The 143,224-nt window shown below is 43.8% G+C and overlaps 8 protein-coding genes across 9 annotated transcripts; 2 read left to right on the forward strand and 6 right to left on the reverse strand.

Annotated features, from left to right (window-relative positions):
* Positions 1-30,724: 30,724 nt before the first annotated feature.
* Positions 30,725-52,415, forward strand: LOC139562120 (cysteine-rich protein 3-like). 2 transcript variants are annotated; one of them, XM_071379479.1, is made up of 7 exons: positions 30,725-30,862; positions 34,875-34,969; positions 45,188-45,245; positions 46,984-47,109; positions 48,396-48,470; positions 48,992-49,086; positions 50,276-52,415. In XM_071379479.1, exons 1-7 carry the CDS (start codon positions 30,820-30,822, stop codon positions 50,411-50,413), a joined length of 630 nt encoding a protein of 209 aa, XP_071235580.1. In that variant the 5' UTR covers positions 30,725-30,819; the 3' UTR covers positions 50,414-52,415. The 2 variants fall into 2 exon arrangements, with proteins under 2 accessions (XP_071235580.1, XP_071235581.1); XM_071379480.1 differs by having other exon boundaries at positions 48,995-49,086.
* Positions 52,416-52,529: 114 nt separating this feature from the next.
* LOC139562119 (solute carrier family 22 member 7-like) lies at positions 52,530-59,543 on the reverse strand. The gene is made up of 10 exons (XM_071379478.1): positions 58,753-59,543; positions 58,363-58,466; positions 57,473-57,627; positions 57,151-57,319; positions 56,925-57,048; positions 56,500-56,609; positions 56,055-56,269; positions 53,911-54,019; positions 53,409-53,621; positions 52,530-52,626 (listed from the first exon to the last, which is right to left on the reverse strand). Exons 1-10 carry the CDS (start codon positions 59,128-59,130, stop codon positions 52,539-52,541), a joined length of 1,665 nt encoding a protein of 554 aa, XP_071235579.1. The 5' UTR covers positions 59,131-59,543; the 3' UTR covers positions 52,530-52,538.
* A 12,551-nt stretch (positions 59,544-72,094) lies between these two features.
* On the forward strand, positions 72,095-81,581 carry LOC139562566 (voltage-dependent anion-selective channel protein 2-like). Its single transcript, XM_071380339.1, has 10 exons — positions 72,095-72,182; positions 72,913-72,991; positions 74,400-74,471; positions 74,762-74,811; positions 75,071-75,223; positions 75,430-75,482; positions 77,439-77,666; positions 77,999-78,149; positions 80,341-80,398; positions 81,236-81,581. Exons 3-10 carry the CDS (start codon positions 74,405-74,407, stop codon positions 81,325-81,327), a joined length of 852 nt encoding a protein of 283 aa, XP_071236440.1. The 5' UTR covers positions 72,095-72,182; positions 72,913-72,991; positions 74,400-74,404; the 3' UTR covers positions 81,328-81,581.
* A 9,616-nt stretch (positions 81,582-91,197) lies between these two features.
* Positions 91,198-98,461, reverse strand: LOC139562565 (neurofilament heavy polypeptide-like). Its single transcript, XM_071380338.1, has 3 exons — positions 97,281-98,461; positions 96,891-97,015; positions 91,198-96,407 (listed from the first exon to the last, which is right to left on the reverse strand). The coding sequence occupies exons 1-3, from the start codon at positions 98,307-98,309 to the stop codon at positions 91,931-91,933; spliced, it is 5,631 nt and encodes a 1,876-aa protein (XP_071236439.1). The 5' UTR covers positions 98,310-98,461; the 3' UTR covers positions 91,198-91,930.
* A 4,700-nt stretch (positions 98,462-103,161) lies between these two features.
* LOC139562567 (catechol O-methyltransferase domain-containing protein 1-like) lies at positions 103,162-107,540 on the reverse strand. The gene is made up of 6 exons (XM_071380340.1): positions 107,401-107,540; positions 105,636-105,757; positions 104,380-104,485; positions 104,098-104,216; positions 103,519-103,573; positions 103,162-103,432 (listed from the first exon to the last, which is right to left on the reverse strand). The coding sequence occupies exons 1-6, from the start codon at positions 107,453-107,455 to the stop codon at positions 103,236-103,238; spliced, it is 654 nt and encodes a 217-aa protein (XP_071236441.1). The 5' UTR covers positions 107,456-107,540; the 3' UTR covers positions 103,162-103,235.
* Positions 107,541-110,744: 3,204 nt separating this feature from the next.
* Positions 110,745-116,605, reverse strand: LOC139562518 (neurofilament heavy polypeptide-like). Its single transcript, XM_071380269.1, has 4 exons — positions 115,405-116,605; positions 115,015-115,139; positions 111,882-114,531; positions 110,745-111,779 (listed from the first exon to the last, which is right to left on the reverse strand). Exons 1-4 carry the CDS (start codon positions 116,431-116,433, stop codon positions 110,745-110,747), a joined length of 4,839 nt encoding a protein of 1,612 aa, XP_071236370.1. The 5' UTR covers positions 116,434-116,605.
* A 2,710-nt stretch (positions 116,606-119,315) lies between these two features.
* On the reverse strand, positions 119,316-128,489 carry LOC139562299 (catechol O-methyltransferase domain-containing protein 1-like). The gene is made up of 7 exons (XM_071379878.1): positions 127,999-128,489; positions 125,652-125,773; positions 124,396-124,501; positions 124,114-124,232; positions 122,405-122,459; positions 122,185-122,318; positions 119,316-119,603 (listed from the first exon to the last, which is right to left on the reverse strand). The coding sequence occupies exons 1-7, from the start codon at positions 128,051-128,053 to the stop codon at positions 119,451-119,453; spliced, it is 744 nt and encodes a 247-aa protein (XP_071235979.1). The 5' UTR covers positions 128,054-128,489; the 3' UTR covers positions 119,316-119,450.
* Positions 128,490-130,632: 2,143 nt separating this feature from the next.
* LOC139562298 (mucin-2-like) lies at positions 130,633-141,248 on the reverse strand. Its single transcript, XM_071379877.1, has 3 exons — positions 137,001-141,248; positions 136,611-136,735; positions 130,633-136,127 (listed from the first exon to the last, which is right to left on the reverse strand). The coding sequence occupies exons 1-3, from the start codon at positions 138,027-138,029 to the stop codon at positions 131,357-131,359; spliced, it is 5,925 nt and encodes a 1,974-aa protein (XP_071235978.1). The 5' UTR covers positions 138,030-141,248; the 3' UTR covers positions 130,633-131,356.
* Positions 141,249-143,224: the final 1,976 nt, after the last annotated feature.

Raw genomic sequence — 143,224 nt, forward strand, 5'->3', positions numbered from 1 at the left:
ACACACTGTACATTGGACAATATGTTCAAATTCCAATAGCTCCAAATTTCAATGTCTTAAAAACCTCAAACCATCTATAAGACACAGAGACAGTAGAGTAGAGTAGGATATGATGGAGAGAGACACCAGAAGAACAGAACAGGCCATAACAGAAGAGGATAGACAAATGAGACATTAACAAACAAGAACCTGAGAAAGCAACAGACAAGACACAGACAAGACACAGAATGACGGAAGAGGGCAGATGGAGAGAGAACAGAGGTGGATTGAGCACACAGTAGACTTTATCACTTCAAGCTGCTCTATAGATTCTAATGACTTGTATTTGCACAAATTATAACAGGTGAAATACAGACAGTGAAAAAGTAAAACATAGATTACAAAGAATTTTCTGGTGAGGTGAAAAAGCCTGTGAAATTACTATTAAAACAATTGTTTACTTTTAAACTTTTTACAACCAGGACAGGCTGAGAGAGGAGGGAAGACAAGAGACAGCAACATAGAATACTATGAGACAACAACAGAGGAGGGCAGTCAAGAGAGACAGCAACAGAGGGCAGACAAGAAAGACAACAGAAGAGGGCAGACAAGCGCTAGCCACAGAAGAGGGCAGACCGGAGAGGTAGCCACAGAAGAGGGAAGACCAGGGAGACAGCAACAGAAGAGGGCAGACAAGAGAGACAGCCACAGAAGAGGGCAGACCAGACAGACAGCCACAGACAAGAGAGGCAGCCACAGAAGAGGGCAGACCAGAGAGACAGCCACAGAAGAGAGCAGACAAGAGAGACAGCAACATAGAATACTAAGAGACAGCCACAGAAGAGGGCAGACCAGACAGACAGCCACAGAAGAGGGCAGACAAGAGAGGCAGCCACAGAAGAGGGCAGACCAGAGAGACAGCCACAGAAGAGAGCAGACAAGAGAGACAGCAACATATAATACTAAGAGACAGCCACAGAAGAGGGCAGACCAGAGAGACAGCCACAGAAGAGGACAGACAAGAGAGGCAGCCACAGAAGAGGGCAGACCAGAGAGACAGCCACAGAAGAGAGCAGACAAGAGAGACAGCAACATATAATACTAAGAGACAGCAACAGAAGAGGGCAGACCAGAGAGACAGCCACAGAAGAGAGCAGACAAGAGAGATAGCCACAGAAGAGGGCAGACAAGAGAGACAGCAACATAGAATACTAAGAGACAGCAACAGAAGAGGGCAGACCAGAGAGACAGCCACAGAAGAGGACAGACAAGAGAGATAGCCACAGAAGAGGGCAGACAAGAGAGACAGCAACATAGAATACTAAGAGACAGCAACAGAAGAGGGCAGACCAGAGAGACATCCACAGAAGAGGGCAGACAAGAGAGACAGCAACATATAATACTAAGAGACAGCCACAGAAGAGGGCAGACCAGACAGACAGCCACAGAAGAGGACAGACAAGAGAGACAGCCACAGAAGAGGGCAGGCAAGAGAGACAGCAACAGAAGAGGGCAGACAAGAGAGGCAGCCACAGAAGAGGGCAGACAAGAGAGGCAGCCACAGAAGAGGGCAGACAAGAGAGGCAGCCACAGAAGAGGGCAGACAAGAGAGGCAGCCACAGAAGAGGGCAGACCAGAGAGACAGCCACAGAAGAGAGCAGACAAGAGAGACAGCAACATATAATACTAAGAGACAGCAACAGAAGAGGGCAGACCAGAGAGACAGCCACAGAAGAGAGCAGACAAGAGAGACAGCAACATAGAATACTAAGAGACAGCAACAGAAGAGGGCAGACCAGAGAGACAGCCACAGAAGAGGACAGACAAGAGAGATAGCCACAGAAGAGGGCAGACAAGAGAGACAGCAACATAGAATACTAAGAGACAGCAACAGAAGAGGGCAGACCAGAGAGACATCCACAGAAGAGGGCAGACAAGAGAGACAGCAACATATAATACTAAGAGACAGCCACAGAAGAGGGCAGACCAGACAGACAGCCACAGAAGAGGACAGACAAGAGAGACAGCCACAGAAGAGGGCAGACAAGAGAGACAGCAACAGAAGAGGGCAGACAAGAGAGGCAGCCACAGAAGAGGGCAGACAAGAGAGGCAGCCACAGAAGAGGGCAGAGAAGAGAGGCAGCCACAGAAGAAGGCAGACAAGAGAGGCAGCCACAGAAGAGGGCAGACAAGAGAGGCAGCCACAGAAGAGGGCAGACAAGAGAGGCAGCCACAGAAGAGGGCAGACCAGAGAGGCAGCCACAGAAGAGGGCAGACCAGAGAAACAACAACAGAGAGGGGAGACAAGAGAGACAGCAACAGAAGTAGGGCAGACAAGAGAGACAGCAACAGAAGTAGGGCAGACAAGAGAGACAGCAACAGAAGAGGGCAGACAAGAGGGACAGCAACAGACAACACAGAGAAAGTAGAAGCAGAGAAGGGGTGAGCACAAAGTAGGCTGTATCACTTAAAGCTGCTCTGTTGATTCTAATTACTGCACTGTGTGTGTGTGTGTGTGTGTGTGTGTGTGTGTGTGTGTGTGTGTGTGTGTGTGTGTGTGTGTGTGTGTGTGTGTGTGTGTGTGTGTGTGTGTGTGTGTGTGTGTGAGAGTGAGAGAGAGGGGGGGTGTTTGGGTACTGTGGGATTTAATCAGTTTTGGCTCATTGGACAGGTTTAGTGTGCGTGCGTGCGTGCGTGCGTGTGTGTAGTGAGAGAGGGGGAGGGGTGTTTGGGTACTGTGGGATTCTTTAATCAATTTTGGCTCATTGGACAGGTCAGAGTCTATTTTTGAAGTTGTTGAGTGGTTTTTGGCAATACACTGTAGATGTACAGTATACTGAGTGCCCAAAACATTACGAACACCTTCCTAATATTGAGTTGCACCCCCGGCGACGGCGGAGTGCCCGGACGCTTTCGTCCGTCTTGCGCTGTTCCAAGAATTTCACCTATAGCCGCACAATACGAATGCCCCCGGCCGTCCCTCTTAATCATGGCCCCAGTTCAGAAGAAAAACTCACAAAATAGCCTTCAGAACAGTCTCAATTCGTCTGGGCATGAACACTTCAAGGTGTCGAAAGCGTTACACAGGGATGCTGGTCCATGTTGACTCCAATGCTTCCCACAGTTGTGTCACGTTGGCTGGATGTCCTTTGGGTGGTGGACCGTTCTTGACACACACATGAAACTTTTGAGTGTGAAAGACCCAGCAGCGTTGCAGTTCTTGACACACTTAAACCAGTGCGCCTGGCACCTACTAGCATACCCCATTCAAAGGCACTTAAATATTTTGTCTAGCCCAGTGGTTCCCAAACGTATTATAGTACAGTACCCCTTCAAAAATTCAACCTCCTACTGAATACCACCTCTGGCACCAGGGTCAGCGCACTCTCAAATGTTGTTTTTTGCCATCATTGTAAGCCTGCCACACACACACTATATGATACATTTATTAAGCATAAGAATAAGTGAGGGATTTTGTCATAACCCGGCTCGTGGGAAGTGACAAAGAGCTCCTATAGGACCAGGGCACAAATAATAATATTATAATAATAATCAATCATTTTTACTCTTTATTTAGCCATTTTACATATAAAACTTTATTTGTTCATCGAAAATTGTGAATAACTCACCACAGGTTAATGAGAAGGTTGTTGTCAAGGCTGCGGGTAATTGGTGAAAGGAGTCAGGCACAGGAGAGCTGAGATGCGTGGACAAGGTATTTTATTCAAGACCACGAAATAAACGGGCGTAACAACAAAACCTGGCAACAATAATACCAGCCGTCAGATACAGCCTAACAATAAAACAAACACGCACACAAACATGGGGGAAACCGGAGGGTTAAATAATGAACATGTATTGGGGGGAATTGAAACCAGGTGTGTAGAAAACAAAGACAAAACAAATGGAAAATGAAAAGTGGATCGGTGATGGCTAGAAGGCCGGTGACGTCGACCTCCGAACGCCGCCCGAATAAGGAGAGGGACCGACTTCGGCGGAAGTCGTGACAGTTGTGCTTGAAAGAATGCACATAACTCTGCAATGTTGGGTCGTATTGGAGAGAGTCTCAGTCTTAAATCATTTTCCACACACAGTCTGTGCCTGTATTTCGTTTTCATGCAAGTGAGGGCCGAGAATCCACTCTCACATAGATACGTGGTTGCCAAGGGCATCAGTGTCTTAACAGCGCGATTTGCCAAGGCAGGATACTCTGAGCGCAGTCCAATCCAGAAATCTGGCAGTGGCTTCTGTTTAAATACATTTTTCACAGAACCGCTTGTTGCAATTTCAATGAGGCTCTCTTGTTCAGATATCGGTAAGTGGACTGGAGGCAGGGCATGAAAAGGATAACGAATCCAGTTGTTTGTGTCATCCGTTTCGGGAATGTACCTGCGTAATAGCACAGCCAATTTACTCCGGTGCTTCGCTATATATCACATTTGACATTGTCCGTAAGCTTGAGTTCATTAGACCACAAAAAAATCATACAATGATGGAAAAACCTGTGTTTTGTCCTTGTTAATGGAGACTGAGAAGAGCTCCAACTTCTTAATCATAGCCTCAATTTTGTCCCGTACATTGAATATAGTTGCAGGGAGTCCCTGTAATCCTAGATTCAGATCATTCAGGCGAGAAAAAACATCACCCAGATAGGCTAGTCATGTGAGAAACTCATCATCACGCAAGCGGTCAGACAATTGAAAATTATGGTCAGTAAAGAAAACTTAAAGCTCGTCTCTCAATTCAAAAAAATGTGTCAATACTTTGCCCCTTGATAACCAGCGCACTTCTGTATGTTGTAAAAGCATTATATGGTCGCTGCCCATATCATTGCATAGTGCATAAAATACACGAGAGTTCAGGGGTCTTGCTTTAACAAAGTTAACAATTTTCACTGTTGTGTCCAAAACGTCTTTCAAGCTGTCAGGCATTCCCTTGGCAGCAAGAGCCTCTCGGTGGATGCTGCAGTGTACCCAAGTGGCGTCGGGAGCAACAGCTTGCACGCGCGTTACCACTCCACTATGTCTCCCTGTCATTGCTTTTGCGCCATCAGTACCGATACCAACACATCTTGACTACCAAAGTCCATTTGATGTCACAAAGCTGTCCAGTACTTAAAAAATAACCTCTCCTGTTGTCCTGGTTTCCAGTGGTTTTCAGAAGAGGATGTCTTCCTTAATTGACCCCCCAAACACGTAACGGACATATACCAGGAGCTGTGCCAGGCCCGCCACGTCTGTTGACTCATTCAGCTGTAAAGCATAAAATTCACTGGCTTGTATGCGAAGCAGTACTTGTTTCAAAACATCTCCTGCCATGTCACTGATGCGTAGTGAAAGAGTGTTGTTTGATGGAGGATTGTCAGTATATTTTGGGGGGGGACTTTTCCCCCAGCATTGTCCCAGCAATATCCATAGCAGCAGGAAGAATTAAGTCCCCCACAATAGTATGGGCCTTGCCTGTCCTAGCCACTCGGTATCTCACCATAAAATACTCTTCTAGCCCCTTCTTATTAATGGTATCTGTTGCTTTTATACATGTCTTACTAGTCGAAAGTCGTCTTAATACTCGCTCAAAAAACTCCTGTGGCTTATTTTTCAAATTGGCATGTTGTACTGCTAAATGTCTGCGCAAGAGTGAAGGTTTCATCGAGTTGTGAGATAGTACTTTTGCACATACAGTTGAAGGTTGAAGTTTACATACACTTAGGTTGGAGTCATTAAAACTAGTTTTTCAACCACTCCACAAATTTCTTGTTAACAAACAATAGTTTTGGCAAGTCGGTTAAGACATCTACTTTGTGCATGACACAAGTAATTTTTCCAACAATTGTTTACAGACAGATTATTTCACTTATAATTCACTGTATCACAATTCCAGTGGGTCAGAAGTTTACATACACGAAGTTGACTTGCCTTTAAACAGCTTGGAAAATTCCAGAAAATTATGTAATGGCTTTAGAAGCTTCTGATTGGCTAATTGACATAATTTGAGTCTATTGGAGGTGTACCTGTGGATGTATTTCAAGGCCTACCTTCAAACTCAGTGCCTCTTTGCTTGACATCATGGGAAAATCAAAATAAATCAGCCAAGACCTCGAAAAAAAATTGGAGACCTCCACAATTCTGGTTCATCCTTGTGAGCAATTTCCAAACACTTGAAGGTACCACATTCATCTGTACAAACAATAGTATGCAAGTATAAACATGGGACATTTGACGGCTGCGTGGTCATGGGACCATCATACCGCTCAGGAAGGAGAAGCATTCTGTCTCCTAGAGATGAACGTACTGTGGTGCGAAAAGTGCAAATCAATCCCAGAACAACAGCAAAGGACCTTGTGAAAATGCTGGAGGAAACAGGTGCAAAAGTATCTATATCCACAGTAAAATAAGTCCTATATCGACATAACATGAAAGGCCGCTCAGCAAGGAAGAAGCCACTGCTCCAAAAACGCCATAAAAAAGCCAGACTACAGTCTGCAACTGCACATGTGGCCAAAGATCGTACTTTTTGGAGAAATGTCCTCTGGTCTGATGAAACAAAAATAGAACTGTTTGGCCATAATGACCATAGTCATGTTTGGAGGAAAAACGGGGAGGCGTGCAACCGAAGAACACCATCCCAACCGTGAAGCACGGGGGTGGAAGCATCATGTTGTGGGGGTGCTTTGCTGCAGGAGGGACTGGTGCACTTCACAAAATAGATGGCATCATGAGGGAGGAAAAGTATGTGGATATATTAAAGCAACATCTCAAGAGATCAGTCAGGAAGTTAAAGCTTGGTCGCAAATGGGTCTTCCAAATGGACAATGACCCCAAGCATGCTTCCAAAGTTGTGGCAAAATGGCTTAAGGACAACAAATTCAAGGCATTGGAGTGGCCATCACAAAGCCCTGACCTCAATCCTATGGAAATGTGTGGGCAGAACTGATAAAGCATGTGCGAACAAGGAGGCATACAAACCTGACTCAGTTACACCAGCTCTGTCAGGAGGAATGGGCCAAAATTCACCCAACTTATTGTGGGAAGCTTGTGGAAGGCTACCCAAAACATTTGACCCAAGTTAAACAATTTAAAGGCAATGCTACCAAATACAAATTGGGTGTATGTAAACTTCTGACCCACTGGGAATGTGATGCTAGAAAAAGAAGCTGAAATAAATCATTCTCTCTACTATTATTCTGACATTTCACATTCTTAAAATAAAGTGGTGATCCTAACTAACCTAAGATAGGGAATTTTTACTAGGATTAAATATCAGGAATTGTTCAAATGTATTTTCGTGTATGTAAACTTCCGACTTCAACTGTATAACACACTGTGGCTGAGGAAGGCACTACTCCCAATATAAGTGAACCCCAAATCAATGTAGTTCTCATCATATTTGCACCTCTTCGATGGTCCAACGTCCCTGTCTGTTGTTCAGTGCTTTCCCGGCTAAGGGGGCAGTAGCTCTTCGGCAGCATCAGATTCACAACTGTCAGTGTCCATGCCAGCTGGGCTAACAACAAATGTAGAATTACTGATGCTAGCATTGGATGTGCTTGTGGAAGCAGAACAACTTGTGTCGTCGACAGGTGCAGGTATAGTACTGCTGGTAGTTTTTATTTAATTTATTTATTTAACTTGGCAAGTCAGTTAAGAACAAATTCTTATTTACAATGACGGCCTACCCCAGCCAAACCCGGACGACGCTGGGCCAATTGTGCGCCGCCCTATGGGACTCCCAATCACAGCCGGATGTGATGCAGCCTGGATTCGAACCAGGGACTGCATTTTTTTTAAACCTTTATTTAATCATGAACAAGTTCTCATTTACAACTGCGACCTGGCCAAGTTAAAGCAAAGCAATGCGACAAAAACAACTACACAGAGTTACACATAAACAAACTTACAGACGATAAAAAAAATCTATGTACAGTGTGTGCAAATGTAGAAGAGTAGGCAATAAATAGGCCCTAGAGACAAAAATAATTATATTTAGCATTAATACTGGAGTGATAGATATGCAGATGATGATGTGCAAGTAGAGATACTGGGGTGCAAAAAAGCAAGAGGGTGAGTAATAATATAGTGATGAGGTAGTCGGGTGTGCTATTTACAGATTGGCTGTGTACAGGTACGGTGATCGGTAAGCTGCTCTGACAGCTGATGCTTAATGTTAGAGAGGGAGATATAAGACTCCAGCTTCAGAGATTTTTGCAATTCGTTCCAGTCATTGGCAGCAGAGAACTGGAAGGAAAGGTGGCCAAAGGACGTGTTGGCTTTGGGGATGACCAGTGCAATATACCTGCTGGAGCGCGTGCTACGGGTGGGTGTTGCTATGGTGACCAGTGAGCTGAGATAAGTCGAGGCTTTACCTAGCAAATACTTATAGATGACCTGGAGCCAGTGGGTTTGGCGACGGATATGTAGTGAGGGCCAGCCAATGAGAGCATACAGGTCGCTGTGGTGGGTAGTATATGGGGCTTTGGTGATAAAACGGATGGCACTGTGATAGACTACATCCAGTTTGCTGAGTAGTGTGTTGGGGGCTATTTTGTAAATGAAATCGCCGAAGTCAAGGATCGGTAGGATAGTCAGTTTTACGAGGGTATGTTTGGCGGCATGAGTGAAGGAGGCTTTGTTGTGAAATAGGAAGCCGATTCTAGATTTAATTTTGGATTGGAGATGCTTGATGTGAGTCTGGAAGGAGAGTTTACAGTCTAACCAGACACCTAGGTATTTGTAGTTGTCCACATATTCTAGGTCAGAACCGTCCATAGTAGTGATGCTAGTCGGACGGGAGGGTGCGGGCAGCAATCGGTTGAAGAGCATGCACTTAGTTTTATTGATGCCTCTTGTACTGAGATGCAGTGCCTTAGACCGCTGCGCCACTCGTAGCAGTACTACCAGTAGAGCTGGCATGTGTCTCTATGGATGCGGGCCTTACTTTTTAAAACAATTTTTCAGGAAAATGGAATGAGCAGCAGCTACGTTTGGCTACATACGGACTGTTAGTGGAATTCCCGTAAGAGAGTAACGGTAATGTGAACGGTTAATGTTAATGTGTTAATTATTTGACTAGTATCACGACTCCTACCGAAGGTAGCTCCCCTTCCTGTTCGGGTGGCGCTCGGCGGTCGTCGTCACCGGCCTACTAGCTGCCACTGATCCCCTTTCCCCTTTTCTGTTTATTGGTTTCACCTGTGTTTGTTTAAGGCTGATTGGTTGGGCTTTATTTACGGGATTGTTTCGATGTACATGTGTACACGTCTGTGTGTCACGGTTTTCCCATGTGTTTTTTTTTTTTGCTGGACTGTTTTAGTCCTACGTGTTTGGGACATTTTGTTTCGGTTGGCGTATGTTCACCGTTGTGGTGCATTAAAAGTTAGCACTACCCTGAACTCTCTGCTTCCTGCGCCTGACTTCTCACCCACTACACCCCGGGCATTACAGAATCCCGCACCACCAATATGGAGTCAGCAGGAGCAGCTGCCAACCCCCTCCCATCGATGGAGGAACGTGTCCTCCATCATACCACCGTCCTCCATCGGATAGGATCGGCGATGGACCAGATGATGGAGAGAATGGACCGATGGGAGAGGAGTGGTCTCCTCTCTGCACCTTCGGTTCCTCCATCGCTGGATCCACCTTCTCCTCCCTCCCCCTCCGGCTCCGGCAGCCTCCGTCTTGCGCTCCCGAGGGATTATGATGGAGCGGCGGCTGGGTGTCAGGGATTCTTGCTCCAACTTGAACTGTATCTGGCGACCGTGAGGCCAACTCCCTCGGAAGCGGAGAGGGTGAGTGTCCTCGTCTCCTGCCTGACGGGTCGTGCTCTGGAGTGGGCAAACGCGGTCTGGAATGGCCCAGACTCGGCGAAGGAGCACTACCCCGAATTCACCCGCAGTGAGCGACTGTTCCACCTTAGGCAGGAGAAGAGGAGCGCACAGGATTACGCGTTGGAGTTCCGGGCCTTGGCCGCTGGGGCTGGGTGGAACGACAGGGCTCTGATAGACCACTACCGGTGTAGTCTCCGGGAGGACGTCCGCAGGGAGCTAGCGTGTCGGGACACCGCTCTCTCCCTTGATGAACTCATAGACATGTCTATCCGGCTTGACAATCTGCTGGCTGCCTGCGGGCGTTCAGAAAGGGTCCTGTTCGTTCCACCACCTAGCACTCCCGCTCCCATTCCTATGGAGTTAGGGGGGGCCGTGCCGAGGGGTACCGGAGGAGGAGGCTCCCCCTGCACCAGCTGTGGTCGGAGAGGACACGCGGCCGATCAGTGCTGGGGGGGCCCGTCTGGGAGTCGAGAGGGCAGGCGAAACACTTCTCAGTCACCCCAGGTGAGTCAGCACCAAACTCACCCAGAACCCCCTGTTGGTCACATGTTTGTCTTGACTTTGTTTCTTGATTTTTTCCCCTCTTCCCAGCATAAGGCGCTAGTCGATTCAGGGAACTTCCGCTGGGAACTTTATGGATTGCGGACTCGCCATCAAACTGGGTGTTCCGCGAGTGCCGATAGATTCCCCCTTCCCCGTGCACTCCCTAGATAGCCGGCCATTAGGGTCAGGGTTGGTCAGGGAGGCCACGGTTCCACTGGACATGGTGATGCAGGGGAATCATAAGGAGCGGATTAGTCTCTTCATTTTCGATTCGCCTGCGTTTCCAGTGGTGCTGGGGATTCCCTGGCTGGCTAGTCACAATCCTAAGATGTCGTGGAGACAGGGGGTTCTCCAGGGGTAGTCAGAGGAGTGTTCAGGAAGGTGTAAGGGAGTTTCCATCGGTGCCACGTCGGTGGAGAGTCCAGACCAGGGTTCCACTGTGCGCATCCCCCCTGAATATGCCGATTTGGCAATCGCTTTCAGTAAGAAGAGAGCGACTAAATTACCACCTCATCGACAGGGGGATTGTGCGATAAATCTCCAGGTAAACGCTGCGCTTCCCAAGAGTCACGTGTACCCATTGTCACAGGACAATGGGTACGGAGGCTATGGAGACATATGTCACGGAATCTCTGGGGCAGGGGTACATTCGGCCCTCCATCTCACCCGTCTCCTCGAGTTTCTTTTTTGTGAAGAAAAAGGATGGAGGTCTGCGTCCGTGCATTGATTATAGAAGTCTAAATGCCATCACAGTGGGGTTTAGTTACCCACTACCTCTCATCGCTACAGCGGTGGAATCATTTCACGGAGCACAGTTTTTCACAAAACTGGACCTCAGGAGCGCGTATAGTCTGGTGCGTATTCGGGATGGGGACGAGTGGAAAACCGCGTTTAGTACCACATCGGGCCACTATGAGTACCTCGTCATGCCGTATGGGTTAAAGAATGCTCCAGCCGTCTTTCAATCCTTTGTAGACAAAATTCTCAGGGACCTGCACGAGCAGGGCGTGGTTGTCTATATCAATGATATTCTGATCTATTCCGCCACCCGCGCCGCGCATGTGTCTCTGGTGCGCAAGGTGCTTGGTAGACTGCTGGAGCATGACCTATACGTCAAGGCTGAGAAGTGTGTGTTCTCCAAACGAGCCGTCTCCTTCCTGGGTTATCGCATTTCCACCTCGGGGGTGGTGATGGAGTGTGACCTCATTAAGGCCGTGCGTAATTGGCCGACTCCTACCACGGTGAAGGAGGTGCAGCGGTTCTTGGGGTTTGCCAATTACTACCGGAGGTTTATCCGGGGTTTTGGCCAGGTAGCGGCCCCCATTACCTCACTGCTGAAGGGCGGGCCGGTGCGTTTGCGGTGCGTTTGCGGTTTCGACCCGGAACCTACCCCTCCGCTTGCCCTGCCGGAAGCTGGGGCCGCAGTGTGTGGGGCCCTTCAAAGTCCTGAGGAGGATAAACGAGGTGTGTTATAGGTTACAACTCCCTTCCTATTATCGCATTAACCCCTCGTTTCATGTGTCTCTCCTCAGGCCGGTGGTAGCTGGTCCCCTGCACAAACGGTGAGGTTCCGGAGGTCCCTCCGCCCCCTCTGGACATCGAGGGGTCCCCGGCGTACACGATACGGGCCATTCTGGACTCGAGACGCCGGGTGAGGGGCCTGCAGTACCTCCTGAACTCTCTGCTTCCTGCGCCTGACTTCTCACCCACTACACCCCGGGCGTTACATCTAGGCTACCTGTATTTGACATTGTGTTGTTATTTCGCTGAACACTAGATAGTTTAATTTAATTTTTGGCAGTGAAACTAGGCTACTCAGGCGAGAGAGAAAAAACTCACCCAAATGAAAATATAAATGAACTGTTTGAAAATGTAAAGATTATTATATATTTTTTTACTTTAAAAAAATATATAAATATATATATTTTTTAATGTGAATCACATTTTTATTTGGCGTACCCCCGACAGCATTGCATACCCCAGTTTGGGAATAGCTGGTCTAGCCCATTCACCCTGAATGGCACACATACACAATCCATGTCTCATTTGTCTCAAAGCTTAAAATCCTTCTTTAACCTGTCTCCTCCCCTTCATCTACACTGACTGAAGTGGATTTAACAGGTGACATCAATAAGGGATCATAGCTTTCAACTGGATTCACCTGGTCAGTCTATACTATGGAAAGAGCAGGTGTTCTGCTGTCACCTCAGGCCAAACAACACCATTTACCTGTGACTGTATTTATGATACAGCACTGCCTCGTGTGCCTTATTGCTTAAATAAAGTAATCTTCTTCTAATTGACCATTTTGATGCCAGAGGGCCTGGATATTGTTTTGGGGGCCTTTGTCTGCCCATCTGTAAAATCAAACTAGGAAACAACTGCTGCGGTCTGTGTGACTCACCTGCAGCAGTGGGGCGATGTGGAGGGTGGAGAGAGGGAGAAAGAGAGAGACAGAGAGAGAAAAATTGTGAAGAGGAGGTGTGACTCTCCTGTATCTCCTGCAGTGGGGGGATGTGTAGGATGGAGAGAGGGAGAGAAATAGTGAAGAGGAGGTGTGACTCTCCTCTATCTCCTGCAGTGGGGGGATGTGGATGGTGGAGAGCAGCAGCAGTAGGGCACTGCTCCAGGACAGTGTGGGTTTACGCAGTTGGGCAACAGCCAATGACAGGCCCAGATGGGCCAGGACCACGTCCACTCCTTTAATCCGCAACGCAGGGTGTCATTCTGAACTGGTGGTTAGGGGGGAAAAAAAACAACATAAAAGCTACAATATTTTGGTTCTAAATTGTCTGAGGGGAAAAAATGGGGTAAAAATGAGGTTCCACCTTAGCTGGTATTTTCCTTGTATATTATACCTTAGGAACGAAGAAACTGGCTAGTCTAGAGACCACAGCATTGCCCAACAGAGTCCACAGTAAAAACTTCCTAGCCCAGTGACTCCAGAAACTCCACTCAAAGTATGTGGGGTCCTGTCAAAGACAAATAATTTTACCATAGACAAATAATTTTACCATGAGCCCAGTCTGAAAACTTCATGCCACTTCAATAAAAAAAAAATACTCACATTAGGAATGGAGAGAAAAAAATTACGCACCTTGGGAAAAAAATATAAATAAATTGACGCAGCACGGCAAGTCGTGCAATTTGTAGACCCCAGCGGCCGTAGATGATACTTCCCTTTTTATACACACATATTAGAAAGCCTTTCTCCAGCTGGAACTGTCTCTCCAATCCTGGTTCATGTTCTTGGAAAAGAGAGCCTATTTCTCTCTCTCACAATGAGACCGTCCAGAGCAATCATTCTGTTTTTATTGCAAAGTTTTGCCAGGAGGTTTGAACAACTCTACTATGAAGTATGAGAAGCTCTGTGGGGAAATATACATTATTAAGGGGATAACACACTATAAAATCAGTCCATCTCATCCACTTTGCTTTCCATGAAGGCTTTTTCATGAGAGCTGTGTTGAATCAAATCAAACTTTATTTGTTGTTTTTGGCCCATGTGACAGGGCCTTAACGTGAAATGCTTACTTTACAAGCCCTTAACCAACAATGTAGTTCAAGAAAGAGTTAAGAAAATATTTACCAAATAAACTAAAGTAAAAAATTATTAAAAAGTAACACAATAAAATAACAATAACGAGGCTGTATACAGGGAGTACCGGTACCGAGTCAATGTGCGGGGATACAGGTTAGTCAAGGTAATTTGTACATGTAGGTAGGGGTAAAGTGACTATGCATAGATAATAAACAGCGAGTAGCAGCAGTGTAAAAACAAGGGGACGTTTTTTTTTTTTTTTTTATCTGAGCAGATAAAATATTTCTGCAGACTTCAGAATTCATTGTTCTACTTCTGTCTGCAGTCACATCATCGATGAAGACAAGTGAGCCTGTTCCACTGGCAGCCATACATGCCCAAGCCATAACACCCCCTCCACCATGTTTCACTGGCAGCCATACAGGCCCAAGCCATAACACCCCCTCCACCATGTTTCACGGATGAGGTGGTATGCTTTGGATCATGGGCATGTCTTTTTTCTCTCCACACTTTCCTCCTTCCATCACTCTGGTACATGTTAATCTTTGTCTCATCAGTCCACAATACTTTTTTTCCAGAACTCTTGGGGCTCTTTTAGGTGCTTTTTAGCAAACTGTAATTTCGCCTTTCTGTTCTTCAGGCTCATCAGTGATTTGCATCTTGCAGTGTACACTCTGTAGTCCTGCTGGTGTAGTCTTCTACTTATGGTAGACTTTGACACATCTACACCTGCATCCAGGAGAGTGTTTTTGATCTGTTGGACTGTTGTCAGGGGGGTTTTCTTCACCATAGAGAGTATTCTCCGGTCATCCACTACAGTGGTCTTCCTCAGTCTACCGGGTCTTTTGACATAATTGAGTTCACAGGTTGTTTTTTTCTTGTTAATGATGAACCAAACTGTTGACTTGGGCTGCCCAGGGTTTTTGCAATGTTCCTGATTGATTTACATTTCTAAGCCTTATGACGGCCAGCTTCATTTGCATCGACACCGCTGTCTTCTTCATGTTGTCATGCCCCAACAACAACCTCCAAAGGCAATAGCAAAGTGTAGAATCAATACTATTCATCAAAAGCTCTCCTGCATTCACTAACGACACAGATTAATAAACCTGCCTAACGACACACATCTGTGAAGCCAATTCAACAAATACTTGTAGTACCTTAAAATGGGGGAACTATGTTCAAAAGGTGCTGTCATTTCTAAACGGTTCATCCAATATGTATGAAAATACCCTTAAATTAAAGTTGACAGTCTGCACTTCACCCTCATTGTCATTGTATCCTTTCAAACTCAAAGTGCTAGAGTGCAGAACTAAAATAACAAAAAAAAATGGTCACTGTCCAATGAATTATGGTGCTCACTGTAGGTCCTGGATGGCAGGAAGCTTAGACCCAGTGATGTACTGGACCGTACGCACTACCCTCTTTAGCGCCTTACGGTCAGATGCTGAGCAGTTGCCATACCAGGTGGTGATGCAACCGGTCAGGATGCTCTCCATGGTGCAGCTGTAGAACTTTTTGCGGATCTGGGGACCCATGCCAAATCTTTTCAGTCTCCTGAGGGGGGAGGGGTGTTATTGTGCCCTCTTCACAACTGTCTTGGTGTGTTTGGACCATGATAGTTTGTTGGTGATGTGGACACCAAGGAACTTGAAATTCTCGACGCGCTCCAATACAGCTCCGTCAATGTTAATGGTGGACTGAGTAGCCTTTTCCTGTAGTCCACGATCATCTCCTTTGTCTTGCTCACGTTGAGGGAGAGGTTGTTGTCCTGGCACCACACTGCCAGGTCTCTGACCTCCTCCCTATAGGCTTTCTCATTGTTGTCGAAACCAGACCTAACACTGTTGTGTCGTCAGCAAACTTAATGATGGTGTTGGAGTTGTGCTTGGCCACGCAGTCGTGGGTGAACAGGGAGTACAGGAGGGGACTAAGCACGCCCCCCTGAGGGGCCCCCATGTTGAGGATCAACGTGGCAGACGCGTTGTTGCTTACCCTTACCACCTGGGGGCAGCCCGTCAGGAAGTCCAGGATCCAGTTGCAGAGGGAGGTATTTAGTCCCAGGGTCCTTAGCTTAATGATGAGCTTTGTGGGCACTATGGTGTTGAACGCTGAGCTGTAGTCAATTAACAGAATTCTCACATAGGTGTTCCTTTTGTCCAGGCAGGAAAGGGCAGTGTGGAGTGCGATTGAGATTGCGTCATCTGTGGATCTGTTGGGGTGGTATGCGAATTGGAGTGGGTCTAGGGCAGTGGTCGCCAACCGGTCGATCACGATCAATCTGCAAGGCATTCCTAGTCGATCACCAAATATTTCTGTAGAAAAGCCAAAGGCTTGCGCTCCTTTTTAAAAATCGTGTTGAGCTGTTGCCGGTAGGTGCACTTGATTCAAAAGTCCTGCGCAAGCCTTTGGCTTTTCTACTTCCGCTCGGGCTACAGCTGCAATGACTGAGTAGCCAAGTATCGATAGCCCTGCTTTTTATTATTATTAAAAGCTTGTCGTGTCGATTTTAATATTAAGGAATATTTATTTATGTGGTGTGACTCGAGTTTCGCCATCAGGTGGAAGATGGTGTCCCCTCTCTCTGGCCAGTCTCACCGGAGGAAAGGAAGGAGAGAGCAGGGACCGTGAGAGGCGGTTGGGAAAAATAATTTTGAACGGTCATCCAACTCAAAATTCCAAGTCGGAAACTCGGGCATCTTTCTAGAGCTCCAACTTTTCCACCTGAAGATCACTGACGTGGTGATTTGACCTCGTTGACCATCAGATGCAGGTACCATCAGTGCAGTAAAATAAAAAAAGCACATTTTTCAATTCATGCTCCACAGTGCCTTACAAGTGCTAAACCAACTGATCTATTTCGTTATCAAAGCTTAATTTTTTTAATATAATATGGTCTGATTAACAATATCAATCATATAGCCAATATGCTGTGATAATGTATTAGGCCTACTGCCCAAACCTCATTCCTACAAAACTGTTTGTGTGGGTTAATGTAAAAAATAAAAATCTGAGCAGTAGATCTCAACTTGCTTTTTGACTGGGAAAGTGATCTTGACCCAGAAAAGGTTGGTGACCACTGGTCTAGGGTATCCAGGATGATGATGCTGTTGATGTGAGCCATGACCAGCCTTTTGAAGCATTTCATTGCCACCAAACGTGAGTGCTACGGGGCGGTAATCATTTAGGCAGGTTACCTTCGCTTCCGTAGGCACAGGGTCAATGGTGTTCTGCTTGAAACATGTAGGTATTACAGACTCGGTCAGGGTGTAATCATTGTGATGACAACACACCAGCGTCTCCCCTACCATTGTACATTATACATAGGAGGGGAGGAGTGGGCCCCCACCAACTCTTTCCCCCTACCTAAAATAATTAGGCTTAAATTTTAATTGACAATTTTGGTCAAAGAGGCGCTGGATGTGGATTTGGGGCCTTTGCGACCCACCTGGAAAATAACATAGCAATGAGAAACACTGCAACACACAGGGAATCCCTGGGCAGAGCCCAATACTAGCATTCATTCCCTCCTCCTCTTCTCCTTCGCTTCCCTGCTCTGCAATGCAGCATCAGCTTGTTTAGCATTCTTACCTCTATCTCTCTCTTTTTCCACTCTATCGTTCCATGGGGTGAATTGCCTTGTTACCTAAACAAAAGGCATTGCTTCCTGCATAGAAACGCAAAACAGTGAGATGGGCCTGCATCTCTCCCCGGCCCTGCCCATGTAACCCCTTGAATACCAATATTGTTGGCCTAGTTCAGAATGTAAAAATTTAGATAAGAATGGATACAATTAATTATTTTCACCCATCATATTCTGTTCTTCTTTTTGCCTGGGCATTGTGGTATTGTGGAATCGTTACGATATATTTTGTTTTGAGTCCTATGGTTTAATTGTAAACATAACAGGGAGGGACAGTAGTGTGTAGTTGTAGCCCTATGGTATATATCAATCCCAACCGTTCAGATCTCAGAGGGAGTCAACGGTAACAACAGAAATGAAGTGATTTGTAATCATCCCCAGCTCACTTTTCTGCAAGGTGCATGAACCACAGTGCCACAGCCCCACTTAGTGGCTAAACAACACAGTACCACAGCCCCACTTAGTGGCTAAACAACACAGTACCACAGCCCAACTTGGTGGCTAAACAACACAGTACCACAGCCCCACTTAGTGGCTAAACAACACAGTACCACAGCCCCACTTGGTGGCTAAACAACACAGTACCACAGCCCCACTTAGTGGCTAAACAACACAGTACCACAGCCCCACTTAGTGGCTAAACCCACACAGTACCACAGCCCCACTTAGTGGCTAAAAAACACAGAGCCACAGCCCCACTTAGTGGCTAAACAACATAGAGCCACAGCCCCACTTAGTGGCTTAACAACAACACAGAGCCACAGCCCCACTTCGTGGCTTAACAACCACACAGAGCCACAGCCCCACTTAGTGGCAAAACCACACAGAGCCACAGCCCCACTTAGTGGCAAAACCACACAGAGCCACAGCCCCACTTAGTGGCTACAAAACACAGAGCCACAGCCCCACTTAGTGGCTACAAAACACAGTACCACAGCCCCACGTAGTGGCTAAACAACACAGTACCACAGCCCCACTTAGTGGCTTAACAACAACACAGAGCCACAGCCCCACTTAGTGGCTAAACAACACAATACCACAGCCCCACTTGGTGGCTACACAACAACACAATACCACAGCCCCACTAAGTGGCTAAACAACACAATACCACAGCCCCACTTAGTGGCTTAACAACAACACAATACCACAGCCCCACTTAGTGGCTAAACAACACAATACCACAGCCCCACTTAGTGGCTTAACAACAACACAATACCACAGCCCCACTTAGTGGCTAAACAACACAATACCACAGCCCTACTTAGTGGCTTAACAACAACACAGTACCACAGCACCACTTAGTGGCTAAACAACACAATACCACAGCCCCATTTAGTGGCTTAACAACAACACAGAGCCACGGCCACACTTAGTGGCAAAACCACACAGAGCCATAGCCCCATTTTGTGGCTTAACAACAACACAGAGCCACAGCCCCACTTAGTGGCTAAACAACACAGTACCACAGCCCCACTTAGTGGCTAAACAACACAGTACCACAGCCCCACTTAGTGGCTAAACAACAACACAGAGCCACAGCCCCACTTAGTGGCTAAACAACACAGTACCACAGCCCCACTTAGTGGCTAAACAACACAATACCACAGCCCCACTTAGTGGCTAAACAACACAATACAACAGCCCAACCTAGTGGCTAAACAACACAGTACCACAGCCCCACTTAGTGGCTTAACAACAACACAGTACCACAGCCCCACTTAGTGGCTAAACAACACAGTACCACAGCTCCACTTAGTGACTAAACACCACAATACCACAGCCCCACTTAGTGGCTAAACAACACAGTACCACAGCCCCACTTAGTGGCTAAACAACACAGTACCACAGCCCCACTTAGTGGCTAAACAACACAGTACCACAGCCCCACTTAGTGGCTAAACAACGCAGTAGCACAGCCCCACTTAGTGGCTAAACAACACAGTACCACAGCCCCACTTGGTGGCTAAACAACACAGTACCACAGCCCCACTTGGTGGCTAAACAACACAGTACCACAGCCCAACTTAGTGGCTAAACAACACAGTACCACAGCCCCACTTAGTGGCTAAACAACACAGTACCACAGCCCCACTTAGTGGCTAAACAACACAGTACCACAGCCCCACTTAGTGGCTAAACAACGCAGTACAACAGCCCCACTTAGTGGCTAAACAACACAGAGCCACAGCCCCACTTAGCGGCAAAACAACACAGAGCCACAGCCCCACTTAGTGTCAAAACCACACAGTACCACAGCCCCACTTAGTGGCTAAACAACACAATACCCCAGCCCCACTTAGTGGCTAAACAACACAGTACCACAGCCCCACTTAGTTGCTAAACAATGCAGTACCACAGCCCCACTTAGTGGCTAAACAACACAGTACCACACCCCAACTTAGTGGCTAAACAACACAGTACCACAGCCCCACTTAGTGGCTAAACAACACAGTACCACAGCCCCACTTAGTGGCTAAACAACACAGTACCACAGCCCCACTTAGTGGCTGAACAACACAGTACCACAGCCCCACTTAGTGGCCAAACAACGCAGTACCACAGCCCCACTTAGTGGCTAAACAACACAGAGCCACAGCCCCACTTAGTGGCAAAACACCACAGAGCCACAGCCCCACTTAGTGGCAAAACCACACAGAGCCACAGCCACACTTAGTGTCAAAACCACACAGTACCACAGCCCCACTTAGTGGCTAAACAACACAATACCCCAGCCCCACTTAGTGGCTAAACAACACAGTACCACAGCCCCACTTAGTTGCTAAACAATGCAGTACCACAGCCCCACTTAGTGGCTAAACAACACAGTACCACACCCCAACTTAGTGGCTAAACAACACAGTACCACAGCCCCACTTAGTGGCTAAACAACACAGTACCACAGCCCCACTAAGTGGCTAAAAAACACAGTACCACAGCCCCACTTAGTGGCTAAACAACGCAGTACCACAGCCCCACTTAGTGGCTTAACAACAACACAGTACCACAGCCCCACTTAGTGGCTTAACAACAACACAGTACCACAGCCCCACTTAGTGGCTAAACAACACAGTACCACAGCCCCACTTAGTGGCTGAACAACACAGTACCACAGCCCCACTTAGTGGCCAAACAACGCAGTACCACAGCCCCACTTAGTGGCTAAACAACACAGAGCCACAGCCCCACTTAGTGGCAAAACACCACAGAGGCACAGCCCCACTTAGTGGCAAAACCACACAGAGCCACAGCCACACTTAGTGTCAAAACCACACAGTACCACAGCCCCACTTAGTGGCTAAACAACACAATACCCCAGCCCCACTTAGTGGCTAAACAACACAGTACCACAGCCCCACTTAGTTGCTAAACAATGCAGTACCACAGCCCCACTTAGTGGCTAAACAACACAGTACCACACCCCAACTTAGTGGCTAAACAACACAGTACCACATCCCCACTTAGTGGCTAAACAACACAGTACCACAGCCCCACTAAGTGGCTAAAAAACACAGTACCACAGCCCCACTTAGTGGCTAAACAACGCAGTACCACAGCCCCACTTAGTGGCTTAACAACAACACAGTACCACAGCCCCACTTAGTGGCTAAACAACACAGTACAACAGCCCCACTTAGTGGCTGAACAACACAGTACCACAGCCCCACTTAGTGGCCAAACAACGCAGTACCACAGCCCCACTTAGTGGCTAAACAACACAGAGCCACAGCCCCACTTAGTGGCAAAACACCACAGAGCCACAGCCCCACTTAGTGGCAAAACCACACAGAGCCACAGCCACACTTAGTGGCAAAACCACACAGTACCACAGCCCCACTTAGTGGCTAAACAACACAGTACCACAGCCCCACTTAGTGGCTAAACAACACAGTACCACAGCCCCACTTAGTGGCTAAACAACGCAGTAGCACAGCCCCACTTAGTGGCTAAACAACACAGTACCACAGCCCCACTTGGTGGCTAAACAACACAGTACCACAGCCCCACTTGGTGGCTAAACAACACAGTACCACAGCCCAACTTAGTGGCTAAACAACACAGTACCACAGCCCCACTTAGTGGCTAAACAACACAGTACCACAGCCCCACTTAGTGGCTAAACAACACAGTACCACAGCCCCACTTAGTGGCTAAACAACGCAGTACAACAGCTTCACTTAGTGGCTAAACAACACAGAGCCACAGCCCCACTTAGCGGCAAAACAACACAGAGCCACAGCCCCACTTAGTGTCAAAACCACACAGTACCACAGCCCCACTTAGTGGCTAAACAACACAATACCCCAGCCCCACTTAGTGGCTAAACAACACAGTACCACAGCCCCACTTAGTTGCTAAACAATGCAGTACCACAGCCCCACTTAGTGGCTAAACAACACAGTACCACACCCCAACTTAGTGGCTAAACAACACAGTACCACAGCCCCACTTAGTGGCTAAACAACACAGTACCACAGCCCCACTAAGTGGCTAAAAAACACAGTACCACAGCCCCACTTAGTGGCTAAACAACGCAGTACCACAGCCCCACTTAGTGGCTTAACAACAACACAGTACCACAGCCCCACTTAGTGGCTAAACAACACAGTACCACAGCCCCACTTAGTGGCTGAACAACACAGTACCACAGCCCCACTTAGTGGCCAAACAACGCAGTACCACAGCCCCACTTAGTGGCTAAACAACACAGAGCCACAGCCCCACTTAGTGGCAAAACACCACAGAGCCACAGCCCCACTTAGTGGCAAAACCACACAGAGCCACAGCCACACTTAGTGGCAAAACCACACAGTACCACAGCCCCACTTAGTGGCTAAACAACACAATACCACAGCCCCACTTAGTGGCTTAACAACAACACAGAGCCACATCCCCACTTAGTGGCTTAACAACAACACAATACCACAGCCCCCCTTAGTGGCTAAACAACACAATACCACAGCCCCACTTGGTGGCTACACAACAACACAATACCACAGCCCCACTAAGTGGCTAAACAACACAATACCACAGCCCCACTTAGTGGCTAAACAACACAATACCACAGCCCTACTTGGTGGCTACACAACAACACAATACCACAGCCCCACTAAGTGGCTAAACAACACAATACCACAGCCCCACTTAGTGGCTTAACAACAACACAATACCACAGCCCCACTTAGTGGCTAAACAACACAATACCACAGCCCCACTTAGTGGCTAAACAACACAGTACCACAGCCCCACTTAGTGGCTAAACAACACAGTACCACAGCCCCACTTAGTGGCTAAACAACGCAGTACCACAGCCCCACTTAGTGGCTAAACAACACAGAGCCACAGCCCCACTTAGTGGCAAAACAACACAGAGCCACAGCCCCACTTAGTGGCAAAACCACACAGAGCCACAGCCACACTTAGTGGCAAAACCACACAGTACCACAGCCCCACTTAGTGGCTAAACAACACAATACCACAGCCCCACTTAGTGGCTTAACAACAACACAGAGCCACATCCCCACTTAGTGGCTTAACAACAACACAATACCACAGCCCCCCTTAGTGGCTAAACAACACAATACCACAGCCCCACTTGGTGGCTACACAACAACACAATACCACAGCCCCACTAAGTGGCTAAACAACACAATACCACAGCCCCACTTAGTGGCTAAACAACACAATACCACAGCCCTACTTGGTGGCTACACAACAACACAATACCACAGCCCCACTAAGTGGCTAAACAACACAATACCACAGCCCCACTTAGTGGCTTAACAACAACACAATACCACAGCCCCACTTAGTGGCTAAACAACACAATACCACAGCCCCACTTAGTGGCTTAACAACAACACAATACCACAGCCCCACTTAGTGGCTAAACAACACAATACCACAGCCCCATTTAGTGGCTTAACAACAACACAGAGCCACAGCCACACTTAGTGGCAAAACCACACAGAGCCACAGCCCCATTTAGTGGCTTAACAACAACACAGAGCCACAGCCCCACTTAGTGGCAAAACAACACAGTACCACAGCCCCACTTAGTGGCTAAACAACACAATACCACAGCCCCACTTAGTGACTTAACAACAACACAGAGCCAGAGCCCCACTTAGTGGCTAAACAACAACACAGAGCCACAACCCCACTTAATGGCTTAACAACACAATACCACAGCCCCACTTAGTGGCTTAACAACACAATACCACAGCCCCACTTAGTGGCTAAACAACACAATACCACAGCCCCACTTAGTGGCTAAACAACACAATACCACAGCCCCACTTAATGGCTTAACAACACAATACCACAGCCCCACTTAGTGGCTAAACAACACAATACCACAGCCCCACTTAGTGGCTAAACAACACAATACCACAGCCCCACTTAGTGGCTAAACAACACAGTACCACAGCCCCACTTAGTGGCTAAACAGCACAGTACCACAGCCCCACTTAGTGGCTAAACAACACAGTACCACAGCCCCACTTAGTGGCAAAACAGCACAGTACCACAGCCCCACTTAGTGGCAAAACAACACAGTACCACAGCCCCACTTAGTGACTAAACAGCACAGAGCCACAGCCCCACTTAGTGGCTAAACAACAACACAGAGCCACAGCCCCACTTAGTGGCTAAACAACAACACAGAGCCACAGCCCCACTTAGTGGCTAAACAACAACACAGAGCCACAGCCCCACTTAGTGGCTTAACAACACAATACCACAGCCCCACTTAGTGGCTTAACAACACAATACCACAGCCCCACTTAGTGGCTTAACAACAACACAGAGCCACAGCCCCACTTAGTAGCTTTAACAACAACACAGAGCCACAGCCCCACTTAGTGGCTTAACAACAACACAATACCACAGCCCCCCTTAGTGGCTAAACAACACAATACCACAGCCCCACTTAGTGGCTAAACAACACAATACCACAGCCCCACTTAGTGGCTAAACAACACAATACCACAGCCCCACTTAGTGGCTAAACAACACAATACCACAGCCCCACTTAGTGGCTAAACAACACAGTACCACAGCCCCACTTAGTGGCTAAACAGCACAGTACCACAGACCCACTTAGTGGCTAAACAACACAGTACCACAGCCCCACTTAGTGGCAAAACAGCACAGTACCACAGCCCCACTTAGTGGCAAAACAACACAGTACCACAGCCCCACTTAGTGGCTAAACAACAACACAGAGCCACAGCCCCACTTAGTGGCTAAACAACAACACAGAGCCACAGCCCCACTTAGTGGCTAAACAACAACACAGAGCCACAGCCCCACTTAGTGGCTAAACAACAACACAGAGCCACTGCCCCATTTAGTGGCTTAACAACAACACAGAGCCACAGCCCCACTTAGTGGCAAAACAACACAGTACCACAGCCCCACTTAGTGGCTAAACAACACAATACCACAGCCCCACTTAGTGACTTAACAACAACACAGAGCCACAGCCCCACTTAGTGGCTAAACAACAACACAGAGCCACAGCCCCACTTAATGGCTTAACAACACAATACCACAGCCCCACTTAGTGGCTAAACAACACAATACCACAGCCCCACTTAGTGGCTAAACAACACAATACCACAGCCCCACTTAGTGGCTAAACAACACAATACCACAGCCCCACTTAGTGGCTTAACAACACAATACCACAGCCCCACTTAGTGGCTAAACAACACAATACCACAGCCCCACTTAGTGGCTAAACAACACAATACCACAGCCCCACTTAGTGGCTAAACAACACAGTACCACAGCCCCACTTAGTGGCTAAACAGCACAGTACCACAGCCCTACTTAGTGGCTAAACAACACAGTACCACAGCCCCACTTAGTGGCAAAACAGCACAGTACCACAGCCCCACTTAGTGGCAAAACAACACAGTACCACAGCCCCACTTAGTGACTAAACAGCACAGAGCCACAGCCACACTTAGTGGCTAAACAACAACACAGAGCCACAGCCCCACTTAGTGGCTAAACAACAACACAGAGCCACAGCCCCACTTAGTGGCTAAACAACAACACAGAGCCACAGCCCCACTTAGTGGCTAAACAACAACACAGAGCCACAGCCCCACTTAGTGGCTTAACAACACAATACCACAGCCCCACTTAGTGGCTTAACAACACAATACCACAGCCCCACTTAGTGGCTTAACAACAACACAGAGCCACAGCCCCACTTAGTAGCTTTAACAACAACACAGAGCCACAGCCCCACTTAGTGGCTTAACAACAACACAATACCACAGCCCCCCTTAGTAGCTAAACAACACAATACCACAGCCCCACTTAGTGGCTAAACAACACAATACCACAGCCCCACTTAGTGGCTAAACAACACAATACCACAGCCCCACTTAGTGGCTAAACAACACAATACCACAGCCCCACTTAGTGGCTAAACAACACAGTACCACAGCCCCACTTAGTGGCTAAACAGCACAGTACCACAGCCCCACTTAGTGGCTAAACAACACAGTACCACAGCCCCACTTAGTGGCAAAACAGCACAGTACCACAGCCCCACTTAGTGGCAAAACAACACAGTACCACAGCCCCACTTAGTGGCTAAACAACAACACAGAGCCACAGCCCCACTTAGTGGCTAAACAACAACACAGAGCCACAGTCCCACTTAGTGGCTAAACAACAACACAGAGCCACAGCCCCACTTAGTGGCTAAACAACAACACAGAGCCACAGCCCCACTTAGTGGCTTAACAACACAATACCACAGCCCCACTTAGTGGCTTAACAACACAATACCACAGCCCCACTTAGTGGCTTAACAACAACACAGAGCCACAGCCCCACTTAGTAGCTTTAACAACAACACAGAGCCACAGCCCCACTTAGTGGCTTAACAACAACACAATACCACAGCCCCCCTTAGTGGCTAAACAACACAATACCACAGCCCCACTTAGTGGCTAAACAACACAATACCACAGCCTCACTTAGTGGCTAAACAACACAATACCACAGCCCCACTTAGTGGCTAAACAACACAATACCACAGCCCCACTTAGTGGCTAAACAACACAGTACCACAGCCCCACTTAGTGGCTAAACAGCACAGTACCACAGCCCCACTTAGTGGCTAAACAACACAGTACCACAGCCCCACTTAGTGGCTAAACAACACAGTACCACAGCCCCACTTAGTGGCTAAACAACACAGAGCCACAGCCCCACTTAATGGCTAAACAACACAGAGCCACAGCCCCACTTAGTGGCAAACAGACGTTTGCAAATTTAGTGTGAACATTTTTCAACAATGACCCAACTGATAGACTTTTTTACCAAAGAGACTGTCTTAAGACAGGTCGGTTAATGTACTATTAGAGAATATGTGCAGTTGATAGAAGGAGTAGATGTGACAGCCAAGAGAGAGAACCCAGTATGCACAGATCTCAGCAACACAGCAAAGGTTGAGCTCTGTTTGGCCATCAGTACCAAGACTGGAGCGACCCTGGTGAAGAGTAAGTGAGAGACATTAGATGTTTCAGCCATTTTATAGGCCCACACATCTGTTCCTCACAAACAACAAATAGAGGACCATTCTGATTCCATGAGAGCAACATTACATTCCCTACTTTTCTCTCCAACATGTTTTGAAGTTACAGGATACGTGTAGCCTATTTCTTAAATTAAGTTGATGCATCATTTTTTACAGTCTCCTATGACAACATAAACAATGGTGTAGACTATTTATATGACCTGGTTATAAGGTTATGGCTATTTAAGTCATTTATATGTATGTCAGTTGTATTTAGGTTTTGTCATATTTTTCAGGTGGTAGGCCTATATACAGTTGAAGTCGGAAGTTTACACACACTTAGGTTGGTGTCATTAAAACTAATTTTTCAACCACTCCACAAATTTCTTGTTAACGAACTACAGTTTTGGCAAGTCGGTTAGGACATCTAGTTTGTGCATGACACAAGTAATTTTTCTAACAATTGTTAACAGACAGATTATTTCACTCATAATTCACTGTATCACAATTCCAGTGGGTCAGAAGTTTACATACGCTAAGTTGACTGTGCCTTTAAACAGCTTGGAAAATTCCAGAAAATGGTGTCATGGCTTTAGAAGCTTCTGATAGGCTAATTGACATCATTTGAGTCAATTGGAGGTGTAGCTGTGGATGTATTTCAAGGCCTACCTTCAAACTCAGTGCCTCTTTGCTTGACATCATGGGAAAATCAAATGAAATCCGTAGACCTTGTAGACCTCCACAAGTCTGGTTCATACTTGGGAGCAATTTCCAAACGCCTGAAGGTACCACGTTCATCTATACAAATAATAGTACGCAAGTATAAACACCATGGGACCACGCAGCCGTCATGCCGCTCAGGAAGGAGACGCGTTCTGTCTCCATGAGATGAACGTACTTTGGTGCGAAAAGTGCAAATCAATCCCAGAACAACAGCAAAGGACCTTGTGAAGATTCTGGAGGAAACATGTACAAAAGTATCTATATCCACAGTAAAACTAGTCCTGAATCAACATAACCTGAAAGGCCGCTCAGCAAGGAAGAAGCCACTGCTCCAAAACCGCCATAAAAAAGCCAGACTACGGTTTGCAACTGCACATGGGGTCAAAGATTGTACTTTTGAAGAAATGTCCTCTGGTTTGATGAAACAAAAATAGAACTGTTTGGCCATAATGAACATCGGTATGTTTGGAGGAAAAAGGGGAACTCTTGCAAGCCGAAGAACACCATCCCAGCCGTGAAGCACGGGCGTGGCAGCATCATGTTGTGGGGTGCTTTGCTGCAGGAGGGACTGGTGCACTTCACAAAATAGATGGCATCATGAAGGAGGAAAATTATGTGGATATATTGAAGCAACATCTCAAGACATCAGTCAGGAAGTTAAAGCTTGGTCGCAAATGGGTCTTCCAAATGGACAATGACCCCAAGCATACTTCCAAAGTTGTGGCAAAATGGCTTAAGGACAACAAAGTCAAGGCATTGGAGTGGCCATCACAAAGCCCTGACCTCAATCCTATAGAAAATTTGTGGGCAGAACTGAAAAAGCGTGTGCGAGCAAGGAGGCCTACAAACCTGACTCAGTTACACCAGCTCTGTCAGGAGGAATAGGACAAAATTCACCCAACTTATTGTGGGAAGCTTGTGGAAGGCTACCCAAAACTTTTGACCCAAGTTAAACAATTTAAAGGCAATGCTACCAAATACAAATTGGGTGTATGTAAACTTCTGACCCACTGGGAATGTGATGCAAGAAATAAAAGCTGAAATAAATAATTCTCTCTACTATTATTCTGACATTTCACATTCTTAAAATAAAGTGGTGCTCTTAACTGACCTAAGACAGGGAATTTTTTAGATTAAATGTCAGGAATTGTGAAACACTGAGTTTAAATGTATTTGGCTAAAGTGTATGTTAACTTCCGACTTCGACTGTATATTTCATGCATTACTTGAAATTAGTAGACATCTAACAGACTGTGCCTTTAAATAGTCTAGTGAAACATCCAACTAATTTTGTGCCAGAGGTGGGATGGGGAATAGTGAGTGAGGACCACGTTAGGAGGAAACAGACTACATATTGTGGCAAAGCTTGGACCCCGTTAATGACTGATCGTATTTCAGACATTTGGAATAAGATGAGAAAAAGAGCTCTGACCAAGGCCTTGAGGCAGATGCATAAAGCGTATTAAAGAGTAGTGATAGTAGCAAGAGCAGAGTGCGGGTTTCTTATTTTTTCTCATCTTGTTCAACTGTTGCCATGCACCTGCAAAAAGGGAAGGCTCAGATGTGCGAGTGCCCTATGAATTTTGAGAAACAGGGAATAAAAAGCCCACATCTATGTGTTCGCATGTGCAGTGCATGAAGTTGTATTGGAAATGAACCGATTTCAGAAGTTTAGTCTACTCGTTTGACATTGTTTACACTGTATCAATGCCTCTATGTGCGAGTCTGACTAAGGCACGAATAGTCCTACAGCTGGTTACTGAGGCCTATTGGTTAAAACAGAGATACACAACCGTGCTACTCACATGCGTTATACAACAAACAAATACATTGCATCTTCTCCCTTGTCTGCACAGCGAACACCGCTACCACAGATAGATGTGACGCTTCCTTGGGAAATGGTCGAACCACTCAGGATTCAGGAAATATCTGCCCACATGTTCCTTGGCGCTTATTCCCAATACTTTTGATTGGCTATGTTGTAGACTTGGACTTGGAGACTGTGATATTGTTTCATTACAATGACCTGCATGAATGAATTCTGTGTCCAAAAAAATGCAGACACTTTGATATAATTTTTTATATTTTTTATATCAATATGCCTAGATATTTGTTAATGAGAGGATAACGTAAAACCACAGTCTGTCAGATGAATAGTAATTTCAACTAATAAATTATATACCCAATGAAATTCCATAGGCATATTATTCTATACCAACGTTAAGCTACCCTTATAAACACGATTTGATGCTCCTATAATTTATTTACGAAGTCTATGATCGTATCAATCCCACGCAGCCTGTGTGGTGTGGGGATAGCTTTGTCCACTGAGTGGGGACAGAGAGCCACATACACAGTTCGGAGTGTAGGCTACTTGGAGGAAGATTGGCCTGACAGTAGTATCATCTTGATTTGAGTTTGTTTGCGAGAGCTGTTGATGAGGGTAGGTCCTCTTTACACTGGGCAAAGTGGATACAGTAAAATGTTTTTGTTTCACTGACACATGTAGCTTATTCTGGGTTTCTGATTGTTGATGTTAGGGTATGCCTTTACATTTTCCCTGGTGGAAACATGTTTCTCACGTAGACCTACAAAATACTTGGACACAACAGCTCTGGTGAGTGCTGCCGCGGCCCAGGTTCATGTCAGGGTACCACAGGTTTCCTATGTCCTGTTCTTAATAGAGTGGGTGTGTTCATTCAATAGGATGGCACGGTAGGCTACACCTCCCATTGCTCTGGGGTGAAATTTCCCCTATGAAGGCCTAACAGATCTCGGATCAGCTTCCTTCCCGGAATCATAACATTAACAATCAGTGGGGAAAATTCAAAACTGGCCCAAGATCAGCATCTAGGGTCAACTTCCCCCTACTCCACACCTCCCAGTTGGAGGCGGGGCCCCGAAGTCCCTTTACTTGAAATTGAACACAGTTGAAGGTACAGCATCATTCTGCCAGACTCACAGATATAATTTTAAGGTCTTTGGAGTGGGAGTAGATCGTCAGCTGGACAAAGCATTTTTGAAGAATGACATCGAGGTGCCCCAGATGCACAAAAGATGTGTTTTTTGGTAAGGAATAATTTTTGTAAATTTATAGCCCGTGCCAATGAAAAATAATCTGAATATTGAAGATGATCAGAGAATTTGGATTGCATATTTTTAAGAGTGATGGTAATGATTAACGAAAACGAAATGAAAATTTACTGAAATAAAACATTCAAATGGTTATTGTAGGGATAATTTGTGCAGATGTGAACATAATAGAATATAACTGAATCCAAACCCTGTATGTCTTGCAAATGCCTTTGTGAAGCGGAGATATGTTATGTGAACTGTTTGGCATTGGGGCGACCCGGAGAGTGTTGGGGCTGCCGAGGCATGAATGCCAAGTTGTCCCGACTGATGACTTTGGGTTGCAGAACTGTCAGAATAGGCTAAACGTGAAGACTTTGTTATCATAAGATAATGTATTATCAAAAGACAATAGAAAAATAGAATTAAAGTTACCTTTTCAAAACCAGGCTAAAGGTTTTGCAGCTTCTCTGCCGCTGGGACTATTTTCATCATGTGCATACATTCTTAACCAGATGTCTCTGGAATGTTGACTGATTATTCCAAGACATTCAACGAGGATGAGTTAATACTTTACATGTTTATTTACTTTAACGTATAGGCAAGGTTACACGGGTTATATAAGTTAAACCACTGGAAGGAGGCTACAGGCTGCAGCTCTTGGTTATTCCCCCACTTGTCTCTGAGCTGAAATACACTTTTGTCTATTGATTTATTGTCTGCAAGTTGAACCCTTATTTATGCTGAAGTGTGGTAACCCGTTATAGGCAGAGGGAGAGGGGTCGAAAGGTCCAATAACATTTCAGGGAGAGGGTAGAGTACAAAGTCTGTGTTGGTTATAGCCTACCCTGTGAAACAACATAAAGGAAACCCTTTGTATAATGTACCAAACAGAGATATACACTACCATGTCAAACGTTTTAGAACACCTACTCATTCAAGGGTTTTTCTTTATTTTTACTATTTTCTACATTGTAGAACAATAGTGAAGACATCACAACTATGAAATAACACATATGGAATCATGTAGTAACCAAAAAAGTGTTATATTTGAGATTCTTCAAATAGCCACCCTTCGCCTTGATGACAGCTTTGCACACTCTTGGCATTCTCTCAACCAGCTTCATGAGGTAGTCACCTGGAATACATTTCAATTAACAGGTGTGCCGTCATAAAAGTTAATTTGGGGAATTTCTTTCCTTCTTAATGTGTTTGAGCCAATCAGTTGTGTTGATATACAGAAGATAGCCCAATTTGGTAAAAGTCAAGTCCAAGTCCATATTATGGCAAGAACAGCTCAAATAAGCAAATAGAATTGACAGTCCATTATTACTTTAAGACATGAAGGTCAGTCAATACGGAAACTGAAAGTTTCTTCAAGTGTGCAGTTGAAAACCAAAAACCAAAAACCATCAAGCGCTATGATGAAACTGTCTCTCATGTAGAAAATAGTAAAAATATAGAGTAACCCTGAGTAGGTTACTGAATGAGTAGGTGTTCGAATAAATATATGAATTAATGAATTAATAAATAAATGAATGAATGAATGAAGGGAGGGGTTTGTATTTCATAGTATTTTTTGTAATTATAGGGGATTAGTACAAGCAGGTTGGCTGCTAGGTAGAGGCCTTAACAAAGCCTTCCAAACTGGCAGCGACTACAGGGCAAAACACACCGAATGGACATGGTAAAATGTTCAACCATTTAAGGTTTAAAGGTGCTACACATAAGATTTAGTAAAAATGTTTGCATTGTAATTTCTGAACATTTCCATAATATACACTACCGTTCAAAAGTTTGGGGTCTCTTAGAAATGTCCTTTTTTGGTCCATTAAAATAACATAAAATTGATCAGAAATACAATGTAGACATTGTTAATGTTGTAAATGACTATTGTAGCTGAAAACAGCAGATTTTTTTATGTAATATCTACATAGCCGTACAGAGGCCCATTATCAGCAACCATCACTCCTGTGTTCCAATGGCACGTTGTGTTAGCTAATCCAAGTTTATAATTTTAAAAGGTTAATTGATCATTAGAATACCCTTTTGCAATTATGCTAGCACAGCTGAAAACTGTTGTGTTGATTAAAGAAACTGCCAAGAAACTGAAGATCTCGTACAATGCTGTGTACTGCTCCCTTCACAGAACAGAGCAAACTGGCTCGAACCAGAAAAGAAGGAGGAGTGGGAGGCCCCGGTGCACAACTGAGCAAGAGGACAAGTACATTAGAGTGTCTAGTTTGAGAAACAGACGCCTCATAAGTCCTCAACTGGCAGCTTAATTAAATAGTACCCGCAAATCACCAGTCTCAACGTCAACAGTGAAGAGGCGACTCCGGGATGCTGGACTTCTAGGCAGAGTTGCAAAGAAAAAGCCATATCTCAGACTGGCCAATAAAAATTAAAGATTAAGATGGGCAAAAGAACACTGGACAGTGGAAGATTGGACAAAAATGTTATGGACAGACAAATCTAAGTTTGAGGTGTTCGGATCACAAAGAACATTCGTGAGACCCAGAACAAATGAAAGATGCTTGATGCCATCTGTCAAGCATGGTGGAGGCAATGTGGTCTGGGGGTGCTTTGGTGGTAGTCAAGTGGGAGATTTGTACAGGTTAAAGGGATCTTGAAGAAGGAAGGCTATCACTATATTTTGCAACGCCATGCCATACCCTGTGGACGGCTCTTAATTGGAGCCAATTTCCTTTTACAACAGGACAATGACCCAAAGCACAGCTCCAAACTATGGAATAACTATTTAGGGAAGAAGCAGTCAACTGGTATTCTGTCTATAATGGAGTGGCCAGCACAGTCACCGGATCTCAACCCTATTGAGCCGTTGTGGGATTAGCTTGACCGTATGGTACGTAAGTGTCACGACTTCAGCCGAAGTCGGTTCCTCTCCTTGTTCGGGCATCGCTCGGCGGTCGGCGTCGCCGGTCTACTAGCCATTGCCGATCCACTTTTCATTTTCCATTTGTTTTGTCTTTGTTTCTACACACCTGTTTTTCATTCCCCTAATTATTGTTCATGTATTTAACCCTCTGTTTCCCCCATGGTGTTGTGCGGGATTGTTTTATGTCATTTTCGGTAATGTTGGTGACTGGTTATTTCGACGGGTGCTGTTTCTTGCCCGTGCGTAAAAGTTGATGTTCGTGTATTTGTGTTTGGGCAAGTGTATTGTTTTACCTTGCACCATTCATTATTCTGAGTAAAGTTACGTTGCTCCCAATTCTCTGCTCTCCTGCGCCTGACTGCATACACCAGCTACACCCACCATTCTGACAGTAAGAAGTGCCCATCAAGCCAATCCAACTTGTGGGAGGTGCTTCAGGAAGCATCGGGTGAAATCTCTTCAGATTACCTCAACAAATTGACAACTAGAATGCCAAAGGTCTGCAAGGCTGTAATTTATGTAATTATTTCTCCTGCCGGAGCGGCATCTGTTGTAAAAATGGGAAGCTGTTTTGACTTTGTAGCTGTGTTATCTAGTGGTGGACATTGGGTCAAATGGCCATTGTAGAAATTGCTCTGTCATTTCTTGGTTTTAAAAATTCTACACCATTTGCTTAATTTCAGTTTGTGTGAGAAAACGAGCACTTAGTAGTGTAGGGAATCATTGTACCATCTAAATTGCTTTGAAAGGCTCAAGCTCGAGTCAATCACGGGTCTCCGCCATGTTACGGGGAAATGAGATCCGGGGTAGAGGGAGATTGATTTTGAATGCAGCTTAGTGCTGTTGCAATTCACCTAACATGCACAGAGGAAATTCTAGGCATAGCACCTTTACGACTTGCTGCCACTCCAATCTGTCCTCTATACATTTTCAATTGATGGGGCACTATAACCACATCAGAGTAATATTGGTACAGCATTCTCACTCACGAGTGCAACAAATATAGCATATTACAAGGCACGCCTCAAAATATGTTAATTACTGGAAACAACAAGGCCTACTCCATTGTTTATACTGTGTTGTCATTTTCTCTCTCTTTCTGTCCTGCAGCTGAGAAAGTGAGCTCGCTGGGGAAGAACTGGCACCGGTTCTGCCTGAAATGCAAACGCTGTAACAAAACCCTGTCGGCTGGCAACCACGCTGAGGTAAAGGGAAGCCCTGTGACCGTAATCAAATCAAATATCCTATCCACAGAGAGAGAAGGGAGGGAGATTTTGTTATTTATTTATACTTTATTTAACCAGGCAAGTCAGTTAAGAACAAATTCTTATTTACAATGATGGCCTACCCCGGCCAAACCCTCCCCTAACCCGGACGATGCTGGGCCAATTGTGCGCCGCCCTATGGGACTCCCGATCACGGCCGGTTGTGATACAGCCTTAGACCACTGCGCCACTCGGGACGAGAGAGCGAGAGAGAGAGACAGAGAGAGGGGTGTGCTATCTTACCCAATAATAAAGGGAGGGAGGGAGGTAGGGGACGAGACAGAGAGAGATACAGCGAAGGGATGTGCTATCCTACTCAAGAGAATGGGAGAGAGGGAAGGGGTTGCATGGGGACGGAGGGAGTAGGGCAGCCCACTAACCCCCATACAATGTAAAGCTATTTGAGCATAAACTGTTTCACAACTAAGGGGTGTTGTCAGTTAAGTGAGTTGCTTTTTGGCCCATATATAAACTCAAATTAAAAGTTGCTGTGGCGCATCTACATTAGAAGTCAGATAACAGTGGCTGTGAAATTCAGTGGCCTAGAAATTCCAATCATTTCAAGAATGAAACTGTTGAGCGGCTATGTTTTTGTGGGTCCCTTTGATTGTAGCTGGTCTGTGAACCAAAGCGTGGCTTTAGAATAATCTGACACTCATCCTTTGTCCACTCCGATCCTTCACCAGGCATCGTGACCCAGATCCTTTCTACTGTGTCTGCGTCCCAAATGGTACCCTATTCCCTACACTGTCAAAAAAAATCCTGTTGTTTTTACAATAACTTAGTGTATATAGGACACTACATAGGGAATATGGTGCCATTTAGAACGCAAGCAGTGTCATGCCACCTTTCATTGTCCTGCTCAAAAGACTTAGGGAATTTTCTAGCTCACTGAGCTGAATCGTTCAAGTTCAGAATCTAGGGCTTGTATATCTGACTGCACCCCCATCTCACAGACATGGGACACACACACACACACACACATAGACACACACAAACACACACACACACAAACACACTGTGTCCTCCCCTGAGCATGGCAGTTAGCCAGGCTAGTAGTGGAATGGAATGTCAGCTCAGGGGACGTCTCTAATTCCAGTGAATGTTTAATGGAACTCTGTCAAGAGAACTTGTCTCTCGTTTCATCAGGGTGCTTCCTCCTCAAGACAAATATGACACTGAGGATGATGGATGGAAATAACGAAGGGTTGGGGAATGCAAGTATTACGACTTTAGTAAGAGTCAGGGCCAGTATTCATAAAGCGTCTTAGAGTAGGAGTGCTGATCTAGGATCAGGATCCCACTGTCCATGTAATCTTCATTCATTAAGATCTAAAATCAAAACCGAGGCTACATCAGCACTCCTACTCTGAGAATCTTTGTGAATATGTCCCAGATGTTTGAAACAAAGTAATTCCATTAGTACCTAGAAAGTGTAGGGTTATGTTATTGCTAGTGTAGTATTAACAGTGTAATCCTTTTGTATGATCTCTCAGGACCCCACATTTCTGCCTAGTCATGCACAGCATATCCTGTTAAATGTAAGAAAGGAGCTTTACTGTACAGTCATAGTAACAGCAACTGTTCAAGGATGACTCAGTCAGAACAATAATAAGCAAATCCCAGAAATATACATATCAAAAGAAGGATAACAGAGTTTGAAAAGAATCTGAAAATGAAGGCAGCACAGGTGGGCCTGGACAATGAAGACTCAGTTTGGTGCATGGATCCCCAGTGAGGGTTTATTGTACTAGAAATAGTAAAAGACAATAAATAAAACAATCAATAAACAATGGATAAAAACTAGGAAGTGTCGAGCCAGTGGGGGACCACATATGCCCTCTGGCAGGGGGGTTTGAGTCCCGACTCGGCCTCTATCTGTAGCTGTCAAAAATTACAGAAGGGGATCAGAACTATTCTAGCCAGTGTCTGGAAAGGCTATATAACACATTAATCTAAATGTGCACTCTAAATTAAATGTTTCACTTATCACAGACTCCAGGTAACTGGGTTTAAAATAATTATAGTTAGAGGCCCAATAGTCTGGTCAGGTATGATTGGTCTCCTGACTAGTGTTCTCCAAGTCTCACAGAGTAGGATAAATGTCAAAGGGCGAAATTTGTTTTGGAAGCCTGTTTGATCCTGTTTGATACCCTAACCCAGGGGTAAGTCATCGTCCTGGCCCAAACAAGTCTTTGAGTTGATTGATACTAGGGCTACTGAGGCCACATGTGGCTGGTGGCACCTTATTTGGGGAGGACAGGCTCATAGTAATGGCTGGAATGGAATTAATGGAATGGTATCGGACACATCAAACATATGGCTATCATGTGTTTGATACCATTCAATTCACTCCATTATTATGAGCCATCCTCCCCTCAGCAGCCTCCTGTGGCTGAGGCTACTCATTCAGGTCATCTCAGACCAGTAAGTGACAAAATCAAGCCTTGTTTCGGTGTTTTAGTGTACATTAGTTTGGAGACTATGGGGGAGTTGGTTCAGTGGCCAGGGAACAGACAGTTGGTTCAGTGGGCCAGGGAACAGACAGTTGGTTCAGTGGGCCAGGGAACAATTCATTTAAAAAATGTATGTTCTGATGGTCTCGTATGTCTTTCTGAAAAGCAGACTTTTGCTAGAATTTTCCCCCCAGCATTTTCATATAAAAAATACTTGCTGATGGAGTTCACAGGGAGTAGAATTCATGGCATGCTGTGGTTGTATTCTCTAGAGTCTAGTAGTCTTAACCTCCATGCTGTCATTGTCCTTTCATCTGAAGACTAGTTGGATTTTAAAATTGCAATATGTAACCTTTTGGGCGAACTGACCCAACTCACATAGAAATATGAGTTATAGATCTGTCATTCTCATTTGAACAAGTCTAAGAAGCAAGTCTAAGAAGCGGTATATCTGTTCTATGTGCGCTATTTCTATGCTTCCTCTTCTTAAGATTAATTTTTGCGTCTTTTACTTTCGGTTTTATGCACCAGCTTCAAACTGCTGAAAATACAATATTTTTGGTAATGAAGAAAAAGAAATCACAGCGGTTTAGATGGTACAATGATACTTGCTTGTTTTGTCACATAAACTAACATTCGATTTCTGCATAGTGCACCTTTAAGGGTTACTTGTGGATGGAAGGGTTCACATGCTTGACTTTTGAGAGGTAATTGTTCTTACACAGGTCCTTCTGTACAGTATGAAATATACAACCTAACAGTATACATGGAATAATGTACAAGCACTGCTAGTTCACTGTCACCAGCCCATATACTGTCTACCTCAGGGGTGTCGGTCAGCCAAAAGGTCCCCACCGTCAAATCTTTTTCTATGCTCCCTTACTGTCCAGCTTTCGTTTTGTGATTATTAGCGAGCTGGACACAGTCAAGAAACTGTATGAATGTAGGTCCATTGTCATTTATACACAGTTTCCATTTGATTTTAGTCATTTTAAAGTATAACAAATTCTCCCATTCTCTCTCTCAGGGGTCAAATACATTTTTTCATCAGGGAGGGACAGAGAGGGGAGAATGGCATTTGCATTCCTGAAAGGGTTTCTCATTCGGGAACTCTCAGTACTTCTGGCTGTTGGGATGATTGAAAATACAGACATACCAAAAGACATGGGTACCTGATGTTGGCATCTTTAAAGTTAAGTAGATGTTAAAAGACTAAGTATACATTTATAATGACCTTGTCAGAGAGGCATGTCCTTAGTTCCTAGACAGTAGCCTACAATGCTAACACATTCATCACATTGAAAAACGCCTGCTCCATGACATCACACCCTCAGTGACAGTGTGACAATGAACAGGCCAAAGTGTGACATCACAACAGACTGTCAGGTCTGTAACGGATACTTGTGGTATCAGAGGTTGAATCCCATTTGGGACGCACATTCACTCTCCAGAAAAAACATGATTTCAAATGATCAGACATGGGACAACCTGAGTCACAGGCTGTCCTAGACACCATGTTCCAGACCTCAGTGTCCATATATAGAGAGCCTGAAATAGCTATGCAGGAAGTGATGATTTAACTTTGAAGTTATCAGTGCGTATATGTGACACATTCAGTGATTCACTATGAAAATCATGTGCGTATTTAGGAATACTTAGCTTTTCTTTGCTTTCTAAATTTCACGCTACGGTCAGTTTTCGTTGTATTAATGGTGCAAGCAGGACACTAACAAACCTAGCTCGGGAAACAATGGTACAGCAAGGCCTTATCATTACAACAATTATTATGAAAAAATACATGTACAAATATATATATATACTGTATATATTTTTTTGGTCACACAGCAAAATATTTTGTTGCGTATGCGACCAAATAGGTCGCAGTTTAGAGCCCTGTATCCACATCAATGCAATTGAACCGCAAACAATTCCACACTAAATGCCATTTCTTAATATGTACCTACACGGTGTTGTAGTATCTGGGATCTACATCTGTTTATATTAGTTACTATGCTGTTACTAAGCAGTGATGTATTACGACAGTGTACGTTACTACACCTAATAGGAAATGCACATGCGCACGAGTGTGCCCGGGAAAACTGTAGAGCAGGGGAGGTTTTGACTAAACGAAAACTAACTGTACTCCGTCTCCTGCCTGGTCATTTCTCCACAACACAAATATTACAGTGGCGACGAGGTGATTCAACTTCTTTAACGGACATTGCTTGAAGGGAAGAATGTTGCGTGAGTAATGAAACTCAAAATAATTATGTAATTCGTCAGTTATTTTTTATTTTCTTTCGCCAGTAAAAAACGGCTAAGCACTGCTAGCAGATACAGTGTTCAGGAGCTGCCAAGTAGCAAGACTATTGGAGTCCAGAATAGCGACACTGCCCTCTGGTGGTTAAATAAATAAAATAAACTGTCATTGAACCCATTGAAATTAGGCGATCTCGGTGGAGAAATATTGTCAAGAAGGAAAAAAAAAAAAAAGGAAGAAGGAACGTAACACGGTGTGTACATTATTACAAATGAGTGCAGTGAACGAAGTAATTGCAGAAACTTCTGAAGTGAAGAATTAGATGAAAATTAAAGAATACAAGGAATAAGGAAACTGAACAATTAACTGTGAAAATGGCAACCATTAGTCGAGTACCGGAGTTTGAGGCTACAAAAGAGGATTTTGATTCCTATTTGGAGCGTTTTGAGCGTTGGCTGGCTGCAAATGAAATCAAAGATGAAAAGAAAGCAGACGTATTTCTCAGTGTTTTGGGTCCAACTGAGTATGGATTGCTGAAAGGTCTCATTGAACCAATAAAAGCAGTGGAGTTGAACTATGCAGAACTGACTGAAACTCTTTCAAGGCATTTCAAGCCTAAGCCAATTCTCATTGCAGAACGTTTCAGATTTTACCAACGTCACCAGAGTCAAGGGGAAACCGTGGCAGACTACATCATTGCTTTGAAAAGGCTGGCAAGTACATGTGAGTTTGCACAATTTCTTGATGATGCTCTTCGAGACAAGTTTGTATGTGGTCTCACAGGTGAAGCATATCACAGAAGGCTTCTGTCAGAGAAGGACCTGACCTTTCGGAAAGCCTGTGATATCGCACTTGGACTCGAGCTTGCCCACAGGGATACTATTGAGCTATCGGGATATGCAGAACGTCAGAAAGGTGTTCACAAGGTCAGTGATGCACGTGGTGAAAAAGGCTCACAATAGTCACACTTTTCTCAGTCCCGTCCTCAAGGTTACACAAGAACAAAGCAGCCGACATCTCAAAGGTCTAAGCCAAGTTGCTACAGATGTGGGGGAGATAATCATCAGCACAGTGAATGTCGATTCCAAAATGTAAAGTGCCACAATTGTGGAAAGGTTGGACATTTACAGAAAGTGTGTAAAGCCTCAAAACGCACAGCAAGAGCGCACAAAGTACTGTCCACAGTGTACACAGCTCAACAACAAAAAGATGGAATCTATCTCAAAATGGAGTTAGCGGGAAAACCGGTAAAAATGCAGCTGGACACCGGAGCGTCTGTATCTCTGGTTCCAGAGAGACTCTACAAAGAAAAACTGAAAGAGTGCCCTCTTCAGCCAGCGTCCATCCGCCTTTCTTCATACACTGGTGACACTATTCCTGTGTTAGGGCAGATCCAGGTACCAGTCCGGTATGAGGGGAAGGAGTGGACGCTACCGCTTGTCATTGTTAAAGGAGAAAAATCAGCCTTGCTAGGCAGAAACTGGCTACAAAAGATCAAGTTGAACTGGGGAGAAATCTTCAGTCTGAGAAAGGACAAACCAGTGAGTCAAGCTACACTCACTAACATGCTGGAGAAGCACAAAGAACTTTTCAAAGATGGCTACGGCGAAATACAAGACTTCACAGCAAAAGTCAGAGTGCAAGAAGGAACCAAGCCTATCTTTCACAAACCACGTCCAGTTCCCTATGCTCTTAAGGAAGCAGTAGAGAAGGAACTGGACCGCCTACAGAAGAATAACATAATCACGAAAGTAGCGAGGAGCGACTGGGCCGCTCCGATTGTTGTAGTCCCAAAGAAAGACAAGACCGTCAGAATGTGCGGTGACTACAAGGTCACAGTAAATCGCTGCATACTACCAGAGGAATATCCACTACCAAACGCTGAAGATCTGTTTGCCACTCTAGCTGGTGGGAAGGTTTTCAGTAAGCTGGACCTGGCATTCGCTTATCAGCAACTGAAGCTGGATCCGGAGTCAGAACAGTATCTGACCATCAATACACACAAGGGGCTATTCAGATTCAATCGCTTGGCCTATGGAATCTCGACAGCTCCAGCGATATTCCAACACACAATGGATCAGATCTTGGACGGTATAGACAACGTTGTGTGCTTCATGGACGACATACTCGTGTCAGCACCAACCATTGGAGAGCACCTTGTAGTGCTGGACAAAGTGATGTCAAGACTGGAGAAATACGGAGTGAGAATGAAACGCAGCAAGTGTGAGTTCCTCCAGGACTCAGTGGAGTATCTCGGATACAAGATTGATGCACAAGGCCTGCACCCAACCAACAGCAAGGTGGAAGCAATTGTAAACGCACCAGCACCCACAAATATCTCAGAGCTGAGGTCATTTTTGGGGCTCCTGAACTATTACGGAAAGTTTGTGGCAAACTTGTCCACATTGTTGCATCCGCTTCACCAACTGCTGCAGGCCGATACAAAGTGGAATTGGTCCCCACAATGCGAAGAAGCATTCAAGACTTGCAAACAGCGTCTGCTAAAGAGCAAGTGGCTTGCCCACTACAACACAGAGATGAAGCTGAGACTCGCGTGTGATGCATCTCCATACGGAGTAGGAGCCGTCATCTCACATGTTCTATCGTCAGGTGAAGAACACCCTATTGCATTTGCATCACGGACTCTGTCACCAAGTGAGAAAAATTATGCTCAAATTGAGAAGGAAGCCCTGAGCATAATATTCGGAGTGAAGAAGTTTCACAAATACCTGTACGGAAGGAAGTTCCAACTGCTGACAGATCACAAGCCTCTGTTGGCCATCCTTGGACCAAAATCAGCTATACCAACCCTTGCTGCACTTCGAATGCAACGTTGGGCTCTGATATTGTTAGCCTACGACTACGAGATTGAGTACAGACGATCCAGTGATCACGCAAATGCAGATGCACTATCAAGACTACCATGCAATAGTGACTCCGACAGTGAAGATGATAGAGCAGTCTTCCAGATCTCTCTCATTGACGAACTGCCCATATCTGCTTCAGACATAGCAGAGGAAACAAGGAAAGATCCAGTGCTTTCCAAAGTCTTGGACTTAACATTAGGAGGTTGGCCAAACTTCGTAAATGACGATAACCTTCGTCCATTCATCGACAAGAAAGACCAGTTGTCCACTGATCAAGGATGTGTTCTGTGGGGATCAAGGGTGGTGGTACCTCAAAAATTCCAGAGGAGACTGCTATCTGACCTGCATGAGGGACATCCAGGGATCACTCGAATGAAAGCACTCGCTCGCAGTTATCTGTGGTGGCCTGGACTGGATCAGGACATTCAACAGCATATAGGCCACTGCTCACCTTGTGAAGCACGGACCCGCCTGACATTGTTGAAACCAGACTTGTCAAGCACTGTGGCAAAGCACCAGCTACAGCAGAAGAAAGCTCATGACAGACACTCAAAGACTGTCAGAGAATTCAAAGAGGGAGAGAGGGTGATGGTACGTGATTTCAGACACCCCAAGAGCCTGTGGAACTCAGGTGTGATCTTGCAACGCAAAGGACCTTTGACTTACCAAGTCCAAATTGGTCATCGCCAGGTCAACGTTCATGTGGATCATCTGCTACGGTCCAACGCCCCAGCAGAGACACGCCGAGAGAAAAATAACGACCCCCAGGACTATTCTCCTGACTGTGGACGTACGGGAGAGACAGAGCCTGACCTTCCACCCGAACCTGGCCCACCACCGGAAGCCCAGGAGGAGCGGAGATATCCTATTCGACAGCGAAAGGCACCTCAAAAGCTTGACCTGTGAGTTGAGCTGTTTGAGGTAACAGACAGTAAAACAAACAAACACTTTAATATGTCCTAGATAAAAGGAAAGAAAAAGGACATTACCTGGGTTAGTTATTAGGACACAAACTCCATCTTCGGGGCAGAATAATCCCCTGGATTTGTGCTGGGCTCTGAAAAGTCTGCTTCAACCCAGTAGTTGAAAAATGTTAAGAATGCATTGTTCAGATATTGCATTAGTAGTTCCCTAACATATTTACCTTGTTCTCTGGGAGTTAAACACTATGGGGGAGGAGTGTAGTATCTGGGATCTACATCTGTTTATATTAGTTACTATGCTGTTACTAAGCAGTGATGTATTACGACAGTGTACGTTACTACACCTAATAGGAAATGCACATGCGCACGAGTGTGCCCGGGAAAACTGTAGAGCAGGGGAGGTTTTGACTAAACAAAAACTAACTGTACTCCGTCTCCTGCCTGGTCATTTCTCCACAACACAAATATTACAGGTGTTACCATTGTTTCTGACAATGTAATAACCTTATGTTATACTGGGATGATCTGAAGCTATTGACGCAGCAAAAGGGTATTTCATTAGAGAGTGACTTCAGTGTTTTTGGAGAATCTTCTTTGGAGCTTTGGTTTGTCTTACTTTGTTGTTCTTGTGGCGTAAGGGAGTTTGTCAAGTAATTAAATATTATTCTGCTTGAGGACACACATATCTCACACACACATATCTCGCACGCACGCACATAAACACACACACAGATCATTCCTGTGTGTTCAGAGTGAGCTGTGTCCGACAGTGTGTGTGCATTTATTCATATAGGTACTGTTTGAGCTGTGTCACACACAATAACCCAGTGTTGGTCCGAAAAGAGGTGTGTCACATTCATTGCGTGTTTCTAAGGTTGAGTCATAAAAGGCACCCTATTCACTAAATAGTGCACTACTTTTGACCCCATGGGGGTCCCTCTATGGTTGGTTTCATAAGCAGTCATTTAGACTGAAGAGCTTGAAGAGCCTGGTGAGGTCACAGCATCCTAAATCTCTCCTATCCTCCTCTCAGAAGGGTGTTAGTTGTCTAAATATTGCTTTATTCCCAGTTCATGCCCCGAAATGTGAGGGAGCTAGCTAGAGCATATGGAAGCAGTTTGTTCAAATGAAAGTCTGAATTGGGGAGGTGTTTGACAGGAATTTGAGTTGGAAGGATCTCTGCTCTGCTTAGTCCAGTCCATTTTAGGACTGACAGAGAGAGCTCCTCCATGATTAACTTGAAGGGGTCAGGAGGAGAAGGCATTTGTATATATTTGAAAGACAATTGCTGCCCTATGGGCCCAGGTCAAATGCAGTGCACTATAAACAGAATAGGATGCGATTTGTGACAATTCCAGTGACCGGTCAGCGATCACATTCCTGAAATATAACCTCTGTCTGATTGGTTTAAACCCAATGCTTTACAGTGACGCTGACTGGCTGTAAAGTTCCGTTTCAGTGAATTGTGAACCGTTTCAGTAGTTTCAACTTCAGTAAACAGTTTATTTCTGTAATAAGTAGAACTGTTTCAGTAAATAGTAACAGCTGAAGTTGAACTTAAATTGTATATTTGTTTTTATTAATGAACCATATTCAGCTATTTCTTATGATAATAGATTATTTATTAATTTTAGACATTCTCTGTCTTTCAGCATGATGGACTGCCCTACTGTCACAAACCATGCTACGGAACTCTCTTTGGACCCAAAGGTAAGAGATTACTGTTAAAAAGCCTCATCACAAATATATGACGAGGAAGAATGGCTATAGCATACATATAGGATAGGATAAACTTTGTTGTCCCGAGGGGGAAATTGTCTTGGATATACAGTGCTGCTGAATAAAAATAAATAACCCTATACCCGTTACACAGACACACGCACACGCACACGCGCGCGCGTGCGCACGCACTTAAACACCACCACACTTCATACAGTATCACAAATGCACTCCTTTCCCCACTCACACAAACAGCCATAAAAGTAGTTGAATGATTAAGAAAACAATGTTAAAAACATTAGACCATTTTATCACACAGACACGATATGGTTATTCAAGGCATTTCCAATGCATCAAAGTGCATGACCTCCTCAGTGTGCTGTGTGGGGCCCGGACAGATATTTATATATCTATAATGACCTCTTGCCCTGGTGTAATGCAGCCTGGCCAGAGCCTATTCAATTATTACTCCTAACCAGGTGGGCCTCATTTCGTAAAGTTCCTTCAATTTCAATTTGCTTAAATCTTTGACAAAAATTTGGACCACACCAAAATCCTAGGATTTGTATGTGCCATTAAAAAAGTTGATTAATTATTATGGAAGAAATACATACAACTTTGGATTTATGAAGGCGTGAATGAACTCTGATGTAATCTGAGGTACTTCGCTTTTATAAAAGTCAAAAGAACCACAAAAGGAGATTTTTATAAGCTCATAACATTTTTGTCTGACTACAGCGGGGGTGTACTCAGAAATATAGGTATTATTTTGGGTAAATATGAGATCCCAATTGGCACCCTATTCCCTATATAGTGCACTACTTTTGCCCAAAGCCCTATGGGCCCTGGTTAAATGTGGTGCACTATAAATGGAATAGGGTGCCATTTGGACAGGACACAGACAGGATTTCACTACTAAGATTTTAATTGGATTACTCCCCAATGTAATGCTTTAATTGTGTAGTAGTGTATGAACACAAGGGCTTATTGAAGAACTGAAAGAAATATAGATATCTACACACTGTTGAAAGCTACCACAGTTTATTGAGTGTGTTTGATACCTCTGTAGTCAGAAAAACGGACTACAGAGGCAACCAGCAACCTAATATGACCATGCCTGCATATCACATGATTGTTGTTGTGGGGGTGCCATAACACCTGGAAGAGAAAGTCTAATCTCATTTCCTAGATGGGACCTGGGTTCCAGCAGTTAGGGGCCAATCGGGGAGGTTCATTAGACTGGGGAAGTTAAATGTAAAGAGGGTTACACATCTGACAAACTTCCGCTCATATCAAAGAAAATGATTTTGAGTAGCTTCATAGATTATCCATAAAGAATGAGATCATCCCACATTACAGTTGAGTTGACCCAGTCCATACATACATACAGAAACAAGGAATTTGTCTGGAATGTGTGTGTCTCTGGTGGTTTGGGTTGGATGGGGGCGGGGTTTGGTTCTGGATGTTTGGATAAAGGAACCTCAAACCCAACTGAAAAACAGCAGGCATTTCCCCTTGGCCTCTTCCTCCTCTGTTTTCAGTCTATCATCCAAGATGGGAGTTATGCAGTAGGACCTCTACTGGGGCTTAAAACGTTTCCTTTTTTAAATAAATCACACTGACAACCAAATTCCTCTCCTCTCCTCTCCTCTCCTCTCCTCTCCTCTCCTCTCCTCTCCTCTCCTCTCCTCTCCTCTCCTCTCCTCTCCTCTCCTCTCCTCTCCTCCAGGTGTGAACATCGGAGGGGCAGGCTCCTACATCTACGACACTCCTCAACCCACCTTCGACTGCCCCCCCGAGGGATCCCCCACCACACCATGGACCACCATGCAGGTCACCTGGAACCAGCCCAAAGGCAAGGGACAGTAGATCCCAGATCTGTTTGTCATGCTAAACAATGTCCACTGGAGCTGAGCAAGACAGCACAAACCGATATGGGACCAGGCTAAAGCGACGGAGGGGGAGTAGTAGTATTATTAATTAAGGGAGCTTAGAGTAGCATATTGTCTTGATGAAAAACAAATACCCTCCTTAGCTCTCGCAACCTTGCGCACACACACACTGTTGGTTAATAAGGGCTTGTAAGTAAGCATTTCACGGTAAGGTCTACACATGTTGTATTTGGCACATGTAACAAATAAAGTTTGATTTGATTTGAACCAGTCCTTTTTATCAGGGCTGCTCAAATAAACTGGCCTTGCCAAGTGCTCCAAGTACGACCATTAAGGGTTAAATATAGCAACATAAAGGGAGTAGAGAGAGGGTTACTCACCACCAAATGGTTGTAACGACTGTCTTGTTTCACACACAAACATACACACACACACGTGCACACACACACACACACACACTTGTAATGACCCTCTATCTGTTTGTCACTGGGGAGGAATGAGGAATTTTCATTGACCAGCTTTGATTGGCTCACTTCCTGAAATATTTTGCCTTGAGGCTTTTCCGACAGACGAGCAAATTGTGTTCGTGACACTTCACATGTGACAAGGGACGTAATGTTCCAAGTAAAATTGACACATTACTTTGAGTTATATAAAAGGCTGGCTTGTATCTAAGATACATTTCTAAGATATAGACCCTCTAAATCAGGACCAATGGTTTTGAAGTGATTTGCAGCACAAGAGATGTCTATCTCTGACTATGTCTTTAAAGAACCATCTCTGATTACAAGATTCAAGATTGACCAACAGATCTTTTTAAAAGATCTTCTCCACAACTTGTGCTTAGCATTTCCTTTGAAGATTCAAATTATTTTGACGGAAGGGGTGGGAGAGTTGCTGATTGCTCGTTGTTACGATTATAATGATTTATAATCTGTTGAAGCTTTGCCTTTTGATAAAAAAACTTTTTGCTACAGTATGTATCACAATGCGTTAGTATTCAATCTGCAAACTGCGTGGTTAATTTAGAATAGATAAATTGTGTACATTGAAATATTCTGTAAAGTAGGAGATTACATTTATTTTACAGTAGCAGCTGGACTTTGTCTCTGGTATGCTGAGTTTGTGTCTGTTCTTATATTTGCTGTCTGGTTGGAGGAATACAATCTGCACGTTTCTGTGAGGTTAATTTATGAATTTATGTGGGGTGAACTTATGAATAACCTCCAGTCACTGTTGTTTTTCCCAGTTCTTCCCCCTCCAACCAGGACATTTGCTGGAGAGACCTCACTCTGTCCTGGCTGTGAGAAAGTGGTCTATTTCGGTATGTTTTGGTCAGACTGTTATTTTCAACATTTGCTTTCTTATGTTTATTTTCTATGTTATCAACTACAATGGACTTGTACTGATAGTTTAGCAGATGTTTATATTTTCAAAGCAACATACAGTACAGTGAGTGCATATATTTTTGGTGGGAATTGAACCCACGACCTTGTTTAACCTTTATTTAACTAGGCAAGTCAGTTAAGAACAAATTCTTATTTACAATGACGGCCTACACTGGCCAAACCCGGATGACGCTGGGCCAATTGTGCACCGCCCTATGGGACTCTCAATGATGGTCGGTTGTGATACAGCCTGGATTTGAACCAGGGTGTCTGTAGTGACACCTAAAGCACTGAGATGCAGTGCCTTAGACCGCTGCGCCACTCGGGAGACCTTAGCATTGCAATCACCACATTTTTACCAACTGAGCCACACAGAACCATGTGCACTGTTTATTAATGATCCTGACATGCCAGCTGAATGAGGTGGTAGTAGTTACGTGTTTGTCTGTGTGTGCAGCAGAGAAGGTGATGTCCCTGGGTAGGAACTGGCACAGACCGTGCCTGCGCTGTGAGAGGTGTAAGAAGACACTGACCTCTGGTGGACATGCTGAGGTATTATATCCACATTATTACTGTAGTGGTTCCCAAACTGTGGGGTTCACCTGAGGGGTCAGCAAAATGTGTACAATTGCAAGAAATTAGCTTTAAAAGGTAGGTTGACGTTTCTTGTCATGAATCTTGGCCTGGTGGCAGAACTGACTAATTTCTGCTAGATGGTCTATCTGTAAAGTCAAAATTGGCTATATCCCAAAAATTCATGATTTTCTTTTTCTTTTTGGTCTTAATTTAAGGTTGGGGTTAGGCATTAGGGTTAGCAGTGTGGTTAAGTTTAGGAATACTAGATTAAAGGAATACTAGATTTTGACAAGGAGACCCTTTATCTACTTCCCCAGAGTCAGAGGAACTTGTGGATACCATTTTAATGTCTCTATGTCCAGTATGAAGGAAGTAAGAGGTAATTTTGTGTGCCAATGCTAACTAGCGTTAGCGCAATGACTTGAAGTCTATGGGTATCTACTAGCATGCTAGCCTTGAAATGACTGGAAGTCTATGGGTATCTACTAGCATGCTAGCAGATACCCATAGACTTCCAGTCATTTCGCTAATGCTAGTTAGCAATTGCCCTAGCGCTAGTTAGCAACTTCCTTTAAATTGCACGCTGAGACATAAAAATGGTATTCACATGTTCATCTGACTCCCGGAAGGTAGATAAAGGGCCTCCGTGCCAAAATCCCGTGGTATCCCTTTAAAGTAAGGATTAGGATTAAAATCAGATTTTGTGACTTTGTGGCTGTCCCAGCTAGTGACCACTGCAGAGCTGTGAGAAGGGGGGCTTGGTGAAAAGGTTTGGAAACCACTGCTGTAGATGACAGAAGCCATGGGTGCTTTTAAGACTTGCATCAGTATTTTTGTGATCAAATGTGCAAGTAAGGTGATTTTATTAATTTTATTATTAAAGTCTCTTGCATCTTCAGGATGCAAACATCGATTTATAACACAATCTGAAGATGCATTGATGTTGGTAAATTAAATCAGACTGAATCAAACCAATAGAAGTGTATTCATCCCCTCAGGGAGGGGCAATTAAGAAGAGCTAAATGCCCTTCATGTATGTCTTATTCTGACATCTGTAGTCTAGGGTCATGAGACAGCCTCATGATAAAGAATGGATGTTGAATAATAATATCTCAATCAGATTCAAAACTATAATATGACATTGCTGATGTTTCCCTTGCTGCAGCATGAAGGGATACCTTACTGCCACGTCCCTTGTTACGGCATCCTGTATGGACCAAAAGGAGTGAACATCGGCAACGTGGGCTGTTACATCTACGAGAAAGAAGGCATGGCGCAAACTGAAATACCCAGCCAGTCCTAGCCACACACTGAAAGTGAGATGAATGTAAATAGCCAATAGAAAACTCTGGTTAAATGTCCTCGGTTTGGGGTTTCAGTGACTGAATTGATTGAAATTACTGAATTGAGTGACTGAAGTTGTTGCGATGGAACCGACCACGCTATCACAGGTCAACATGAGGTCATGTTTCTTTATTTGTTTTCATGATCACATAAATTATATCACATGGAAGGGACATTTACAAAAACATTCTGCATTTTATTCTAATGTATTAACGTAATAATGTTTAGGAATATTTAAATCACGTTTGCAACCTAAAGTTATAAAGCATTATACCGGAACACTTTAAGTGTTTTTACACACACACATATATATATATATATATTTAATATATGCATATACAGTACCAGTCAGAAGTTTGGACACACCTACTCATTCAAAAAAAATCTTAATTTTTAACATTTTCTACATTGTAGAATAATAGTGAAGACATCAAAACTATGAAATAACACATATGGAATCATGTAGTAACCAAAAAAGTGTTAAACAAATCAAAATGTATTTCATATTTTCGATTCTTCAAAGTAGCCACCCTTTGCCTTGATGACAGCTTTTCACACTCTTGGCATTCTCTCAACCAGTTCCCACATATGCTGAGCAGTTGTTGTCTGCTTTTCCTTCACTCTGCGGTCCAACTCATCCCAAACCATCTCAATTGGGTTGAGCTCGGGTGATTGTGGAGGCCTGGTTACCTGATGCAGCATCTGATTTGGCCTCATAAAACCAAAGGACAGATTTCCACCGGTGTAATGTCCATTGCTCGTGTTTCTTGGCCCAAGCAAGTCTCCTATTATTATTGGTGTCTTTTAGTAGTGGTTTCTTTGCAGCAATATGACCATGAAGGCCTGATTCTTACAGTCTGTTGAGATGTGTCTGTTACTTGAACTCTGTGAAGCATTTATTTGGGCTGAAATGTCTGAGGCTGTTAACGTTAATGAACTTATCCTCTGCAGCAGAGGTAACTCTGGGTCTTCCTTTCCTGTGGCAGTCCTCATGAGAGCCAGTTTCATCATAGCGCTTGATGGTTTTTGTGACTGCACTTGAAGAAACTTTCAAGGTTCTTGAAATGTTCCGTATTAACTGACCTTCATGTCTTAAAGTAATGATAGACTGTTGTTTCTCTTTGCTTATTTGAGCTGTTCTTCACATAATATAGACTTGGTCTTTTGCCAAATAAGCCTATCTTCTGTATACCACCCTTACCTTGTCACAACACAACTTATTGGCTCAAACACATTAAGAAGGAAAGAAATTCCTCAAATTAACTTTTAATAAGGCACACCTGTTAATTGAAATGCATTTCAGGTGACTACCTCATGAAGCTGGTTGAGAGAATGCCTAGAGTGTGCAAAGCTGTAATCAAGGCAAAGGGTGGCTACTTTGAAGAATCTCAAATATAAAATATATTCAGATTTTTTTTCAGACACTTTTGTGGTTAATACATGATTCCATATGTGTTATTTCATAGTTTTGATGTCTTCACTATTATTCTACAATGTAGAAAATAGTATAAATAAAGAAAAACATTTGAATGAGTAGGTGTGTCCAAACTTTTGACTGGTACTGTATAAAATGTGTATTCAACAATAGGCTCATATTAAATATTAAAGATTGATTGCATGCATTTGCCAATGGTTATGGTGAAGAATAATGCATAAAGAGTTATGATACATTATCAAAGATAATATCTTGTTCCTCATTGATATGAAACAGAAAAGGAGTCTTTTCTAAATAAGATAATGTCATATTGGTTAAGTGTAAATTATAATTAAGTGTAAATTATAATTTGTATGTGACGAATAACACTTGAATTATGCTTCACACTTCAGGCTTTCTCTTCCTCTTTTGTTCTCTTGTATTTCGTTTATCTTTTTTTATAAGATCAGTGCAAGGTTTGAAGGTTGTTTTTGATGTGTAACAAACACACTGAGTGTACTAAACATTAAAGAACACCTTCCTAATATTGAGTTACACCCATTTTTCCCTCAGAACAGCCTGAATTCGTCGGGCATGGAATCTACAAGGTGTCAAAAGCATTCCACAGGGTGCACATTTGGGCATATCAAAAATATATACAGAAAGAATCTTAGTATCCATTTTCCACCTCATCGTTGTCCTTTGATTTGAGAGGGATATCTGTCGTTTCCACAACTTGGGATCCAGCCAAACTTTTCCTAGAATGGTACATTAAAGAAATAGATATAAAAATCATTGATAAAACATTTTCTATGACATTCATAATTATCAATAATCATGTTCAGAAAGAAATTAATTCACCATTTTGACTGAGATCTATACTAAGCAACTTTATTGTTACCCTGAAATGATATGGAGATCAAGTTCCTTGTTCTGGGCCTAAGGCTGGGATTCAATCCAAGGTAGGCTATAACGCAGCGCATAACAACAGACTTTTAAAGGTCATTTACACTTGAGCCGACATGCGAAGGGTTTACCATGAATGTGATCTCCCCAAACGTTGGGGAAAATGCCTTTAAAGGCGCCATATGAAGCACTGTGTGCAACCCAACCAAATTCACTTAAAAATGTAAGTTAAAAACCTGTCATTCTCATTGAAAGCAAGTCTGATAAGTGGTAGATCCGTTCTATGTGCGCAATTGTTTATGCTTCCCTTCTTTAAGTTTAGTTTTTGCGTGCTTTTACTTTAGGTTTTGTATACCAGCTTTAAAAAGTAGAAAATACTATATTTTGGGTTATTGAAAATACAGTATATTTCACAGCGGTTTAGATGGTACAATGATTCTCTACATTGCTTGTTATGTCACATAAACTGAAATTATAGGACAATATTTTAGAATTTTAGCAACCACGCAAAAGCGGAACGATTTCTGCATATTGGGCACATTGTCAGCGGTCAAGTGCGCTGCTCTATAATGCGCTCTATTGCATCCAACCTTAAGTGTCTGTATCACAGAGGCTATCAGAGTCTATATCGTACCCTGTCTGCCCGTCCTCGACGTCCTGGATGGTCTCTGGTAGACAGCGGTCCCGTGTCTCCGGCAGCATCCTGGCCACCAGGCTAGCCAGCAGGGCTATGGAGCAGAGGAGGACCTGTGGAAGGTCCCTCCACACCTCGTCCAGCAGCAGGATCAGAGGGGCCAGAGACACTCCCAGACGACCCATGGATGAGTTGTAGCCCATGCCGTTCTGCCTGAGAGACAGAGAGAAAGACACAGAACACATGTTTTGACGTGTCTTTAGTTACACTTTAAATCAGAATCCCAATCTCCTGATGCTGATCTCTTTCTGTATTTTTTCCATTCTTAATGACATTTCCACAGGAAAGGTGAAAGTAAAGGGGCATAGATAGGAAAGTGACCAAGGTGGGAACCCACATCGCCAGGGGTATGTGGTTTTGAGTCCGCAGTGCAACCACTACACTATACATCCCCACCAAATATTCCTTTGTGAAAGAGAGAGTAGACAGGAGAATCACTTACCTGACCACAGTAGGGAACAGCTCAGAGCTGTACAACACAACGGTTGTGAAGGATGTTGCCGAGCAACCCTTCCCCAGCACCGCCACCACCGTCCTTAAAACAGACATGTCTGAAAGAGAGGATGGGAACAACATGACCTTTAACTCAAAGTTACGCAGCTCATTTAAATCTTGAGGATGAGTCCATGAATAACTGAAACAGACTGGAACAGATCCCAGCAGTACTAGATGTGATGACACTTATAGATTTGTGAATACTCCTGTAGAGTTGTGATTACTCTTGTAGAGTTGTGATTATTCCTGTAGATTATTGATTATTCCTGTAGAGTTGTGATATTTCTTGTAGTGTTGTGATATTTCTTGTAGTGTTGTGATTATTCCTGTAGATTCTTGATTATTCCTGTAGAGTTGTGATATTTCTTGTAGTGTTGTGATATTTCTTGTGGAGTTGTGATGACTCCTGTAGAGTCGTGATAACTCTTGTAGAGTCGTGATAACTCCTGTAGAGTCGTGATAACTCCTGTAGAGTCGTGATAACTCCTGTAGAGTCGCGATTACTCCTGTAGAGTCGTGATAACTCTTGTAGAGTCGTGATAACTCCTGTAGAGTCGTGATAACTCCTGTAGAGTCGTGATAACTCCTGTAGAGTCGCGATTACTCCTGTAGAGTCGCGATTACTCCTGTAGAGTTGCGATTACTCCTGTAGAGTTGCGATTACTCCTGTAGAGTTGTGATCTAGTAAGTGCCAGGGTATGTTCCACCCTGTCACGTTCTGACCATAGTTCTTGTGTGTTTTGCTTGTTTTAGTGTTGGTCAGGACGTGAGCTGGGTGGGCATTCTGTGTTGTGTGTCTTGTTTGTCCGTTTCTATGTTTGGCCTAATATGGTTCTCAATCAGAGGCAGATGTTTTGTGTTGTCTCTGATTGGGAATCATATATAGGTGGCTTGTTTTGTGTTGGGATTTTGTGGGTGGTTGTTTCCTGTCTCTGTGTTTTCTCTGCACCAGATAGGTGTCACGTTCCTGACCTGTTTTCTGTTAGTTTTGTATGTGTTAGTTGGTCAGGACGTGAGTTTGGGTGGGCAGTCTATCTTTTCTGTTTCTATGTTGGTTTAAAGGGTGACCTAATATGGCTCTCAATTAGAGGCAGGTGTTTTTCATTTCCTCTGATTGAGAGTCATATTAAGGTAGGTGTTTTCACACTGTTTGTTTGTGGGTGGTTGTCTCCTGTGTCTGTGTTTGTTTGCACCATACAGGACTGTTTCGTTCGTTCGTCATTTTGTTTGTAGTAAGTACTTGTTCGTTCGTTCTGCGTGTTTTATGTCAGTTCGTCGTTCTAGTCTGTCTACATTCGTTTTGTTATTTTGTAATCATTTCAAGTATAGTTCGTTTTTGTTCTTGTTTAATAAAATTCATTATGGCATTTCAATGCGCTGCACCTTGGTCGAATCACTACTCCTCCTCTTCGTATGAAGAGGAGGAGGAACATCGTTACAATAGGGCTGTATCGGTAAGCCACGTTTGTTATTTTGTATTTTGTAAGTGTTCACTGTTTAATTGTCATTATTAAATCATGTTGAACACGAGCTACGCTGCTTCTTGGTCCGATCCCTGCTACACCTCCTCTTCAGACGAAGAGGAGGAAGGCTGCCGTTACACACCTCAGCTACACACCTGATTCAACTAAGCATGGTCTTCAATTGAGCTATTAGTTGAATCAGGTAGTATGTTAGTATGTTAGTTCTGCACTGAAACAAAAGCCTGCACACACTGCAGCCCCTGCTGCCAACCCCAGTTTTTTATATGATAACTCCTATATTTAAGCAATAAGGCCCGAGGGGGTGGGGTAAATGGCCAACATACCACGGCTAAGGTCTGTTTTGAAGCACGATGCAACGCGGAGATCCTGGATACAACCCATATACCACAAACACCGAGGTGCTTTATTGCTATTATAAACTGGTTACCAACATAATTAGAGCAGTAAAAATAAATGGTTTTGTCATACCCATGGTATACAGTCTGATATACCACGGCTGTCAGCCAATCAGCATTCAGGGCTCAAACCACCCAGTTTATAAAAGATAATACTGCCTTCTGGACCGGAGTTGCTCACCTTCCTAATCAACAAAAAAAAAAGCACTCACCTCTGGGTATGAAGATGTTGATAGCGAGACAGATTCCAGCTCCTAGTAAAGATCCCACTTCTGTGTTTCTCCTGCCCACCTTATCCAGAAGGTAGTATGCTGATAGTTTGGCTGGCAGCTCTATGGCACCGTACACAAACTGGGTCAGATAGATGTTGAGTCCAAATCCAGTGATGTTGAAGCTAATGCCATAAAATGTTGACGCCACACCATACCTTCGGTAGGAGAAATCAGGTTGGCATTGTTGGTGTTGTTAAACTGTGTAGACTGATGTCATGTGTCGTGACAGTTTGAGTTGAGCTAAAAGTTGACATTTCATGATATTTTCTTGAATTCATCAATAAATTCTTACATTACTCTTACATTGTTATGTATAGCCAGACTTGATGAACATGCATCTACTAAAGCGACTTGTAACAGACATCATGAGAGAGGGGATACTCACCACACTATGCCTGTTAGTAGAGCCAGCCTCCTCATCTTTGGTGTCCTGACCAAGTCCAGGTAGGAGTGAGTTCTGTCTTTTCTCTCTGTCACAATGATACTGGACAGAGTCTGGTGGGGAGAAAAATAGAGGCGGATCAGTTGCTGAATCCCAAATCAACCCCTAATCCTTAGACTCCACCACCTAGGCACTCGTGTACGTCTGAACCTATTGGATAAGTATAAGCAATATGGCAAAAATCACACCCAGCCTTTCAGAGGGAAAGTAACCTGGTCCCAGATCTGTTTGTGCTGTCTTGCCAACTCTGACCTTAGGAGTTAGCAAGACAGCACAAACAGATATGGGACTAGGCTAGAAGGAAATGTGAAGGAATTATGATATTGCTTAAACTTCCTGATCCTGTTCCGATCCTGATATTCGCTTACCTCTGGTGTGATTTTGGATCCAAACTCCTCCTTCTGGTTCATCTGGGCACATTGTTGCAAATAAAAGTTAGCTTTCTCAAACTTCCCATTGGCTATGAGCCACCTGGCTGACTCAGGAATCCACCTATTGGAGGAGGTAAAGATGTCATTCACAATTACATAGCAACGGTTAACTGTCCATTCCTTTTTTTGTCAGTCCATCAGTCAGACCCTCCCTCCCTCTAACCTCCAGGTGAGTATGGCTAGAGCAAGAGGTGAGGTGACCGCTATGGTCAGCTGTCTCCAGTCGGTCACACAGTAGGCTATGGCTGGAATCATGCAGTAACCAAACGTCCAGGACAGGCTGTCAATCACTCCCACCAGCTTTCTGTGCTCAATGTCCACCCACTCCACACCTGAAGAGATGGGACAACACCACAACACAACCCCAGATGAGGAGAGGGTAGTGTCTGGGGTGCAACATGGGTTATCTGTATTTGTCTAGTGGGTGGGCTTCATATTTGAGTGTGGGTGTGTGTGTGTGAGCCTGTGTGCATGTGTATAATCACTGAGTACTGATGAGACGATGACGATGCCGGTGATACCGAACCCAGTGAAGAACCTGAGCACAGCGAACATGATGAAGGAAGTGGAGAAAGCACTGGCAAAACCAAACAGCATGCCAGAGATATAGGACACCAGGAGCATGGGTTTCCTACCAAACCTAGAGAAAAAGATAACATGTGAAGAGAAGGTGAACAGAAACATCTACATACAGATGTAGGATCTTAATTTGATCAGGAAATGTAAAATGTGTAGTGTATTTGAGGTATAAAAAGGCTTCTGATATTTGTAATTTCCACTTTCAGACTTGATTTTCCCTTACAAAAAAATGATCAACCCCTACAAAAATGTCCAATCATTATCATCCAGATAATAATTCACATTTCCTGTTGCTGCAGGATTATTTTCTTGCTGTAGCAAACTGGCTCAAATTAAGATCCTACATCTGTACATTAAGTAGCCTTATCCGAGCCAGAACGGCCCATAGGGCAGGGGCCTATCTCCTGTTTCTGTAGCGTGAGGCAGTTCCCATTTTTCAATGAGAAAGATAATGTAGAGATACATTACAAAATTCCTCTTAATTTGATTGATTTAAAAATATTAAAGTCCAAATGCAGCAGTTCTTATATCAATATCAAACCATTATTGGGTAACAATTAAGTACCTCACTGCAACAGTATTCTATTCAAATGGTCAAAAAGAAACAAGGCTATGGGCCAAAACATACTAACACCCGCAAAATCGTGATTTGTCGAAATGATCAATGACAATCGTAGCATCCCATAGTCTGTTGACAGACACTAGCATAGCAGTTCTGATACATGCATCTATACATAAGAGATTAGGTTAAAGGTGACTCTAAAATCTACTGTCTGTGAATGAATAAATAACTTACCTGTCACTCAGGCTTCCAAAGGTCATAGCTCCGAACATCACTCCTATGAAGAAGATGGTTGTTGTCGCCTTATTTTGCCCTTTCTGGTCACACACCAAGTCCCACTGATGAGAGAGGTGGAATTAAGAATTAACTCCTTCAATGTATAAATGAGAACGGCCTCTCTACTTTCCTTTTGTGAAAAACTTTCATTGAGTAGCTAGCAATGCAACAATATTCAAATATGCTTTGAAAGTACGAATAACACTTCAATTATATGCAACATCTGTAGTGGTCAAATAATGACATTCAATAACTACAACATTACTTTTCATTCAATGAGACATTCAATGACTACAACATGACCTTTCGACTTCTATAGTCTAGTGACAAAGAGACAGAAAGACTTACCTCTGTAGCCAGAGTGGATTTGAAGGTGCTGTTGTCATATGCCCATCCATTCTGACAGGGGACTGTAACTAGGTCACTGTCATTGGAGTTGGAAAGGAGCTGGAACTGGGGCTCTGGGAACATCTTACAGGAGCTTGGAGTTCCATCTTCCTGTACTGGAATGCTGACAGTCAGTCTCTGCTCCTGGGTCAGATTCCCAAAGAGGCCGCCATCATCCAGAGCGCTGAGGTCACAGTGGTGAGAGGGCACGGCTGCTATGAAGTTGTTCAGCAGGAAGTGACACGGCAGGGTGAATCGACCAATAAAGCTGATGATAATGATCATCATCTGGAACCGTCCAAATCCATTGACAACCGAGAGTAGGTGTTCGAACTTCATCTTCGTCTTCCACTTGGTCCACACAGACTTCTTGTCCACAGACTCGTATTATCAACAGCAATCCCTCTCTCATTCACCAACGTTGAATCCAAGAAAATATGTCATAATCTTTCACCAAGTCTAAAGGTTGTCTGTTGGTCCCATTGTCTCATTGTTAGGTAAACCATGTGAAATTGATCAATCTTTGACAGTGCAAAACCACTTAAACCTCTTTTGTTTGTGGAAGAATGCCTTCATCTACATTAATTGGTGACACATTGACAGAAAGGAGTTGCTTGAGCAACTAAAGAATATTTCACAATTTCAAACTTTCTAGAATTCAATAACATGTTAACATGTCTAAGTTCAAAATGATGCACTATTGGATATTTGGGAGGTCCTTCCTGTTGTAAAAATGAGAATAGGACGTGATGTTTGTGCTCTTGCCAACTCCATCACTCATTGTCAAGCCAAACATACATTGTACCATGACAATGGGTGGGTGACAAGGACTTGATAGCATGATGGTACCAACAGGCTGGCACCCAGGCTAGTTCCCACACAAGTTTGTAGAAAAAAAGCGAATATAGACGAAGGCTAGATATCCTGAAATGAGACGAAGGCTAGATATACTGAAACGAGACAAAGGCTAGATATACTGAAACGAGACAAAGGCTAGATATACTGAAACGAGACGAAGGCTAGATATACTGAAATGAGACAAAGGCTAGATATACTGAAACGGGACAAAGGCTAGATATACTGAAACGAGACAAAGGCTAGATATACTGAAACGAGACAAAGGCTAGATATACTGAAAAGAGACAAAGGCTAGATATACTGAAACGAGACAAAGGCTAGATATACTGAAACGAGACGAAGGCTAGATATACTGAAACGAGACGAAGGCTAGATATACTGAAACGAGACGAAGGCTAGATATACTGAAACGAGACGAAGGCTAGATATACTGAAACGAGACGAAGGCTAGATATACTGAAACGAGGCGAAGGCTAGATATACTGAAACGAGACGAAGGCTAGATATACTGAAACGAGACGAAGGCTAGATGTACTGAAACGAGACGAAGGCTAGATATACTGAAACGAGACGAAGGCTAGATATACTGAAACGAGGCGAAGGCTAGATATACTGAAACTAGACGAAGGCTAGATATACTGAAATGAGGCGAAGGCTAGATATACTGAAACGAGGCGAAGGCTAGATATACTGAAACGAGGCGAAGGCTAGATATACTGAAACGAGACGAAGGCTAGATATACTGAAATGCTTCACAGTGTTTCACATAGTATGTTCTATTGAACATGCCACCACAATAAAGGTATTTATCTGATGGAAAACACATGTTCCAGCTCGTGACAGCGGTTTAAGAGGAAGGAACTAACCCTAACTCTTAGGGTAACTCAGTAGAGGAAACAGATCTATAGAACATGGGTTTATTGCCAAGCCCCACAGGAAGACATACCAACACCAGTATTTATGAAGAACAAAACAGTAGATTAATTGATGACCGTGTGAGAAAAACAGACTGCAATTAATTTTACAATGCTCTTTCACCGTGTAATAACCAGGTTAATAATAACTTTTGTCAAGCGTGTTACTTAAATGATTATATTGTTTTTTTTGGGTTGTTTTGAGTTGTTTTGGTTACGTTAGTAGGGCCCTAGTGCATCTATGCTTTGGTCCATCCATTATCTTCTGGCTAGATATTCTGCTCTATGTTCATATTTCATGCACTTGCTTTAAAACTACTGTTTCTCTGAGTGACATGGATTCACATAGAATTACAGAATCCCTTTGTAATTTAATAGAACCTCTGTGTGGATTCATGCAACTTCAACTGTTCCATTTCTGTTTTCATCAGAAGTGATTCAGTGGAATGGCACTCTATCCATTCAGTTTTGCTCTGCAAAGGAGAAAAGGTGCAATTAGATATTAGATGGCCATTCGTCCAATTATGAATACTGATTTAATACTGGATTAAATACCTTAATTTAAAACATCTTGGTCTCATTTTTTTTTATATCTTGCTATAAGCATGTATGAGCCTTTATAATGTCTTATAACCAGGCTCATGACAAGTCTTACAATGCATCATATAACTGCATCATAAATGTACAATTTAAGTACTTGATAAATATTGTCCTATAAGCCCATATGGGCTGTAAAACAAAGAGCAATCATCAATCAATAAATCATAATAAAATCATCAATCAATCAATAATATAGCTGGAGGCTTTAAATACAGTGTTAGCAAATACAATTCCTCCTCTACCTTGATGACCTTATGTCCTCTATGAACTCTGGCAGGCGAACATTGAGTGTTTCTGGGAGGAGCAAAGCCACTAGTCTGGTACCAACAATCACCAAGCTATATATTACAACAGGAAGGACCTCCCAAATATCCAATAGTGCAACAAGAGGGAGCGATGGACACGCCCAGTCGACCCACAAACGAGATGTAGTCAACGCCGCTCTGCATGAGGGACCAAACTAACTAGTTATTTAAGGTGCAAGAGGAGAGATCTGTGAGAGAAAAACACATTATTATGTAGCAGCATGACGTACTTTGAAACTTCTTGTCAACAATATGTGTTATAAAGAGGCCACTATAAAGAGCAACCCAATGAACAAGTCTCGATATTAGGTCTCTGTTTCTATGAACACCATAACCCAAAAGGGGTCAGTCTCAGGAGGGCAACAAACAACATTACAAAACATTCAGATATAAATGTATTCTTTAGAACAGAGTTGATTGTCTTGTTACATTTCTATCTGCAACATTGTGAATAACGTTTCACCTCACTGAATAGACCGAAGGACTCATTACATTAAGTGAACAAATGTGATATGGTAGTTTATTGGTCACTCACCGAACTACTGTTGGGTAGAGCTCAGTGGTATAAAGGAACATTATTGTGAAGGACGCTTCTGTAATGAATACGATGGGAGACAGAGAGCTGGTTTCAAGCCCAGGGTGCAGAACAGAGACCTAATATCGAGACTTGTTCATTGGGTTGCTCTTTTGACCACAGGAGGAGGTGGATAGTTGGGTCCAGGGGCAGGCAGAAGGTCATACACAGGAGGAGGCGGGTAGCTGGGTCCAGGGGCAGGCAGAAGGTCATACACAGGAGGAGGCGGGTAGCTGGGTCCAGGGGCAGGCAGAAGGTCATACACAGGAGGAGGCGGGTAGCTGGGTCCAGGGGCAGGCAGAAGGTCATACACAGGAGGAGGCGGGTAGCTGGGTCCAGGGGCAGGCAGAATTCCACGTTCAGGGGATCTACATGTTTGAGAGTGTGAGTTGGAAGCAGATGTTACAGTTTCTGACAGGCTTTTCCCAAAAAGACCCATGATGGTACGAAACACCCACATACAGTGCATTCGGAAGTATTCAGACCCCTTCACTTTTTCCACATTTTGTTATGTTACAGCCTTATTCTAAAATGGATTAAATGTTTTTTTCCCATCATTAATCTACACACAATACCCCATAATGACAAAGCAAAAACTGTTTTTTTTTTATGTTTGCAAATGTATAAAAAAAAAAAAACTGAAATATCCCATTTAAATAAGTATTCATACCCTTTACTCAGTACTTTCTTGGGTATGACGCTACAAGCTTGGTACAACTGTATTTTGAGAGTTTCTCCCATTCTTCTCTGCAGATCCTCTCAAGCTCTGTCAGGTTGGTTGGGGAGAATCACTGCACAGCTATTTTCAGGTCTCTTCAGAGATGTTATATTGAGTTCAAGACTTGTCCCAAAAACAACTTGTCCCAAAGCCACTGTCTTGTCTGTGTGCTTAAAGTCATTGTCCTATTGGAAAGTGAACCTTCGCCCCAGTCTGAGGTCCTGAGCACTCTGGAGCAGGTTTTCATAAAGGATCTCTCTGCACTTTTCTCCATTCATCTTTCTCTCGATCCTGACTAGTCTTCCAGTCCCTGCCGCTGAAAAACATCCCCACAGCATGATGCTGTCACCACCATGCTTCACCGTGGGGATGGTTTTGACCAAGTGATGAGTGGTGCCTGGTTTTCTCCAGACGTGACGCTTGGCATTCAGGCCATAGAGTTCAATCTTGGTTTCATCAGACCAGATAATCTTGTTTCTCATGGTTTGAGAGTCCTTTAGGTGCCTTTTTCTCAAACTCCAAGCGGGCTGTCATGTGCCTTTTACTGAGGAGTGGCTTCCATCTGGCCACTCTACCATAAAGGCCAGATTGTTGGAGCGCTGGTTGTCTTTCTGGAAGGTTCTCCCATCTCCTCAGAGGAACTCTAGAGCTCTGTCAGTGACCATTGGGTTCATGGTCACCTCCCTGACCAAGGCCCTTCTCCCCCGATTGCTCAGTTTTGCCGGGCGGACAGCTCAAGGAAGAGTCTTGGTGGTTCCAAGCTTCTTCCATTTAAGAATGACGGAGGCCACTGTGTTATTGGTGTCCTTCAATGCTGCAGAAATGTTTTGGTTTTGTCATTATACATTTGTCATTATGAGGTATTGTGTAGATTGATGTGGAAAAACAATTGTTTAATCCACTTTAGAATAAGGCTGTAACGTAACAAAATGTGGAAAAAGTGAAGGGGTCTGAATACTTTCCAAATGCACTGTACCTGAGTGAAGATATGAAAACATGGATGACTGAATCTAAGGCTAACAACTGACAAATAATACACAGGACTCAAAACGCAAGTGCAGAAAGAGAAAACAAACTGTGTCGGTGGCCTAAGTTCCACAAGGAACTCAAAGGTATGTAAGTAAGTAAGTAGGAACGTAAAGTGAAGTAAAATCTTAACACATGTAGCGCATTGTTGCAAAGTCAAATAATACATTATTTGCTAACAATATATTTTAGGAAACAACAAATACCTCGAGGAGCAAATATGATGATGAAGACACAGGCTCCAATCAAAAGCAGTGTCCCAAATTTTCCAGGTTTTCGGCCAATCTTGTTCAAGAAGTGATAGACTGCAATCTTTCCAGGCATCTCCATGGCAACATATATGAGCTGTGTGAAGTAGATGTTCATGCCAAACCCAGGCTGATTCAGTAATATGTGAACACAACTCCATACCTACAGGTCACATAAAATAAGGAACTTAAGAAAAAAAAATGCAACAGGTTATACATGTGACATTTTAACTAGCAACTAGTGTCAAATGACAATAGAAGTCCCAATAGATGTCCCAATGGATGTCCCAATGGAATATGATAAAGTAAGAAGCAGTACTAAGACATTTTAGGAGTTTCTAAGCATGCTGCTCCTTTAAATGTAGAACAAAGAACAAGCTGAATAGAACAAAGAACAAGCTGGATCGAACAAAGAACAAGCTGAATAGAACAAAGAACAAGCTGAATAGAACAAAGAACAAGCTGAATAGAACAAAGAACAAGCTGAATAGAACAAACAGCAAGCTGAATAGAACAAAGAACAAGCTGAATAGAACAAAGAACAAGCTGAATAGAACAAAGAACAAGCTGAATAGAACAAAGAACAAGCTGAATAGAACAAAGAACAAGCTGAATAGAACAAAGAGCAAGCTGAATAGAACAAAGAACAAGCTGAATAGAACAAAGACCAAGCTGAATAGAACAAAGTACAAGCTGAATAGAACAAAGAGCAAGCTAAATAGAACAAAGTACAAGCTGAATAGAACAAAGAGCAAGCTGAATAGAACAAAGAGCAAGCTGAATAGAACAAAGAGCAAGATGAATATGAGAAAGAACAAGCTGAATATTCCAAGAAGCTTCAGCATTAATTAACATAACAGATCCCCGAGTCATGCAATATATCACTAAATCAGTCATACAACCTTTTTATATGAATAATGTATGAAATCGCAGTGTATTGGAACTGACTTTTTAAATATTTCCTGTATATAGTAAGCTTACTTACTTACTTACTTTATTGTATTATTTCTTGTGTGTTTTTTCTAGTAATACATTGTTATTGATTATTGCATTGTTGGGTTTTGAGTTAGCAAGAAAGGCATTTCACTGTACTTGTGCATGTGACATTAAAACTTGAAACTATTTCATTTAACCCCTAATTTAACCAAGATCAATTCCCTTGCGGTTTAATGCCTGTTTTTCGAGGGATACTATAATAATATATAGTATAATACTTTAATATGTATAACACTATAGAAAACAAAGTACAATCCGTCACTAACTCGCTGAGTACAATGGAGATTATGCTTATTCCAGAGAATGTCCCTCCAGTGAAGAATATATATATATACATATATTTAATATATGCATATACAGTACCAGTCAGAAGTTTGGACACAGCTACTCATTCAATGTTTTTGTTTTTGTCACGATCGTCGTAACGTGGAAGAGAGGAGGACCAAGGCGCAGCGTGACGTGAATGCATTCTTCTCTATTTATTATAACGAAAACGAAGAACACTTTACAAACTATACAAAACAATAATCGACGACCGTGAAGCTATAAAATGACAAGTGCAGACACAGGCAACTTACATATAGACATAGACAATAACCCACAACCCACAATACAAAACAGACTACCTAAATATGGTTCCCAATCAGAGACAACACAAAACACCTGCCTCTGATTGAGAACTATATCAGGCCAAACTAGAAAACCCCACATAGAAACAGACAACATAGAACTGCCCACCCCAAACTCACGCCCTGACCATACTAACTAAATACAAAACAAAGGAAAATAAAGGTCAGAACGTGACAGTACCCCACCCCCCACCCCCCCCCCCCCCAAGGTGCGGACTCCGGCCGCAAAACCTGAACCTATAGGGGAGGGTCTGGGTGGGCATCTGTCCGCGGTGGCGGCTCTGGCGCTGGACGTGGCCCCCACTCCACCATAGTTTTAGTCCGCTTCTGTGGCCTCCTAGGAACAGCGACCCTCCTAAATGGCCCCACTGGACTGAGGGGCGCCTCTAGACTGAGGGGCAGCTCCGGACTGAGGGGCAGCTCCGGACTGAGGGGCAGCTCATGACTGAGGGGCAGCTCCGGACTGAGGGGCAGCTCATGACTGAGGGGCAGCTCATGACTGAGGGGCAGCTCATGACTGAGGGGTAGCTCATGACTGAGGGGTAGCTCATGACTGAGGGGTAGCTCATGACTGAGGGGTAGCTCATGACTGAAGGCCGGCTCTGGCGGCTCCTGACTGGCGGGCGGCTCTGGCGGCTTCTGACTGGCGGGCGGCTCTGGCGGCTCCTGACTGGCGGGCGGCTCTGGCGGCTCCTGACTGGCGGGCGGCTCTGGAAGCTCCTGACTGGCGGGCGGCTCTGGCGGCTCCTGACTGGCGGGTGGCTCAGGCGGCGCTGTGCAGACGGGCAGCTCAGGCGGCGCTGGGCAGACGGGCAGCTCAGGCGGCGCTGGGCAGATGGGCAGCTCAGATGGCGCTGGGCAGACGGGCAGCTCAGGCTTGCCGAGGCGCACTGTAGGCCTGGTACGTGGTGCCGGAACTGGTGGTACCGGGCTGGGGACACGCACCTCAAGGCTAGTGTGGGGAGGAGGAACAGGGCATACTGGACCCTGGAGGCGCACAGTAGGCCTGGTGCGTGGTGGCGGAACTGGTGGTACCGGGCTGGGAACACGCACCTCAAGGCTAGTGCGGGGAGGAGGAACAGAGCGTACTGGACTCTGGAGACGCACAGGAGGCTTGGTGCGTGGTGCCGGAACTGGTGGTACCGGACTGGGAACACGCACCACTGGGCGAGTGCGGGGAGGAGGAATAGGGCGTACAGGGCTCTGGAGACGCACAGGAGGCTTGGTGCGTGGTGTTGGCACTGGTGGTACTGGGCTGGTGCGAGGGGCTGCCACCGGAGGGCTGGTATGTGGAGGTGGCACCGGATAGACCGGACCGTGAAGGCGTACTGGAGCTCTTGAGCACCGAGCCTGCCCAACCCTACCTGGCTGAATGCTCCCCGTAGCCAGGCCAGTGCGGCGAGGTGGAATAGCTCGCACTGGGCTGTGCTGGCGAACCGGGGACACCATGCGTAGGGCTGGTGCCATGTACACCGGCCCGAGGAGACGCACTGGAGACCAGATGCGTTGAGTCGGCTTCATGGCACCTGGCTTGATGCCCCCTCTAGCCCGGCCGATACGAGGAGCTGGGATGTACCGCACCGGGCTATGCACACGTACAGGAGACACCGTGCGCTCTTCCGCATAACACGGTGTCTGCCCGTACTCTCGCTCTCCACGGTAAGCACGGGAAGTTGGCGCAGGTTTCCTACCTGACTTCGCCACACTCCCCGTGTCCCTCCCCCCAAGAAATTTTTGGGGCTGCCTCTCGGGCTTCCTACCGCGCCGCCGTGCTCGTTTCGCCAACTCCATTCTCCTGTATCCCTCCTCGCACTGCTCCAGCGAATCCCAGGCGGGCTCCGGCACTCTCCCTGGGTCGACCGCCCATCTGTCTATCTCTTCCCAAGTATTATAGTCCAGATCACGCTCCCATGTCCAGAAATCCACAACGCGCTGTTCCTCTCTTTCACGCTGCTTGGTCCGATTTTGGTCGGTTATTCTGTCACGATCGTCGTAACGTGGAAGAGAGGAGGACCAAGGCGCAGCGTGACGTGAATGCATTCTTCTCTATTTATTATAACGAAAACGAAGAACACTTTACAAACTATACAAAACAATAAACGACGACCGTGAAGCTATAAAATGACAAGTGCAGACACAGGCAACTTACATATAGACATAGACAATAATCCACAACCCACAATACAAAACAGACTACCTAAATATGGTTCCCAATCAGAGACAACACAAAACACCTGCCTCTGATTGAGAACCATATCAGGCCAAACTAGAAACCCCACATAGAAACAGACAACATAGAACTGCCCACCCCAAACTCACGCCCTGACCATACTAACTAAAGACAAAGGTCAGAACGTGACAGTTTTACTATTTTCTACATTGTAGAATAATAGTGAAGACATCAGAACTATGAAATAACACATATGGAATCGTGTAGTAACCCAAAAAATTGTTTAAAAAATCCTAATATATTTTAGATTTTAGATTTTTCAAAGTAGCCACCCTTTGCCTGATGACAGCTTTGCACACTCTTGGCATTTTCTCAACCAGCTTCATGAAGAATGCTTTTCCAACAGTCTTGAAGGAGTTCCCACATATGCTGAACACTTGTTGACTGCTTTTCCTTCACTCTGCAGTTCATCTCATCCCAAACCATCTCAAGTGGGTTGAGGTCGGGTGATTGTGGAGGTCAGGTCATCTGATGTAGCACTCCATCACTCTCCTTGGTCAAATAGCCCTTACACAGCCTGGAGGTGTGTTGGGTCATTGTCCTGTTGAAAAACAAATTATAGTCCCACTAAGCGCAAACCAGATGGGATGGCGTATCGCTGCAGAGTGCTGTGGTAGCCATGCTGGTTAAGTGTACCTTGAATTCTAAATAAATCAGACTGTGTCACCAGCAAAGCACCGCCACACCATCACACCTCCTCCTCCATGCTTCACAGTGGGAACCACACATGCAGAGATCATCCGTTCACCTACTCTGCTTCTCATAAAGACATGGTGGTTGGAACCAAAAATCTCAAATTTGGACTCATTAGCCAAAGGACAGATTTCCACCATTAAAAGCTAAATATGGTCAGTTTTGCTGTGTGCTAATGGTTATAACATGGCAATAAAGAAGAGAGAGAAAAGAGGGACCAGTTTAAGAGGGATGCTGCAGTTTTGCACATTGTTATTTATTTTTCTTGATATGGTGCAATATTCTATTATGTTCAGATTGTACTAATTCTGAATGGTTAGATTTATATGCACTTTGTTTATATACATTAAAAAGCTATGCTATTTAACATTTGCATTTAAAGTATTATTTTTCATAACAAACCAATGCATTTTTAACCCATTTAATCCCAAATTTTTCCCAGACATGAAAATATCCAAATCAAGTGCCATTAGTAACCCTTTGAAATAATCAATCATTATTTTTTGAAATTTTAATGGAAAAGTAGGTGAAAAGGTGTGTTTTATGGTCGGTCACAATTGTGACCGGTGGGATAATGTTACATATACTGAATTAACATATTTCTCCTATGCAGTTATCAAAGTTCTTATATATCCCAACCCAGTTATTAACACATTTAAAACTCTGTCACTAGCAGTCCCCAGCATTGCCACTAGAATGCCCCGTCACATTCTAGTGTGACTATTTTACACATCAAAAACCATTACACTACACCGATATGAATACTGAGAGCAAAGACAAAAAAACATCCATCAATGTATTTCAACATTGTTACTTTATTGTAACATTGTTACTTTAGTGCAACATGTATTGAAACATTAATATTGTAACTTTATTGTAACATTTGAACTTGTACTTTAGTGCAATATTCATTGTAACATTGTCATTGTGACATTTTAGTGCAACATTCACTAACAACTGTATAGCAGTCGTGTGATTCATTCCCACTGAACATAAAGGTAACATTTAGGATAGAGGTAGCCTGTAGAATATGCATTCAAGTAGAGGCCTACACTGAACAAAATACTATGTATATATATATATATATATTTAAAAAGCACCACTGCACAATGAGTGCTTATATACAGTGGGGAGAACAAGTATTTGATACACTGCCGATTTTGCAGGTTTTCCTACTTACAAAGCATGTAGAGGTCTGTAATTTTTATCATAGGTACACTTCAACTGTGAGAGACGGAATCTAAAACAAAAATCCAGAAAATCACATTGTATGATTTTTAAGTAATTAATTTGCATTTTATTGCATGACATAAGTATTTGATCACCTACCAACCAGTAAGAATTCCGGCTCTCACAGACCTGTTAGTTTTTCTTTAAGAAGCCCTCCTGTTCTCCACTCATTACCTGTATTAACTGCACCTGTTTGAACTCGTTACCTGTATAAAAGACACCTGTCCACACACTCAATCAAACAGACTCCAACCTCTCCACAATGGCCAAGACCAGAGAGCTGTATAAGGACATCAGGGATAAAATTGTAGACATGCACAAGGCTGGGATGGGCTACAGGACAATAGGCAAACAGCTTGGTGAGAAGGCAACAACTGTTGGCGCAATTATTAGAAAATGGAAGAAGTTCAAGATGACGGTCAATCACCCTCGGTCTGGGGCTCCATGCAAGATCTCACCTCGTGGGGCATCAATGATCATGAGGAAGGTGAGTTATCAGCCCAGAACTACACGGCAGGACCTGGTCAATGACCTGAAGAGAGCTGGGACCACAGTCTCAAAGAAAACCATTAGTAACACACTACACCGTCATGGATTAAAATCCTGCAGCGCACGCAAGGTCCACCTGCTCAAGCCAGCGCATGTCCAGGCCCGTCTGAAGTTTGCCAATGACCATCTGGATGATCCAGAGGAGGAATGGGAGAAGGTCATGTGGTCTGATGAGACAAAAATAGAGCTTTTTGGTCTAAACTCCACTCGCCGTGTTTGGAGGAAGAAGAAGGATGAGTACAACCCCAAGAACACCATCCCAACCGTGAAGCATGGAGGTGGAAACATCATTCTTTGGGGATGCTTTTCTGCAAAGGGTACAGGATGACTGCACCGTATTGAGGGGAGGATGGATGGGGCCATGTATCGCGAGATCTTGGCCAACAACCTCCTTCCCTCAGTAAGAGCATTGAAGATGGGTCGTGGCTGGGTCTTCCAGCATGACAACGACCCGAAACACACAGCCAGGGCAACTAAGGAGTGGCGCCGTAAGAAGCATCTCAAGGTCCTGGAGTGGCCTAGCCAGTCTCCAGACCTGAACCCAATAGAAAATCTTTGGAGGGAGCTGAAAGTCCGTATTGCCCAGCGACAGCCCCGAAACCTGAAGGATCTGGAGAAGATCTGTATGGAGGAGTGGGCCAAAATCCCTGCTGCAGTGTGTGCAAACCTGGTCATCATCACTGATAACGTTGTTCCTGTCATGATCTGTTTGCATATGTTCAGCATATGCATTCAACAGCCTGGCTGGCAAATGGCCTGTCCATAGTCCATATCTGACCCATCGCTATCACAATCACTCAGGACACCATCTTTCTCATTTTGAGGGATAACTGCAATGTTGCATGCCTTGTCTGGGCAGTCACCTAGATCCAACATATCCAGAACTTGACTCAAAGTGAAACTAAAAGAAAGAACAGAGTAGAAAGTTAGGTAAAACAAGAACTATGTATGTGTATAACTATGTGTATACCTAGACGCACTGTGTTATCCCGCCGGTCACTATTGTTGCCGTCAACATGTTTACACATTCTATGACCACACTGAACAAAGTTGAGTAATTGCAAATGAATGTATCAATACTAGACACCTTAAAGATGATGTGTACCAAAAATCTTTGTCCTAACTTTCTGTTAACATACTTTACTAACCGTTTGTTTGGGAGCTTTGATGCAGTCATCCTCTTCTCATGGTGCAACCAGGAAGTAAACAGCTCTGGTCATGTGACAATTCACACTAAACATGTGACACTGCACATCTTTCATTGAGACCCTTTATTATTTCAATATTTGCTGGAAATACATTGATAGATCATTCAGTAACATTTTTAGAGCCTTATAACTGAAAACCGTTTTTTACGGTCACTATTGTGACCGATGGAATTAAATAGGTTAAATACTGTAATGAAACAGCAGTGAGCAGGTCTCGAACCCTCGACCTTCTAGCCCGAAGTCCGGCGCGCTATCAACTGTGCCGCAAAAGCATCCTCGTGCGGCAGAGTCGATTTCCGCGCTTATAAACCCAGGGTCGTTACAATACATTGTGGTTAAGGTAGAGTATGATTTAATTTAATTAGAATTGTTTTCACACCAATTATAGTCAAACTTTCGCAAACTGTTTGACTTGAAAAAATACTAAACATGTGTTTTTTTTATTTTAAGAACCGTTTAAAAAACCGGGAGCTAAACGAACCGGCTTTTTTTTGGTGAGCTGGGCCGAACGAGCCGCCTCACTGAAAAGAGACGGAATTCCCATCACTAATTGTAGGCTATAACGACACTGTATCAGCTAGCTGTTTGCAAGAGCGCACGTGCCAATACCACAGTGGGTACATTCGCTACATAACACTTTTTTGTGACAAAACCATCGGAGTTGAAAATGCAATGGAACCCATTTAACTTGTATTTTGTATTCAGTACATGGGAATTTAACCCCAAGTAATTTTTATGTGCACTGTCATCACGCACATACTTTTATCGGCAACAAATACATTTGATGAAAACACATCTCTTGTGGCAAAATGCGCATATTTTATTTATGTGGATTTGAGAATATTCGCATGAAACTCCGTCGCAAATTGGATGAAAACCCAGCTAGTTCTTCTGATATATTCACTATACTTTTGCCATTTTCCTTTATCAATCTCAATGTGAATGTGTTTTAATGTGAATCTCAGTAATAAATTGATCTGTCAATTAGATCATTCATTAAATGTCTTATTTTACCAATGTTGGTGTGATAGGATAAAAAGTCTGATCCTTTCAGTAGTTAGAAACAACTGCTATTCTTCAAATTTGAATCGTATTCCACGGAATCAAACATAGTTGTCCATGAGAAGTTACACACGGAAATGGATGAATCTATGATAAATACATATTTCTATGTATAAGAAAACAAAATGCGTAAGAATGCTTTTTTTGTATTGACAGAAAAAAATCTAGTTACAGCCAAAAGCCTTTTAAACTTTGTTGATTTTGTAATTATTTTGTAATGAATCTGCAAGTATTTTTTAGACAGGCAAACATGTGACAGATAGGGGTCTTTCGGTTGATAGGCTGGATTTCATTACATTGCAGTCTCCTTCAAGTCGCCCTCCAACCGGTGAAGTTTACTGCTAGCCTCATCTTTTACTGGTAAGTAAAGCAACTAAAGTGGCTTTTATTGTAAAGGAACTAAACGACATTTGCCGCGGTTTATGACCACGCTTGCACGAGGTTTGCCTGACACACTATCGCTAAATGTGCCTAACTAGCATTAGTTATTTAACTAATGAGCTTTGCTGCTGGACCTGTAACCTTATACGAGAAAGGACAACTCGTGTCCGCTGCACATGTGTGTTAAATGGCGTTCAGTCGGATTACTTTGAGCTGTTCTAGGATAATGAACAAGCTAGTAACATTAATGGAGTCTTTGAATTGCACAATACCCAGTGGTTGATTTAATGGGACGGACAGGGTAGGAGCCAGCAATTGGCTGGAGAGTGGACATATGTATCAAAACGTCATGCCAATAAAGCGAATTGGAATTAAACTGAGTGACGCGCTTCCCAGACCTAGCCCTACATTCCTCTACCTGGATTTAACTGAGTGAGTCACTGAGGTGTGGCCTAGCGTCAGTTCAAATAAATTAGCTATCCAGAACCAGACAGGCCATTTATCATACCCACTCAGATTATCAACGTCTGCAAGGGAATCCTTGCTCTGGGCTGATAGAGCTGGCTGTTATAGACGGGCAACCACACTCTTTATTGTATAGTGCAGGGCTATCCAACCCTGTTCCTGAAGAGTTACCATTCAGTAGGTTTTCGTTCCAACCATAATCTAGAGCACCTAACTATAATAATTAGCTGGTTGATAAGTTGCATCACGTTAGTTACAACTGGGTTTGGAGAGCCCTGGTAAAGTAGTTTTTTGCCCAATGGATGACTAGCTGTGTTGGATGAGTACTTATGTTCATAGACAGGGCCTACTCTAGACTTTTGGGGCCTCTAAGTGGGCAAAACGTTTTAGTGACTCTTGACAGTGGAGAGAAAAGTAAGAAAATAAATAAAAGTGAGTTTCCTGCAATACACATTTTGCCTTGACTGATGCCATGTTAATGATATCAGAGTGAGCGTGACTTACAAATCAATGGTGGTCCGTCCCCTGGGCGCCTTCCCCTGCTTTGCGTAACTGGTCTGTATTATGCCATGATAGCTTGCTAGACTAATTTACCAATTCAAAAATGATGACATGGCTAGTTGAGTGACTGACATGATGAGAAATTGCTGATGCACAACCAAATGTTGATCTTTAACCCATGTGTATTCTACTATTCAAACTTTAAACAGTAAGTTGGGACCCTGATAGAGTACCTAAAATACAAATGAAATGTTTTTTTTGTCGTTTAGGGCCTGCTAGCGGCCTGGGACCCTTATGTCGCTTATTATTCCTATCCCTGTTCATAGATTCAAAAGAAATTGGTTTCCAAAGCAGGCGTTATGTAAATCAAAATGAACTCTGACTGTTGTGTAATGTATACATTATTTTCTTCCTGCTACAGGTGTAATGGCTGTGCCTCCATCATATGGTGACCTCGGCAAGTCCGCCAAGGACATCTTCAGCAAAGGCTATGGTACTGTACATTTCACTCAAACAAATATACTGTAGTGGCCATTGTGTTTGTAAGGAAACGCATTGTGTCAGAACGGGAAGAACCAATAGTTTATTTGAAGGATTCTAATCCAATAGGCAGGATGGTGTTCTATCTATAGATAAAATATCTCTATCTCGGCTCTGCATGTTATCCTGTAAGATGTTAGTGTATGAAGTATTACATTGTGCTAACACTGATTACATTTAATGACTATTTCCCATTTGTGAAATATGCATCAGTGGTTGACTAACTTTGCTTTCTCCCTGAAGGGTTCGGCCTGGTGAAGCTTGATGTGAAGACCAAGTCCGGCAGCGGAGTGGTAAGTTGCCTTATTTTCTTTCTAATTATGTGTACTTTCAAAATGAATGTAGAACTATCTCTACTCAACTCCTGTGTATGTGGTCTTTATGATTACAGTAATTGTGTAATACTTTGAATTTACAACCCTGAGAGCTTGACAGTAGCAGTATAGTTCAATACACTCCTTGACAATAAAAACCCAAGTGAATTAAGATATTTTTACAACATTTGTTTTTATTCATATCCTGATGTGAACCTTTTTTACAAATGTTCTGCAGGAGTTCAAAACAGCTGGCTCCACCAACACAGACACCAGCAAGGTGGCGGGCAGCCTGGAAACCAAATACAAGAGGTCAGAGTACGGCCTGACCTTCACAGAAAAGTGGAACACTGACAACACCCTGGGAACAGAGATCACCGTCGAAGACCAGGTTCAGATTCAACAAAGCTTTATTTAAAATGCTTTTTGTAAAACAATCGGTGTTGTGTTTGGAGTTTCTCACAATAGCCTTGACACACAATTGAAAAGAAAGCTGATTCAAACAAGTAATGAATATTCAATATGTAGTGATCACATGAAATGCCGGAAGATCAAACTTGTGTTACCAGTCTGGTTCTCTGTTCTTGTTTTCTTTAGGTTGTCAAGGGTCTGAAGCTGACATTTGACACAACCTTCTCACCAAACACTGGGTAAGATTACAAATGTACAATTTCAATGCAGAGGACCAGTTCGAAAAATGTATGTACTCACTACTGTAAGTCGCTCTGGATTAAAAGCATCTACTAAACGACTAAAATTTAGTTCTAGTACTTAAAATGGTGTTTCATGTGTTTGGACATATGGGTGCCGATGGTATTAACATATAGCTAGCCAAGAAGAGTCAGTCCAGCACGTAGTGTCCTTACATGAAGGTAACATGATCTGGGGTGTGCAGTCCTCACAGGCTTGTGGGTAGATCTGAGGTGACAGGGGTCAGTCAAATTATCTTCAGCCTGTAATGGCACTCATCTGTATAGAATTTATTATCATATCCATGGCATGTGTTTTCTTGCTCGTATATTTGAATGTAGGTGTTTATTCTCCTTGTTGGGCTCCAGATTTTAACAATTTAATCAAACTTTTTATTTTTGGGGTGGCTAAAACCATGATTCGGTCAAGCAGTAGCCTAAAGTGCATTACTAGATTTTAATGTTTTATATAAATTGTAAAGTCTTTTGTCTGTCTTTTTCGTCAGTAGGACGAGCTGTCGCTAATGGGGATCCTAATAAAATCCAAATATCCGGATTCCTCCATGAAAGTCTGTGCCCAGCCCCTGTGGCTGTTTTACTCTGTATGCTCCGAGTAGGTTAGAGGGAGGGGACAAATAGCAACTGCTGTGACTGTTGGAGAGAAGGGTCTCAGCTTTCTGTAGGTATTACATTGTATTTCTCAACTCTCAATACTGACTGTTTAAGCATAGTTTTCAACCAAAATAACTGGTATATTGCTGACGTATACAGAGCACTGGTAGTGCACATCGGCCATTTGCGGTCATTGCATAGGCCTATATAGATGTCATTGGGTAGTATGCAACAGTTTTCTTAGGACATTTAATTTACTGTTAGATTCATCAATTACAAGGCTAACTAGCAGCCTATTATATAAAGCGATCTAGCTAATGACTTTTGAGTTTCCACTTCCCAAATGAACCAGCCTATGAGCTATTTGTACATAAAAAGATGCTAGCAAATGTCTATTGACTAAAATAAATCTGCAATTCTGGGCCCTAATTTTGCGAGTAACGTTATAGCAATAATGACCCATTTGTCAACTCATAATGCTCATCAAAATATCTTGATCGTGTGTTCCTGCTTGGACATGTTAGATGAAACAATTTATTTCTTGAATTATACCATCTCAGTAGCACTGTAAATTACTTTATAAGTTAGCTTTGTGTGTGTGACCAAAACCTATGCAGTAGTTCCTCCCCAGCCAGTCCACATAGTATCGGCTTTCCTGGAAGTGTAAATCCTGTGGTGACACATGGTGGGCCACATGTTGTGGGGAGGAAGGGGTGGTCATCAAGCTGTTGCTGCATGTCCACTGAGCTCTGTGGGAGGAGTTTCCGCTAGGTACAGATATAGGATTGGGGAGGGGAAACTGATCCTAACTTTAACCATTAGTGTGGGTCGGGGATGCAAAAACTTCACTCCGCTGAATTCTACAGCTTGTCACACTGCCTAGGCTATCAGTTTAGAACTGGCCTTAGTGTCATGTAGCATGAGCATTTTAAGGAGCTCATAATAAAGTGTTATTGTAATCCCTAGTTGCTAATGCTGTGTGTGAATGGAGGTTGTGTGTTTGTGCACTTACTGTAACCCTCGTTGGCTAGTGTGTAATGACGATCCAGAAAGACATTGCTCAGGATTTGCTCAGTATTGCTTGTGGACTATTTGATTATGAACATAGGACTGTGTATGGGTGAATTACTACTGGAGTGAGAGGTTTTCAAGCTCTTGGTTTCTCCCAATTCCCTTCATATTCTGCTACGGTTGCTACATTTCCATTAGACTGGTTATATTAGGCCTGAGCTGTTTGGCTGTTCATTAAAAATATTTAACTTCAGAATGTAGGCTAACCAAATATGTTTTTCGCTCCAACGGCAGTAAGAAGAGCGGCAAAGTCAAGACCGCCTACAAGCGCGAGTTTGTCAACCTGGGCTGTGACGTTGACTTTGACTTCGCTGGCCCCGCTATCCATGGAGCGGCCGTCGTTGGTTACGAGGGCTGGCTCGCCGGCTACCAGATGACTTTTGACACGGCCAAGTCTAAGATGACCCAGAACAACTTCGCTGTTGGATACAAGACCGGGGACTTCCAGCTACACACCAACGTGTAAGTGAGAGCATACAATGTATACAAGTGTATGCATTTCCAGTCCTCTGCTATGTGCATACAATACCAATTATCTTCAAGGACAAATGTTGTCTATTCAATTGTGTGTAAAAAGAAAAAAAAAGAAACGCACACAAAAACAATGGACATGGATGACTGGACAGCTGTAGTCAACCTGGAAATTATAGTAATCATTGAATATCGGATTAATAATGATTTAACCAGGGATCAAAACGTCAGGCCCTACAAACTGCATAGCATGGTAAAGGCTGGGACTTGACAAATATTATCTTATCACTCCTCCCTAATCTTCTCCCTGGTGGTTGTTACAGTAATGACGGTGTACAGTTCGGTGGCTCAATCTACCAGAAAGTGAGTCCAGCGCTGGAGACGGCGGTCAACCTTGCCTGGACTGCCGGCAGCAACAGCACAAGCTTCGGCATCGCAGCCAAATACCAGCTGGACAAGAGTGCCTCCATCAGTGTAAGTACTGTGCAGGAGTGACTCTTTGGGCCAGTTTTCCCACACAGAGCTTTAGTCTTGTCCAGGACTAAAAAGCCTTGTCAATGGAGATTTTCCATTGAATTCACATTTTATTTTGTCCAGGACTTGGCTTAATCTGTGTCCAGGAAACCATCCCTTTGTCTTACTGTATCCTAAGAACACATGTAAGAAACGCTCAAGTACTTACTAGTGCTGTTTTCTACACTCACTACATACTAGAGGTCGACCGATTATGATTTTTCAACGCCGATACCGGTTATTGGAGGACCAAAAAAAAGCCGATGCCGATTAATCGGACGATTTTACATTTTTATTTTTTTGTAATAATGACAATTACAACAATACTGAATGAACACTTATTTTAACTTAATATAATACATCAATAAAATCAATTTAGCCTCAAATATATAATGAAACATGTTCAATTTGGTTAAAATAATGCAAAAACAAAGTGTTGGAGAAGAAAGTAAAAGTGCAATATGTGCCATGTAAGAAAGCTAACGTTTAAGTTCCTTGCTCAGAACATGAGAACACATGAAAGCTGGTGGTTCCTTTTAACATGAGTCTTCAATATTCCCAGGTAAGACGTTTTAGGTTGTAGTTATTATAGGACTATTTCTCTCTATACCATTTGTATTTCATATACCTTTGACTATTGGATGTTCTTATAGGCACTTTAGTATTGCCAGTGTAACAGTATAGCTTCCATCCCTCTCCTCGCCGCTACCTGGGCTCGAACCAGAAACACATCGACAACAGCCACCCTCGAGGCAGCGTTACCCATGCAGAGCAAAGGGGAACAACTACTCCAAGTCTCAGAGCGAGTGATGTTTGAAACGCTATTAGCGCGCACCCCGCTAACTAGCTAGCCATTTCACATCGGTTACATCAGCCTAATCTCTGGAGTTGATAGGCTTGAAGTCATAAACAGCGCAATGCTTGAAGCACAGCGACGAGCTGCTGGCAAAACGCACGAAAGTGCTGTTTGAATGAATGCTTATGAGCCTGCTGGTGCCTACCATCGCTCAGTCAGACTGCTCTATCAAATCATAGACTTAGTTCTAACATAATAACACACAGAAATACGAGCCTTAGGTCATTAATATGGTCGAATCTGGAAACTATCATCTCAAACAAAACGTTTATTCTTTCAGTGAAATACGGAACCGTTCCGTATTTTATCTAACGGGTGGCATCCATAAGTCTAAATATTCCTGTTACATTGCACAACCTTCAATGTTATGTCATAATTACGTAAAATTCTGGCAAATTAGTTCGCAATGAGCCAGGCGGCCCAAACTGTTGCATATACCCTGACTCTGCGTGCAATGAACGCAAGAGAAGTGACACAATTTCACCTGGTTAATATTGCCTGCTAACCTGGATTTCTTTTAGCTAAATATGCAGGTTTAAAAATATATACTTCTGTGTATTGATTTTAAGAAAGGCATTGATGTTTATGGTTAGGTACACGTTGGAGCAACGACAGTCCTTTTTCGCGAATGAGCACTGCATCGATTATATGCAACGCAGGACACGCTAGATAAACTAGTAATATCATCAACCATGTGTAGGTATAACTAGTGATTATGATTGATTGTTTTTTATAAGATAAGTTTAATGCTAGCTAGCAACTTACCTTGGCTTCTTACTGCATTTACGTAACAGGCAGGCTCCTCGTGAGGCAGGTGGTTAGAGCGTTGGACTAGTTAACCGTAAGGTTGCAAGATTGAATCCCTGAGCTGACAAGGTAAAAATCTGTCGTCCTGCCCCTGAACAAGGCAGTTAACCCACCGTTCCTAGGCCGTCATTGAAAATAAGAATGTGTTCTTAACTGACTTGCCTAGTTTAATAAAGGTGTAAAAAAAAAAAGTTTTTTAACGGCGTCCAAAATTTCCAATTTATTATGAAAACTTGAAATCGACCCTAATTAATCGTCCATTCCGATTAATCGGTCGACCTCTACTACATACTTACTGGTGCTGTATACAACACTTACTGGTGCTGTATACAACACTTTCTGGTGCTGTCTACTACTGCTACAACTCTCGCCACATTGTCTGGCTCTCCAGGATCAGAGTTGCCCACTCTAGTATAGAAGGCTGCGGTCGTTAGGAACCTTCCTCTGCCTTTTGGCTTGTAAGTTAAACAATTGATTCTGTCTTTTCAGGCTAAAGTGAACAACATCAGCCTGGTCGGTCTTGGGTACACCCAGACGCTGAGACCAGGTAAGACCTCTCGTTTACAGGAGATCTAATGATTCTCTTACTGCTGACACTACAGGTTCTCTTTAAGTTCCCTCAAGTTGAAATGTTAGATTACTAATCTTGTCTGTAGCCCACTACTTCTCTATGAGCAACCCACACTTTAATGCAACATCCTCTTCCTTAACCAAAGTGCTCAACGAGACCTGCGTACGGTACTGCATCTGTAAAAGAAACACATTGGACAGTACAGGAAATGGGGTGGGGGGGGGGGGGCGTAGGACTCTTTCAGTTAAAGTGCATGTATACACTCCACCCGGCACCAAAGTTGATTTTAAGATGATGCTTTACTGGAGACTCAAAGCAACGGTCGGCCAATAGAGAGGTTTTATGTAAATTTCAGCAACTGCCATCATACATGCTGTTTTTGAAGGGGCGATCTCGACTTGATCGCTAATCATCTCAGCAAGTGAGTCCCTAGTAATGCAGCGTCCTATTCACTTTGCTGTCAATGTGTCTCGGTGTACTGTTATTGTTATAGGTGCACTCCTGCAGTGTTTCAGAAGGCTCAGGTAGAATGATGTAGGACAGACTAGTTTCTCTTTCATTTGAAAAAGGAAATCATTGAGCTCTAAGAGATTTTCCATCCTCAATGATGAGAATGTTGACACCAGGGATGGAACGTAAGGAATTTCACTGCTCTGATTGAAGGCTAGTATGTCGACTAGTATGGCACATGTCTCAACAGTACTATCTTCCGGCCAGCGGGCTTGCTTAATTTCCATCTCTAGTTGACACTTATTTTTTTATTTGACCCTCATCCTGAATGCGACCCTTTATGTTGTCTCTCCTCTGTTGCAGGTGTGAAACTCACCCTCTCTGCCCTGGTGGACGGCAAGTGCATCAACACTGGAGGCCACAAGCTGGGCCTGGGGTTGGAACTGGAGGCCTAAACTATCCTCACGGCGAAGGGGACAAGGGAATATCAGCAGAATCTGGCCTTATAATGTATTTCCAACTCAAACCAGCAAGAGGATGTATCATGGAAGGGGTGTGTTCAGAGGCTACAACAACAAGAGAAAGAAACACTATGGTCATTTTATTTTTTTACTGTTTTATGACGGTAGCTATTCCCGTTATTCTTTGGTGTACATGTTTGCTTTGTAGTTTCCATTAAAAGACACTTGCAGTGGGTCAGTAATTTATACACCTTCTCATTGTATCTATCCAACACTGCCATGACAATGAAATGCGCCACACCATTCTCCTCCCAATGTGACCAGAAACTTAACTTACAGTGCATTCGTAAAGTATTCAGACCCCTTGACTTTTTCCACATTTTGTTACTTTACAACCTTATTCTAAAACTTTATTTTTATACACTGCTCAAAAAATAAAGGGAACACTTAAACAACACAATGTAACTCCAAGTCAATCACACTTCTGTGAAATCAAACTGTCCACTTAGGAAGCAACACTGATTGACAATAAATTTCACATGCTGTTGTGCAAATGGAATAGACAACAGGTGGAAATTATAGGCAAATAGCAAGACACCCCCAATAAAGGAGTGGTTCTGCAGGTGGTGACCACAGACCACTTCTCAGTTCCTATGCTTCCTGGCTGATGTTTTGGTCACTTTTGAATGCTGGCGGTGCTTTCACTCTAGTGGTAGCATGAGACTGAGTCTACAACCCACACAAGTGGCTCAGGTAGTGCAGCTCATCCAGGATGGCACATCAATGCGAGCTGTGGCAAGAAGGTTTGCTGTGTGTCAGCGTAGTGTCCAGAGCATGGAGGCGCTACCAGGAGACGTGGAGGAGTGCAACAACCCAGCAGCAGGACCGCTACCTCCACCTTTGTGCAAGGAGGAGCACTGCCAGAGCCCTGCAAAATGACCTCCAGCAGGCCACAAATGTGCATGTGTCTGCTCAAGCGGTCAGAAACAGACTCCATGAGGGCCCGACGTCCACAGGTGGGGGTTGTGCTTACAGCCCAACACCGTGCAGGACATTTGGCATTTGCCAGAGAACACCAAGATTGGCAAATTCGCCACTGGCGCCCTGGGCTCTTCACAGATGAAAGCAGGTTCACACTGAGCACGTGACAGAGTCTGGAGACGCCGTGGAGAATGTTCTGCTGCCTGCAACATCCTCCAGCATGACCGGTTTGGCGGTGGGTCAGTCATGGTGTGGGGTGGCATTTCTTTGTGGGGCCGCACAGCCCTCCATGTGCTCGCCAGAGGTAGCCTGACTGCCATTAGGTACCGAGATGAGATCCTCAGACCCCTTGTGAGACCATATGCTGGTGCGGTTGGCCCTGGGTTCCTCCTAATGCAAGACAATGCTAGACCTCATGTGGCTGGAGTGTGTCAGCAGTTCCTGCAAGAGGAAGGCATTGATGCTATGGACTGGCCTGCCGTTCCCCAGACCTGAATCCAATTGAGCACATCTGGGATATCATGTCTCGCTCCATCCACCAACGTCACGTTGCACCACAGACTGTCCAGGAGTTGGCGGATGCTTTAGTCCAGGTCTGGGAGGAGATCCCTCAGGAGACCATCCGCCACCTCATCAGGAGCATGCCCAGGCGTTGTAAGGAGGTCATACAGGCACGTGGAGGCCACACACACTACTGCGCCTCATTTTGACTTGTTTTAAGGACATTACATCAAAGTTGGATCAGCCTGTAGTGTGGTTTTCCACTTTCCAAATCTAGACCTCCATGGGTTGATAAATTTGATTTCCATTGATCATTTTTGTGTGATTTTGTTGTCAGCACATTCAACTATGTAAAGAAAAAAGTATTTAATAAGAATATTTCATTCATTCAGATCTAGGATGTGTTATTTTAGTGTTCCCTTTATTTTTTTGAGCAGTGTATATAAAATCCCCTCATCAATCTACACACAATACCCCATAATGACAAAGCAAAAATGTAAATATCACATTGACATAAGTATTCAGACCCTTTAATCATTAGTTGGTCACCTGTAGCTCCTATGTTTATCCCTTTAAGTATTGTTTTTCATATGGTGAGACGTCAATTGATTGGTTAAATGTGGTGGGTGCTTTTGGTCATACCTTACTGATTTGACCACTTCTAACCAATCATTTGGTATTCTGTCTGAAGACATTTCTCATTTGCAACCACATTCTTCAGCATGCTATTTTTCTCCCACTTATTTAATTACTGTCGTATGACATCTCAAACCCTGATGGGTATATCATAGCTGTACATGAAGAACTCGCTTAATCGGAACAGTTTTTGGGTGGCTTGAAACAGTAAAAGTCTAAGTTCGGGGAAAACCTGTAATTCTTGGCCGACCTGGCAGGCTTGCTTTTGTTTTCTGCATTGCTGCAGATGACTACGGGAGTGGTTTAATGTTCACAGTAATGCCAAACTGCCTGGATACTGTCCGGCTGTGTGTAGGCTCTCCCAGGGGCTTCATCTTGGCTGGCTGAGACAGCGATCATGGGAAACTTGGGAGATCCCTTTTGTATGTTTTAACTTTTCAATCAAATGTTTGAGCTCTACAAACCAACTCGTGAACTTTTTTTGTGAGTTATGATCAACTCTGGCCTTGGGATGTCTTATCAGGGATTCTTTAAAGATGGACAATCCCAACCTTTTCTTAAGATTTACAATATGTTTATAGACAATCGCACCATGTAAAGGAACAACCTAATTTTAACCATTTATGAAATACACCTAACTGGATTTATCAATTCCATCAGACCCCATAAAAGGTATTTAATTTTTGTTGTCCAAGTGTTTAAAGGCCTTGCTCATGTTTCATTCTAACATTTAGATTATTCAAGTATTTAATACAAATCTATACTTTTTCTACCATTGTATAATTTTTCAGGGATAATTTAATTGGCATGTTTTTCTAGGTTCAGAACATAAAACAAGATTCATATACTTAAAAAAAAAATGTTACACAACATGCAACAATTTCAAAGATTTTACTGAGTTACAATTCATATAAGGAAATCAGTCAATTGATATTAATTCATTTGGCCCTAATCTATGGATTTCACATGACTGGGAATAAAAATATGCATTTGTTAGTTACAGATACTGTACCTTAAAAAAAATGGGCCTCAGGATCTTGTTATGGTATTTTTGTGCATTCAAATTGCCAATCAATAAAATGCAATTAGTTGTGTTTGTTGTCCATAGGTTATGCCTGCCCATACCATAAGCCGACCACCGCAACCATGGGCCACTCTGTTCACAATGTTGACATCAGCAAACTGCTCGCCTACACAACACCATACACATGGTCTGTGGTTGTGAGGCCGGTTGGACGTACTGTCAAATTCTCTAAAACAACATTGGAGGTGGCTAATGGTAGAGAAACTAACATTAAATTCTCTACCAACAGCATCCCTGCAGTCAGCATGCCATTTGTATGCTCCCTCAAAACTTGAGACATCTGTGGCATTGTGTTGTTTGACAAAACTGCACATTTTAGAGTGGCATTTTATTGTCCCTAGCACAAGGTGCACCTGTGTTTAATCAGCTTCTTGATATGCCACAACTGTCAGGTGGAATGATTATCTTGGCAAAGGAGAAATGCTCAGCAATTATTTTAAATTTAACTAGGCAAGTCAGTTAAGAACAAATACTTATTTACAATGATGGCCTACCGGGGAACAGTGGGTTAACTGCCTTGTTCAGGGGCAGAACGACAGGGATGTAAAAACATTTGTGCACAAAATTTGAGAGGAATCAGCTTTTTGTGTGTATGGAACATTTCTGGGATATTTTTTTTTCAGCCCTTGAAACATAGGACCAACATTTTACGTGTTGCGTTTTATATTTTTGTTCAGTGTATATGTACATTTCAAATGTATAAATGCCATCAACCAATGAGTTCTTGCCTTGTAATCTACTGTGGTCAGGTATCATATTTCTATATCATATGATGTGGTTAGCTGATATGTTAATCTTTTATGAGCAACTGGGTGACCCTAAAGTATCTGTTCCATCAGCATAGGGACACAGTAATGTAAAGAAAAAATATTTTTCCCTCATAAAGCTTAAATATGTAACTTTTCACCAAATTCACATAGAAATTTGAGTTATAGATATGTCATTCTCATTGAAAGCAAGTCTAAGAAGCGGTAGATCTGTTCTATGTGTCCCGTTCTTAGGTTTAATTTCTGCTTCTTTTACCTTCAGGTTTCTAACCACAAAAAAAATACAATATTTTTGGTTTAATGAAAATATATTTCACAGCAGTTTAGATGATACAATGATTCTTACAGTGGTGTGTAGATGGTACAATGAATCTCTACACTATCCATTGCTTGTTTTGTCACATAAACAGAAATTAGGCGAACTATTCAATTTATAGCAAAAGGAAATGGCAGACCGATTTCTGCATATTGCACCTTGAAAGGTGCTACTAATAGAATAATTTTGATTTCACATGACTGGGAAGGGGAGCAGCCATGGGTGGGCCTGGGAGGGCGTAGGCACACCCACTTGGGAGCCAGACCCAGCCAATCAGAATTAGTTTTTCCCAACAAAAGGTTTTTATTACAGACAGAAATACTCCTGGGTTTCATACGCTGTCCGGTTGGCTGGTCTCAGACGATCCTGCAGGTGAAGCAGCTGGAGGTGGAAGTCGTGGGCTGGCATGGTTACACGTGGTCTGCAGTTGTGAGGCCGGTTGGACGTACTGCCAAGTTCTCTAAAACGACTTATGGCAACAGCTCTGGTAGACATTCCAGTAGTCAGCATGCCAATTGCAAGCTCCCTCAAAACTTGAGTCATCTGTGGTATTGTGTTGTCTGACAAAACTACAAAACTATAAATGCAACATGTAAAGTGTTGGTCTCACGTTTCATGAGCTGAAATAAAAGACCCCAGAAATGTTCCATAGGCACAAGAAGCTTATTTCTCTCAAATGTTGTGCACAAATTTGTGTACATCCCTGTTAGTGAGCATTTCTCCTTTGCCAAGATAATGCTTCTACCTGACAGTTGTGGCATCTCAAGAAGCTGATTAAACAGCATGATCATTACACAGGTGCACCTTGTGCTGGGGACAATAAAAGGCCACTATAAAATGTGCCGTTTTGTCAAACAACACAATGCCACAGATGTCTCAAGTTTTGAGGGAGAGTGGAATTGGCATGCTGACTGCAGGAATGTCCACGCGAGCTGTTGCCAGAGAATGTAATATTAATTTCTCTACCATAAGCCAAAACCTACATTGTTTTAGAGAATTTGGCAGTACGTCCAACTGGCCTCACAACCACAGACCACTTGTATTGCGTCCTGTGGGCGAGCAGTTTGCTGACTTCAACGTTGTAAACAGTGCCCCATGGTGGCGGTGGGGTTATGGTATGGGCAGGCAAAAGCTACAGACAATGAACACAAATGAATTTTATCGATGGCAATTTGAATGTACAGAGATAACGTGACGAGATCCTGAGGCCCATTGTCATGCCATTCATACGCCGCCATCACCTCATGTTTCAGCATGATAATGCACTGCCCAATGTCGCAAGGATCTCTACACAATTCCTGGAAGCTGAAAATGTCCCAGTTCTTCCATGGCCTGCATTGTCACCAGACATGTCACCCATTGAGCATGTTTGGAATGCTCTGGATTGACGTGTACGACAGCGTGTTCCAGTTCCCGCTAGTATCCAGCAACTTCACCCAGCCATTGAAGAGGAGTGGACAACATTCCACAGGCCACAATCAACAGCCGGATCAACTCTATGCGAAGGAGATGTGTCACACTGCATGAGGCAAATGGTAGTCACACCAGATACTGACTGGTTTTCTGATCCACGCCCGTAACTTTTTTGTTAAGTTATCTGGGACCAACAGATGCATATCTTTATTCCCAGTCATGTGAAATCCATAGCTTAAGACTTAATACATTTATTTAAATTGATTGATTTCCTTATATGAACTGTAACTCATGGCCCGGCTAGCTGTCTGAATTGCCGTGACCCCAACCAACCTCACTAGTCACTGGACCCTTATGATCACTCGGCTAAGCATGCCTCTCCTTAATGTCAATATGCCTTGTCCATTGCTGTTCTGATTAGTGGCTTATTTCACTGTAGAGCCTCTAGCCCTGCTCATTATACCTTATCCAACCTTTCAGTTCCACCACCCACACATGCGATGACATCACCTGGTTTCAATGATGTTTCTATAGACAATATCTCTCTCATCATCACTCAATGCCTAGGTTTACCTCCACTGTATTCACATCCTACCATACCTTTGTCTGTACATTATACCTTGAAGCTATTTTATCGCCCCCAGAAACCTGCTCCTTTTACGCTCTGTTCCGGACGTCCTAGATGATCAATTCTCATAGCTTTTAGCCGTACCCTTATCCTACTCCTCCTCTGTTCCTCTGGTGATGTAGAGGTGAATCCAGGCCCCGCAGTGCCTAGCTCCACTCCTATTCCCCAGGCGCTCTCTTTTGATGACTTCTGTAACCGTAATAGCCTTGGTTTCATGCATGTTAACATTAAAAGCCTCATCCCTAAGTTTGTTTTATTCACTGCTTTAGCACACTCTGCCAACCCGGATGTCCTAGCCGTGTCTGAATCCTGGCTTAGGAAGACCACCAAAAACTCTGAAATCTCCATCCCTAACTACAACATTTTCAGACAAGATAGAACGGCCAAAGGGGGCGGTGTTGCAATCTACTGCAGAGATAGCCTGCAGAGTTCTGTCCTACTATCCAGGTCTGTACCAAAACAATTTGAACTTCTACTTTTAAAAATCCACCTCTCTAAAAACAAGTCTCTCACTGTTGCCGCCTGCTATAGACCACCCTCTGCCCCCAGCTGTGCTCTGGACACCATATGTGAACTGATTGCACCCCATCTATCTTCAGAGCTCATGCTGCTAGGTGACCTAAACTGGGACATGCTTAACACCCCAGCCATCCTACAATCTAAGCTTGATGCCCTCAATCTCACACAAATTATCAATGAACCTACCAGGTACCACCCCAAAGCCGTAAACACGGGCACCCTCATGGATATCCTCCTAACCAACTTGCCCTCTAAATACACCTCTGCTGTTTTCAACCAAGATCTCAACCAAGATCTCAGCGATCACTGCCTCATTGCCTGCATCCGTAATGGGTCAGTGGTCAAACGACCTCCACTCATCACTGTCAAACGCTCCCTGAAACACTTCAGCGAGCAGGCCTTTCTAATCGACCTGGACCGGGTATCCTGGAAGGATAATGACCTCATCCCGTCAGTAGAGGATGCCTGGTTATGTAAAAAAAATGCCTTCCTCACCTTAAATAAGCATGCCCATTTCAAGAAATGTAGAACCAGGAACAGATATAGCCCTTGGTTCTCAGACCTGACTGCCCATAAGTTAGAAACCAATATACACAGGCAGTTAGAAAAGCCAAGGCTAGCTTTTTCAAGCAGAAATTTGCTTCCTGCAACACAAACTCAAAAAAGTTCTGGGACACTGTAAAGTCCATGGAAAATAAGAGCACCTCCTCCCAGCTGCCCACTGCACTGAGGATAGGAAACTCTGTCACCACCTGGCTACCCCAGCCCGGTCAACAGCACTGCACCCCCCACAGCAACTCCCAAGCCTTCCTCATTTCTCCTTCTCCCAAATCCAGTCAGCTGATGTTCTGAAAGAGCTGCAAAATCTGGACCCTACAAATCAGCCGGGCTAGACAATCTGGACCCTTTCTTTCTAAAATTATCTGCAGAAATTGTTGCAACCCCTATTACTAGCCTGTTCAACCTCTCTTTCGTGTCGTCTGAGATTCCCAAAGATTGGAAAGCAGCTGCGGTCATCCCCCTCTTCAAAGGGGGGGACTCTTGACCCAAACTGTTACAGACCTATAGCTATCCTACCCTGCCTTTCTAAGGTCTTCGAAAGCCAAGTTAACAAACAGATTACCGACCATTTCGAATCCCACCACACCTTCTCCGCTATGTAATCTGGTTTCAGAGCTGGTCATGGGTGCACCTGAGCCACACTCAAGGTCCTAAACGATATCTTAACCGCCATCGATAAGAAACAATACTGTGCAGTCGTGTTCATTGACCTGGCCAAAGCTTTCGACTCTGTCAATCACCACATCCTCATCGGCAGACTCAATAGCCTTGGTTTCTCAAATGACTGCCTCGCCTGGTTCACCAACTACTTCTCTGATAGAGTTCAGTGTGTCAAATCGGAGGGCCTGTTGTCCGGGCCTCTGGCAGTCTCTATGGGAGTGCCACAGGGTTCAATTCTCGGGCCGACTCTCTTCTCTGTATACATCAATGATGTCGCTCTTGCTGCTGGTGAGTCTCTGATCCACCTCTACGCAGACGACACCATTCTGTATACTTCTGGCCCTTCTTTGGACACTGTGTTAACAACCCTCCAGACGAGCTTCAATGCCATACAACTCACCTTCCGTGGCCTCCAACTGCTCTTAAATACAAGTAAAACTAAGTGCATGCTCTTCAACCGATCGCTGCCTGCACCTGCCCGCCCGTCCAGCATCACTACTCTGGACGGTTCTGACTTAGAATATGTGGACAACTACAAATACCTAGGTGTCTGGTTAGACTGTAAACTCTCCTTCCAGACTCACATCAAACATCTCCAATCCAAAGTTAAATCTAGAATCGGCTTCCTATTTCGCAACAAAGCATCCTTCACTCATGCAGCCAAACATACCCTCGTAAAACTGACCACCCTACCGATCTTCGACTTTGGCGATGTCATCTATAAAATAGCCTCCAACATTCTACTCAACAAATTGGATGCAGTTTATCACTGTGCCATCCGTTTTGTCACCAAAGCCCCATATACTACCCACCACTGCGACCTGTACGCTCTCGTTGGCTGGCCCTCGCTTCATACTCGTCGCCAAACCCACTGGCTCCAGGTCATCTACAAGACCCTGCTAGGTAAAGTCCCCCCATATCTCAGCTCACTGGTCACCATAGCAGCACCCACCTGTAGCACGCGCTCCAGCAGGTATATCTCTCTGGTCACCCCCAAAGCCAATTCCTCCTTTGGCCGCCTCTCCTTCCAGTTCTCTGCTGCCAATGACTGGAACGAACTACAAAAATCTCTGAAACTGGAAACACTTATCTCCCTCACTAGCTTTAAGCACCAGCTGTCAGAGCAGCTCACAGATTCCTGCACCTGTACATAGCCCATCTATAATTTAGCCCAAACAACTACCACTTCCCCTACTGTATTGATTGATTTATTTATTTTGCTCCTTTGCACCCCATTATTTCTATTTCTACTTTGCACATTCTTCCACTGCAAATCTACCATTCCAGTGTTTTACTTGCTATATTGTATTTACTTCGCCACCATGGCCTTTTTTGCCTTTACCTCCCTTATCTCACCTCATTTGCTCACATTGTATATAGACTTATTTTTCTACTGTATTATTGACTGTATGTTTGTTTTACTCCATGTGTAACTCTGTGTTGTTGTATGTGTCGAACTGCTTTGCTTTATCTTGGCCAGGTCGCAATTGTAAATGAGAACGTGTTCTCAACTTGCCTACCTGGTTAAATAAAGGTGAAATAAAAAAATAAAATAAAAAAATGACTCAGTATGTTACGTTTATATTTTTGTTTATTATACAAGGCTTAACCGCAAGTCTCTGCCATGTTATGGGGAAATAGGATGCGGGCGAAGGGGAGATATATTTTAAATTCAACCTAGTGCTGTTGGAATTCACCTAGCTTCTACATAGGGGAGAAACTCTGAGAAATTCTATATGTGATGCCGTCTTATCAGGTGAAATACAGCACAGTATGTAAGAATAGCTGGAAACAGAAGTGCTCTTCAAATAGCATTTATTGCTCAGCGCATTCAGGCATGATCAAATCACATTATCAACCATTCTCATTATCATCCCTATGCACATTATCATCCATTGGTCAGAAGTAAATAGATAAAAAATCAAAATACAGCTTTTGATTTGTTACATTCAATATTACAGTACATTTCTCTTGCAGGAGTTCATTAATTGTGCCTCATAATCAGGGACGCAACTTTGGCTTCAGAAGTGGGGGGGACATTATTATTATTGTAAAAATATATATATATAAAGTCGGATAAACACTCCAAACAACCTACCCGACCACTCGGAGGCGTCCGCATGGTCCTAAAGCACATCGTTGCCTTGTTTTGTATCACATTCCAATGATAAAACTGGGGGGGACATAAATACAATTTCAGAATGTGGGAGGAGGACATGTCCCCCCCGTCCCCAGTGAAAGTTGCGGCCCTGGTCATAATTGACAGTCACGAATCATGATACTTTACATATTAAGCGTCAGTTAATATTTTAAGGGGGAGCAGTTCTCATATTGCTTTAAAGGCTTGCACTAACCATGCAGTTTTACAGAAAACCTCTACTGACCTCTAAATCTAGTCATTCTAAAAAGAGGTTAAGTCCCAAGTTTTAGGTTTAGCTTGCTTCTCTGCGATTGGCTCAGCAGCTTGTCCTGTTTGCAGTTTTGTCATCTTTGCTCTCTCCATCACCTCCTGTAAAGCAGTTCTCGTCTATTTAAAATGTATCTTGTTCTGTTATCTTCTCATCAACTGTCTGATCTTTCAAACCCACGGCTGATACATCCTGTTCTTTCACTGGTAATGTATTTGTAATAGATATCTCAACTTGTTCAGATTTTAACTCAGAGGCCTTGGTTTTCACGCTCTCTGTCTTTGGGGTTCCATCTTTGGGATCTGTAACCTTCTCAAGCTCTTTGTCCATACTTTTCTCTTGTTTCTCCTGAGTTGTGTTGCTTTCTGGCACCTCCCTGTGGGAGTCCTTGCTCTCTGCAACTGCAGGCATCTGTTTCTCTGGTGGTGTGATTTTCTTAGCTTTGTCACCACTGCCTGTCGTTTCACTCTCTTCCGTAGGGGTGGTCGTTGATTCTGGGGTGAGGGTTGAGTCTGGTTTAGGGGTGGTCGTTGATTCTGGGGTGAGGGTTGAGTCTGGTTTAGGGGTGGTCGTTGATTCTGGGGTGAGGGTTGAGTATGGTTTAGGGGTGGTCGTTGATTCTGGGGTGAGGGTTGAGTATGGTTTAGTGGTGGTCGTTGATTCTGGGGTGAGGGTTGAGTATGGTTTAGTGGTGGTCGTTGATTCTGGGGTGAGGGTTGAGTCTGGTTTAGGGGTGGTCGTTGATTCTGGGGTGAGGGTTGAGTATGGTTTAGTGGTGGTCGTTGATTCTGGGGTGAGGGTTGAGTCTGGTTTAGGGGATATTTCCTCTTTAGGGGTTACGGTTGGCTCCTGTTGTGGAGATATTTCCTCTTTAGGGGTGAAAGATTGGTCCGGTATTGGGGATGTCTCCTCTTTAGGGGTGACAGTGGGGTACGGTTTAAGGGATGTCTCCTCTTTAGGGGTTACGGTTGGCTCCTGTTGTGGGGATATTTCCTCTTTACTGGTGACTGCTGGTTCTGGTTTAGGGGATGTTTCTACTTTAGGGGTGACTGCTAGTTCTGGTTTTGGGGAAGTTTCTACTTTAGGGGTGACTGCTGGTACTGGTTTTGGGGAAGTCTCCTCTTTAGGGGTGACAGTTTGGTCCGGTTTTAGGGTTGTTTCTTTTTTAGGGGTGACGGTTGGCTCCTGTTGTGGGGATGTCTCCTCTTTAGGGGCAACAGTGGGGTACGGTTTAGGGGATGTTTCTTCTTTAGGGGTGACAGTGGGGTCCGGTTTAGGGGATGTCTCCTCTTTAGGGGTGACGGTTGGCTCCTGTTGTGGGGATGTCTCCTCTTTAGCGGTGACAGTTTGATCTGGTTTTGTGGTTGTTTCTTCTTTAGGGGTGACTGCTGGTCCCTGTTTAGGGGATGTCTCCTCTTTAGGGGTGACAGTGGGGATCGATTTAGGGGATGTCTCCTCTTTAGGGGTTACGGTTGGCTCCTGTTGTGGAGATATTTCTTCTTTAGGGGTGACAGATTGGTCCGGTATTGGGGATGTCTCCTCTTTAGGGGTGACAGTTGGCTCTGGATGCGGGATTGTTTCTTCTTTGGGGGTCACAGTGGAGTCCGGTTTAGGGGATGTTTCTTCTTTCGGGGTCACAGTGGGGTACGGTTTAGGGGATGTTTCTTCTTTCGGGGTCACAGTGGGGTACGGTTTAGGGGATGTCTCTTCTTTAGGGGTTACAGTGGAGTCTGGTTTAGGGGATGTCTCTTCTTTAGGGGTTACAGTGGAGTCTGGTTTAGGGGATGTTTCTTCTTTAGGGGTCACAGTGGGGTCTGGTTTAGGGGATGTCTCTTCTTTAGGGGTTACAGTGGAGTCTGGTTTAGGGGATGTCTCTTCTTTAGGGGTTACGGTGGAGTCTGGTTTAGGGGATGTCTCCTCTTTAGGGGTTACAGTGGGGTCTGGTTTAGGGGATGTCTCTTCTTTAGGGGTTACAGTGGAGTCTGGTTTAGGGGATGTCTCTTCTTTAGGGGTTACGGTGGAGTCTGGTTTAGGGGATGTCTCCTCTTTAGGGGTTACAGTGGGGTCTGGTTTAGGGGATGTCTCTTCTTTAGGGGTTACAGTGGAGTCTGGTTTAGGGGATGTCTCTTCTTTAGGGGTTACAGTGGAGTCTGGTTTAGGGGATGTCTCTTCTTTAGGGGTTACAGTGGAGTCTGGTTTAGGGGATGTCTCTTCTTTAGGGGTTATAGTGGAGTCTGGTTTAGGGGATGTCTCTTCTTTAGGGGTTACGGTGGAGTCTGGTTTAGGGGATGTCTCCTCTTTAGGGGTTACAGTGGGGTCTGGTCTAGGGGATGTCTCTTCTTTAGGGGTTACAGTGGGGTCTGGTTTAGGGGATGTCTCTTCTTTAGGGGTTACAGTGGAGTCTGGTTTAGGGGATGTCTCTTCTTTAGGGGTTACGGTGGAGTCTGGTTTAGGGGATGTCTCCTCTTTAGGGGTTACAGTGGGGTCTGGTTTAGGGGATGTCTCTTCTTTAGGGGTTACAGTGGGGTCTGGTTTAGGGGATGTCTCTTCTTTAGGGGTCACAGTGGGGTACGGTTTAGGGGATGTCTCTTCTTTAGGGGTCACAGTGGGGTCTGGTTTAGGGGATGTCTCTTCTTTAGGGGTTACAGTGGAGTCTGGTTTAGGGGATGTTTCTTCTTTAGGGGTTACAGTGGGGAAGGATTTAGGGGATGTCTCTTCTTTAGGGGTTACAGTGGAGTCTGGTTTAGGGGATGTTTCTTCTTTAGGGGTCACAGTGGGGTCTGGTTTAGGGGATGTTTCTTCTTTAGGGGTCACAGTGGAGTATGGTTTAGGGGATGTTTCTTCTTTAGGGGTTACAGTGGGGTACGGTTTAGGGGATGTTTCTTCTTTAGGGGTCACAGTGGGGTACGGTTTAGGGGATGTCTCTTCTTTAGGGGTCACAGTGGGGTACGGTTTAGGGGATGTTTCTTCTTTAGGGGTGACAGTGGGGTCTGGTTTAGGGGATGTTTCTTCTTTAGGGGTCACAGTGGAGTATGGTTTAGGGGATGTTTCTTCTTTAGGGGTCACAGTGGGGTCCAGTTTAGGGGATGTCTCTTCTTTAGGGGTCACAGTGGGGTCCGGTTTAGGGGTTGTTTCTTCTTTGGGGGTCACAGTGGGGTCTGGTTTAGGGGATGTCTTAGATTCTTTCCCTTTTTCCTCACCCATTGAGACATCTTTTGTGACCTTTTCACTGCCATTATGTTCATTCTGCACAACACTTTTTACAATATCACCCTTGCTGCTCACTTCTGGCTCTGTCGGACCCACCTCCTTTTTAAGAGTCTTTTGCACAGGCTCTTCCTTACACTCACTTGTTGTGCTGATAATTCTGTCTGGCATTTTACCTCCTACTGTTTTCTCATCTTGTGTAATTTCTACACTAGAATCATCTGGTGACTTCACCTGCTCCACTGTCTCCTTGGTTGAACTGCTCTTCAGCTCTGCAGTGATATCAGGGGATTCCATGTCCTTCTCTGTGGGCTCAGGGAGATCCTCTTCTTGTGTTGTCACAGCACTCTCTGCCTCTTGAGGTTGGTCTGACTCTCTGTGCTCCTTCTGATCAGGTTTCTGCTCCAGTGTTGGGGCACTCTGCTCTGTCAGATATAAATGTTTTCTCTCTTTGATGGGACTTTTTTTTGGGCTGTCTTGATGTTGCTCTGTTGGGGCACTCTCCTCTTTCAGATCTACCTCTTTTTTCTCTTTTAAAGGGCTTTCTTTTTTTCTCTCCTCTGACACCTTTTTGGGTTCTTTGGAGATGTCCTCTGTGGGGACCTGTGGTTCACCCTTTATTGAACTTCCTGTTTTGCTATCCTCTGACTCTGAAGTTTTGGGTTCTGTTGAGATGTCACCATTCATGGGAATCTCTGGTTGGGATTCGCCATGTTTTGGGGTGTCATCTTTTTCTAATGTCTCCTTTATCTCGCTGTCTAGCTTCTCTGTTGTGTCCAGTTTTTCCTTCTCTCCCTCACTGGTGGCCTCAGCTGAGTTGACTTCACTTTGTGTATTTTCTTCTCTGTCAATGTCCTCTGTCTTTTTGATTGCATCTGGCTCACCCCCCTTTTCCTCCTCTCTTTCATCCTCTCCCTCCTCTCCATTTTCTCCCTCGCTAGGGCTAACTCCATCTCCATTTACCTCGACCTCTGCTGATGTTACCATCTGCTGTCTCTTAGACTCTTCCTCCTGTTCACCCTCTTCCTCTGGGGCGTCCACTTCAACATCCACTTTACCTCTATCTTTCTCTTTCTGCTCATCCACCTCTTCCCCACTCCTCCTCTCAGCTTTGTCACTCTCTTCTCCCTGCTTCTGTCTCAACTCGTCTCCCTCTCCCCCGACCGTCTCCTCGGAGCCTGTCTCCTCGATCTCGGACATCTCCATGTCTCTGGTGGTCTCAGTGATGATCTCCTCAACAAACTTGTACTGGGGCTCAGACCTGCGTGTGGGCCCTCCCTGCCGGGCCAGGCAAGGCAGGGTGTAGACGGGGGACTGGCGGTAGATGCAGGGCATGGAGATGTGGGTGTCAGAGATGGTGTACAGACGGGACTCCTCACCCTCCAGGAGTTTCCTATAGGGAGGCAGAGAGACGTGTTGTTACCGTCATGACTATAATATGGATATGTCCCAATGTGTTAGCCTCGTAAATGCCAGACTGATCACCGCTGCACACATCCATGTCAGCTCGTGAGAACAGTGTGTGTGGATATGTCTGAATATCCATATCATGATTAAAGTGTCATTCTGTGTTGTGATGTGGTCTATGTTCATTTGATGTTAAATATGAAATCAAACTATTTCAATAAAATGTCTACTGTTTCATTTGTTTACCATTGACTGTGTTTTGTAGTAATCTCTCACCATCGCTATGACACTTTTGCACAGTTTTGCTCTAACACAGCACTAAGTTGAATCAGATGTGTTAGCGCTGGGCTAGAATAAAATGTCCACACCCTGGTTATCCTCAGAAATAGATCCAAGAACACACTATAAACTATATGGTATTTTCCTCAGTCAATGATTTTATATATGGGAGAGAGTTGATGTCTCTTACCTGTAAGAGAGAATCTCCACATCCAAAGCCATTTTGACATTCAGCAGGTCCTGGTACTCTCTCAGGTAGCCAGACATGTCTAGTTTAGCATTGGTCAGCTCATTCTCCAGCTGCCTGATAGTGTCCTGGACAGAAAAGCACACAAGAGTCAATAATAGGGTCAACCAACCACTTTGGTTGGTATGACAACAAGGAGACATTTAGGGGGGGAAATAGTGTTCTACTCCTATAGGCCTATATGAGGAAATGATGTTCCAATCATGAAATAGTTCACATGGGGCCTATATTTGTGGCCTACACCTACAGCATAGCCTTGAATACAAATATGAATCATAAAAATGTGTATGTTTACTTACAATTGTTAGAGGTACAAAATAAACCACAGTCTACCTGGTAATGAATCATTTCCGCATAGTGACGCTCCTCCAGCTCTTGTAGTTGTTTTTCCAGGGCCTCTCTCATTCCTTTCCCACAGTCCAGTTCAATTGTTTTCCCCTGCAGGCGCCTTCTATTCTCCTGGATCTCCTGCTGGGTCGCCTTCAGCGCCTCTCTGTTGCTCTCTGCCGCTTTGGTTAACTTTGCGAACTGGACACGGAAGCCCTCCTCGGCCTGCTGAAAGTCGGAGGTGGCGTGACCTTCTAACTGCACACGGATGTCCCGGAGAGCCGCAGTGATGTCAGGTTTGCCAAAGTCGTGCGCCTTGACCGTTTCTTGAGCCTCTTGGATCTGGGACACCATTTCTGATACCTCGTCCTCATGGATCTTCTTCAGGAAGTGGATCTCGTCCACCAGAGACTGCGCTTTCTCGTCCAACTGAAGTTTGGCGAGGTATGCATCGTTGGCGTCCTTTTTCAGCACAAGGATGCCGTTCTCTGCATCAGAGCGGTCACGTGCCTCCTGCTCGTACTTGTCTCTCAAGGTGAGGAAATCTTCCTCCAGGTTCTGATGCTCTATCTCGATCTGACGCTTCTGAAGGGTGATGTCATGAACTAGGTTCCTCAGGTCCATAAGCTCCGGCTCGTGCTCCTGGGCCAGAGACGCAGGGGACTGTGCCTTTAGTTTGATTTCCTCAATTTCCCTCTCAAACAATTCATTTTGATGCTCCAAATGACGCACCTTCTCTATGAATCCGGCAAAACGGTCGTTCAGCCCATGGAGCAGTTCTTTCTCATTCATTTTCGTCAACACCCCGGTAAATGGGTCTGATAAATCGAAAAGGCTCTCCGATGATCTCGGAACGGATCCGAATTCGCTCTTCAGCGTCGTCGCATAGCCTCTGTTCATATATACAATAGTCGACTCAAAGCCAACGGTCCTGGACGCAGAGGGGGATCCGGTCAGTTTGGGTTGATAGCAGGAATACCCAGCTTGAGGTCCCCTATGCGGAGAACCTGAACGATAGTCCATTCTGTGGCTCATATTGCCTCAGTAAACTCAGCCGTGTTGGTGTGCAGGATAAGCAGCGCGGCTCCTACCTTTTATACCCCCTCTGTCTGCTCGCGCTGCAGAATGGAACTGTCCATAGTGCTGAAAATGTATAGAATCAGCTGTAGGCTTGACTGTCTGCCAACGCGCGCGTCCTCACCTGTGTTCTCTCTCTCTCCATCTCTTTCTCTCCCTCATCTTTTTGTCGTAGACAGCATTGACGCATAGGAGATCATTTCACTTTGAAACACCAGCAGTCTACAATGACACCTCAAAATTACAAGTCATATGTCTTTAATACATTGTCAGGTGGTCAAACTATTGTTTTATCCAAGGGGCTATATCTTTCCTTGTTTGGATGATTTTTTATATTATAGAAAGGGGCCGCAGATTCTGGTTTGGCTGAATGTGCTTGCCTTGTAATATAACTGTATATTACTGTATATAAGAGACTGTAATGCAAGTGTAAAATAGTCATGTAAGAATGACCCTAAGCCTAGACATAACTGCTCCCATTTCTCAGTCAAGTAGCACTTTTAAAGTGCATTTCAAACACTTTTCAACCTCATATTCATCATCTCCAGCACCAAACCGGTGAAAATTAGGTTGAAAATGGATGGAATTGCTCTTTAATCTTGCACCTTTTTACAAATGTCTACATGAGGAAAATGCATGGGTCTGCTTGGCTTGGCGGAGACAGGCTGGCTGAAAAGGGTTGGCCTGGATGTGTTCCAGTGATACAGCTTTCATTTACACCTCACAGTATATGGTAGGTTGCTCATAGAAATCAATGATGTATTTCAGTGAATAATGTGAATATGATATCAGAATATGACATGTACTCTCTTAATCAGACATGAAAACCTCTATAGAGAGAGATTAGTAAATAGAAAATGTGACTAAACAATGTCTCAGCAAACATATTTTTTATTGTAAAATAGTGTATCATCACTAAAACAAGCTCTACATTAACTCCAAACATGATAGATGTTTGTTAGAAAAGAATACACAGTGATTCACATATTTTAACTTCTTATGGCTGCAGGGGCAGTATTGAGTAGCTTGGATGAAAGGTGCACAGAGGTGCCCATAGTAAACTGCCTGCTCCTCAGTCCCAGTTGCTAATATATGCATATTATTATTATCATTATTGGATAGAAAACGCTCTGACGTTTCTAAAACTGTTTGAATGATGTCTGTGAGTATAACAGAACTCATATGGCAGGCAAAAACCTGAGAGAAAATCCAAACAGGAGGTGGGATTTCTGAGATTGGTCGATTTTCAACCAAGACCCTATTGAATACACAGTGGGATATGGATGAGTTTGCACTTCCTACGGCTTCCACTAGATGTCAACAGTCTGCAGAACCTTGTCTGATGCCTCTACTGTGAAGTGGGGCCGAAGGAGACAGAAATGAGTCAGGTCTATCATGACCTGACCATGCTCTGACCATGCACGTTCACATGAGAGGGAGCTCTGTTCCATCGCACATCTGAAGTCAATGTAATTCTCCGGTTGGAACGTTACTGAAGATTTATGTTAAAAACATTCTAAAGATTGATTCAATACATCGTTTGACATGTTTCTACTGACTGTTACGGAACTTTTTGACATTTCGTCTACTTTTAGTGAACGTGCTTCCTGACTTTGGATTTGTTTACCAAACACGCTAACAAAAATAGCTATTTGGACATAGATGATGGACATTACCGAACAAAGCGAACATTTCTTGTGGAAGTGGGAGTCCTGGGAGTGCATTCTGACGAAGATCAGCAAAGGTAAGTGAAGATTTATAATGCTTTTTATGAGTTTTGTGGACTGCACAATTTGGTGGGTATGGCTTCCTTTTGTGGCTGAACGCTGTTCTCAGATTATTGAATATTGTGCTTTTGCCATAAAGCTTTTCGAAATCTGACACAGCGGTTGCATTAAGAGCAAGTGTATCTTTAATTTTATGTAAAACATGTATCTTTCATCAAAGTTTATGATGAGTATTTATGTTATTTGACGTGGCTCTCTGCAATTTCTCCGGATATTTTGGAGGCATTTCTGAACATGGCGCCAATGTAAACTGAGGTTTTTGGATATAAATATGAACTTTATCGAACAAAACATATATATATTGTGTAACATGAAGTCCTATGAGTGTCATCTGATGAAGATCATCAAAGGTTAGTGATTAATTTTATCTCTATTTCTGCTTTTTGTGACTCCTGTCTTTGGCTGGAAAAATTACTGTGTTTTTCTGTGATTTTGCGGTAACCTAACATTATCGCTTGTGTTGCTTTCGCTGTAAAGCCTATTTGAAATCGGACACTTGGTGGGATTAACAACAAAATTACCTTTAAAATGGTATAAGATACATGTATGTTTGAAGAATTTTAATTATGAGATTTCTGTTGTTTGAATTTGGCGCCCTGCACTTTCACTGGCTGTTGTCATATCATCCCGTTAACGGGATTGCATTAACACATTTCATAGGCAACGTTTTTATAATTTTGAGGTATTGTAATATGTAACCCCTAACTGCCCTCACCCCACCCCCTATGCAAAAAAAGTGTTGAGAAAGTGCTTTTAGATCAGGTGAAAGTTACTCAGTAGATACACTGACTGTACAAAACATTTGGAACACCTTCCTAATATTGCGTTGCACTCAATTCATCAGGGCATGGACTCTACAAGGTATTGAAAGCATTCCACAGGGATGCTGGCACATGTTGATTCCAATGCTTCCCACAGTTGTGTCACTGTCAAGTTGTCTGAATCTCCTTTGGGTGGTGGACCATTCTCGATACGTCCGAGAAACTGTTGAGCGTGAAAAACCCAACAGCGTTGCAGTTCTTGACAAACTTAAACCGGTGCTCCTTGTACCTACTACCATACCCCGTTGAAAGGCACTTAAATATTAAGTCTTGCCCATTCACCCTCTGAATGGCACACACACAATCCATGTCTCAATTGTCTCAAGGCTTAAAAATCCTTCTTTAACCTGTCTGCTCCTCTTCATCTACACTGTTTGAAGTGTACTTAACAAGTGACATCAATAAGGGATCATAGCTTTCACCTGGATTCACCTGGTCAATCTATGTCATGGAAAGAAGAGGTTTTCCTAATGTTTTGTAAACTCATTGTATATAGACTGAATTAAAATATAAATCCAGAAATTATGTACAGAGCCTTGCGACATGGGGCCATGCATTATCATGGCCCCATGTCGCAAGGCTCTGTACATAATTTCTGGATTTATATTTTAATTCAGTGGTCATGGGTGCACCTCAGCCACGCTCAAGGTCATAAACGATATCATAACCGCCATCGATAAGAGACATTACTGTGCAGCCGTATTCATCGACCTGGCCCAAGGCTTTCGACTCTGTCAATCACCACATCCTTATTGGCAGACTCAACAGCCTTGGTATCTCAAATGATTGCCTCGCCTGGTTCACCAACTACCTATCTGATAGAGTTCAGTGTGTCAAATCGGAGGGCCTGTTGTCCGGACCTCTTGCAGTCTCTATGGGGGTGCCATAGGATTCAATTCTCGGGCCGACTCTCTTCACTGTATACATCAATGATGTCGCTCTCGTTGCTGGCGATTCTCTGATCCACCTCTACGCAGGCGACACCATTCTGTATACTTTTGGCCCTTCTTTGGACACTGTGTTAACTAACCTCCAGACGAGCCTCAATGCCATACAACTCTCCTTCCGTGGCCTCCAACTGCTCTTAAATGCAAGTAAAACTAAGTGCATGCTCTTCAACCGATCACTGCCCGCACCTGCCCGCCCGTCCAGCATCACTACTCTGGACAGTTCTGACTTAGAATATGTGGACAACTACAAATACCTAGGTGTCTGGCTAGACTGTAAACTCTCCTTCCAGACTCACATTAAGCATCTCCAATCCAAAGTTAAATCTAGAATCGGCTTCCTATTTCGCAACAAAGCCTCCTTCACTCATCAAACATACCCTCGTAAAACGGACTATCCTACCGATCCTTGACTTCGGCTATTTCATTTACAAAATAGCCCCCAACACTCTACTCAGCAAACTGGATGTAGTCTATCACAGTGCCATCCGTTTTATCACCAAAGCCCCATATACTACCCACCACTGCGACCTGTATACTCTCGTTGGCTGGCCCTCACTACATATCCGTCGCCAAACCCACTGGCTCCAGGTCATCTATAAGTATTTGCTAGGTAAAGCCTTATCTCAGCTCACTGGTCACCATAGCAGCACCCACCTGTAGCACGGACTCCAGCAGGTCACCCCCAAAGCCAATTCCTCCTTTGGCCGCCTCTCCTTCCAGTTCTCTGCTGTCAATGACTGGAACGAACTGCAAAAATCTCTGAAGCTGGAGACTCTTACCTCCCTCACTAGCTTTAAGCACCAGCTGTCAGAGCAGCTCACAGATCACTGCACCTGTACATAGCTCATCTGTAATTAGCCCATCCAATCTACCTCATCCCCATACTGTATTTATTTATTTATCTTGCTCCTTTGCACCCCAGTATCTCTACTTGCACATTCATCTTCTGTACATCCTACCATTCCAGTGTTTAATTGCTATATTGTAATTACTTCGCCACAATGGCCTATTTATTGCCTTACCTCTCTTATCCTACCTCATTTGCACATGCTGTATATCGATTTTTCTACTGTATTTTTGATTGTATGTTTGTTTATTCCATGTGTAACTCTGTGTTGTTCCATGTGTCGAACTTCTTTGCTTAATCTTGGCCAGGTCGCAGTTGCAAATGAGAACCTGTTCTCAACTAGCCTACCTGGTTAAATAAAGGTGAAATAAAAAATTTATAAATAAATCTTTCTCTGTGTTTTATATGTAGGCCTATCTTTTCATGTATCTTTACCTTAGTTAGCTAATTAGATCAAATCAATTGCATGCTGGCATTATTCAGATCATTATCAAAATCACAACTCGCTTGTAGGAATAAAAGTTTGGGCATAGGCTACTCACGTTATCGATGGCAATGATGCCCCCTTGTCTCACAAGCTCAAGAGACTTCTCGTAATATCTGTCATAGTTCCGTTTGTCCGCATCGATGAACACAAAGTCATAGGTGCCAGCTTCCCCAGCAGTTATCAACTCATCTAGGATAAACAAAAGATCACGTTGAAAAGGATTCACCCGTTTCACAACGGAATCGTGTTTGGGTTCTTTAAAATCAGTCACCTACCCAGTGTTTTTATACACATTTGAAGACGGACATTAATTTTATCCTCGACTCCGGCCTAGAAAAGAGAAAGGATGACAAGGGTAGTTAGTTACATGTCTTTCATTGTCTAGGCATCTGTACTGTTAAGTCCATTTAGATGTTTCAATGTGCTTTAAATTGCATTTAGACTTGATTTCGAGTTTAGATGGTTTGAAGCAGACGATACCAACCATTTTCTGTCACAATGGTTGACCTGTGTTGTGTACAGTAGTATTTCTACTGTTTGGAGGGGGGCATTACGTTCATTGTAGGGATTCTCTGCTGCTTGGCTTTGCACCTTTTCGTAGACACTTTCTTCTGAGCAGACGGCCTCACTACTCCACCCACAGCACTTTGTGAAGTCTGACTGACAGATGTTAGATACTGAATATGCTGTATTGAAGCTTTTGGAGAGACAATCAATGTTTCTGAATTCCAACGGGTTGAATGGGTTTAGATGTTGTTTTGGGGTTGAATACTGGACAAACAGATCTAATTCCTGTCTAGAGGAATATTGGAGCAAGTAAACTAGCTGAATGACTAGCGGAATGTTGATCTGACCTCTTTAAAGAAAGGTTTAGCAATGTTCACGTATTCGTCGTCTATTTCACATGCTACCACTTGACCACTCTCTGGTACAACCAACGCCATGTTCAGGGTGTTGTACCCCGTGTACATCCCTGGAGAGAGGAAAATATTAACATTAGTCTCTTCTGATATTAGAATGAGGGCAGTTCATTCAGAATTAGTGAATGTTGAAAAGATTGGCACAATGAAAGATGTTCCAAATAATAGAGTAACATTAAATGTTTTCAGGATGAAGCTTGTTTTATCATTACATACCAATTTCAATGGTTTTGCTGGCATTGATCAGTTTGGCCAGATTTGCCATCAGTTGTGCTTGTTCACTAGCAACCAGCATGATGCTCCATGGGTCCTCAAGGGTTTTCTGCAACATGAAGGAAGGATAATTTTTATTTGATTTAACTAGGTAAACCAGTTAATAACAAATTCAATGATGGCCTATCAAAAGGCAAAAGGCCTCCTGCGGGGACGGAGACTGGGATTAATGTTTTATTTTGTTTATTTTTTTTTAAATATAGGACAAAACACACATCACGACAAGAGAGACAACACAACAGTGCATAAAGAGAGACTTAAGACAACAACATAGGAAGGCAGAAACACATGACAACACAGCATGGTAGCAACACATCATGACAACAACATGGTAGCAACACAAAACATGGTACAAACATTATTTGGCACAGACAACAGCACAAAAGGCAAGAAGGTAAAGACAACAATACATCACACAAAGCAGCCACAACTGTCAGTAAGAGTGTCCATGATTGAGTCTTGAATGAAGAGATTGACATAAAACTGTCTAGTTTGAGTGTTTGTTGCAGCTCGTTCCAGTCGCTAGCTGCAGCGAACTGAAAGACGAGCGACCCAGGCATGTGTGTGCTTTGGGGACCTTTAACAGACTGTGACTGGCAGAATGGGTGTTGTATGTGGTGGATGAGGGCTGCAGTAGATATCTCAGATAGGGGGGAGTGAAGCCTAAGAGGGTTTTATAAATAAGCATCAACCAGTGGGTCTTGTGACGGGTATACAGAGATGACCAGTTTACATAGAAGTATAGAGTGCAGTGATATGTCCTATAAGGAGCATTGGTGGCACATCTGATGGCCGAATGGTAAAGAACCTCTAGCGAGAGCACCCTTACCTGCCCATCTATAAATTACATCTCCATAATCTAGCCTGGGTAGGATGGTCATCTGAATCAGGGTTAGTTTGGCAGCTGGGGTGAAAGAGGAGCGATTACGATAGAGGAAACAAAGTCTAGATTTAACTTTAGCCTGCAGCTTTGATTTGTGCTGAGAGAAGGACAGTGTACCGTCTTGCCATACATGACCTTTGTTGTGGAGGTGTTCAGAACAAGGTTACGGGTTGAGAAAGCTTGTTGGACACTAAGAAAGCTTTGTTACAGAGCGGTTAACACAAAATTTGATTTCAAACATCGACAAAAAAAGACTCAAACATGACTTTTTTTATGACATAATCCTAACCCTGGCTCTAACCCAGTCCAGCCTTACCAGTCTGAGTTTGGTCATGACAGGATGTTCTCTCAGTGAGTTGTTCACGACATACTGCAGCACTGGGTCGTTCTTCCCTCCACTGTGGCTCTTACCTGGCAGGGCAGATCCAATTCCTGTGCCTGACCAAAAAAACATCAGTTACAAATTTAGTTTTGCATGGTAACCCATCTAAACGTCATTTTGATTGTCAGCCCCAAAGCCGTGTTCGCAACCATGGCAAATATTAATTACAGCGTGTTCAGGATTTAGCAAGTTAACCTTTGTAACGAATTCTTTACTGTCAACATCAGGATAAGAAATTGCAGTGCTTAAAGATGTTAAAAAAATTTCTAAAGGAAATAGTGAACTTGATCAAATGTCTTTGAAGGTGATGACAGAATGTTAAACCTTTGCAGTGACATTTGCTGTAGGCCGTGGCTATCTGACAAACAACATTTTTATGAAAGACAACAACAAAGGCAAATAGCTGTGGACCTGTAAACAGACCGTTTGAATTCAATAGGACCTAATGTTTTGCATTTACTTTTTCTCCAACCTACGCTGCTGCACTGCGTAAATTCTAGAACATTGTCTACTCACAGTGATGGCCATAACTTACACACTTCAATGCAAAATGTCATATGTCTGTTCACCTGTTAAATTCTACTGTATGTTATAAACCAGATTCCTTTCTGTGCATAGAGCAAAATACTTGAATTAATAGCGTATCTAATAGGCCCAGTTAAATGAGACATACGCATGGTAATTGTTTGTAGTCTGTGGCTACTTCGGGAATATGAACCCATCATGGCCAAAAAAGTTTAAGAATTTATTCTGCAATGGTTCTGAAAATATGTATTATGTGTATAAACGCAATATTGTCTACTAGAGAAATGTGAAATTACAGTATTCAGACGAAAACTAAAGAAGTAACCTACCACCGTCTGTGCCACCATTAATAAACTGTGCTCTGGATCTGAGATCTGGATCGGATGATTTAGAGTCAAATAACTTGTCTATTTACTACTATGAAGTGGGTGCAATTAAAGGAGATATGGGACAAATAGTATACAGTACTTGTTCTAGGACTATGTGCTAGCAACCTGGTGAGTATGAAACCATCACAGAAAAGGTCAGGAATTTATTATGCAATGATCATGGAAATTAAATAAATAATAGCCTAGAAAATAGATGCTTATTTCTAATTATTTTAAAATGCAAAGATAAATAGATTTTCTCTCTTCTCACTAACAGCAAATGATTGCATCTTATTAACCTGTTTATTGTTATGAACAAGCGTGTCCAGTATATCCCCCACATGCACAACATACTAATCTACTTGCCTGCTTGCAATGCAAAACTTCAACCACTAGAAAGTGCATACACAGTCTAAAGTTTGCTGGAAGGTGAGCACATTTTCAAGTCAAGTTCAGTTTTTATAAATTCTAACTTTTGTGTGAAAACTGGTGCACGCACATTTTGGGGTATATTTTGTATGTATGTAAATGTTTATAAATGAGGCCCCCGAGCCTAAGTCTCCCCCCTCGTCAGCAGGTAATGTAGCCTAGTGGTTAGAGCCAAAAGGTTGCTGGATCGAATCCCCGAGCTGACAAGGTAAAAATCTGTCATTCTGCCCCTGAACAAGGCAGTTAACCCACTGTTCCCCGGTAGGCTGTCATTGTAAATACGAAATCGTTCTTAACTGACTTGCCTAGTTAAATAAAGGTTAAATAAAAACAATTTTCTCCTCTCTAATGGAAAAATTGCACAGCGAGATATTTACCTGTTAGTGCAAGAACAAGCTGAATGCAGAAGTACATCTTGATATCTGGAGCCATTTTGGAAGTGTGTCTATTCAGCTATATAGAGTGAACACCAAAGAGACTGTATTGAGGGAATGTGGGTCTACTATTTATACAGAGTGGATGGGAAAGTCCACTGGTCTCCATGTGTGTTTGTTTTGAACTATCTTTTTGGGTGAGGGACAAGATATCGACCACTCTGTATGTAAACCCTTTCCTCACAATGTGTTTTCCAGACACCACCCCATGATCCCCATGATGTAAGAGTGGAGTTTCCAAGGTGTCAGCCAAAGGGAACCACTGTTTGAAGCTCACTGTATGCAGTACAGAGGGTCAAATAATACATACAAATACTAGATGTGTAACGCAGACACTGGGAGTTTGGAAGCAAGTACAGGGAGTGAATTTAATAATAAGTTGATACAATACAAAACAAGAGTTTAGCATCTGGACATGAGAAAGATAACTAATACTGCCTGGGGAAACAGCCAAAGGGAATGACAGATATAGGGGAGGTAATCAGAAGTGATGGAGTCAAGGTGAGTCTCATGAGCTGCAGGTGTGCATAATGATGGTGGCAGGTGTGCGTAATAATAAGTAATGAGTGCCAGAGAGGGGGAGCAGGAGTAGACTTGACAAGATGTGACATGCATTGCTCCCCGGTGGCATAACATTGGGGTTGAGTATGAGCAACACTGTTCAATCAAACTGGGCAGAAATCCCAGTTAAGGATCGGAACCTTTTTTCAGTTTCCGGCTAAAATACCCAAATCGAACTGCCTGTAGCTCAGGACCTGAAGCAAGGATATGCATATTCTTGATACTGTGGGCGAGCGGTTTGCTGATGTCAACGTTGTAAACAGAGTGCCCCATGGTGGCGGTGGGGTTATGGTATGGGCAGGCATAAGCTATGGAGAATGAACACAAATGCATTTTATCAATGGCAATTTGAATGCACAGAGATATCGTGACGAGATCAAGGAGATGTATCGCACTGCATGAGGCAAATGGTGGTCACACCAGATACTGACTGGTTTTCTGATCCACACCTGTAACTTTTTCGTTAAGGTATCAAATCAAATCACATTTTATTTGTCACAAGTGTAGACCTTACAGTGAAATGCTTACTTACAAGCCCTCAACCAACAATGCCGTTTTAAGAAAATACCTACAAAAAAAGTGCTGTAGCAGAGAGAACAGTCTATGACTAGGGTGGCTGGAGTCTGACAATTTTTAAGGCCTTCCTCTGACACCGCCTGGTATAGAGGTCCTGGTTGTCGGTAAGCTTGGTTCCCAGTGATATACTGGGCCGTACCCACTGCCCTCTATAGTGCCTTGCGGTCGGAGGCCGAGCAGTTGCCATACCAGGCAGTGATGCAACCCATCAGGATGGTCTCGATGGTGCAGCTGTAAAACCTTTTGAGGATCTGAGGACCCACGCCAAATCTTTTCAGTCTCCTGAGGGGGAATAGGTTTTGTCGAGGCCTCTTCACAACTTTCTTGGTGTGCTTGGACCAAGTTAGTTTGTTGGTGATGTGGAAGCCAGGGAACTTGAAGCTACCCTTACCCTTCAGGAAGTCCAGGATCAAGTTGCAGAGGGAGGCGTTCAGTCCCAGGGTCCTTAGCTTAGTGATCAGCTTTGAGGGTACTATGGTGTTGAATGCTGAGCTGTAGTCAATGAATAGTATTCTCACTGTAGGTGTTCCTTTTGTCCAGGTGTAAAAGGGCAGTGTAGAGTGCAATAGAGATTGCATCATCTGTGGATCTGTTGGTGTGGTATGCAAATTGGAGTGGGTCTAGGGTTTCTGGGATAATGATGTTGATGTGAGCCATGACCAGCCTTTCAAAGAATTTCATGGCTACAGACGTGAGTGCTACGGGTCGGTAATCATTTAGGCAGGTTACAATAGTGTTCTTGGGGACAGGAACTATGGTGGTCTGCTTGAAACATGTTGGTAGTACAGACTCAGACAGGGAGAGGTTGAAAATGTCAGTGAAGACACTTGCCAGTTGGTCAGCGCATGCTCAGAGTACATGTCCTGGTAATCCGTCTGGCCCTGCGGCCTTGTGAATGTTGACCTGTTTTAAGGTCTTACTCACATCGGCTGCGGAGAGCGTGATCATACAGTCATCCGGAACAACTGATGCTCTCATGCATGTTTCAGTGTTACTTGCCTCTAAGCGAGCATAGAAGTTATTTAGCTCGTCTGGTAGGCTCGTGTCACTGCTTCCCTTCGTAGTCTGTAATAGTTTGCAAGCCCTGCCACATCCGACGAGCGTTGGAGCCGGTGTAGTGACCAACAGATGCATATCTGTATTCCCAGTCATGTGAAATACATAGATTAGGGCCTGATACATTTATTTCAATTGATTGATTTCCTTATACGAACTGTAACTCAATATGTTGCATTTATATTTTTGTTCAATATAAAGGGCTCAACCGTGAGTCTCTGCCATGCTTTGGGGAAATAGGATGCAGGCGAAGGGGAGATTTATTTTGAATTCAACCTAGTGCTGTTGGAATTCACCTAGCTTCTACATAGGGGAGAAACTCTGAGAAATTCTATATGTGATGCCGTCTTATCAGGTGAAATACAGCACAGTATGTAAGAATAGCTGGAAACAGAAGTGCTCTTCAAATAGCATTTATTGCTCAGCGCATTCAGGCATGATCAAATCACATTATCAAACATTCTCATTATCATCCCTATGCACATTATCATCCATTGGTCAGAAGTAAATATATACAGCAAAATACAGCTTTTAGTTTGTTACATTCTATATTACAGTACGTCTCTCTTGCAGGAGTTCATTAAATGTGCCTCATAATCAGGGGCGCAACTTTGATTTTAGAAGTGGGGGGGGATGTTATTATTATTGTAAATAAAATAAAAATATCCAGTCGGATAAACACTCCAAACAGCTTACCCGACCACTCGGAGGCATCCACATGGTCCAAAAGCACACCTATGCCTCGTTTTGTAACACATTCCAATGATAAAACTGGGGGGGACATAAATACAATTTCAGAATGTGGGAGTGGGACATGTCCCCCCGTCCCCGTCCCCAGTGAAAGTTGCGGCCCTGGTCATAATTGACAATCACGAATCATGATACTTTACATATTAAGCGTCAGTTAATATTTTAAGGGGGAGCAGTTCTCATATTGCTTTAAAGGCTTGCACTAACCATGCAGTTTTACAGAAAACCTCTACTGACCTCTAAATCGAGTCATTCTAAAAAGAGGTTAAGTCCCAAGTTTTAGGTTTAGCTTGCTTCTCTGCGATTGGCTCAGCAGCTTGTCCTGTAAAGCAGTTCTCGTCTATTTAAAATGTATCTTGTTCTGTTATCTTCTCATCAACTGTCTGATCTTTCAAACCCACGGCTGATACATCCTGTTCTTTCACTGGTAATGTATTTGTAATAGATATCTCAACTTGTTCAGATTTTAACTCAGAGGCCTTGGTTTTCACGCTCTCTGTCTTTTGGGTTCCATCTTTGGGATCTGTAACCTTCTCAGGCTCTTTGTCCATACTTTCCTCTGGTTTCTCCTGAGTTGTGTTGCTTTCTGGCACCTCCCTGTGAGAGTCCTTGCTCTCTGCAACTGCAGGCATCTGTTTCTCTGGTGGTGTGATTTTCTTAGCTTTGTCACCACTGCCCGTCGTTTCACTCTCTTCCGTAGGGGTGGTCATTGATTCTGGGGTGAGGGTTGAGTCTGGTTTAGGGGTGGTCGTTGATTCTGGGGTGAGGGTTGAGTCTGGTTTAGGGGTGGTCGTTGATTCTGGGGTGAGGGTTGAGTCTGGTTTAGGGGTGGTCGTTGATTCTGGGGTGAGGGTTGAGTCTGGTTTAGGGGTGGTCGTTGATTCTGGGGTGAGGGTTGAGTATGGTTTAGGGGTGGTCGTTGATTCTGGGGTGAGGGTTGAGTCTGGTTTAGGGGTGGTCGTTGATTCTTGGGTGAGGGTTGAGTATGGTTTAGGGGTGGTCGTTGATTCTGGGGTGAGGGTTGAGTATGGTTTAGGGGTGGTCGTTGATTCTGGGGTGAGGGTTGAGTCTGGTTTAGGGGATATTTCCTCTTTAGGGGTGATGGTTGGGTTTGGTTTTGGGGAAGTTTCAAATTTACGGGTGACTGCTGGTCCTGGTTTTGGGGAAGTTTCTTCTTTAGTTGTGACTGCTAGTTCTGGTTTAGGGGATGTCTCCTCTTTAGGGGTGACAGTGGGGAACGATTTAGGGGATGTCTCTTCTTTAGGGGTTACAGTGGAGTCTGGTTTAGGGGATGTCTCTTCTTTAGGGGTCACAGTGGGGTCTGGTTTAGGGGATGTCTCTTCTTTAGGGGTTACAGTGGGGTCTGGTTTAGGGGATGTCTCTTCTTTAGGGGTTACAGTGGAGTCTGGTTTAGGGGATGTCTCTTCTTTAGGGGTTACAGTGGAGTCTGGTTTAGGGGATGTCTCTTCTTTAGGGGTTACAGTGGGGTCTGGTTTAGGGGATGTCTCTTCTTTAGGGGTTACAGTGGAGTCTGGTTTAGGGGATGTCTCCTCTTTAGGGGTTACAGTGGAGTCTGGTTTAGGGGATGTCTCTTCTTTAGGGGTTACAGTGGAGTCTGGTTTAGGGGATGTCTCTTCTTTAGGGGTTACAGTGGGGTCTGGTTTAGGGGATGTCTCTTCTTTAGGGGTTACAGTGGAGTCTGGTTTAGGGGATGTCTCCTCTTTAGGGGTTACAGTGGAGTCTGGTTTAGGGGATGTCTCTTCTTTAGGGGTTACAGTGGAGTCTGGTTTAGGGGATGTCTCCTCTTTAGGGGTTACGGTTGGCTCCTGTTGTGGGGAAGTCTCCTCTTTAGGAGTGACAGTTGGCTCTGGATGCGGGGATGTTTCTTCTTTAGGGGTCACAGTGGGGTACGGTTTAAGGGATGTCTCCTCTTTAGGGGTTACGGTTGGCTCCTGTTGTGGGGATGTCTCCTCTTTACTGGTGAGTGCTGGTTCTGGTTTAGGGGAAGTTTCTACTTTAGTGGTGACTGCTAGTTCTGGTTTTGGGGAAGTTTCTACTTTTGGGATGACTATTGTTTCTGGTTTTGGGGAAGTTTCTACTTTGGGCTTGACTGCTGGTACTGGTTTTGGGGAAGTCTCCTCTTTAGGGGTGACTGCTGGTTCTGGTTTTGGGGAAGTTTCTACTTTAGTGGTGACTGCTAGTTCTGGTTTTGGGGAAGTTTCTACTTTTGGGATGACTACTGTTTCTGGTTTTGGGGAAGTTTCTACTTTAGGGGTGACTGCTTGTTCTGGTTTTGGGGAAGTTTCTTCTTTAGGGGTGGTGGTTATATCTGGTTTTGGGGAAGTTTCTACTTTAGGGGTGACTGCTATCTCTGGTTTTGGGGAAGTTTCTACTTTAGGGGTGACAGTTTGGTCCGGTTTAGGGGATGTTTCTTCTTTAGGGGTGACAGTGGGGTTCAGTTTAGGGGATGTCTCCTCTTTAGGGGCAACAGTGGGGTACGGTTTAGGAGATGTCTCTTCTTTAGGGGTGACAGTTTGATCTGGTTTTGTGGTTGTTTCTTCTTTAGGGGTGACTGCTGGTCCCTGTTTAGGGGATGTCTCTCCTTTAGGGGTGACAGTTTGATCTGGTTTTGTGGTTGTTTCTTCTTTAGCGGTGACAGCTGGTCCCTGTTTAGGGGATGTTTCTTCTTTAGGGGTGACTGCTGGTCCCTGTTTAGGGGATGTTTCTTCTTTAGGGGTCACAGTGGGGTCCGGTTTAGGGTATGTTTCTTCTTTAGGGGTCACAGTGGGGTCTGGTTTAGGGGATGTCTTAGGGGATGTCTTAGATTCTTTCCCTTTTTCCTCACCCATTGAGACATCTTTTGTGACCTTTTCACTGCCATTATGTTCATTCTGCACAACACTTTTTACAATATCATCCTTGCTGCTCACTTCTGGCTCTGTCGGACCCACCTCCTTTTTAAGAGTCTTTTGCACAGGCTCTTCCTTACACTCACTTGTTGTGCTGATAATTCTGTCTGGCATTTTACCTCCTACTGTTTTCTCATCTTGTGTAATTTCTATACTAGAATCATCTGGTGACTTCACCTGCTCCACTGTCTCCTTTGTTGGACTGCTCTTCAGCTCTGCAGTGATATCAGGGGATTCCATGTCCTTCTCTGTGGGATCAGGGAGATCCTCTTCTTGTGTTGTCACAGCACTTTCTTTTGGGCTGTCTTGATGTTGCTCTGTTGGGGCACTCTCCTCTTTCAGATCTTCCTCTTTTTTCTCTTTTAAAGAGCTTTCTTTTTTTCTCTCCTCTGACACCTTTTTGGGTTCTTTGGAGATGTCCTCTGTGGGGACCTGTGGTTCACCCTTTATTGAACTTCCTGTTTTGCTATCCTCTGACTCTGAAGTTTTGGGTTCTGTTGAGATGTCACCATTCATGGGAATCTCTGGTTGGGATTCGCCATGTTTTGGGGTGTCATCTTTTTCTAATGTCTCCTTTATCTCGCTGTCTAGCTTCTCTGTTGTGTCCAGTTTTTTCTTCTCTCCCTCACTGGTGGCCTCAGCTGAGTTGACTTCACTTTGTGTATTTTCACCTCTGTCAATGTCCTCTGTCTTTTTGATTGCATCTGGCTCACCCCCCTTTTCCTCCTCTCTTCCATCCTCTCCCTCCTCTCCATTTTCTCCCTCGCTAGGGCTAACTCCATCTCCATTTACCTCGACCTCTGCTGATGTTACCATCTGCTGTCTCTTAGACTCTTCCTCCTGTTCACCCTCTTCCTCCGGGGCATCCACTTCAACATCCACTTTACCTCTATCTTTCTCTTTCTGCTCATCCACCTCTTCCCCACTCCTCCTCTCAGCTTTGTCACTCTCTTCTCCCTGCTTCTGTCTCAACTCGTCTCCCTCTCCCCCGACCGTCTCCTCGGAGCCTGTCTCCTCGATCTCGGACATCTCCATGTCTCTGGTGGTCTCAGTGATGATCTCCTCAACAAACTTGTACTGGGGCTCAGACCTGCGTGTGGGCCCTCCCTGTCGGGCCAGGCAAGGTAGGGTGTAGACGGGGGACTGGCGGTAGATGCAGGGCATGGAGATGTGGGTGTCAGAGATGGTGTACAGACGGGACTCCTCACCCTCCAGGAGTTTCCTATAGGGAGGCAGAGAGACGTGTTATTACCGTCATGACTATAATATGGATATGTCCCAATGTGTTAGCCTCGTAAATGCCAGACTGATCACCGCTGCACACACCCATGTCAGCTCGTGAGAACAGTGTGTGTGGATATGTCTGAATATCCATATCATGATTAAAGTGTCATTCTGTGTTGTGATGTGGTCTATGTTCATTTGATGTTAAATATGAAATCAAACTATTTCAATAAAATGTCTACTGTTTCATTTGTTCACCATTGACTGTGTTTTGTAGTAATCTCTCACCATCGCTATGACACTTTTGCACAGTTTTGCTCTAACACAGCAGTAAGTTGAATCAGATGTGTTAGCGCTGGGCTAGAATAAAATGTCCACACCCTGGTTATCCTCAGAAATAGATCCAGGAACACACTATAAACTATATGGTATTTTCCTCAGTCAATGATTTTATATATGGGAGAGAGTTGATGTCTCTTACCTATAAGAGAGAATCTCCACATCCAAAGCCATTTTGACATTCAGCAGGTCCTGGTACTCTCTCAAGTAGCCAAACATGTCTAGTTTAGCATTGGTCAGCTCATTCTCCAGCTGCCTGATAGTGTCCTGGACAGAAAAGCACACAAGAGTCAATAATAGGGTCAACCAACCACTTTGGTTGGTATGACAACAAGGAGACATTTAGGGGGGGAAATAGTGTTCTACTCCTATAGGCCTATATGAGGAAATGATGTTCCAGTAATGATACAGTTCACATGGGGCCTATATTTGTGGCCTACACCTACAGCATAGCCCTGAATACAAATATGAATCATAAAAATGTGTATGTTTACTTACAATTGTTAGAGGTACAAAATAAACCACAGTCTACCTGGTAATGAATCATTTCCGCATAGTGACGCTCCTCCAGCTCTTGTAGTTGTTTTTCCAGGGCCTCTCTCATTCCTTTCCCACAGTCCAGTTCAATTGTTTTCCCCTGCAGGCGCCTTCTATTCTCCTGGATCTCCTGCTGGGTCGCCTTCAGCGCCTCTCTGTTGCTCTCTGCCGCTTTGGTTAACTTTGCGAACTGGACACGGAAGCCCTCCTCGGCCTGCTGAAAGTCGGAGGTGGCGTGACCTTCTAACTGCACACGGATGTCCCGGAGAGCCGCAGTGATGTCAGGTTTGCCAAAGTCGTGCGCCTTGACCGTTTCTTGAGCCTCTTGGATCTGGGCCACCATTTCTGATACCTCGTCTTCATGGTTCTTCTTCAGGAAGTGAATCTCGTCCACCAGAGACTGCGCTTTCTCGTCCAACTGAAGTTTGGCGAGGTATGCATCATTGGCATCCTTTTTCAGCACAAGGATGCCGTTCTCTGCATCAGAGCGGTCACGTGCCTCCTGCTCGTACTTGTCTCTCAAGGTGAGGAAATCTTCCTCCAGGTTCTGATGCTCTATCTCGATCTGACGCTTCTGAAGGGTGATGTCATGAACTAGGTTCCTCAGGTCCATAAGCTCCGGCTCGTGCTCCTGGGCCAGAGACGCAGGGGACTGTGCCTTTAGTTTGATTTCCTCGATTTCCCTCTCAAACAATTCATTTTGATGCTCCAAATGACGCACCTTCTCTATGAATCCGGCAAAACGGTCGTTCAGCCCATGGAGCAGTTCTTTCTCATTCATTTTCGTCAACACCCCGGTAAATGTGTTTGATAAATCGAAAAGGCTCTCCGATGATCTCGGAACGGATCCGAATTCGCTCTTCAGCGTCGTCACATATCCTCTGTTCGTGTATGCGGTAGTCGACTCAAAGCCAACGGTCTTGGACGCAGAGGGGGATCCGGTCAGTTTGGGTTGATAGCAGCAATACTCAGCTTGAGCAGCCCTATGCGGAGAACCCGAATGATTGTCCATTCTGAGGCTCATATTGCCTCAGTAAACTCAGCCGTGTTGGTGTGCAGGATAAGCACTCCTACCTTTTATACCCCCTCTGTCTGCTCGCGCTGCAGAATGGAACTGTCCATAGTGCTGAAAATGTATAGAATCAGCTGTAGGCTTGACTGTCTGCCAACTCGTGCATCCTCACCTGTGTTCTCTCCCTCTCCGTCTCTCTCTCTCCCTCATCGTTTTGTCTCAGACAGCATAGACGCATTGGAGATCATTTCACTTTGAAACGCCAGCAGTCTACAATGACACCTCAAAATTACAAGTCATATGTCTTTAATACATTGTCAGGTGGTCAAACTATTGTTTTATCCAAGGGGCTATATCTTTCCTTGTTTGGATGATTTTTTTTATATTATAGAAAGGGGCCGCAGATTCTGGTTTGGCTGAATGTGCTTGCCTTGTAATATAACTGTATATTACTGTATATAAGAGACTGTAATGCAAGTGTAAAATAGTCATGTAAGAATGACCCTAAGCCTAGACATAACTGCTCCCATTTCTCAGTCAAGTAGCACTTTTAAAGGGCATTTCAAACACTTTTCAACCTCATATTCATCATCTCCAGCACCAAACCAGTGAAAATTAGGTTGAAAACGGGTGGAATTGCTCTTTAATCTTGCACCTTTTTACAAATGTCTACATGAGGAAAATGCATGGGTCTGCTTGGCTTGGCGGAGACAGGCTGTCTGAAAAGGGTTGGCCTGGATGTGTTCCAGTGATACAGCTTTCATTTACACCTCACAGTATACGGTAGGTTGCTCATAGAAATCAATGATGTATTTCAGTGAATAATGTGAATATGATATCAGAATATGATATTTACTCTTTTTAATCAGACGTGAAAACCTCTATAGAGAGAGATTAGTAAATAGAAAATGTGACTAAACAATGTCTCAGCAAACATATTTTTTATTGTAAAATAGTGTATCACCACTAAAACAAGTACTACATTAACTCCATGTCACTTGATAGATGTTTGTTAGAAAAGGATACACAGTGATTCACATATTTTAACACATTTCACATTCAAAAAATTTATAATTTCGGGGTATTGTAATATGTAACCCCTAACTGCCCTCACCCCACCCCCTATGCAAAAAAGTGTTGAGAAAGTGCTTTTAGATCAGGTGAAAGTTACTCAGTAGATACACTGACTGTACACAACTTCCTAATATTGCGTTGCACTCAAGTTGAAAGCGTTCCACAGGGATGCTGGCACATGTTGATTCCAATGCGACGTTGGGCTGTGAATTATCATGCTGAAACACTCTGTTCACACCGTTGACATGAGCAAACCACTCGCCCACACAATGCCATACATGCTGTCTGCTGTCTGCCCGGTACGGTTGAAACCGGGATTTATCCGTGAAGAGCACACTTCTCCAGCGTGTCAGTGGCCATCAAAGGTGAGCATTCGGCCCACTGAAGTCGGTTACGTTGCCAAACTGCAGTCAGGTCAAGACCCTGGTGCGGACGACGAGCACGCAGATGAGCTTCCCTGAGATGGTTTTTGACAGTTTGTGCAAAAATGCTTTGGTTGTGCAAACCCATAGTTTCATCAGCTGTCCGGGTGGCTGGTCTCAGACGATCCCGCAGGTGAAGAAACCGGATGTGGAGGTCGTGGGCTGGCGTGGTTACACGTGGTCTGCGGTTGTGAGGCCGATTGGACGTACTGCCAAATTCTCTAAACGATGTTGGAGGCGGCATATGTTAGATAAATGAACATTCAATTATCTGGCAACAGCTCTGGTGGACATTCCTGCAGTCAGCATGCCAATTGCACGCTCCCCAAAAACTTGAGACATCTGTGGCATTGTGATGTGTGAGCTCAAATGTGAATGGTCCTGGAGCACCAAAAAAAAATGTTAAGGGAAGCCAGTTTGCATTTGGTTTCACTCCAATCATATCACATTGAGAGCAATGCATCATTTTCCCGAAACCCCTTGAATAGTTGCTTTTCTGTTGTGTTGTTGTAGCTAGCTAGCTACAATTGACCCTTTCCTAAATTAGCCATGGATGGAGATAGGGAGTTGGACTTGTGGTTTTACTCAATTCCAGTACTAGCCAATGATTATAATAGCGATTCTGATCTAACCAAAAATGCATACATTGTTGTGCCCCAGGCCAGAGGACGGAAGTTTAATATGTAGCTAGATGTAGAAGGCAAATGTTAACTATCACAGTTAGGCTAGTGAGCAAGCATTGTAGCCAGGTGGCCATGGACAACAAAAAATAAAAGTGAATACTGTATGACAGAGTCATAAACCGTTTTGTCAACATGACAAAGGATGGCATTGACGTTTCTCTACAAGTAGGTTGAGTCAACATGTTTTTTCAACTTGCACGAACGCATGTACACACACATACAAATAAATCAGAACCTACAGTCTCACTCGTGCCATAATCACTCCCCTTTCTGTCAACCAATGGGCATAAATCCAGGGGAGTATGTCAACTCACCCCTTGTGTCTCACTTGATATTTTGGAGCAAAAGTCTTCCAAAGACCTCCCACCTCTCCACCAGCATGTAACCTGGAGAGCCGTCATCACATCCCTCTTCTCCCAGCTGGAGGGTTTCGATGCCAGCTGTCCAGCATAGAGCAATCTGTTATCAGCATCTGGTTCTGTGGAGCATTCCTCTGAGACGAGGCCTACCCCAAAACTACCACATGGTATTCTGTTGTCATTCAGTTAAGCCTGTACTCAATTGAAATCTAATAAAACATTATTTTAGTCACACCCTGAAAAAAACTAAAATCTCTGGGAGTAAAAGGTAGTTATTTAGCTCTTACTGAGACAGAGGCTGACATCCTTTCGAATTTCAAGTAAAAAGTAAAAAAATCTCACTCGTACACGTACAGTACTTGTTGAAAGTAGCATCTATTTATTCCAGCCCTTCATCTCAAATAAATCCCCAATAAATCACAGTGGGTTTGGAGTAAGCATGGGTTAAGCATTTGTCATCACAGGTTAGTATGAGTTAGCATGGGTTATCGTTAGCGTTTGATGGCCAGGGTGAGTCCGTCGCCCACAGTGAGCATGCTCAGATCGATCCTCTGGTCCGTGTGGAGTTTCTTGTTGAGCTTGTCCAGAGTCTGGGAGGTCAGGTCATCAGGAGCAGGGTCCACCACTTTACCACTCCAGAGTACCTGGGGGGAGAAGGTGGGGGGGATCAGAGATACAGGTGAGGTGTCCTGTGGTCAGAAGGTCAGAAAGACAGGTCAAGGAAGTGTAATTAGATAGACAGGTGATAAACAGGTCAAGGAAGGGTAATTAGATAGACAGGTGATAAACAGGTCAAGGAAGGGTAATCAGATAGACAGATTAGAGGAGTGAGGTGAAGTGGGAGACAGGTGAGGAGAGAGGCTCAGACTGAGGACAGAGGTGATAGGTTTCCCAAAGATTGGAAAGCTGCCGTGGTCATCCCCCTCTTCAAAGGGGGAGACACTCTAGACCCATTATGCTACAGACCTATATCTATCCTACCCTGCCTTTCTAAAGTCTTCAAAAGTCAAGTCAACAAACAGATTACCGACCACTTCGAATCCCACCGTACCTTCTCCGCTATGCAATCTGGTTTCAGAGCTGGTCATGGGTGCACCTCAGCCACGCTCAAGGTCATAAACGATATCATAACCGCCATTGATAAGAGACATTACTGTGCAGCCGTATTCATCGACCTGGCCAAGGCTTTCGACTCTGTCAATCACCACATTCTTATTGGCAGACTCAACAGCCTTGGTTTCTCAAATGACTGCCTCGCCTGGTTCACCAACTACTTCTCTGATAGAGTTCAGTGTGTCAAATCGGAGGGCCTGTTGTCCGGACCTCTTGCAGTCTCTATGGGGGTGCCACAGGGTTCAATTCTCTGGCCAACTCTCTTCTCGGTATACATCAATGATGTCGCTCTCGTTGCTGGTGATTCTCTGATCCACCTCTACGCAGACGACACCATTCTGTCCCTTCTTTGGACACTGTGTTAACTAACCTCCAGACGAGCTTCAATGCCATACAGCTCTCCTTCCGTGGCCTCCAACTGCTCTTAAATGCAAGTAAAACTAAGTGCATGCTCTTCAACCGATCACTGCCCGCACATGCCCGCCCGTGCAGCATCACTACTCTGGACAGTTCTGACTTAGAATATGTGGACAACTACAAATACCTAGGTGTCTGGCTAGACTGTAAACTCTCCTTCCAGACTCACATTAAGCATCTCCAATCCAAAATTAAATCTAGAATCGGCATCCTATTTCGCAACAAAGCATCCTTCACTCATGCAGCCAAACATACCCTCGTAAAACTGACCACCCTACCGATCCTCGACTTTGGCGATGTCATCTATAAAATAGCCTCCAACATTCTACTCAACAAATTGGATGCAGTCTATCACAGTGCCATCCATTTTGTCACCAAAGCCCCATATATTACCCACCACTGCGACCTGTACGCTCTCGTTGGCTGGCCATCGCTTCATACTCGTCGCCAAACCCACTGGCTCCAGGTCATCTACAAGTCTCTGCTAGGTAAAGCCCCGCCTTATCTCAGCTCACTGTGTCACAATCGTCTTTAGGTGAAAGAGAGGACCAAGGCGCAGCGTGATATAGATACATCTTCTTTTTATTTGAAGAAGAAACGAACACGAAACTAATACAAACTAAACAAAACAACCGTGAAGCTAACAAACAAAAGTGCAGACACAAGCTACTAACGTCAAACATAGACAATTACCCACAACCTACCTAATGCCTATGGCTGCCTTAAATATGGCTCCCAATCACAGACAACCATAGACAGCTGTCTCTGATTGAGAACCAATCCAGGCAACCATAGACTTACATAAACACCTACACTGAACACAACCCCATGAACTCTACAAAAAACCCTATACAATACAAACACCCTAGACTAGACAAAAACACACAAACATCCCCCATGTCACACCCTGACCTAACTAAAATAATAAAGAAAACAAAGATAACTAAGGCCAGGGCGTGACACACTGGTCACCATAGCAGCACCCACCCGTAGCACGCGCTCCAGCAGGTCACCCCCAAAGCCAATTCCTCCTTTGGCCGCCTCTCCTTCCAGCTCTCTGCTGCCAATGACTGGAACGAACTGCTTACCTCCCTCACTAGCTTTAAGCACCAGCTGTCAGAGCAGCTCACAGATCACTGCACCTGTACATAGCTCATCTGTAATTTGCCCATCCAATCTACCTCATCCCCATACTGTATTTTTTTATTTATCTTGTTCCTTTGCACGCCAGTATCTCTACTTGCACATTCATCTTCTGTACACACTACCATTCCAGTGTTTAATTGCTATATTGTAATTACTTCGCCACCATGGCCTATTTATTACCTTACCTCTCTTATCCTACCTCATTTGCACATGCTGTATATCGATTTTTCTACTGTATTTTTGATTGTATGTTTGTTTATTCCATGTGTAACTCTGTGTTGTTCCATGTGTCGAACTTCTTTGCTTAATCTTAATCTCGCAGTTGTAAATGAGAACTTGTTCTCAACTAGCCTACCTGGTTAAATAAAGGTGAAATAAAAAATGTATAAATAAATCTTTCTCTGTGTTTTATATGTAGGCCTATCTTTTCATGCATCTTTACCTTAGTTAGCTTATTAGATCAAATCGATTGCATGCTGGCATTATTCAAATCATATTCAAAATCACAACTCGCTTGTAGGAATAAAAGTTTGGGCATAGGCTACTCACGTTATCGATGGCAATGATGCCCCCTTGTCTCACAAGCTCAAGAGACTTCTCGTAATATCTGTCATAGTTCCGTTTGTCCGCATCGATGAACACAAAGTCATAGGTGCCAGCTTCCCCAGCAGCTATCAACTCATCTAGGACAAACAAAAGATCACGTTGAAAAGGATTCACCCGTTTCACAACGGAATCGTGTTTGGGTTCTTTAAAATCAGTCACCTACCCAGTGTTTTTATACACATTTGAAGACGGACATTAATTTTATCCTCGACTCCGGCCTAGAAAAGAGAAAGGATGACAAGGGTAGTTAGTCTAGGCATCTGTACTGTTAAGGCCATTTAAATGTTTCAATGTGCTTTAAATAAAATGTTGACTTGATTTCGAGTTTAGATTGTTTGAAGCAGATAATACCAACCATTTTTTTTAAGAAGCTCTTAATTTGGCATTGGGAAAAACACGAGATGAACTGTTACAAAAAAGACCCGCTTAAGCTAATGAACAATCCGTAATGTTCACAACCACATATACTTTGAACTCACGAAAAGTGGGAGGTGTGGTCAAGAAACACTGGTATATTTTATCATCAGACCCAGCTTTGCCGGCTGAATTTAAATATCCACCACTTATTGTGTATAGGAGAGGAATTTACGCGATAAATTGGTTCATGTCAACTGCCAGCCACAAAAGAAAATGTGTGTGAATATTGTGTGAAAGTGTGAATATTTCTGCCACCCACACACAGGAAAACGGTTCCAAATAAATGACATTATTACGTGTTCCACCACCCATGTTATTTACATTATTAAATGTCCATGTGGGCCCAGCTATGTCGGTAAATCCTCCCGCTCTCTCAAACAGAGAATTAGTGAACATAAAAGTTCAATCAGGAGAAACGACAGGGATTATCCAGTCGCAGTACATTTCAATGACCTAAAGCATGACATTTCTACCTTTAGATTTTGTGGCATAGAGAAAGTTAAGATATCAGACAGGGGAGGTGATATTAATAATAGTCTGAGTAAAAGAGAATGTTTTGGGATTTTCACCCTCCAGACATTATTTCCTAAAGGACTTAATGATGAAATGCCTATGTATGTTATGTTGTGAATTTGAATATGTGTGCCTATGTGCCTATTGTAGATTACTCTGATGTTTCTCGTACGATGTACCCAAAGACTAATGAAAACTTGCTATGTCCTCATTGTGGTTTTACAGACGTGTATAATACGTCTTATTTATACACTTTTGTAATATTTATGCAATGCATATTGTTATATTTGGTAGCACATATTTGTTTTTCCTTTGCCTCCAACCCCCTTTGATGTGTGGAACGGATGTGGGTGGGGCTAGGTGTACATAAGGGTGCAAATTTTTTAAAATCACAAAAGCTCTGACGAAGGCCGTGAGGCCGATACGTAACCTTATTAAATATCAGTGATACTATCAAGAGCAGTGTGCGGTTTCCTTTTTCCTTCATCTTGTTCAACTGTTGCCATGCACCTGCAAATAAGATTGTTCAGATGTGCGAGTGCCTTTTGAATTTTTTAACAGACAATACCAACCATTTTCTGTCACAATGGTTGACCTGTGTTGTGTACAGTAGTATTTCTACTGTTTGGAGGGGGGCATTACGTTCATTGTAGGGATTCTCTGCTGCTTGGCTTTGCACCTTTTCGTAGACACTTTCTTCTGAGCAGACGGCCTCACTACTCCACCCACAGCACTTTGTGAAGTCTGACTGACAGATGTTAGATACTGAATATGCTGTATTGAAGCTTTTGGAGAGACAATCAATGTTTCTGAATTCCAACGGGTTGAATGGGTTTAGATGTTGTTTTGGGGTTGAATACTGGACAAACAGATCTAATTCCTGTCTAGAGGAATATTGGAGCAAGTAAACTAGCTGAATGACTAGCGGAATGTTGATCTGACCTCTTTAAAGAAAGGTTTAGCAATGTTCACGTATTCGTCGTCTATTTCACATGCTACCACTTGACCACTCTCTGGTACAACCAACGCCATGTTCAGGGTGTTGTACCCCGTGTACATCCCTGGAGAGAGGAAAATATTAACATTAGTCTCTTCTGATATTAGAATGAGGGCAGTTCATTCAGAATTAGGGAATGTTGAAAAGATTGGCACAATGAAAGATGTTCCAAATAATAGAGTAACATTAAATGTTTTCAGGATGAAGCTTGTTTTATCATTACATACCAATTTCAATGGTTTTGCTGGCATTGATCAGTTTGGCCAGATTTGCCATCAGTTGTGCTTGTTCACTAGCAACCAGCATGATGCTCCATGGGTCCTCAAGGGTTTTCTGCAACATGAAGGAAGGATAATTTTTATTTGATTTAACTAGGTAAACCAGTTAATAACAAATTCAATGATGGCCTATCAAAAGGCAAAAGGCCTCCTGCGGGGACGGAGACTGGGATTAATGTTTTATTTTGTTTATTTTTTTTAAAATATAGGACAAAACACACATCACGACAAGAGAGACAACACAACAGTGCATAAAGAGAGACCTAAGACAACAACATAGGAAGGCAGAAACACATGACAACACAGCATGGTAGCAACACATCATGACAACAACATGGTAGCAACACAAAACATGGTACAAACATTATTTGGCACAGACAACAGCACAAAAGGCAAGAAGGTAAAGACAACAATACATCACACAAAGCAGCCACAACTGTCAGTAAGAGTGTCCATGATTGAGTCTTGAATGAAGAGATTGACATAAAACTGTCTAGTTTGAGTGTTTGTTGCAGCTCGTTCCAGTCGCTAGCTGCAGCGAACTGAAAGACGAGCGACCCAGGCATGTGTGTGCTTTGGGGACCTTTAACAGACTGTGACTGGCAGAATGGGTGTTGTATGTGGTGGATGAGGGCTGCAGTAGATATCTCAGATAGGGGGGAGTGAGGCCTAAGAAGGTTTTATAAATAAGCATCAACCAGTGGGTCTTGTGACGGGTATACAGAGATGACCAGTTTATATAGAAGTATAGAGTGCAGTGATATGTCCTATAAGGAGCATTGGTGGCACATCTGATGGCCGAATGGTAAAGAACCTCTAGCGAGAGCACCCTTACCTGCCCATCTATAAATTACATCTCCATAATCTAGCCTGGGTAGGATGGTCATCTGAATCAGGGTTAGTTTGGCAGCTGGGGTGAAAGAGGAGCGATTACGATAGAGGAAACAAAGTCTAGATTTAACTTTAGCCTGCAGCTTTGATTTGTGCTGAGAGAAGGACAGTGTACCGTCTTGCCATACATGGCCTTTGTTTTGGAGGTGTTCAGAACAAGGTTAAGGGTTGAGAAAGCTTGTTGGACACTAAGAAAGCTTTGTTACAGAGTGTTTAACACAAAATTTGATTTCAAACATCGACAAAAAAAGACTCAAACATGACTTTTTTTATGACATAATCCTAACCCTGGCTCTAACCCAGTCCAGCCTTACCAGTCTGAGTTTGGTCATGACAGGATGTTCTCTCAGTGAGTTGTTCACGACATACTGCAGCACTGGGTCGTTCTTCCCTCCACTGTGGCTCTTACCTGGCAGGGCAGATCCAATTCCTGTGCCTGACCAAAAAACATCAGTTACAAATTTAGTTTTGCATGGTAACCCATCTAAACGTCATTTTGATTGTCAGCCCCAAAGCCGTGTTCGCAACCACGGCAAATATTGATTACAGCGGGTTCAGGATTTAGCAAGTTAACCTTTGTGAAGAATTCTTTACTGTCAACATCAGGATAAGAAATTGCAGTGCTTAAAGATGTTAAAAAGATGGATATTCTCTGAGTCTGTGCCCTTGTTTGGCCTGTAAGGAAAAAACAGAATGGTGTGGGCTTACTGGTCAAAAACAGCTGATTTTGCCAGCTCAGCCAATGAGATGTGCATGCACTTGGATATTCAAATGATCTACCAACTCAGAGTTCTATCTGGGGTCAAGCTGCTCTGGCTGCCCCTGATGTCCAGCATGCAGACTTGCCTTTGCAGCTTGTAAACCACGTTGTGTGGAGGCTCTGTTTTGCCACTCTTTCTTGTTGGTTAGCCGTCTATCTACGTTTGCAGTGATTGCTAGCGTGCTAGCTAAGTGCTTCTTAACAGCCAACTCTTATTAACCACATAATTTGAAAAGGTGACTGGCGAGATAGTTGTTGCAATCCTGGGGCCTCATTTTTAGCCATTGCGTAAATTGCACACTAAACTTGGTGCATGGCATGCATATGTATGTTTCCTATTTACTAATCAGGCCCGTCCTGAAACTGTGTGAGTATCAACAAACAATGCCTGAAAATGCCCATCGTTCACCTTTTATTGTGACAATAACGCCCTTATTTTCTGTATACTTTGGAACTAGGCCAAGGCATTTTTCTAAAGGAAATAGCGAACTTGATCAAATGTCTTTGAAGGTGATGACAGAATGTTAAACCTTTGCAGTGACATTTGCTGTAGGCCGTGGCTATCTGACAGACAAATTTTTATGAAAGACAACAACAAAGGCAAATAGCTGTGGACCTGTAAACAGACCGTTTGAATTCAATAGGACCTAATGTTTTGCATTTACATTTTCTCCAACCTACGCTGCTGCACTGCGTAAATTCTAGAACATTGTCTACTCACAGGGATGGCCATAACTTACACACTTCAATGCAAAATGTCATATGTCTGTTCACCTGTTAAATTCTACTTTATGTTATAAACCAGCTTCCTTTCTGTGCATAGAGCAAAATACTTGAATTAATAGCGTATCTAATAGGCCCAGTTAAATGAGAGATGCGCATGGTAATTGTTTGTAGTCTGTGGCTACTTCGGGAATATGAACCCATCATGGCCAAAAAAGTGTAATAATTTATTCTGCAATGGTTCTGAAAATATGTATTGTGTATAAACGCAATATTGTCTACTAGAGAAATGTGAAATTACAGTATTCAGACGAAAACTAAAGAAGTAACCTACAACCGTCTGTGCCACCTTTAATAAACTGTGCTCTGGATCTGAGCTCTGGATCGGATGATTTAGAGTCAAATAACTTGTCTATTTACTACTATGAAGTGGGTGCAATTAAAGGAGATATGGGACAAATAGTATACAGTACTTGTTCTAGGACTATGTGCTAGCAACCTGGTGAGTATGAAACCATCACAGAAAAGGTCAGGAATTTATTATGCAATGATCATGGAAATTAAATAAATAATAGCCTAGAAAATAGATGCCTAATTCTAATTATTTTAAAATGCAAAGATAAATAGATTTTCTCTCTTCTCACTAACAGCAAAGGATTGCATCTTATTAACCTGTTTATTGTTATGAACAAGCGTGTCCAGTATATCCCCCACATGCACAACATACTAATCTACTTGCCTGCTTGCAATGCAAAACTTCAACCACTAGAAAGTGCATACACAGTCTAAAGTTTGCTGGAAGGTGAGCACATTTTCAAGTCAAGTTCAGTTTTTATAAATTCTAACTTTTGTGTGAAAACTGGTGCACGCACATTTTGGGGTATATTTTGTATGTATGTAAATGTTTATAAATGAGGCCCCCGAGCCTAAGTCTCCCCCTCGTCAGCAGGTACTGTAGCCTAGTGGTTAGAGCCGAAAGGTTGCTGGATCGAATCCCCGAGCTGACAAGGTAAAAATCTGTCATTCTGCCCCTGAACAAGGCAGTTAACCCACTGTTCCCCGGTAGGCTGTCATTGTAAATACGAATTTGTTCTCAACTGACTTGCCTAGTTAAATAAAGGTTAAATAAAAACAATTTTCTCCTCTCTAATGGAAAAATTGCACAGTGAGATATTTACCTGTTAGTGCAAGAACAAGCTGAATGCAGAAATACATCTTGATATCTGGAGCCATTTTGGAAGTGTGTCTATTCAGCTATATAGAGTGAACACCAAAGAGACTGTATTGAGGGAATGTGGGTCTACTATTTATACAGAGTGGATGGGAAAGTCCACTGGTCTCCATGTGTGTTTGTTTTGAACTATCTTTTTGGGTGAGGGACAAGATATCGACCACTCTGTATGTAAACACTTTCCTCACAATGTGTTTTCCAGACACCACCCCATGATCCCCATGATGTAAGAGTGGAGTTTCCAAGGTGTCAGCCAAAGGGAACCACTGTTTGAAGCTCACTGTATGCAGTACAGAGGGTCAAATAATACATACAAATACTAGATTTGTAACACAGACACTGGGAGTTAGGAGGCAAGTACAGGGGGTGAATTTAATAATAAATAGAACAATACAAAACAAGAGTTTAGCATCTGGACATGAGAAAGATAACTAATACTGCCTGGGGAAACAGCCAAAGGGAATGACAGATATAGGGGAGGTAATCAGAAGTGATGGAGTCAAGGTGTCTCATGAGCTTCAGGTGTGCATAATGATGGTGGCAGGTGTGCGTAATAATAAGTCATGAGTGCCAGAGAGGGGGAGCAGGAGTAGACGTGACAAGATGTGACATGCATTGCTCCCCGGTGGCATAACATTGGGGTTGAGTATGAGCAACACTGTTCAATCAAACTGGGCAGAAAGCCCAGTTAAGGATCGGAACCTTTTTTCAGTTTCCGGCTAAAATACCCAAATCTAACTACCTGTAGCTCAGGACCTGAAGCAAGGATATGCATATTCTTGATACTGTGGGCGAGCGGTTTGCTGATGTCAACGTTGTAAACAGAGTGCCCCATGGTGGCGGTGGGGTTATGGTATGGGCAGGCATAAGCTATGGAGAATGAACACAAATGCATTTTATCAATGGCAATTTGAATGCACAGAGATATCGTGACGAGATCAAGGAGATGTATCGCACTGCATGAGGCAAATGGTGGTCACACCAGATACTGACTGGTTTTCTGATCCACACCTGTAACTTTTTCGTTAAGGTATCAAATCAAATCACATTTTATTTGTCACAAGTGTAGACCTTACAGTGAAATGCTTACTTACAAGCCCTTAACCAACAATGCCGTTTTAAGAAAATACCTACAAAAAAAGTGCTGTAGCAGAGAGAACAGTCTATGACTAGGGTGGCTGGAGTCTGACAATTTTTAAGGCCTTCCTCTGACACCGCCTGGTATAGAGGTCCTGGTTGGCAGGAAGCTTGGCCCCAGTGATATACTGGGCCGTACGCACTGCCCTCTATAGTGCCTTGCGGTCGGAGGCCGAGCAGTTGCCATACCAGGCAGTGATGCAACCCATCAGGATGGTCTCGATGGTGCAGCTGTAAAACCTTCTGAGGACCCACGCCAAATCTTTTCAGTCTCCTGAGGGGGAATAGGTTTTGTCGAGGCCTCTTCACAACTTTCTTGGTGTGCTTGGACCATGTTAGTTTGTTGGTGATGTGGAAGCCAGGGAACTTGAAGCTACCCTTACCCTTCAGGAAGTCCAGGATCAAGTTGCAGAGGGAGGCGTTCAGTCCCAGGGTCCTTAGCTTAGTGATCAGCTTTGAGGGTACTATGGTGTTGAATGCTGAGCTGTAGTCAATGAATAGTATTCTCACTGTAGGTGTTCCTTTTGTCCAGGTGTAAAAGGGCAGTGTAGAGTGCAATAGAGATTGCATCATCTGTGGATCTGTTGGTGTGGTATGCAAATTGGAGTGGGTCTAGGGTTTTTGGGATAATGATGTTGATGTGAGCCATGACCAGCCTTTCAAAGAATTTCATGGCTACAGACGTGAGTGCTACGGGTCGGTAATCATTTAGGCAGGTTACAATAGTGTTCTTGGGACAGGAACTATGGTGGTCTGCTTGAAACATGTTGGTAGTACAGACTCAGACAGGGAGAGGTTGAAAATGTCAGTGAAGACACTTGCCAGTTGGTCAGCGCATGCTCGGAGTACACGTCCTGGTAATCCGTCTGGCCCTGCGGCCTTGTGAATGTTGACCTGTTTTAAGGTCTTACTCACATCGGCTGCGGAGAGCGTGATCATACAGTCGTCCGGAACAACTGATGCTCTCATGCATGTTTCAGTGTTACTTGCCTCTAAGCGAGCATAGAAGTTATTTAGCTCGTCTGGTAGGCTCGTGTCACTGCTTCCCTTCGTAGTCTGTAATAGTTTGCAAGCCCTGCCACATCCGACGAGCGTTGGAGCCGGTGTAGTGACCAACAGATGCATATCTGTATTCCCAGTCATGTGAAATACATAGATTAGGGCCTGATACATTTATTTCAATTGATTGATTTCCTTATACGAACTGTAACTCAATATGTTGCGTTTATATTTTTGTTCAATATAAAGGGCTCAACCGTGAGTCTCTGCCATGCTTTGGGGAAATAGGATGCAGGCAAAGGGGAGATTTATTTTGAATTCAACCTAGTGCTGTTGGAATTCACCTAGCTTCTACATAGGGGAGAAATTCTGAGAAATTCTATATGTGATGCCATCTTATCAGGTGAAATACAGCACAGTATGTAAGAATAGCTGGAAACAGAAGTGCTCTTCAAATAGCATTTATTGCTCAGCACATTCAGGCATGATCAAATCACATTATCAACCATTCTCATTATCATCCATATGCACATTATCATCCATTGGTCAGAAGTAAATATATACAGCAAAATACAGCTTTTGGTTTGTTACATTCAATATTACAGTACGTCTCTCTTGCAGGAGTTCATTAAATGTGCCTCATAATCAGGGGCGCAACTTTGATTTTAGAAGTGGGGGGGGATGTTATTATTATTGTAAATAAAATAAAAATATCCAGTCGGATAAACACTCCAAACAGCCTACCCGACCACTCGGAGGCAGGTCCAAAAGCACACCTAAGCCTCGTTTTGTAACACATTCCAATGATAAAACTGGGGGGGACATAAATACAATGTCATGTCAACTTTCACATGTCCTGTCCCCGTCCCCAGTGAAAGTTGCGGCCCTAGTCATAATTGACAGTCACGAACCATGATACTTTACATATTAAGCGTCAGTTAATATTTTAAGGGGGAGCAGTTCTCATATTGCTTTAAAGGCTTGCACTAACCATGCAGTTTTACAGAAAACCTCTACTGACCTCTAAATCTAGTCATTCTAAAAAGAGGGTTAAGTCCCAAGTTTTAGGTTTAGCTTGCTTCTCTGCGATTGGCTCAGCAGCTTGTCCTGTTCGCAGTTTTGTCATCTTTGCTCTCTCCATCACCTCCTGTAAAGCAGTTCTCGTCTATTTAAAATGTATCTTGTTCTGTTATCTTCTCATCAACTGTCTGATCTTTCAAACCCACGGCTGATACATCCTGTTCTTTCACTGGTAATGTATTTGTAATAGATATCTCAACATGTTCAGGTTTTAACTCAGAGGCCTTGGTTTTCACGCTCTCTGTCTTTGGGGTTCCATCTTTGGGATCTGTAACCTTCTCAAGCTCTTTGTCCATACTTTCCTCTGGTTTCTCCTGAGTTGTGTTGCTTTCTGGCACCTCCCTGTGGGAGTCCTTGCTCTCTGCAACTGCAGGCATCTGTTTCTCTGGTGGTGTGATTTTCTTAGCTTTGTCACCACTGCCCGTCGTTTCACTCTCTTCCGTAGGGGTGGTCGTTGATTCAGGGGTGAGGGTTGAGTATGGTTTAGGGATGGTCGTTGATTCTGGGGTGAGGGTTGAGTCTGGTTTAGGGGTGGTCGTTGATTCTGGGGTGAGGGTTGAGTATGGTTTAGGGGTGGTCGTTGATTTTGGGGTGAGGGTTGAGTATGGTTTAGGGGTGGTCGTTGATTCTGGGGTGAGGGTTGAGTCTGGTTTAGGGGATATTTCCTCTTTAGGGGTGATGGTTGGGTTTGGTTTTGGGGAAGTTTCAAATTTAGGGGTGACTGCTGGTTCTGGTTTTGGGGAAGTTTCTTCTTTAGTGGTGACTGCTAGTTCTGGTTTAGGGGATGTCTCCTCTTTAGGGGTGACAGTGGGGAAGTATTTAGGGGATGTTTCTTCTTTAGGGGTTACAGTGGGGTACGGTTTAGGGGATGTCTCTTCTTTAGGGGTTACAGTGGGGTACGGTTTAGGGGATGTCTCCTCTTTAGGGGTGACGGTTGACTCCTTTTGCAGGGATGTCTCCTCTTTAGGGGTTACAGTGGGGTCTGGTTTAGGGGATGTCTCTTCTTTAGGGGTTACAGTGGAGTCTGGTTTAGGGGATGTCTCTTCTTTAGGGGTTACAGTGGGGTCTGGTTTAGGGGATGTCTCTTCTTTAGGGGTGACAGTGGGGTCTGGTTTAGGGGATGTCTCTTCTTTAGGGGTTACAGTGGGGTCTGGTTTAGGGGATGTCTCCTCTTTAGGGGTTACAGTGGAGTCTGGTTTAGGGGATGTCTCTTCTTTAGGGGTCACAGTGGGGTCTGGTTTAGGGGATGTCTCTTCTTTAGGGGTTACAGTGGAGTCTGGTTTAGGGGATGTTTCTTCTTTAGGGGTTACAGTGGAGTCTGGTTTAGGGGATGTTTCTTCTTTAGGGGTTACGGTGGAGTCTGGTTTAGGGGATGTTTCTTCTTTAGGGGTCACAGTGGGGTCTGGTTTAGGGGATGTTTCTTCTTTAGGGGTCACAGTGGAGTCTGGTTTAGGGGATGTCTCTTCTTTAGGGGTTACAGTGGAGTCTGGTTTAGGGGATGTCTCTTCTTTAGGGGTTACAGTGGAGTCTGGTTTAGGGGATGTCTCTTCTTTAGGGGTCACAGTGGAGTCTGGTTTAGGGGATGTTTCTTCTTTAGGGGTTACGGTGGAGTCTGGTTTAGGGGATGTCTCCTCTTTAGGGGTTACAGTGGGGTCTGGTTTAGGGGATGTTTCTTCTTTAGGGGTTACAGTGGGGTCTGGTTTAGGGGATGTCTCTTCTTTAGGGGTTACAGTGGAGTCTGGTTTAGGGGATGTCTCTTCTTTAGGGGTTACAGTGGAGTCTGGTTTAGGGGATGTTTCTTCTTTAGGGGTTACAGTGGGGTCTGGTTTAGGGGATGTCTCTTCTTTAGGGGTTACAGTGGAGTCTGGTTTAGGGGATGTTTCTTCTTTAGGGGTGACAGATTGGTCCGGTATTGGGGATGTCTCCTCTTTAGGGGTGACAGATTGGTCCGGTATTGGGGATGTCTCCTCTTTAGGGGTGACAGTGGGGTACGGTTTAAGGGATGTCTCCTCTTTAGGGGTTACGGTTGGCTCCTGTTGTGGAGATATTTCCTCTTTAGGGGTGACAGATTGGTCCGGTATTGGGGATGTCTCCTCTTTAGGGTTGACAGTGGGGTACGGTTTAGGGGATGTTTCTTCTTTAGGGGTGACAGTGGGGTATGGTTTAAGGGATGTCTCCTCTTTAGGGGTTACGGTTGGCTCCTGTTGTGGGGATATTTCCTCTTTACTGGTGACTGCTGGTTCTGGTTTTGGGGATGTTTCATCTTTAGGGGTGACTGCTGGTTCTGGTTTTGGGGAAGTTTCTACTTTAGTGGTGACTGCTAGTTCTGGTTTTGGGGAAGTTTCTACTTTAGGGGTGACTGCTAGTTCTGGTTTTGGGGAAGTTTCTACTTTTGGGATGACTACTGTTTCTGGTTTTGGGGAAGTTTCTACTTTTGGGATGACTACTGTTTCTGGTTTTGGGGAAGTTTCTACTTTAGGGGTGACTGCTTGTTCTGGTTTTGGGGAAGTTTCTTCTTTAGGGGTGGTGGTTATATCTGGTTTTGTGGAAGTTTCTACTTTAGGGGTGACTGCTAGTTCTGGTTTTGGGGAAGTTTCTTCTTTAGGGGTGACTGCTAGTTCTGGTTTTGGGGAAGTTTCTTCTTTAGTGGTGACTGCTAGTTCTGGTTTTGGGGAAGTTTCTACTTTTGGGATGACTACTGTTTCTGGTTTTGGGGAAGTTTCTACTTTAGTGGTGACTGCTTGTTCTGGTTTTGGGGAAGTTTCTTCTTTAGGGGTCACTGCTAGTTCTGGTTTTGGGGAAGTTTCTACGTTAGGGGTTACTGCTGGTACTGGTTTTGGGGAAGACTCCTCTTTAGGGGTGACAGTGGCGTCCGGTTTAGGAGATGTCTCTTCTTTAGGGGTGACGGTTGGCTCCTGTTGTGGGGATGTCTCCTCTTTAGGGGCAACAGTGGGGTACGGTTTAGGGGATGTTTCTTCTTTAGGGGTGACAGTGGGGTCCGGTTTAGGGGATGTCTCCTCTTTAGGGGTGACAGTTTGGTCTGGTTTTGTGGTTGTTTCTTCTTTAGGGGTGACAGTGGGGTACGGTTTAGGGGATGTTTCTTCTTTAGGGGTCACAGTGGGGTACGGTTTAGGGGATGTTTCTTCTTTAGGGGTGACAGTTTGGTCCGGTATTGGGGATGTCTCTTCTTTAGGGGTGACAGTGGGGTACGGTTTAGGGGATGTCTCCTCTTTAGGGGTGACAGTTTGGTCCGGTATTGGGGATGTCTCTTCTTTAGGGGTGACAGTGGGGTACGGTTTAGGGGATGTCTCCTCTTTAGGGGTCACAGTGGGGTCCGGTTTAGGGGATGTTTCTTCTTTAGGGGTCACAGTGGGGTCCGGTTTAGGGGATGTTTCTTCTTTAGGGGTCACAGTGGGGTCCAGTTTAGGGGATGTCTCAGATTCTTTCCGTTTTTCCTCACCCATTGAGACATCTTTTGTGACCTTTTCACTGCCATTATGTTCTTTCTGCACAACACTTTTTACACTATCATCCTTGCTGCTCATTTCTGGCTCTGTCGGACCCACCTCCTTTTTAAGTGTCTTTTGCACAGGCTCTTCCTTACACTCACTTGTTGTGCTTAGAATTCTGTCTGGCATTTTACCTCCTACTGTTTTCTCATCTTGTGTAATTTCTACACTAGAATCATCTGGTGACTTCACCTGCTCCACTGTCTCCTTGGTTGAACTGCTCTTCAGCTCTGCAGTGATATCAGGGGATTCCATGTCCTTCTCTGTGGGCTCAGGGAGATCCTCTTCTTGTGTTGTCACAGCACTCTCTGCCTCTTGAGGTTGGTCTGACTCTCTGTGCTCCTTCTGATCAGGTTTCTGCTCCAGTGTTGGGGCACTCTGCTCTGTCAGATATACATTTTTTCTCTCTTTGATGGGACTTTCTTTTGGGCTGTCTTGATGTTGCTCTGTTGGGGCACTCTCCTCTTTCAGATCTACCTCTTTTTTCTCTTTTAAAGGGCTTTCTTTTTTTCTCTCCTCTGACACCTTTTTGGGTTCTTTGGAGATGTCCTCTGTGGGGACCTGTGGTTCACCCTTTATTGAACTTCCTGTTTTGCTATCCTCTGACTCTGAAGTTTTGGGTTCTGTTGAGATGTCACCATTCATGGGAATCTCTGGTTGGGATTCGCCATGTTTTGGGGTGTCATCTTTTTCTAATGTCTCCTTTATCTCGCTGTCTAGCTTCTCTGTTGTGTCCAGTTTTTCCTTCTCTCCCTCACTGGTGGCCTCAGCTGAGTTGACTTCACTTTGTGTATTTTCTTCTCTGTCAATGTCCTCTGTCTTTTTGATTGCATCTGGCTCACCCCCCTTTTCCTCCTCTCTTTCATCCTCTCCCTCCTCTCCATTTTCTCCCTCGCTAGGGCTAACTCCATCTCCATTTACCTCGACCTCTGCTGATGTTACCATCTGCTGTCTCTTAGACTCTTCCTCCTGTTCACCCTCTTCCTCTGGGGCGTCCACTTCAACATCCACTTTACCTCTATCTTTCTCTTTCTGCTCATCCACCTCTTCCCCACTCCTCCTCTCAGCTTTGTCACTCTCTTCTCCCTGCTTCTGTCTCAACTCGTCTCCCTCTCCCCCGACCGTCTCCTCGGAGCCTGTCTCCTCGATCTCGGACATCTCCATGTCTCTGGTGGTCTCAGTGATGATCTCCTCAACAAACTTGTACTGGGGCTCAGACCTGCGTGTGGGCCCTCCCTGCCGGGCCAGGCAAGGCAGGGTGTAGACGGGGGACTGGCGGTAGATGCAGGGCATGGAGATGTGGGTGTCAGAGATGGTGTACAGACGGGACTCCTCACCCTCCAGGAGTTTCCTATAGGGAGGCAGAGAGACGTGTTGTTACCGTCATGACTATAATATGGATATGTCCCAATGTGTTAGCCTCGTAAATGCCAGACTGATCACCGCTGCACACATCCATGTCAGCTCGTGAGAACAGTGTGTGTGGATATGTCTGAATATCCATATCATGATTAAAGTGTCATTCTGTGTTGTGATGTGGTCTATGTTCATTTGATGTTAAATATGAAATCAAACTATTTCAATAAAATGTCTACTGTTTCATTTGTTTACCATTGACTGTGTTTTGTAGTAATCTCTCACCATCGCTATGACACTTTTGCACAGTTTTGCTCTAACACAGCACTAAGTTGAATCAGATGTGTTAGCGCTGGGCTAGAATAAAATGTCCACACCCTGGTTATCCTCAGAAATAGATCCAAGAACACACTATAAACTATATGGTATTTTCCTCAGTCAATGATTTTATATATGGGAGAGAGTTGATGTCTCTTACCTGTAAGAGAGAATCTCCACATCCAAAGCCATTTTGACATTCAGCAGGTCCTGGTACTCTCTCAGGTAGCCAGACATGTCTAGTTTAGCATTGGTCAGCTCATTCTCCAGCTGCCTGATAGTGTCCTGGACAGAAAAGCACACAAGAGTCAATAATAGGGTCAACCAACCACTTTGGTTGGTATGACAACAAGGAGACATTTAGGGGGGGAAATAGTGTTCTACTCCTATAGGCCTATATGAGGAAATGATGTTCCAATCATGAAATAGTTCACATGGGGCCTATATTTGTGGCCTACACCTACAGCATAGCCTTGAATACAAATATGAATCATAAAAATGTGTATGTTTACTTACAATTGTTAGAGGTACAAAATAAACCACAGTCTACCTGGTAATGAATCATTTCCGCATAGTGACGCTCCTCCAGCTCTTGTAGTTGTTTTTCCAGGGCCTCTCTCATTCCTTTCCCACAGTCCAGTTCAATTGTTTTCCCCTGCAGGCGCCTTCTATTCTCCTGGATCTCCTGCTGGGTCGCCTTCAGCGCCTCTCTGTTGCTCTCTGCCGCTTTGGTTAACTTTGCGAACTGGACACGGAAGCCCTCCTCGGCCTGCTGAAAGTCGGAGGTGGCGTGACCTTCTAACTGCACACGGATGTCCCGGAGAGCCGCAGTGATGTCAGGTTTGCCAAAGTCGTGCGCCTTGACCGTTACTTGAGCCTCTTGGATCTGGGACACCATTTCTGATACCTCGTCCTCATGGATCTTCTTCAGGAAGTGGATCTCGTCCACCAGAGACTGCGCTTTCTCGTCCAACTGAAGTTTGGCGAGGTATGCATCGTTGGCGTCCTTTTTCAGCACAAGGATGCCGTTCTCTGCATCAGAGCGGTCACGTGCCTCCTGCTCGTACTTGTCTCTCAAGGTGAGGAAATCTTCCTCCAGGTTCTGATGCTCTATCTCGATCTGACGCTTCTGAAGGGTGATGTCATGAACTAGGTTCCTCAGGTCCATAAGCTCCGGCTCGTGCTCCTGGGCCAGAGACGCAGGGGACTGTGCCTTTAGTTTGATTTCCTCAATTTCCCTCTCAAACAATTCATTTTGATGCTCCAAATGACGCACCTTCTCTATGAATCCGGCAAAACGGTCGTTCAGCCCATGGAGCAGTTCTTTCTCATTCATTTTCGTCAACACCCCGGTAAATGGGTCTGATAAATCGAAAAGGCTCTCCGATGATCTCGGAACGGATCCGAATTCGCTCTTCAGCGTCGTCGCATAGCCTCTGTTCATATATACAATAGTCGACTCAAAGCCAACGGTCCTGGACGCAGAGGGGGATCCGGTCAGTTTGGGTTGATAGCAGGAATACCCAGCTTGAGGTCCCCTATGCGGAGAACCTGAACGATAGTCCATTCTGTGGCTCATATTGCCTCAGTAAACTCAGCCGTGTTGGTGTGCAGGATAAGCAGCGCGGCTCCTACCTTTTATACCCCCTCTGTCTGCTCGCGCTGCAGAATGGAACTGTCCATAGTGCTGAAAATGTATAGAATCAGCTGTAGGCTTGACTGTCTGCCAACGCGCGCGTCCTCACCTGTGTTCTCTCTCTCTCCATCTCTTTCTCTCCCTCATCTTTTTGTCGTAGACAGCATTGACGCATAGGAGATCATTTCACTTTGAAACACCAGCAGTCTACAATGACACCTCAAAATTACAAGTCATATGTCTTTAATACATTGTCAGGTGGTCAAACTATTGTTTTATCCAAGGGGCTATATCTTTCCTTGTTTGGATGATTTTTTATATTATAGAAAGGGGCCGCAGATTCTGGTTTGGCTGAATGTGCTTGCCTTGTAATATAACTGTATATTACTGTATATAAGAGACTGTAATGCAAGTGTAAAATAGTCATGTAAGAATGACCCTAAGCCTAGACATAACTGCTCCCATTTCTCAGTCAAGTAGCACTTTTAAAGTGCATTTCAAACACTTTTCAACCTCATATTCATCATCTCCAGCACCAAACCGGTGAAAATTAGGTTGAAAATGGATGGAATTGCTCTTTAATCTTGCACCTTTTTACAAATGTCTACATGAGGAAAATGCATGGGTCTGCTTGGCTTGGCGGAGACAGGCTGGCTGAAAAGGGTTGGCCTGGATGTGTTCCAGTGATACAGCTTTCATTTACACCTCACAGTATATGGTAGGTTGCTCATAGAAATCAATGATGTATTTCAGTGAATAATGTGAATATGATATCAGAATATGACATGTACTCTCTTAATCAGACATGAAAACCTCTATAGAGAGAGATTAGTAAATAGAAAATGTGACTAAACAATGTCTCAGCAAACATATTTTTTATTGTAAAATAGTGTATCATCACTAAAACAAGCTCTACATTAACTCCAAACATGATAGATGTTTGTTAGAAAAGAATACACAGTGATTCACATATTTTAACTTCTTATGGCTGCAGGGGCAGTATTGAGTAGCTTGGATGAAAGGTGCACAGAGGTGCCCATAGTAAACTGCCTGCTCCTCAGTCCCAGTTGCTAATATATGCATATTATTATTATCATTATTGGATAGAAAACGCTCTGACGTTTCTAAAACTGTTTGAATGATGTCTGTGAGTATAACAGAACTCATATGGCAGGCAAAAACCTGAGAGAAAATCCAAACAGGAGGTGGGATTTCTGAGATTGGTCGATTTTCAACCAAGACCCTATTGAATACACAGTGGGATATGGATGAGTTTGCACTTCCTACGGCTTCCACTAGATGTCAACAGTCTGCAGAACCTTGTCTGATGCCTCTACTGTGAAGTGGGGCCGAAGGAGACAGAAATGAGTCAGGTCTATCATGACCTGACCATGCTCTGACCATGCACGTTCACATGAGAGGGAGCTCTGTTCCATCGCACATCTGAAGTCAATGTAATTCTCCGGTTGGAACGTTACTGAAGATTTATGTTAAAAACATTCTAAAGATTGATTCAATACATCGTTTGACATGTTTCTACTGACTGTTACGGAACTTTTTGACATTTCGTCTACTTTTAGTGAACGTGCTTCCTGACTTTGGATTTGTTTACCAAACACGCTAACAAAAATAGCTATTTGGACATAGATGATGGACATTACCGAACAAAGCGAACATTTCTTGTGGAAGTGGGAGTCCTGGGAGTGCATTCTGACGAAGATCAGCAAAGGTAAGTGAAGATTTATAATGCTTTTTATGAGTTTTGTGGACTGCACAATTTGGTGGGTATGGCTTCCTTTTGTGGCTGAACGCTGTTCTCAGATTATTGAATATTGTGCTTTTGCCATAAAGCTTTTCGAAATCTGACACAGCGGTTGCATTAAGAGCAAGTGTATCTTTAATTTTATGTAAAACATGTATCTTTCATCAAAGTTTATGATGAGTATTTATGTTATTTGACGTGGCTCTCTGCAATTTCTCCGGATATTTTGGAGGCATTTCTGAACATGGCGCCAATGTAAACTGAGGTTTTTGGATATAAATATGAACTTTATCGAACAAAACATATATATATTGTGTAACATGAAGTCCTATGAGTGTCATCTGATGAAGATCATCAAAGGTTAGTGATTAATTTTATCTCTATTTCTGCTTTTTGTGACTCCTGTCTTTGGCTGGAAAAATTACTGTGTTTTTCTGTGATTTTGCGGTAACCTAACATTATCGCTTGTGTTGCTTTCGCTGTAAAGCCTATTTGAAATCGGACACTTGGTGGGATTAACAACAAAATTACCTTTAAAATGGTATAAGATACATGTATGTTTGAAGAATTTTAATTATGAGATTTCTGTTGTTTGAATTTGGCGCCCTGCACTTTCACTGGCTGTTGTCATATCATCCCGTTAACGGGATTGCATTAACACATTTCATAGGCAACGTTTTTATAATTTTGAGGTATTGTAATATGTAACCCCTAACTGCCCTCACCCCACCCCCTATGCAAAAAAAGTGTTGAGAAAGTGCTTTTAGATCAGGTGAAAGTTACTCAGTAGATACACTGACTGTACAAAACATTTGGAACACCTTCCTAATATTGCGTTGCACTCAATTCATCAGGGCATGGACTCTACAAGGTATTGAAAGCATTCCACAGGGATGCTGGCACATGTTGATTCCAATGCTTCCCACAGTTGTGTCACTGTCAAGTTGTCTGAATCTCCTTTGGGTGGTGGACCATTCTCGATACGTCCGAGAAACTGTTGAGCGTGAAAAACCCAACAGCGTTGCAGTTCTTGACAAACTTAAACCGGTGCTCCTTGTACCTACTACCATACCCCGTTGAAAGGCACTTAAATATTAAGTCTTGCCCATTCACCCTCTGAATGGCACACACACAATCCATGTCTCAATTGTCTCAAGGCTTAAAAATCCTTCTTTAACCTGTCTGCTCCTCTTCATCTACACTGTTTGAAGTGTACTTAACAAGTGACATCAATAAGGGATCATAGCTTTCACCTGGATTCACCTGGTCAATCTATGTCATGGAAAGAAGAGGTCTTCCTAATGTTTTGTAAACTCATTGTATATAGACTGAATTAAAATATAAATCCAGAAATTATGTACAGAGCCTTGCGACATGGGGCCATGCATTATCATGGCCCCATGTCGCAAGGCTCTGTACATAATTTCTGGATTTATATTTTAATTCAGTGGTCATGGGTGCACCTCAGCCACGCTCAAGGTCATAAACGATATCATAACCGCCATCGATAAGAGACATTACTGTGCAGCCGTATTCATCGACCTGGCCCAAGGCTTTCGACTCTGTCAATCACCACATCCTTATTGGCAGACTCAACAGCCTTGGTATCTCAAATGATTGCCTCGCCTGGTTCACCAACTACCTATCTGATAGAGTTCAGTGTGTCAAATCGGAGGGCCTGTTGTCCGGACCTCTTGCAGTCTCTATGGGGGTGCCATAGGATTCAATTCTCGGGCCGACTCTCTTCACTGTATACATCAATGATGTCGCTCTCGTTGCTGGCGATTCTCTGATCCACCTCTACGCAGGCGACACCATTCTGTATACTTTTGGCCCTTCTTTGGACACTGTGTTAACTAACCTCCAGACGAGCCTCAATGCCATACAACTCTCCTTCCGTGGCCTCCAACTGCTCTTAAATGCAAGTAAAACTAAGTGCATGCTCTTCAACCGATCACTGCCCGCACCTGCCCGCCCGTCCAGCATCACTACTCTGGACAGTTCTGACTTAGAATATGTGGACAACTACAAATACCTAGGTGTCTGGCTAGACTGTAAACTCTCCTTCCAGACTCACATTAAGCATCTCCAATCCAAAGTTAAATCTAGAATCGGCTTCCTATTTCGCAACAAAGCCTCCTTCACTCATCAAACATACCCTCGTAAAACGGACTATCCTACCGATCCTTGACTTCGGCTATTTCATTTACAAAATAGCCCCCAACACTCTACTCAGCAAACTGGATGTAGTCTATCACAGTGCCATCCGTTTTATCACCAAAGCCCCATATACTACCCACCACTGCGACCTGTATGCTCTCGTTGGCTGGCCCTCACTACATATCCATCGCCAAACCCACTGGCTCCAGGTTCCTATAAGTGTTTGCTAGGTAAAGCCCGGCCTTATCTCAGCTCACTGGTCACCATAGCACCCACTCGTAGCACGCACTCCAGCAGGTCACTCCCAAAGCCAATTCCTCCTTTGGCCGCCTCTCTTTCCAGTTCTCTGCTGCCAATGACTGGAACGAACTGCAAAAATCTCTGAAGCTGGAGACTCTTACCTCCCTCACTAGCTTTAAGCACCAGCTGTCAGAGCAGCTCACAGATCACTGCACCTGTACATAGCTCATCTGTAATTAGCCCATCCAATCTACCTCATCCCCATACTGTATTTATTTATTTATCTTGCTCCTTTGCACCCCAGTATCTCTACTTGCACATTCATCTTCTGTACACCCTACCATTCCAGTGTTTAATTGCTATATTGTAATTACTTTGCCACCATGGCCTATTTATTACCTTACCTCTCTTATCCTACCTCATTTGCACATGCTGTATATCGATTTTTCTACTGTATTTTTGATTGTATGTTTGTTTATTCCATGTGTAACTCTGTGTTGTTCCATGTGTCGAACTTCTTTGCTTAATCTTGGCCAGGTCACAGTTGTAAATGAGAACTTGTTCTCAACTAGCCTACCTGGTTAAATAAAGGTGAAATAAAAAATGTATAAATAAATCTTTCTCTGTGTTTTATATGTAGGCCTATCTTTTCATGCATCTTTACCTTAGTTAGCTTATTAGATCAAATCGATTGCATGCTGGCATTATTCAAATCATATTCAAAATCACAACTCGCTTGTAGGAATAAAAGTTTGGGCATAGGCTACTCACATTATCGATGGCAATGATGCCCCCTTGTCTCACAAGCTCAAGAGACTTCTCGTAATATCTGTCATAGTTCCGTTTATCCGCATCGATGAACACAAAGTCATAGGTGCCAGCTTCCCCAGCAGTTATCAACTCATCTAGGACAAACAAAAGATCACGTTGAAAAGGATTCACCCGTTTCACAACGGAATCGTGTTTGGGTTCTTTA

Source organism: Salvelinus alpinus, chromosome 32 (genome assembly GCF_045679555.1).
Source record: "Salvelinus alpinus chromosome 32, SLU_Salpinus.1, whole genome shotgun sequence".
Classification (NCBI taxonomy): Eukaryota; Metazoa; Chordata; class Actinopteri; order Salmoniformes; family Salmonidae; genus Salvelinus; species Salvelinus alpinus.

Bases quoted from the DNA above. Each gene is read 5' to 3' on its own strand.
- LOC139562119 (XM_071379478.1), bottom strand. From the start codon at position 59,130: ATGAAGTTCGAACACCTACTCTCGGTTGTCAATGGATTTGGACGGTTC. The intron at 57,320-57,472 runs GTGATTATACAC...CCATCTCTTCAG, and splicing joins CATCGTCTCATCAGTACTCA to GTGTGGAGTGGGTGGACATT. The intron at 52,627-53,408 runs GTACGATATAGA...GTACCATTCTAG, and splicing joins GTCGAGGACGGGCAGACAGG to GAAAAGTTTGGCTGGATCCC.
- LOC139562299 (XM_071379878.1), bottom strand. From the start codon at position 128,053: ATGGCTCCAGATATCAAGATGTATTTCTGCATTCAGCTTGTTCTTGCA. The intron at 124,233-124,395 runs GTATGTAATGAT...TCCTCTCTCCAG, and splicing joins CAGCAAAACCATTGAAATTG to GGATGTACACGGGGTACAAC. The intron at 119,604-122,184 runs GTGAGTAGCCTA...TTCTCCCCCCAG, and splicing joins GCATCATTGCCATCGATAAC to GTACTCTGGAGTGGTAAAGT.
- LOC139562567 (XM_071380340.1), bottom strand. From the start codon at position 107,455: ATGGCTCCAGATATCAAGATGTACTTCTGCATTCAGCTTGTTCTTGCA. The intron at 104,486-105,635 runs GTAAGGCTGGAC...TTCATGTTGCAG, and splicing joins TCATGACCAAACTCAGACTG to AAAACCCTTGAGGACCCATG. The intron at 104,217-104,379 runs GTATGTAATGAT...TCCTCTCTCCAG, and splicing joins CAGCAAAACCATTGAAATTG to GGATGTACACGGGGTACAAC.
- LOC139562120 (XM_071379479.1), top strand. From the start codon at position 30,820: ATGACATCGAGGTGCCCCAGATGCACAAAAGATGTGTTTTTTG. The intron at 48,471-48,991 runs GTATGTTTTGGT...CTGTGTGTGCAG, and splicing joins TGAGAAAGTGGTCTATTTCG to CAGAGAAGGTGATGTCCCTG. The intron at 49,087-50,275 runs GTATTATATCCA...CCCTTGCTGCAG, and splicing joins CCTCTGGTGGACATGCTGAG to CATGAAGGGATACCTTACTG.
- LOC139562518 (XM_071380269.1), bottom strand. From the start codon at position 116,433: ATGAGCCTCAGAATGGACAATCATTCGGGTTCTCCGCATAGGGCTGCT. The intron at 114,532-115,014 runs GTAAGAGACATC...GCCTCCCTATAG, and splicing joins GTGGAGATTCTCTCTTATAG to GAAACTCCTGGAGGGTGAGG. The intron at 111,780-111,881 runs GTAACCCCTAAA...CCTAAAGAAGAG, and splicing joins CCCCTAAACCAGACCCCACT to ACATCCCCTAAACCAGACCC.
- LOC139562566 (XM_071380339.1), top strand. From the start codon at position 74,405: ATGGCTGTGCCTCCATCATATGGTGACCTCGGCAAGTCCGCCAAGGAC. The intron at 75,224-75,429 runs GTTCAGATTCAA...TGTTTTCTTTAG, and splicing joins AGATCACCGTCGAAGACCAG to GTTGTCAAGGGTCTGAAGCT. The intron at 80,399-81,235 runs GTAAGACCTCTC...CCTCTGTTGCAG, and splicing joins CACCCAGACGCTGAGACCAG to GTGTGAAACTCACCCTCTCT.
- LOC139562298 (XM_071379877.1), bottom strand. From the start codon at position 138,029: ATGAGCCACAGAATGGACTATCGTTCAGGTTCTCCGCATAGGGGACCT. The intron at 136,736-137,000 runs GTAGACTGTGGT...TTTTCTGTCCAG, and splicing joins CGGAAATGATTCATTACCAG to GACACTATCAGGCAGCTGGA. The intron at 136,128-136,610 runs GTAAGAGACATC...GCCTCCCTATAG, and splicing joins GTGGAGATTCTCTCTTACAG to GAAACTCCTGGAGGGTGAGG.
- LOC139562565 (XM_071380338.1), bottom strand. From the start codon at position 98,309: ATGAGCCACAGAATGGACTATCGTTCAGGTTCTCCGCATAGGGGACCT. The intron at 97,016-97,280 runs GTAGACTGTGGT...TTTTCTGTCCAG, and splicing joins CGGAAATGATTCATTACCAG to GACACTATCAGGCAGCTGGA. The intron at 96,408-96,890 runs GTAAGAGACATC...GCCTCCCTATAG, and splicing joins GTGGAGATTCTCTCTTACAG to GAAACTCCTGGAGGGTGAGG.